The 103616-nt window shown below is 56.5% G+C and overlaps 1 protein-coding gene and 1 long non-coding RNA gene across 3 annotated transcripts; one reads left to right on the top strand and one right to left on the bottom strand.

Annotated features, from left to right (window-relative positions):
• LOC102160181 lies at nt 5805-15284 on the bottom strand. Its single transcript, XR_303325.3, has 4 exons — nt 14722-15284; nt 12701-12797; nt 6694-6761; nt 5805-6005 (listed from the first exon to the last, which is right to left on the bottom strand). It is a non-coding gene; the product is annotated as an uncharacterized LOC102160181 (long non-coding RNA).
• On the top strand, nt 15370-103050 carry FBLN1 (fibulin 1). 2 transcript variants are annotated; one of them, XM_003125955.6, is made up of 17 exons: nt 15370-15569; nt 31257-31362; nt 39347-39482; nt 41931-42102; nt 45326-45385; nt 46593-46694; nt 47366-47503; nt 48806-48943; nt 53910-54053; nt 54802-54930; nt 55661-55786; nt 58171-58290; nt 59594-59725; nt 61362-61485; nt 76895-77037; nt 78910-79041; nt 102257-103050. In XM_003125955.6, exons 1-17 carry the CDS (start codon nt 15491-15493, stop codon nt 102394-102396), a joined length of 2121 nt encoding a protein of 706 aa, XP_003126003.3. In that variant the 5' UTR covers nt 15370-15490; the 3' UTR covers nt 102397-103050. The 2 variants fall into 2 exon arrangements, with proteins under 2 accessions (XP_003126003.3, XP_005663793.1); XM_005663736.2 differs by lacking the exons at nt 76895-77037; nt 78910-79041; nt 102257-103050 and adding an exon at nt 67656-68125 and having other exon boundaries at nt 15378-15569.

Raw genomic sequence — 103616 nt, 5'->3', positions numbered from 1 at the left:
AAAATATTCTGTAGGCGTTAAAGGAAACCAAGGCAGTATCAGATAAAAGAAAACTAAGAGAAAATTTTCTCATAGACCTATCCTAAAAGAATTGCTACAGAGATTTTTGTCAGCAGGAAGGAATAAATGAGTTCTTGGAACGTTAGGAAAGGAAGGAAAATACAGGGAAGTGTGACAGAGTTGTGTTCTCTTGAGTTTTCCAAATTATGTTTGGCATTGACGCAAAAATCCTAACACTGTCTGATGTGGTTCTAAATTTATGTAGAGGAACCATTTAAAACAACCGTAAGAGGCAAGAGTAAAGGGACCTACAGGGAGATGAGCGGTCCATACTTACTCTTACCGGTGAGATTGATAATCTGTGTGTATAATGTAATACCTAGAAGGCCTGCCAAAATAGTTACATAAAGCAATGTATGAAAAACCACTATAAATAATAAAAATGGACCCCTAAGGACTGTTCAATTAACTCACAAAATGACAGGAAAAAGAAAACAGAAAAACAAAGAAAAAATAGAATAAATAGGAGTTTCCTGGTGGCTTCGTGGGTTAGGGAACTGGTAGTGTCGCTGCTGTGGCTCAGGTTGCTGTTATGGTGCAGGGTCCCTCCCTGGCCCAGGAACTTGGGCATGCTGTGGGAATGGCCAAAAAAAAAAAAGAAAAAAAAAAACCCAAAAAAGTAGAACAAATATAAAACAAAAAACAAATTGGCCGACTTAAGCCCTAACCATCAATCCTGATATTAACTGTAAATGATCATTGACCATTTAAGGCCAATTAAATGACAGAAATTGGCCATTAAAAAAAAGGAAATAGGGAGAGGGAATTCTAAAAATGACCCAACTATGTGCCGTCTATAAGAAACCTGCTGACAATAACAGAGTCAACATTAAAAGCAAAAGGGTAGAAAGAGAGGTACCATGTAAATATTAAGTTAAAAAGCACATGGTTAGGAGTTCCCATTGTGGCTCAGCAGTAAAGGACCCACTAGTAACCAGGAGGATGTGGGTTCGATCCCTGCCTCTACTATATTGACATAAGCCATATATGATTTTATGGCTTATGTGGATATAGTAAATTATGTTGATTAATTTTAAATGTTAAACATACCTTGTATTTCTGTGATAATTCCAACTGGTCATGATGCATTATACTGTGTGTGTGTGTGTATACATATATATATGTAGTACTGGATTTGATTTGATCGTATCTTCTTAAGGATTTTTGTGTCTATATTCCTAAGGGATATTGAGCCACAATTTCCTTTTCTTGTAGTGCCCTTGCCTAGTTTGGTAAGAGCGTAGTGCTGGCCTTATAATATGGGTTGAGAAGTAGCCCCTCCTTTTCTATGTTCTGAAGAGTTTGTGTAAAATCGACCTTATTTTTTCCTTAACTGTCTTATAGAATTCATCTGTTAGTCTCTGGATCTTCCCCCAACCTCTGCCAATATGGTAGGGACTTAATACCTGTAGGGTGAATACATTTGTGCTTCAAGACCAAGGGTTTCAAGTTCAGATGGCTTTAAGACCGGACCGGTGATATAAATAGGTGAAAGAGCTGAGGGCAATAGGGAGGGGTGGGGTCTGTGGCTGAAAAGCAAAGCATTCAGCTTCGCACTTTAAACAAACTTGTCTGCAGTGACCCTTGCAGACAACCCCTATAGACAATTCTCATTCCATATTTTTCAGGACATGGAGAAGAGAAGAGGGTGGAGGGTATGTCATGAGCCCTGTCAGACTGAGAAATTACTGTATATACGTGGCTCTGTTTGCTCTCCTAGCATCAATTCACTCTCTCTCCCTGCCTCGTTTCTCTTCGATTTGCTCCTACTATCCTGAGGTTTTTGCAAGCTTCTCATGAAGCATCAGCATGTTTAGAAAGCAAGGGGGGGGAGGGGAGAGTTATGCTGTCACGTGGCCATTGCCCAGCAAAGTGGTCGGTCCTTATCAAAAGGGACGGACAGAATAGAAACGCCTGGTGATATTCTTATCGGTCCAGGCCCAGTTAGCATTCCTGCTGGCCGTGCACAGTCTTGGGGCAGCATTTCCTGGCGAGCGGGCCAAAGCATGCATGAGCTGGGATTCCTTCTCGGGGCTCTCTCACCACCGCCCCTACCCCGACCCTCCTCCGTTTGGGGAGCAGATGCATTGAGAAGAGGTCATAGTACCCATAGCCGTTCATCCCAAGCCGCTTGGAACCACACTTCCCTCTCTTTTCATCTTCTGAATGCCACTTACGGAAAAGCTCAAGCCCCAAACCTTGACGGCGTGTCTGTCCTGGGTGGGACCGGGGGCCCGGTGCCCAGAGCTGAGCCAGACGCAGTCCTGCCCGTCGTCATCATGGCTAGAAACCTTCAGAGAAAAACATCCTGAAAGAAACTCAGGCTCTGTTTCTCCAGGCAAAAGGAAATGTGTCCTGCATTTTGGAAATCTTTCCATTCACATCTTTCCATGTCAAACTAAAGAAGCAAAGGCTTGTTGCTCAAAGGCCTGAGCATCAACACTGGGCAAAAGCGGCTCCCATGGAATACGGGATCTTTTCCAGCACACTCGATCAGCGAGTGGATACGGTGCGGGGTTTTGAAAGGGGAGGTGTGATCCTGTTGTGTTAGAGCCCAGAGGGTCCTCAGGCACCAGAGCCCCTCGTGTTAAGTCTTGGTGATGACTTCACTTTTTTTTTTTTTTTTTTTTTTTGTCTTTTTGCTGTTTCTTTGGGCCACTCCCGTGGCATATGGAGATTCCTAGGCTAGGGGTCCAATCGGAGCTGTAGCTGCCAGCCTACGCCAGAGCCACAGCAATGTGGGATCCGAGCCGCGTCTGCAACCTACACCACAGCTCATGGCAACGCCGGATCGTTAACCCACTGAGCAAGGGCAGGGACCGAACCCACAACCTCATGGTTCCTAGTCGGATTCGTTAACCACTGCGCCATGACGGGAACTCCTGACTTCACTTTTTAAAACAAAAACGGTTTTGGATCAGTTCTGAAGTCTCATGAATTCTGCATAACTCAGAACAAATTCTTGCTGGTCCCTCTAAAGGAGATCTCCTATCTTCATGGGCTGTTTCATTTCTCCATCGAAGTTCAAAAACGATACTTTGAATTTTCCCCTGGCTTCAGAATGAAGTCATAAGACCTCAGAATTGCCAACAGATGCTCTCTTGTCTAGAACGTGAGTGTGTGGGGACGTTTTATTCAAATGATTTTTGTGTGCAGAAAAAGATTAGGTCTGTATAAAACCTGCCATAAAAAATAGCCACATTCTCCAGGGAACGGCTCAGATGTGATTTCAGGGTTCACGCTTGCATAGATAATGATAGTTTTGAATATACACACTTTTTTTTTTTTTTTTTTTTTTTTTTTGGTTTGGGCTTGCTTTTGCGTGTTTGGCCCACGTCCCTCCTGTGATTCTAAATTGCCAAGACTTACACCTGGAAAACTGGTATTTAAGACCAGGCGTAGAATTATGAGATCATACACTTCCCAAGACTTTCCTGCCTTTTGGACAGCCTTGCTTCCAATGTTCTTTCAGACCGATAACCAATACTGGCTGGGAGCAGGGCAGGTTGTTAAAAGTACTGGCCAAACATACTTCTAAAGCTTAACCCCATGTGGAGGGAGAAAAAAAGAGAAAGAAATAAAATTACAGCACATTGGCTTGAAAGCAGTCTGCCCAATGGCTGGCCCCCAAATGTTTCTCATCAGCCTCTTCCCCAAGGGCAGGACTGGGACTCAATGATTTCTTCATTTTCAATCCCTCGCTCCAGGTCAGACAGCGTCAGGCGCTTAGTGATACCAGTTGAATGGATTATTTAAAACATTTGACATTAAGACGCGTGTTAGGGGTTCCCTGGTGGTGCAGGGGCTTAAGGATCCAGCGTGGTCACTGCTGTGGCTCGGGTTCGATCCCTGGCCCCGGAACTTCTGAAGGCCGTGGGTATGGCCAAAATACAAAAAAAAAAAAACAAAAAAACAAAAAAACAAAAAAACAGCAAAAAAAACCACTAACCGACCAACCAAAAAAAAAAAAAAAAAAAAAAAAAAAACCAAATAAAACAAACAAAAAAGGAGATGTGTTAAAACAGATGGGTGTGCAGGAGTGTGATCCACGCCTCAGGGCAAAGGCTACGGTGCTGCCTTCGTTTCAGGATGGACTTTTGGAACTCAGGGCAGAGGTGGTGCCTTGAAAGCCAAGAGCTGCTTGAGAAACTGGTGCTGCTGAGTCCTGGTGGGCCACGTGCCTGGCAGCCCCTTCCTCCCTCCCAACCTGCTGGGGGCCATGGACCCCCCAGAGAAGTGCGGGGGTGGATCCTGAACCCCAGGGCTGTTGGGGCAGAGGTCGCCCCCTAGAGGTCGGTGCAGAGAGCACGTGCTGGTGGCTTCCATCCGGAACATCCTCCTCTTCCCCAGGTGGTTCTCACCTGTTCGTCGGGACTCCAGTGGGATGATCCCTCTCTGGGGAGACCACTCTGCCCCTCGTCTGGGTTACCTGTCCCCTCTCCTCTGGATGTCCTTGTCCCCGTGTGTCCGTCTGTCATAGATGAAGCACATGGAATTGCCCTTCCCTTGTTTGGTTCACACCTGTGACCTCCTTTGGGCGGGACCATGTCTCCAGGCATCGCTGTGTCTCTGTGATCAGAACAGGATGTTCCCTGCCCCCCAGATTCAGGAAGCTCAATGTACCCCAAACAGGATAAATACAAAGAAAAGCACATTCTAAGCAGAACAAGCAGTTGAAAAACAAAGCACAGTATTTAAAGCCACTGGGAGTGGGAGTAAGGATGGAGAAATAACATTATCTTCAAGAGAATACCTGTTGAGTGAATGGATGAGTGAGCCATTTGCTGGGTGTGCAGAAAGAAGAGGCTGAAGATGTAACTGAGGGATGCAGGGCAGAGTGTTCCAGGCCCCGTGCAGCAGTCTGAGGTCCTGGACCGGGTCCTGCAGACAGCGAGGAGCCAGCAGAGACACGGCAAGATCCCCTTGCTGTGGCCCAACTGTCCCGGGCACTGCAGGAGGGAGCAGTGGGCGTGGGGCTGGCTGGGCTCTGGGCAGTGCCATGGCCACAGCCACAAATATCTTGGCCCTCCAGGACAGCCGGGGTGCTTGGCCCGGGATCTTGCTGTAAAGCTGGCAGTGCATGCAAGGCTTCTCCTGGCCACACCCAATGCATGGCCACAAGAGGAAGCGGGAAGCAGCCCTGAGCAAAACCTAGTGGCCCAAAGGAAGGTGAGGGCCTTCCAGCTAAGCAGAAGAAGCCAGGGCCATCGGCCACAGGCAAGGCATTGGAAAAGGCCACCTTGTGCCCTGAGCAGAGGGCACACCTGGATCCAGGGTTCTTCCAGCTCCCCACCCCCGCCCCATGCCCCAGTGACTCTGTCTGTGCAATGGCAGTTCTCCCAAGGTTTCTAGGAGGATCTGAGCTGATGATGTGCCAACAGGTGGCGCGGTGCCGGGCCCTCAGTCAGGGCTCCACAGAGACATCCCAGGAGAGAGCTGCAAACAACACAGGAACGCCAGGCCCATCTGGAGAAGCCAGGGCCTCTCTCCAAACCTTGGCTGTTCTCTCTGCTTTGGGCACCTCTCTGCCCACGGGACTCTGCCCACGGGACCCTGCATCCCCTTCCCGGCTCCCGTCTCAGGGTCTCCATGAAGCCTTCCAAGATCAGCGGCCCCTACATCCTCCTCTTCCCGCTCCCCCACTTCTCCGTCACAGCTAACACTCAGCAGAACGGTTCCACGTGCTAAGCACAGGTCTAGACGCTTTATATACGGTATCCGAGTTAATCCTCCCAACACCCGTATGAAGGTGATATCAATAACCTTTTTTTATCAAGAAAGGTTACCCGCTGCGGCTCAGAGCAGGTGACCTGCCCAAGGTCATCCAGCCAGCGCGGGGTGGAGGTAGGGCTTCAGCAGAGGTCTGTGCGGTCAAGGCTTGCTCTTAGCGGTCAGAAGACACTGCCATGCGTGAGTCCGGGTCTCCAACCTGGTCCCCTGGCACTCTGTGTGTACAGGGAATCCGGATCAGCTTCCTTTAGGGTTTGCCTCACAGGCTGTCTCCATGGGGAGATGGGGAGCTGAGCTTCCTGAGAGCCAGGCCCAGGCCCCAGCGGGTCAAATGCACCAGCCCTTCCTCCTCTGTTTCCCTCTCACCTTCGCCTGCCTGGCCGACTTCTGCTGGGCACCCCTGAGAGTGCCTGTCCCCTGCAGCCTGCTTCTACCAAGGGCACCTGTGGTCTCCCCCAGACCACGAGCCTCCAGGGAGCCAGGCCTGACCCCTCTGGCTCTCAAAGGGCCTGACACAGATCTGTGCTCAGTGTCTGCGGATCAACAAATCCCATCCAACACGGATGGATTCTGAAATGGCCCTGGAGCTGGAGGGACCGGATCCAGCACTGGCTTTGCTACTTAACTACTGTGTGGTCACACACTTTCACCCATTCGAGCCTCAGTTTTCCTCATCTGTAGAATGGGGACAGTTTGCAGCAAAGACGGACGAAAGGCTTTCATAAACCCTGAGTGGCAGGGAGGGACAACGGTAAGGCGGTCTGGTGGGCCTGCTCCTTGCTAAGCAAAGCAGACACTTGGGAAGGCTCGTGGCTAAACAGATTTTCTGAAAATATGAATGCACACAATCAGAAGCTTGCTGCGTTCTTTGGAACACGACGTACAGAGACTCCCGGCACCCACCTTTTAGCTGAACGAGCTTGCTCTGGTTGCGGAGACCCCAGCGGCTCCCCCATGCACGCAGCTGGAACCTATGAGCAAAGTTCAGGCCTCTAATTAGAACCATGTGTCCTTCCAGCGAACGGCAGGTGGCTGGGGCCAACGGAGAAAGAGACGCATGCTCGTTCAGTTCAGTGTGGCCTTTGACCCACTCGTCTGACGTCTGGGAATCTGTCCTAAAGAAATAATCCCACCATGGAAAGGCTCACGAACAAATAAACGGTCTGTGCAGTATTTCTTCGACCAGCAAAGAAACTGGAATCCGCCCGAATATGCAATAGAGGAATGAGCTGAGGCCATTTCCGCGACTGGATGGGGTTTTATTGGCCAGCGGGCGGGACGGCTGTGGAGGCTTTGCAGCCACGCCGAGCTTGGTTAGGAGAGAATGTTAATTAAGGAAATCGGGTTACCAACTCTGTACCCCGAGACGAGCTATGTAAACGATGCATATAAAATACTGGAAATAAAGACACCACAATTCCACTTGTGTCAAGAGGATGGGATCCGGGGTAATTCTTTTTCCCCGTCTTCCCCACTGTTTGCAACGTGGTCAGGGTTAAAGTATATTATAAACCTAAAAGAAGTCAAAACAAAGAAACAATGGCTGGTTTTCCTAGGAGACAGACAGAACTGGGGACTTGGTAAAGACAAGTTCTGCAGGAGTTCCTGTCGTGGGGCAGCGGAAACGAATTCGACGAGGAACCACGAGGATGCGGGTTCGATCCCTGGCCTCGCTCCGTGGGTTAAGGATCCGGCGTTGCCGTGAGCTGTGGTGTAGGTTGTAGACGTGGCTTGGATCCCTCGTTGCTGTGACCGTGGTGTAGGTCGGCAGCAACAGCTCTGATTCGACCCCTAGGCTGGGAACCTCCATATGCTGCGGGTGGGGCCTTAAAAGGACAAAAAGACAGGAAAAAAAAAAAAAAAAAAACAACAGAGACAAGTTCTGCAGAATGGAACAGGGCCTGTTTTAGATGTTTTTTTCAGTGTAAAAGTAACACACGTACAGAGTAACATGTTTAGTGTTGAAAGACCTACAAAACGCCACTACCCTAATGATGCTGCCTTTTTCTTCCGATATTTCCCCATATTTATATGTATTTTACCAAAGCCTAACGTATATGAAACTTTAAGTTCTGCTTTCATTTTTATTTTATTAAAAAACAAATACCTCTGTGGCAACAGTCTACATAGTTTAAATTTAAAGAGTTACGTGATATTCCATAGTGGGAATCTGTCATGTATTCACTTAACCATTCCTCTTTTTGTTTTTTTGTTTGTTTGGTTGGTTTTTTTTGCTTTTTAGGGCTGAACCCAGGGCATATGCAAGTTCCCAGGAATCAAATCGGAGCTAAAGCTGCCAGTCTACACCATAGCCACAGCAAAGCAGGATCCGAGCCACATCTGCGACCTACACCACAGCTCACAGCAACATTGGACACTTAACCTACTGAGCGAGGCCAGGGATTGAACCCACCTCTTCATGGATACTAACCAGGTTCATGACCACTGAGCCACAATGGGAACTCCTTAACTATTACTCCATATTACACCCTAGTTGTTGTGTTTCCATTTAAGTTGATATTTCTATTAAAAATCTCATGGCAATAAATATGATTGTAAATAATAAATATGTGAAATTTTATTTGCTTTCCTTTACATCAGCAATGACAAATTATAAAGCATGATGGAAAAACTATTCTATTCAGAATGACAATGAAACACATAAAGTGCTCGGAATTAAAGTAGTAAGACGTAAGTAAAATCTGCGCTTAAAAAAAAAAACTGCCAGGAGTTCCCACTGTGGTGCAGTGGGTTAAGAAACCAACTACAGCAGTTTGGGTCACCGCAGAGGCTCGGGTTCGATCCCCGGCCCTGGGCAGTGGGTTAAAGGATCTGGCATTGCTGCAGCTGTGGCTCAGATTCGGTCCTTGGCCTGGGAACTTCCATATGCTGAGTGTGTGGCCCTTAAAAAAAAAAAAAGAAAGAAAGAAACCTGCAAAATGTTCATAAAAGTTGGAGATCTCAAAGAAGAGGGGGCTGGGCTTCATTTGGTAAAGGTACCTACCACGCCCCCCCAACCCCGAGCTGCTCAAAACACCCAGATCCTCTTGTTTCTTACATACAAACTTGTTTTTCTTAATTCAACTCAACTCTCTCCCATACAACTGCAAGTTATTAACTTTCCCCTGACCAGAGGCAACTCAAGTCATGCTCAGATATTACATCCAGATGGGATCAAATTAAGCCCCCGGTTCAGTGTCCACCATCTCCAGGGGACCGCCCACCCCTCCACCAATTCTGTGACATCCCAGTATCAGTCAGGACTCTTAGTTGCGGAACCTGCTCTGGCCGATGGAAACAGAAAGAAATTTCTTGAAATGGTATTGGGCAGCTCGTAGAATTATTAGGACTAGCCTGCAGACCAAACCTAAAAGCTGAGTTAGACCAGGCTCATTTGGTGTAAAGCCGGGGCTACAGCCAGATTCAGGCCACAAAACCCGACAGGTGAAGTCACTGCCCCCTGGCACCAGGCCACGCGACACCGGACACCACCGCCCGCTCTGCTTCCAATGTCGACTCCAGAAATTCCACATTTGTGCGGCGGCTGCTGCTGCTGCTTCTAGCTGCTCACAAAATGGATTCGCCTCCAACTCTGATGCTTTCCATCCCCAGCTGCCTCTACAAAATCTGGGGCAGTTACGTGAGGCGGCCTCGCCTTGGTCAGAGGCCCGCAGCGCAGCTTTGGGGGAGGCTGGCAGGGAGACGTGAGAGTTTAGCTTCTGGAGAGGGAAGAAAGCAGGGCCTCCCCACCAGGCTTTGAAGTGAGGAATGTCTCCGGCAAAGGTGGGGAGAGCGTGCAGATCGGTTACAGTCGCCTTCATTCTGCGGGACGGGCAGCGGATGCAAAGGTTACCCCCCTTCAGTGCATGGCCAGCGACAGGAGGAAAGCCCATCTCCCGGACACCAGCACATCCCCAAATCCAGGGCCGTCTCAGGCGCCACAGCTGCCCCCAGGGGGTCTGGGGACAATTTTTCCAGAACCTCAGCAGTTAGAGTTTCATTTTGCCAAAACAAAATTACAGGCGATTCACGGTCCTGTGGTGGCTTCTCCTCCTCCTCCTCCTCGTCTTTTTTGACCGCAGGAGTTCTGATGCGTTTAATCTTTTTAACAATCGCGTTTCCCCTTCCCCTTATCTTTGGCTCTTGGGACAGCCAAGCATCATGCACGCCCCCTGCCCAACCTCCGGTCCTCATGGGCTTTTCTGTTTTCTGGGCTTTTGTCTGTGTGGGGCAGGAGCTTTCGTCTTCAAAGCAGAGTACAGCTGCTCAAGAACTATGTTTTCATATGAACGTAAAGGATGGTGGGAGTTCCCACTGTGGCAAAGTGGGTTAAGGAGCCCGTGGTGGCTGCAGCGGGAGGGTAGGTGGCAGCTGTGGCTTGGATTCAATCCATTCCTGGCCCAGGACCTTCCATGTGCCATGGGTGGGGCCACAAAACAAACACACAAAATGACGGTGCTTTTTTTCCTTTTCTTTCTTTTTCAGGGCTGCACTCACAGCATATGAACGTTCCTAGGCTAGGGACCGAATTGGAGCTGCAGCTGCTGGCTTACGCTGCAGCCACAGCAACGCCAGATCCAAGCCACATCGGGGACCTATACAACAGGTCACGGCATCCTTAACCCACTGAGCGAGGCCAAGGATGGAACTTATATCCTCATGGATACTAGTTGGGCTCATAACCTGCTGAGCCACAACTGGAGCACTGATGGTGGTTTTATTTGAATTTGCCCTGATAATCCTTCTTCTGGTCCCTGGAGAGTCCCGGCAAAGCTGAGGTTCTCCAGCTCCCTGGGCCGTCGTGGCTCCTCACCCGCTTCCTTCCCTGCCACACACAGAAGACCTCTCTCCCACCCTCTCTAACTCTATTAGTCAGCTAGAGCTGCGTAACAAAGAACCACAGCCTGGGGACTTAGAAACTTGTCTCCTCTGTTCTAGAAGCCAGAAGTTGGAGATGCAGGTGTCTGTCCCTTCTGACGTTGCTCTCTTTGGCTTGTAGATGGTCCTTCTCACCCTGTGTCCTCACAGAGTCTTTCCTCTGTGTGTGTCTGTGTCCTTGTCCCTTCTTCTAAGGACCCCAGCCACCCTGGATTGGGGACCCCTCTAATGACCTGCTCTAACTGAATCACCTCTTCAGAGGCCCCGACTCCAAAGAGTCACATTCAGAAGCACTAGGGGTTAGGGTTTCAGCTTGTGGCTTTTGGTGGGGCAGGCGGGGGGTGGGGGGGGAATGACTCAGTTTCGCCCGTAACACTAACCAAGCACCTGCCACTGTGCTGGGTGGGCGCTGGGGGGTGGTGATGAACGTGTGGACTCAGGACCCAGGCATGCCGGGGGTGTTTCCTGGCCTAGCAGCTGGTCCACGTGAGGCCGGCAGGTTCCACTCTGGTTCTGCTTTCCCTGCCGTGAAACAGGGTTCACGCAGAGGGGAGGGCACACCTTCCTCACGCTGGCTGTGCGTGTGAAGTGGGATTAAAGCTGGAGATGTGCAAAGGTGGGGGGCAGCTGGGAGCTGCATCCTGAAGCATCACAGGGGTCATGGGACCAGTCAGGGACTTCCGGTCACTCCCTGGTCACCACCTGACCTAAGATAGGAACGTGGAGGAGCCAAGCTTTGGGGGGGGGGCACAGGTTCAAGGGTGTGGGAGTCAGGAGAGGGATGTCCACTGAGGGCGGGGAGAACCCAGGGGCCCTCCAGTTTGTGTACGTGGCATCATTTGGAAGCTCTCGTTCTGGGGAGCACACTGGAAGGGATGGAATTTTTTTGTCAGCGAGGAGAGACACCAGCGTAGCAGAGAAGGGACTGGGTGAGTGGGTCTGGGAATGGAGACGGCAGCTTTTGGCCACCTCCTAGGATGGCAGAGGGCAGTGCCCGGGGCCATACAGGGTACCAGCTCTGCCGTCTCCTTGAGAGGCGGTCTCCAGCCAGGCATCATGTCGGGGGTGGTGGGGTGGGAATGCCCATCTCAGTAGAGGCCCTGATGCTGGGCATGGCTCTGCCTCAAAGCTGAGCTCTTCTCACATGCTGCACGGCCAGGTGCCAAAGACACGGCTTTCACCCTTCATACACTCAACAGGATTTAATGAGCACCAAAGGTATGCAGACACAGCCCCTGCCCTCAGGGAGCGTATGGGCTAGCGGGTGGAGAGAAAACCGCCCTTTAACAGAGAAAGACAGGAGCATGAAGCAGGATAAGTGTCATAAAGGGGGTGGCATCTCAGCTGAGACCCGAAGGACAGGAGAGGGAGGCAAAGCTGAGAGGAGGGAGGGGGAGGTGCTTAGTTGGGTTCTAGGAGCCGTGCAAAGGCCCGGGGGCCGCCACCTCCAGGTGAGGGCTGCAGGGCCAGGATGCGCCTGGAGGGGTGGGCAGAAGCCAGGGCAGCTGCTGCCCTCAGGAAACCACCCAGGTGCAAGAACCACAGCAGCCCTGTCCTGCAGAGGCTGGGCAGTGTCAAAGCCATTTGCTTTCTGACTTGGGGAGAGAAACAGTTCACGTGTGCCAAGAGTCATCTTTCAAACAAACAGCGAATGATTCGTTACGGGGGCAGGGTGACCATTTGTTCTGCTCCTCTGAGAGGAGAGAAAGCTGGGCTGTCACAACAGGACACAATGAATGGCCTCCTGCTTGGAGCAGAACCCTAGGGGTGGATCATGGAGCCCTGGACCGGGGACCAGATGGGGGGGGGCCTCCCCGTCCCCAGTCCCTCAAATGGAACCTCCTTAGGACCATCCCATCTTCCGCAAAATAGAAGCAAATGCATTGCTCGTCATGTTTCCCGTCCCTTTACTTAAAGACCCAGAAGGAAAAGGATTCGAATTTAGGGCCAAAAAGAACCTTGTCTTTGCCACACTTCCTCTGATGAGGAAACAAACAGGGGCTGCGTAAGCGCTCATGAGATGGCTTTTTACCTTGGTTGCCAAGAAACCCAGAGTCCAGGGCAGGTGTAGGAATTATATGTGGCTCCAGATTTCCAGGACAATGAGTCCTCTCCCTCTCAAGTGTTTCCTAAAAATTAAAAATTAAGAATAACCTTTTCACTAGTCAAACACAACATCCACTTTCATCGAGTTCTCTTTTGATGTGTAGCTACATAAACATAGCTTTTATGTAGCCTTTTTTTTTTTTTTTTTTTTGTCTTTCTAGGGCCATACCTGTGGCACGTGGAGGTTCCCAGGCTAGGGCCCCGTCCGAGCTGCAGCTGGCCGGCCTACACCACAGCCACAGCAACACAGGATCTGAGTTAAGCCTGTAACCGAGACCATAGCCCAGGCAACGCTGGATCTTTAACCCACTGAGGGAAGCCAAGGATCAAACCTGCATCCTCATGGATGCTAGTCTGGTTCGTAACCCGTCGTGCCATAACCGGAACTCCCTCTGTTTCTGATTTTTAAATGCAGCATTCAGGAGCTCTCTCGTGGTGCAGTGGGTTAAGGATCCAACGTCGTCTCTGCAGAGGCTAGGGTCTCTGCTGTGGTGTGCGTTCACTCCCTGGTGAGAGAGCTTCCACATGCAGTGGGTGCACAAAAAAAAAATAGGGAGTTCCTGTGTGGCACAAAAGAAATGAATCCCAGTACTATCTATGAGAATGTAGGTTTGATCCCTGGCCTCGATCAGTGGGTTGGGGATCTGGCCTTGCTGTGAGCTGTGGTGTAGGTAGCAGATGTCGCTTGAATCCTAAGTTGCTGTGGCTGGGGTATAAGCCAGCAGCTGTACCTCTGATCGGATCCCTAGCCTGGGAACTTCCATATCCCATGGGTGTGGCCCTAAAAAGCAAAAAGCAAAAAAAAAAAAAAAAAAAAAAAGGAGTATTCATTCAGAAAAGGGCACATATCATAAGTAAATAGCTTGATCAATTTGCACAAACTGAACCCAACCTTGAAACCAAGAGACAGATTTTAAAAACATCCTAACCAGTCCCCTGCCCCCCACCTCTTGAAAGCCTCCTCATGTCCCCTGCAATTCCTAACTCATCCCCAGAGCCGTCACTCTCCTAACTCCTAACTTGCTCCTGTTTTTTTTTTTTTTTTCATTTATTAAAAAAACTGTTTTTACTATAGTTGATTTACAATCTTCTGTCAATTTCTGCTCTACAGGAAGGGGACCCGGTTATACATGTATATACATTCTTTTTCTCACATGATCCTCCACCACGTTCCATCACAAGTGATTAGATACAGTTCCCTGTGCTGCACAGCAGGGCCCCACTGGTCAACCCCTCCGAATGCAACAGTTAAAACACGGAACACTTCAGGACTTTGCATGTCATCCTTGCTCCGGGGCCACACTGATCTTCTTTATATCATTCCAATTTGAGTATATGTGCTCTGGAAGCGAGCACCGTTCCTGTTCTTTATAACAAGAGAATCTGGCCATTAGAGCTCTTTGGCGTCCAGCTCCATGGGGGCTGAGAACCATCTGAGAACCATGGTTTCCGAGAACCGTCCCTGTTTCTGCCCTGGTTGTAGGGCTCTCACTTTTCAGGGCTGTGTCCTGCTCCACGCTGACTGGCCAGTGTTCTCACCCTGCTGCTGGTGAGGCTGGGCCCTTCCCAGTTGGAAGCTCTTATGAACTGTGCTGCAGTGAACCCTCTGCTGCATGCCCTTCTGTCTCTGGAGCACAGACACGTGTATGCCTTTCTGCTGGGTGTAAACTGGGGTAAGACTGCTGGGTCAGGCGACATCTACACTTGGCTAATGTCATGTGGGTCTCATTCCATGGCTCCTCATCTTCCCCTGCCCACATTTTGTTTTTGTTATTCTTTTAAACAGTCTACAGACTAAATCGTCCTCAGTAACCATTGACTGGTGGCAGTCATGAATCGCTACACAAAGAGGTGGCTCTTGCAGGTCCAGCTCCAAGGCTGTTTCCTCGTCAGCCAAAGGAATCGCTTTTCCCTCGAGCTTGGGAGTTGGGGGTTCATCACACTCACCGGTGTTGGGATGTTGGTTGATGGCGTCTGTCTGCGGCAGGACTAACTGGGGGTCCCCTGAGGGCAGGGCCGGTACGCAGCCCAGGACACACCGGGGGCAGCCACCGACTCGCAGAACCCTGGGAGCCGGCGCGCAGGGAGATCGAGAGCGGGAAACGAGCAGGCAGTGCGTTCGGGGTGGGGGTGGGGGTTCTTTGGGGACCGGAGCCTCCCCTTACTCCCCCCCCCAAAAAACGCTCTTCCTACCCACGGGCCCCCCGCCGCCCCGGGCCCCCTCCCCCGCCCTGCCCGCAGAGTTGGGCGGAGCTAACCTTTGCTACCCAGCCCGCCCACGGGGGGGGGGAGGGGATCGAGTTTCACCCGAGCCCTGGGCGGGGGATGAGGGGGGTTGAGGGGGGATGAGGGGGGATGAGGGGGGATGAGGGGGGTGGGGGTGCTACGCTCCGAAAGCGCCCCCCTTCGCCACTCCCCACAGGGAGCAGTTCGAGGGTCCCTGCTCTCTCCCCGGCCCTGGGCCCGCGCGCTGCTGGGGCGGGGCGGGGGGACGCCAGGAGGGAGGGGGCCCCGAGGTCCCGGGCGGGGAGCGGTCGAGGGGGAGGGGGAGCGGGCGCCCCCTGGCCCCGCCTCCGCCGCGCCCTCCTCCGGGGCGGGATAATTGAACCGCGCGGCCGGGGCCCTGCGTTGGCTGCGGAGGCTCGGCCGGAGCTCGGAGCCCGCGCTGCCCGCCCGCCGCCCCCGCGCCTTTGTCCGCTCCGCCGCCCGCCGCCCCATGGAGCGCGCCGCCCCGTCGCGCCGGGTCCCGCTGCCGCTGCTGCTGCTTGGCGGCCTCTCGCTGCTGGCGGCCCCAGGTAGGGGCGCTGGGGGAGGGGGGCGTCGGGAGGGAAGCGGGGGGAGGCGCCCCGAGTCGACGGCTGCGGCTCGAGGGTCTCTCCCACCCCCGGACCGCCCGGCCCCGCGTCCCGTGGGAGTTTTGGAGCTGCGGGCGCCCCCTCGGCGGCCCGGGGGCGGGGGGATGTTGGAGTTGCGCCTCGCCGGGCCCAGGCGACGTTCCCCCCTCGACGCGTCTCCTGGCTTCCATCCTGATCGCCTCACTGACTTGGGGACGTGTTTTAAAGACGGAGCCCTCCAAACACATCCTTCTGCCCACCCGCCCACTGGGGCCAAGGCGGGCGGGGGGCGAGGAAGCGCTGCCTGGTGGCTGCCAAGCACCCTGGTGCCCCGTTCCTTGCACCTGGAGTGCCCTGGCACACACTTGTTCCCCACCCTGCTGGGGGCTCCATACCCAGCTTGCTAATGAGAAAACCGGGGCGGCGGCGGGGGGCGGGGGACGGGGAACAAGAGACAAAACCAGTCATGGACGGAGTAGGGGCTGGACGTGAACTCAGAAAGGAGGGGAGGAGCCTGGAAGTGTTCAGGGTGATGATGGCTGCCAGGGGGGAGACCCCCGCCTACCCTTTTGGGGCACAGGGGGCCCCAAAACAGAGGTTCTGCCAGGATCCATGCTCAGCTGTGGCTGGGAACAGGCCACTTCCAAACCCACCCACCTGGTGACAGTGGGTTGCCAGGGCATCTCCACTAGCGGACCCAGGCCCAGAGCCCCCAGCCTGGAGACCGACGGCGCTGGGCTCACAAGCACCCGCCCATCCTTCTTTCTTCCTTAATCCTCCAGGCCGAGCTCCTGGAGCTCCTGGACCGCAAGGCCCTGCAGATCACAGCCATGACCTCTGACTTTTCTGCGACCCTTGGCTCAACAGTCGTTAGCCAGGCCAGCCTTTCTGGGGCCAGGCCCAGATAAGAGCCCCGAACATCACCCTCGGAATTCCAGATTCTTTATCTCTGGCTTAGTTGAGTTTCTTTTCAACTCTCAGGTGACCTCCCTCCTCCTCTGTCAAAGGTCACTTGTCCCAGGTAATGCTCGCCAGGGATTCAGGGTTCCCCGCCAGGGATTCAGGTTCCCTGAGAGCCAGGGATTCAGGGCTCCCTGAGAGGCAGGCGGGGGCAGGGAGAGCTCTGCAGAGGTTTCTTGGCTCCCCTGCTCCCTGCAGCCAACCCTCACTGAGCTCTGGCTGTTCTAGGCATCGATGCCATCCTGGGCAGGTCCTAGGGGACATCTCGTGGGGGCTGGGGAGGGGGGGGTCGGGCAGGCTGCTCTTCTTGGCCGCAAGAACCATCCCTGGCCCTGGGGCTTATAGGAGGTTTCTTGGAGAAAGTGGTGTTTGAGCAGGAGCTGGTCAGGCAGGCGGGGAAGGAAGCAAATTCAGGTGACCGCCGGCTGCAGTGAAAGTCTAGAGGGGCTTCAGACTGGGGGTCACGCAAACCCCTATTGGAAACGGGAGGGCCCCCAAACTCCCTGTAATTTACACACAAGGGAACCGCGGCCCAGAGAGAAGACATAGTGGAACTTTCCCGAGCCCAGGTCCCCAGATCCTCCATGGCTGTTCTTTTCTGCCCACTGTGGGATAAGAGTGGCCTGCAGCCTGGCCGTGTGCAGCTTCGAAGGAGACTCGCTTGGCTGGAGTGGCTCCCCGGCCTGCCTGATGGTTTTGCAACCAGCTTCTTCAAAGGGAAGGGCCTAACCTGAAGTGTGTGAAAGAAACTTCTTAATTGCACACCGATGAGACCCCATGTGGCCCTTTGGGGGCTGGGGGAGGTCCCTCTTCTGAATTTCAATAAGTTTAGTGTGGTTTGGGGTGAGGGAGTCAGAAGTCTGCCTGCTTCCGTCCTGTGCCTGCGAGCTCAGAGCTGCAAGGTGCCCTGAAGCCTGCTAAGGTCCAGGGTGACACTGTCCCCACCCTCTGTCCCAGAGCCCTGGGGTCCGAGAGGAAACATGCAGTTTAAAAGTGATCTTGGAAAAGGCCTTGACGGCGAGCCTGTGAGCTGATCTGCTCAACTCGTTTGGTGACCCGGCCACAGACACAGAAGGGCCCTGGACTTTGGTGCCGAGGGACAGAGGTGGAACCACGGGTCTGTCTGTCCTGCCTCCGTCCGTCCATCCTGCTGGGCTTTCCTGAGCGCCGGGCTGGGAGGGGGAAAGACGGGTTGTGTTTTTCCTCCAAGACTTTCTTGGCCTGTGGCTCCAGCCGGGCAGCCTTTCCGACTGATTACAGAGAGGAGAACAAAGGGGCGAGGACTTGGCTTGAAACACGCGGCTGCGCCCCTGCGGCTCCTGGAAGTTTCCCAGTCGGGGGGCGACGGGGCGGATGGGCTGAGGTGGGGGTAGGGGGTGGCTGGAGCGCCCTGGCCTCTCCTGTGGGGCCACCACTCCTGGTCACACACCCCCTCCTGGCACTGCCTGAGGCCACCCCAACTCAGGCCACATTTGCTGCCCTGATGATGTGTGTGTTTTGGGGGGGAGCGTGGTTCCCTCACCTTGGGGACCCAGCAGGCTGCCAGGGCCGTTGGTGGGATGGCTAAGAACCTTGTCATCCCAGGGGTGGTCTGGCGGGTTTCTCATCTGTAAAGTGGAGGTCACAGGGGACCCTGGGGACTGAGGGAGGGACCATAGGGCAGTGCCTTTCGTGGTGGCTGAATTTATTACTCTCTGTGATTTGTGTTGTCCCCCTCCTGGACCAGGCTAGTGTCCTTTTTCCCAAGATTGCTCTATTAAGGGTGCATTTCCCCAGCCAGTTGCGGGGAAGGAGGCCCCACAGGGCCAGAGAACTGGCAACTGTTGAGCCCCAAAGCTGTGTTGGCCCAGTCGTGCAGGGTGGCCTCGGCTGGCCTCCTCAGGCATCCGGTCATCTGTATGCTAAATACCTGCTGAAGGCAGCTCAGTGCCAGAGAATGTTCTAGGTCTTGGGGTTTCGGCAGGGAGGAAGAGAGACCCCACCCTGCTGCCCATGGGTCGCATCCCCGGAAGGTCTAGAAGAGCGAACAGTTACAAACCAGCTTCAGCTGGGAAAGTCAGGGAAGACTTCCTGGAGCAGGCGCCATGCAAATTGCCATGTGAAGGAGCAGAAGGAGGGCCTGCCTGGTGCTTGGGGAAGACGGCAGTGCCTGGGGACTTCTCCAGCAGCTCCCCCAACACCCCCCTCACCCCCCATTCCTCTGAAGGTGGAGCAGCTTTGCAGGAAAACATTTCTAATAGGGTGCATATTTTGCCGGTACATTTTATACAATAAAAGTTTTTTGTCTTCTTTTTTCAAAACAAATTGTAACAGTTTTGTTAACACAGGCCTTTGCAGGCTTCATAGGGTTCCAGTTTCCTTGTAATGATCTCAAATGTGGCCAGATAACGGAGGAGGGGGGGCACGCAAGTTGTCAACTTGCCTGGGATCAGAGACCCTCCAGCATGGAGGGGAGCGCAGAGCTGGGAGGGTGTGGCGCCGAGGCTAAGTCATCTGTCACATCGTCCAGCAGACTCCGCAGGACTGGAGGCTGTGCCCTGCCCTGCGGCCGGCACTTTCCTCTGGCTGCCTCCTTTAACCCCCAGGCCGGTCCGACCTAGAGGCGGGGGCAGGAGGGAGCCAGCTGCCTGCAGGTTTTCAGGAGGGTCCTGCACTGACCCGCCTAGTGGTGGGGGCCACCAGGGTTAGCCGACTGGTCCCAGCTCTGGAAGGGACTCCAGAGAGCCTGGCCAACCCCCGCCCCCTCTCTGTTCTCTGGTTCCTTAAATACTGCTTGAGGAGCTTCTTATAATTGACGTCTTTTACATTTAGTCACTAATTTACTTCTCTCAGTGACTCTGTGAAGTAGGTCCTATGGCTGTTTCCATTTTATAGGCGTGTAAGCCAAGGTCTAGAGCGTTTACTCCAGCAGGAGACACGCTCTCAAAGGAAGAGCAGGTTCAAGAAAAATACTGGCTCAGCTCATGAACCTACAAACACTGATAACTGGCGTTGGAAAACCAGTCCTCGCTCAGGACGAGGTACCAAGTAGAGAAGCTGGGACCCTGTGCGTTTAACCCCTTGGCTGGAGGGCACTTTGGTCGGTAAACGAGTAAGAGGCCCCTTTGAAGGAATAGGCGTTTTTCATGGGGGTGTTGGGGGGTGGGGGGAGACCATAGAGGCGGGAGCCACAGCCTGGGCCCTTGAGGGGCTCTCAGCTGGCTTGGCAGGAGGTGGCCCCTCAGGTGGTGGCACCTGTCTTGGTTCAGATCTGTGGTTCAGCCTGCCCTGGACCCTCCAGCCCAGGGTCTGGCTTGGCCCCGCCTCCACAGTGGGTGTGGCCTGAGTTAGGCCCTCCTCCCTGCCCTCTGGGATGGGGCTCAGGAGGCCCCCAAGGAGCCAGAGCCCCTTATGCTCCTCACACTGCAGGGCTCAGCTGGCTCTGGCCGCAGGATGCTGGGAGCGGTCTGGAACCGTCTTCAGGGTAGAGAGAGTGGCCCCTTCTTGGCATCTTTATAAAAGAAAATAGTCTTGGCTGGTCCTGTGTGCTGGACACGGCGGGGCAGGCCCAGCCTCTGAAAAGACCAGCCCTGGACCTTGTGTAAATCATATCCCTGCTTAATCTGTTGGGACACTGCCCCAGCCTTGCCAAGTAAGCTTGCCAGAGGGTTGAGCCTGCATGGCCAGGGCCGGCAGTCCGGAAACTGGATTCCCACCCAGCCCCGTCTCCTGCTTCCTAGGGGATCTGATTCGCAAGGGCCCCTGGTCACTCATTCCAGAGCCTTCTTTTGGCCAAGTGAAGGGTTTGTGATGTGTGCTATTACCTGCGCGGCCAGCTTCAGGTCACTCAGAGGGGACACCACATAGAGGAGCACCCTCTTTGTGGCTTGTAGCAAAGATGCAAGAACTAAAGAACCAGCCTTGGGGACTGATGGGGCCCAGGAGGGTTCTGGTAATGAGCAGAATTGGTGAAGGAATGGTTTCCTTTTTTTTTTGGTCTTCAGGGCTGCACCCATGGCATATGGAGGTTCCCAGGCAAGGGATCCAATTGGAGCTGCAGCTGCCAGCCACAGCCACAGCCGCAGCAGTGCCAGATCCGAGCCTCGTCTGGGGCCTAGACCGCAGCTCATGGCAACACCGGATTCTTAACCCACTGAGCAAGGCCAGGGATCAAATGGGCAACCTCATGGTTCCTGGTCAGATTTATTTCCGAGGTGCCACAACGGGAACTCCGGTGAAGGAATGGTTTGTTTATGGGAACCTGCAGATCAGCCGATCCACTCCCGTTATGTAGATGGGAAAACAGGCCCAGAAAGAGGAGGTGGCTTGTCTGGGGTCACTCAGCTGCCAAGTGGTGTCATTTGTAGGCTGTTTTTCAGATTTGTTCTGCAGACATTTCCCAAGCATCTCCTGTGAGCTGGGCCTGGCCCTTGAGGAGCTGTTTGTCACACAGGCATCTTTTGTCACCTTGTTGCATTCATTTATTCAACAAGTGCTCCTGGAGGAGTCAGGTGAGGGGCTAGGCCCCAGGGACGGGGGGAGATAAGATTCTTGCCCCATGGAGCTTGTGTGCTGGATGGGTTTCCGGGGGCTGTGGACCCAGTGACAGTGACTGCCACCAAGTGCCTTAAAGCAACAGAAATTTATCCTCACTGCCCTGGAGGCCGGAAGTCGGGTGTCAGGCTGTCTGCAGGGCTCTGCTTCCTCCGGAGGCTCTGGCAGAGCAGCCTTCTCTGCCCCTCGCCACTCCTGGGGCCTCCGGCAGCTCCTCGGCTTTGCGGCCGCTTCACTCCAGCCTCTCCCTCCACCTTCTCGAGGCCGCCTCCTCTGTCTCCTCTCTGTGCGACTCTGAGTTTAGGCCTCGCTTGGATAGTCCAGGATACGCTTTCGTCTTGAGGTCGTTCATTCCATCTGCAAACACCCTTATTCCAAATAAGGTCACGTCCATGGGTCGCGGGGGTCAGGACGTGGGCATATCTGTCTGGGGCACATTCAACCCGCTGCACGTTCTAAGAGCAGGCACTGACCAGAGTGTCCTGGGGACCTGTGCTGCAGTGACGGGGACACACCGTGACAAGGGTGGCTCCCAAGTGGGAGGAAGGGGAGTGATGCTTGAGCTCAGATGGGTGCGGCGAGGAGCGGTCTCCTGAGTGGACAGACCCGGGGAAGAGCACTGGGGCAGGGGGAGCAGTGGGCACGGAGGCCCCCGGTGGGACCAGGAGTGAAGGGAGGGGAGAGGGAGGAGCCTGAGAGGGTGGCCGAGGTGGGGGAGGCCTTAAACATTCCATCGGGAGGAGCTCCCACTGTGGTGCAAAGCTCTGCAGCCTCTCTGCATCGGTGTGTGCAGGTTCGGCCTCGGCCAGGCACTCTGGGTTAAAGGATCTGGTGTTCCCGCAGCTACGGCGAAGGTGGCAACTGCAGCCCAGATCTGATCCTGGCCCGGGGCAGCCAAAACAGAAAAAAACAATGACAGTGCCGCCTGTGGATTTTATCCTAGATGCGCGGGGCAACCCTGGAGCAGAAGCAGGGGTCTGACATTCCCGGAATTAACTTTTCTAGAAGTCCCTGTGTGTGCTGCGTGGTGATTGGATCACAGGGGGACCAGAGTGCAGGCAGAACATGCTGGGGGGGGGGAGCCTCCCGCAGGGTCCAGGGCCAGAAACTCCCTGGAGGGGGTGGCTGTGGGGGGCTGGGGAGAACCGGGCAGATTCAGGGCGTTGGGAGGCAGAGTGGGGAGGACTCACAAAGGCTTGGATGTGGAGGGTGAGAAAGATGGAATCACTCGGGGTGACCCAGTAATTTTGGCCGCAGCCTCTGGATGCCTGAAGACGGCTAATTACTGAGGCTGAGAAGCAGGACGGGGGAGGGCATCAGAGTTCCATGGGGACACCTTAAGTTTCCCATTAGATGTCCAGGCTCGGGGGCCAGACCAGGCTGCAGACAGAAATGGGAGTCTTGGCCCCTAAGTGAGGCTGGATGAGACCACCCAGGGAGGGGGCGGGGTGGGGGGCTGGGGGCTGGGGGTGGCCTCGGCTCTGAGCCCTCCCAGGCTGCTGTGGGGGAGCAGAAGGCGGCTCAGCTCCTCAGGGGCGTCCCCCGAGCCTGGGCTGGTAGCTGGGATGTCGCCAAGACTGGTGTTTAGATACCAGGCATGAGTGTGTTTTAGGCTAGTGGGCCGAGCCAGTCCTTTTTTCTTCCTCTCTTTCTTCCTTTTTTCCGTCTTTTCTTCTTTCTCTCTCCTTCCTCCCTTCCTTTCCTTCTTCCTTCCTTTTTTTGCCAGTATTTCTCTTGAACTTAGTTCTTTTGGATGCTGCTGCCTGCCGGAATGGGAGGTACTCGAAGTTTTGGTACCTACCTGTGCTTCCCGCTGTGACCTAAGGATTCTCTCACAAGCCCACTGTCCCATCCCGTCACTCCATCCTCTGTCGTTGGTGGGAGAGCCCCAAAGCACAGAGGCCAGGGCTGGGGACACACGGCTAAGAGGCAGCACCAGGATTCCCACATGGGCAGCCAGGCCCTGGCATTGTATTCTTTTTTTTATTGTTATTGGCCTCCCCCGAGGCGTGTGGAAGTTCAGGCCCAGGGATCGGAACCAGCGGGGACTCAATCCCCAGCAGCGGCAATGCCAGATCCTTAACCTTGAGGCCGCCAGGGAGCTGATAGTCCTGACGTTGTGCTGGCAAGCAGGACACTGAACGGCCTCACTCATCTTTCCAACTGCAAAGTCTGCATTTTTCTAAGTCCTGCTTCGGGGGTGGGGTGGGGGGAACTGTTGTCTCCTTCAGCCTTTTATGGTGTGGGCGTGTGGCTTTAGAGTCACAGCCAGATTCCAGGGCGGCCTCTGTGCGTGTCCCGTGGCCGCGGGCCACTTGCTTCCTCTCTTCCTGTCCCGTTTCTTAGACTTGCTAGGATCCCACGAGGTCCTTTGGCCTTCATTCCTTCACAGACATTTCCTGCGTGCTTGCTCTGGGGCCGGCTCGGGGGCAGGGTGCCGAACGGGACGCCTGTCTGGCCCGCGTGGCTCCGAGGTCACACACGGTTCATTATTTGTGCTCAGTCACAGCCACCCGGGATCTGAGCTGCATCTGTGACCTTCACCACAGCTGATGGCAATGCCGGATCCTTAACCCACTGAGCGAGGCCAGGGATCGAACCTGCATCCTCAGGGATGCTAGTTGGGTTCATTACCGCTGAGCCACAAAGGGAGCTCCCGAGGAAAGGCCCTTTGACCTGGTGTTGGCGTGAACGAGCTCGCCCGAGGGGACCCAGGCAGGACCCCCAGCCTGGCAGAGCTTCGGTTTCCAAGAGCCGGGTGCGGGGAGGATACCTGACTGGTGTGCACACGTGGTCTGAGAGGTGAGAGGAGAATCAGGGGAGTTGGGTCCTGTTGGGAGGATGCCTAGAGATGGGGGCATGTCCCCTGGGCGTGGACCAGGAGGTCCCCATGAGCCGCCTGGAGGAACAACGTGGAAGCCGCGTTTCCTCGCCTCCCAGGCATCTGCCTACTGCTCCTTCCCTCTGGCTGCCTCCTTTAGCTGGTTTCTCTCCCAGACCCCGTCTCTCTGTAGAGGGGGCTGGCGTGGCACCAGCCGTCTGGTGCTGGGATGCTGAGGACGGGGCCAGAGCCGGGAGAGCAGACTCTGCATGTCCTGCCTTCTCCTGGGGAGACCAGGGGGCCTTGAAGAGGGAGCCGGGTCTGTCCTCATCCTTGTCCTGCAGAGAGAGGCACAGACACTGGGGCACAACCGGGTGACAATTGCCTGGCATCTCCTTGGGGTGTTGCTCCTTGAGGACAGACTCCTGACTGGATCCCTCACCCCCGGCCCAGAGCCTGGTACATGAAAGGATCCCAGGAGGGGCCCCTGCTGGCTCCCCAGGCTCAGGAGGTGAAGGGGGCTGTCTGGTGGGGATGGGCTGAGGTGTGTGGTTCGGTTTGGTTGGAATTTCCTGCTGGCATCTCACTGCATGTCAGGCTTCCCAGTTATGAGGGTCCTGACCCCTCGAGGACCCCTCTAACTCCTTGCTGCAGCTTTAGACAGTGCTGTGCAACAGATAGGCGTGAGGGTATTAAAATAAAACCAAATATGGGAGTTCCCGTTGTGGCTCAGCCGTAACGAGCCCAACTAGTATCCATGAGGATGCAGGTTCGATCCCTGGCCTTGCTCAGTGCATTAAGGATCCAGCGTTGCCGTGAGCTGTGGTGTAGGTCGCAGACGTGGCTCAGATCTGGTGTGGCTGTGGCTGTGGTGTAGGCTGACAGCTACAGCTCTGATTCGACCCTTAGCCTGGGAACCTGCGCGTGCCACAAGTGCTGCCCTAAAAAAAAACTTAAATAGGGAGTTCCCGTCGTGGCTCAGTGGTTAACGAAACCGACTAGGAACCATGAGGTTGTGGATTCGATCCCTGGCCTTGCTCAGTGGGTTAAGGACCCGGCATTGCCGTGAGCTGTGGTGTAGGTCACCGATGTGCCTTGGATCTGGCGTTGCTGTGGCTCTGGCATAGGCCAGTGGCTATAGCTCCGATTAGATCCCTAGCCTGGGAACCTCCATATGCCACAGGAGCGGCCCTAGAAAAGGCAAAAAGATCAAAAAAAAAAAAAAAAAAAAAAAAAGCTTAAATAAAACAAAGCCAAATAGAGAGCTAACCAGCCACCGTCTCGGAGTTCAGCATGTCGTGTACAGAAAGGCAATTTTAATGCCCCAGACGTTGGCAGGATGAGGTCTGGGAACTTTATCTTGGTGGGTCTCATCCACACGTCCAGATCACAGGGACCAGAGATTAAAACTGTGCTCTGCTGCAGTTTCCGCTCAGAGGGAGGATCTGAGGGAGAAGATTCCAGACTTGCCTGAAGCCCCACTCCTCTCTCTCCTTTTAAAAAAAATTTTTTTTTTTCTTTTTGGCCGTGCCTGCCGCATGCAGAAATTCCCAGGCCGGGAATGGAACCCACGCCACGACAGAGACAACGCAGGATCCTTAACCCCTGGGATACCAGGGAACTCCCCCACTTCTCTCTTAAGAGCACCTACAGCCAGGACGGGAGATGAGCAGTGAGCACACGGCCGGTGTGGGCGGGTGGCCTCGCTTCCAGCCGCAGAGGTGGAAGCGGTGATGATGGCCAGGCTGCTTCCCTGAGGTGACTTACGAAGGCCACTTAGACATGGCAGGGTCTGCCTTCTGCTTGAGATTTCTTCAGTTTCACGCCCCGTGGGAGGTGCCACCAGGGGTCTGTGACCACCGGTGGACCTGGTTGGTCTGATGCTATTGGCTATGGTGAAACCCTGGGTACCGGTGAGGGGTGGCATCAGGTGGGGGGGGGTGACACCTCAGTTCTCTTCTTGTCTCCTGTCCAACCCAGCCATGTGCCCTGTGTCACAAAGTGGAGTCATAGCCAGGGAGCTGCCCCCCCTTTTCTCCTCCACTGATGTTGCTGAGCCCCTGCTGGGTGTGGTCGGGGGGGGATGCGGGAAGCTGGGGGGGGTGTCTTCCCTCTCATCTCTTCTGGGCTCTGGCAGGGAGCCGCTGCCTCTGCTCTGTGGCCCTTCTGCCAAAGGACTTGTCACGCTGCAAGGTGACGCCCCTCCCCCCAAGTCTGAGCATGTCTGGGTCGCGTCACCCCTGAGAAGGTGCCACACAGGGGTGGGGGGGGATGTGACGGGGTGCACAGGCCGGTAGGGTGGGTGTCGATGGACGTGTCCACAGGTGGAGGCAGAAGGGGGGTGCTTCTCTGGGCCTCACGTCATCCCCAGTTTGGAGATGGGACCCAACTGAGAGGCCACCTGACCCCCCGGGTGCCAAGAGCAAGCCGAGGTGCCCGCGGCGATGCGGGGGTCAGAGCCCGGGCACGTCTGAACTTCAGTCCTTCTCTCTCTCCTCCACCTGTTCCACCCTCTGCCGAGACCTTGGGGAGGGGTGATTCCCTGGGGAGGTTTGGTTCTGTTTGTAACTTTTAAATCATCTTTATTTCGGTTGCAAAGGTGCAATTTACTTTGTTAAAAAACATTTGCACTCTTGCCGTTTGAGGTCTCAGAACGTGCTGTGGAAACCATTGCATTTACCACCAAACTGCTCTGCAAGAAGGCTCAGAAATACAGCTTACCAGGAGTTCCCTGGCGGCTTAGCAGTTAAGGATTCTGCGTTGTCACTGCTGTGGTTCTGGTTTGAGCCCTGACCCAGGAACTTTTCTATGCTACGTGCGCAGCCAAAAAAAACCCCCAACTTGGCACATTAATTCTCTTTACCAGTATTCGGATGAGTGCATAAAACAGCATCGATTGAAAATGACAAGTGGTTTAAACCTCCAGTTCCCTTCCTAACGCAAGATGGTAGAATTTTTTAAATGCATTTTAAAAATACTCATAACTTAAAACTGACCGTGTTAGCTGTCTTTGAGAGCACAGGTCGCTGCATCAAGGAGTCTCCTGTTGTGCAACCTTGACCGCCAGCCACCTCCAGAGCTTTTTTCATTGCCCGCAATGGAAGCTTTGTCCCCATGAAACCCTAAGTGCTTCCCCCCACCCTGCCCCCCCGTCCTCCAGCCCCTGGCGACCTTCATTCTACTTTCTGTCTCTGGTTTTTGACTATTCTTGGAACCTGATATAAGTGTAATCACGTAGTCATTGTCCTTTTGTGGCTGGTTTATTTTACTGAGTAGAATGTTGTCACCAATACAAAATTTAAAGAAGGTTTTAGTTTAATGTTGGGCATGTGCTCAGCTCTCAAAAACAACAATCACGGAAAGTTACTTCCCTAGGTCGTGGCTCAGCAGAAAACAAAATCTGACTAGTATCCACGAGGATGTGGGTTCGATCCCTGGCCTCGCTCAGCAGGTGAGGGATCCGGCGTTGCCGTGAGCTGTGGCATAGGGCGCAGACGTGGCTCGGATCTGACGTGGCTGTGGCTGTGGTGTAGGTTGGCGGCAACAGTTCCGATTCGACCCCTAGCCTGGGAACCTCCATGTGCTGCGGGTGTGGCCCTAAAAACGAACAAACAAAAAGTTGCTTCCCCAAAGTAATTTTGCCCCAAGGATGGCTGTGTAACCACTGTCCTACAGGACGTAGGGGAAGATAAATATTGGCCCGCAAAGCCAGACTGTCCGTCCTCAACACGGTTTTAGTAGAGGAGCCAAGTTGGGATCTTTAGAATCTGAACACAAGGTTGACAGGTGCAGATATTCAGCCCGGGCGGGGGGTCCCCCCGATGCAATATTGGAAGTGATGCTGACGCCAAGAGAGGGATGGGTTGGAGGTGACACTACTGCTCAAAGGCGTGACGCCGTGTGCCTGGCACGGTGGCATAAAGAGGAATTTAAGGGGTTGGGGGCTGAGAGGTGGTGAACGGAAGAGCCGTCTCGGTGGGGTCGTCATGCAGCGGGCTCGTGGTTCCCAGGAGGATGGTGGTGTCTGCCAGCTCTGCCCTGACCTGCCTCATCGCGCTCTTGGGCAGGAACGTCTCCTTAGCTGGTGGGCATCTCCCCAGCTGCCCGGAGGCTCCACTTTGCACAAGAGTTACAGCTTTATGGCTGCTTGGTGCCTTCCAAGGACATTCCAAGTTTCTGGATGGAGCGAATGACTTAACATTTTATTGGAGTTCCTGTTGTGGCTCAGTGGGTTAAGGACCTGACATAGTGTCTGCAAGGAAGTGGGTTCGATCCCTGGCCTCGATCACGGGGTTAAGGATCTGGTGTTGCTGCAAGCCTCAGCGTAGGTTGCAGACGTGGCTTGCATCTGGCGTTGCTGTGGCTGTGGTGCAGGTCGGCAGCTGCAGCTCCGATTCCACCCTTAGCCTGGGAATGTCCATATGCCGTGAGTGCGGCCCTAAAAAGAAAAAAAAAATACAAAAAACAGCGTTTCATCGTCCTGGTGAGAATAAGGTTCAGAGTGGTCTAGGCTCCCCAGCAGGAATCGTTTCCAAGTGTTTGTATGGCTCAGGGCACCGAGCTCTCGCCCCGCTGAGCCGGCTGCAGGAGTCTGAGGTCACCTCTGCGTGTCTTTCTCGGAGTTGAGGGAGGCTTAGGGGCTGCCACTCATCCTGGGGCCCTTCTGCACCCCAAAGTGGGGCTGCAGCACCCCCGTTTCTCACAGGCAACAGCAACCAAATTCTCTTTGTTCCTTTCACATGTCACCCACCTCCCCTGTGCGCTCTATAAGCTTTATCCGTCCCCTCAGCAACTCCGAAGGTATCAGGAGCCCCATTTGGCACCAGAGAGGCTGTGGCTCAGAGAGGTGCAGTCACCCGCCCAGGGTCACAGAGCAAGAAAGCACTGGAGCTGCGATTGGAGCCCGAGGCTGGTGGGCTCCCAAGCTGACTCTTCCTTATCAGTTCTGCAGCTGCTGAGGTTGGAGAGGACGAGAGGCAGGCCCAGCTCCTGCGGGGGAGGGAGGGCGAGGCAGCCAGGCTGGTGGGCCGGCAGGCTCTGGGAGGAGTGAGAGGCCAGATGGGGCTGGGCCAGGGCTGGAGGGGCTGTGAGACCCCCCCCAGGGGTGAGGCCATGGGTGGGAGGGCTCAGTGGGGCTGGCTGGGGCTGGGGTGAAGGGGGAGCAGGGTTGGCCTCACAGGGGACAACAGCCCAGGTGTCAGGCCACGTGGCTGAGTCACGGCCATCCTGGGGGTGAGCCACGGGCTGCGTTTTATCTGTGGCAGGTGGGGTCCTGCGTCTCGTGGACACTTTCTGTGGAATCGACTGGAGCGAGAATGAAGGAAGGGGTGATGAGCGAGGGGGAGCCTTGGAGGGCATCCCCACAGGGCGTCCCCGCAGCCATGAGGCCGTCCCTCGTGATGGACCTTAACCTTTGGTGCTGGGGAGCCGGCGATGCCAGTTTTAGCTGAGCCCCGGCCCTGGGTGACCCCCAGGTTCACCAGGTGGCACTGAGGGGATTGTAGAGAGGGAACAAGGTAGGGACAGGTGGGCTGGCCGTGGACTGGCAGACCTTGCTCTGGGATAGTCCGTCCCCCTTAACCAAACCACCTCGGGGTCCCTCTGCCGGCCTGGGGAGCCCGAGCCAGTGAGGAGCTCCCCTAGGACAGGGGGCCCGTCGTTGTCCAGGGGCTTGTGTGGCCTTTCTTCCTCCTGGCTCAAATGGCCGGCCCAGCCTCGGCTCCTCACCCAGACCCTGACCTTGCCCGTGGGCTCTTTCTACGTGAGCACCTGCTGCCGCAGGGGGTTCAAGGGCCCTGTGTTCCAGGCGCAGTTTGTCTGCAGAGATGCTGGAGGTGGCTGCCGGCTCGTGGTCGCTGCTGGAGCTTTAGGACACAGCAGCCTCGTACTGGGCCACCTCCAGGGCTGAGCCTGGAAGAATAATGAGCTTCAACAGGGCCCCAAGGCCACTGGTGCCAGGAAACGCCACCAAGCCTGGCGGGATTTACGCTGTGGGGCACGGGAGAGCCAGCAGTGAGAAAACCTGGTGTTTCTTTAAAGACCTTTTTTTTTTTTTTTTGCTTTTTAGGGCCGCACCTGTGGCATATGGACGTTCCCAGGCTAGGGGTTGAATCGAGCTACAGCTGCTGGCCTACACCACAGCCACAGCAACACCAGATCTGAGCTGCATCTGCGTCCTACACCGCAGCTCACAGCAACGCCAGATCCCTGACCCACTGAGCAAGGTCAGGGATCGAACCTGCATCCTCATGGATGCTAGTCGGGTTCGTTTCCACTGAGCCACAATGGGAACTCCTTTAAAGCCCAATTTTGACATGTTCTGCCAAGAGGTGACCTTCTGCTGGTGACTCCACTCATGCTTCCTCCCAGCTGTGGTGGGGACTGATGCTGAGGGGGCCTGGTACCCGGCTGGTCCTCCTTTGGGGATGGGGTCGCAGTGTGGCCGGGAGGGGTGCCACCTGCTGGACCCACCTGAGCCTTTCACCTTTTTGTACCTGAACTTGTGGTCTGGGGGCAGATCAAGGGCAGAGACCAGCACCCGCCCGTCTGCTCACCCGCGTGGCGAGACTGATGCTTTCCTAGCAGGTGGCTACAGCAGTTAAGTGAGAGCCCGCGACGCTGGCGCTTTGCTTCTCACCGAGCCAGCCGGGGGCATTTAAGGCCCCACATTTCTGTTCCCCCCTCTGCTTATGCTGTTCCTCCTCCCCGGTGTTCACTTCCCACTTGCCACGCTGGGTCCCCCCTCTGAAGAGAAGCCTTCCTTGGTTGTCCCAGTTTGGGGTGCTCGGCCCCTCCAGGCCTCCCCCATTCTGCACTGTTTGTCTTTAGTGAGACAACCATCGCGGACCCCTAGGAGTCAGGTCCAGGATACCCCGACCGCCGGGCCGGACGAGAGGAACTCGGTCATGCCTTGATCATGGCACCTGTCTTTCTTGCCCTCTGCACTGCGAAGGCAGAAACCCCATCTGGGCAGGTCCCCCTCCGAGTTGCCGGCGTCTGGCTGGAGCAGGGGTTCCCGGCTGCTGAGCTGCAGCCCCGACAGCAGTGGATTCAGCAGGTGGTAGTGGAGGTTTCAGGCCTTAATAAGGGGAGCGGAGGGTGTGCTCAGTTTTCAGTTGTACGTGTTTGTCGAGTGACTAAAGGAACAGATATGCTCCGGCCTCTTCAGATCCGGCCTGATGCTGTAGAGGAGGCCAAAGGAAGCCGCGTCCCGGTGATGCGGCCGGGAGGGGGGTGCCCTTGGCCACTGGAGGGAGGTTGCTCGACCAAGGGGACCTCAGGCCTGGTGCGGGGAGTCGCCTGTCCCCAGTCACCCGGTTCTCTTCTCTGCACAGCTGGCGCGGAGGTCCCCATGGAGGCTTGCTGTACAGATGGACATCAGATGGCCACTCAGCACAAGGACTGCTCCCTGCCCTACACCTCGGAATCCAAGGAATGCAGGTACGTTTGCCCGTGGCCGCCGCTTTTCCTGAAGAGTGTTCGTCGAGGCAAACGCAGAGGATGCAGGGATGGTGGGTGCCAGGCGCCCTTGGGAAGGCTGGGCACCCAGGGCCAGATCCGCCCAGGCTGTGGGAAGTGCGGTGGGCCCTCGACCCCTCCTCTGTGCTCCCACCATCCTCGAAGGGACTCCATGCCCCCTCCCTGTGCCATGGTTGGGGTGGCCTGATGTGTCACTGGGCCACACCAAGAAGCCCTCATGGCCATAGGTGGACACTGTGGCCAAGTCCCCTAGAGAGGGGGTGGTTGTGAGGGCAGGTGACATCATGTGGCTGACCGGAGGTAGCTTTGCAAATCAAGGCCGGGGCGGAGTTCCTGCCGTGACGCAGTGGGTGAAGGGTTCAACTGCAGGGGCTCAGGTCGCTGGCAGGGTGAGGGTTCGATTCCCAGCTTGGCAGGGGAGGTTAAGGGATCCGGTGTTGCCACAGCTGCAGTGTAGGTGGAAGCTGTAGCTAGGATTCAACCCCTGGCCAGAATATTTCCACATGGCCATTAAAAAAGAAAAAAAGCAGGGGCCATCTTCAAACCTTGAAAACACAGATGAGCCAGCCCCAGAGCAAAAGTCCTGCCAGACAGTTGACCACTTTGTGCAGTGGCCAACATCTGGATCCACTATCTATTTTTTGTTGTTGTTGTTGTTTTTTGTGGCCCCTCCCAGGGCCAGGGATGGAACCCAAGCCACAGCAGTGACAACGCCAGATCCTTAACCCACTAGGCCTCCAGGGAACTCCTGGATCCGACAGGTTTATTCCTTTCTCCCTAAATTGACTCAAGCGCCCTCAAAGTTTTGGGAGAATACAAGCTTAGAATAAACAATAGAGGCAGGCAATGTTGGCCATCACGTAAAGATAACAGTAAGAACAAGAGCGAGCCTTTGTGGAGCACCTGCTTGGCACTGGGCCTGGGATGCTCATCCTGTCATCTGTCACTGCTCCTGATCCCATTTTACAGATGAGGAAACTGAGCTGTCCCCAGTACGCACAGCTGGTAGGGGGTGGCGTTAGGACTTGAACCTGGCTCTGCTTGCCCGGGAGCAGAGGTCGGGGAGGCGGGGGTGTGAACACGTCCCAGCACTCGACATCTGTTCATTTTCTCTGCCTTCCATCCGAGTCAAGCTGCTGTGACACCTGGAGCCGGGGGATGCTGGGTGGAGAGCTGCCAGGGAAAGAATGGCATTCGCCTCATTCTGGAGTTTTGCATTTGTGTTGGCATCGAGCAGAGGCTGCTGCCTGCCAGCTGTGATAGCTTGATTTAGGAGATTCTTGCAAAGTCAAGAGCATTAGAGACCAAACAAAGGAATAGACAGCAGGGCTCGGGGACGGTTTGAATCAGCTGGGAGACCAGGCTGTTAGGATTTTTTTTCTTGTCTCCCATACCTTGCACCCTCAGCATATGGAAGTTCCTAGGCTAGGGGTCGAATCAGAGCTACAGCTGCCGGCCTACCTCACAGCCACAGCAACGCCAGATCGGAGCTGGGTCTTTGACCTACACCACAGCTCACGGCAACACCAGATCCTTAACCCATTGAGCCAAGCAGGGGTTGAACCTGAGTCGTCATGGATACTAGTCAGGTTCATTACCGCTGAGATGCAGCGGGAACTCCCAGGCCTTTAGGATTTATGGTGCATCCAGTGAGTGAGGGCTGGGCTTTTGGCTCCCAAGCTGGGCTTTACCCTACAAATGTCAGAGGGCGGCTGGTGGCTCCGGAGCAAAGCTGGGCAGTGAGTGCCCGGCATTCTGTGGACAGACTTTGCCCGGATAGGCGGCTGGGCCGGCCCGGGGCCCTGCCCCTCACCCCACAGCTGGATTTCCAGCTGTGTGACCTGAGCCCGCTTGGAGGCTCAGTTTCCCCAATACTAAAGCGAGGGCAGTGATAGTTTCCTTTTGGGGCCGTGCTGACCTCAGAGGTAAGGCGAGCAGGCATCACGAAGCCAGGCAGTGGGGGCATCTTCATCTGCTCGGCCACCGAAATGCCCCGGGTGGCCTAAGCCACAGACACGTGCTGTCTACAGTCTGGGGGACAGAAGTCTGAGGTCAAGGTGTCGGCAGGCTTGACTCCTCAGGGGCTCGTAGGTGCCACCTTCTCCCCAAGGCCCCACGTGGCGTCCCCGCCCTCATGTCTGTGCCCTCGTCTCTTCTGGGGACACCAGGCAGATTGCAGGAGATCTGCCCGGATCATCATTTAACCTTAATTACCTCCCTAAAGACTCAGTCCCCAAATACGTCGCAGTGGGAGGTCCTGGGCTTGAAACCTCAACAAAGCACAACTAGTCACAGGCCGCACGTTTGTAAATCACAGACTCACACAGCGAGGCGCCAGCCAGCCCGCCCGGCCCTCCGCGCGGGGCTGGAGATCCTGAGCTCCCAGGCGCCGGGCTTCTGGGCCCGACTGTGCATTTGGGGTTTAGCCACAACCGAATTTATTACCAACGTCCAATGCCCTTACTAAGTATGGGGTTATCTTTTTTTTTTTTTTTTTTAGCTTTTTAGGGCCACACCTTCGGCATAGGGAAGTTCCCAGGCTGGGGGTTGAATCAGAGCTACAGCTGCCTGCCTACACCGCAGCCACAGCAACGTGGGATCTGAGCCACATCTGCAACCTACACCGCAGCTCACAGCAAGGCTGGATCCTTAACCCACTGAGGGAGGCCAGGGATGGAACCCACAACCTCATGGTTCCTAGTCGGATTTGTTTCCACTGCGCCACAATGGGGACTCCTTAGGGTTCTCTTTAATCCCTGGTGGGCTCCAGACGATGCAGAAACACCTTCTTGGCTTTGCAGCAGGGCTTTGCGTCCGCATCTCCATTTTGGGGTAAATCAGGGGTAAATTTCTGACATGTGTCAAGCGATTTCCTGAAATGTAAGTCATATCATCTGAACAGCTGAGAGGGGCTGACTTCTCCTTTTTGTGGGAAATGTGGGTGCAAGTCCAGGCCCCCCCCCCCGACCCCTGACTTGTTTCTGGTGGGGCTCACCCACTTCATCGTGGGGGACCTGAGGGAATTCTGGCTGGACAGTGTGAGTTGCTACATCACAGGGTCCTTGAAACACTTGAGAACTCCCGGGACCCGGATTGTCAGCCGTCAGCCTTTTGTTTCCCCAGGGGAGCCAGCTGCCTCGTCCCTCAGCTCACGGGCAGGGGCTGCGTCTGTGTCCCAGGCCTCTTGGTGACTTCGCCGCTGAGCTGATGGGCTGTGACCACATCCCTGCCCTGCCCTGCCTCCAGTCTGCCCTGCACCCTTGCCTCTTGTCACGGAATGCCTGGGTCTGAACCCCATATGTACGGTCTGCAGGGGTTAGAGGCCAAGCCTGGGGTCCTGGCTCAAAGACACAGCTGGGGACACAGCTCAGCTAAGATGACAACCGGGTTTTAACTCCACTGAGTGCCACTGTTGGGGGCACTCAGGAGAACAAGACCCTCCCCCAGCCCTCCGTGCCTTCCCGGCCCATCAGCTGAGGATGGTATGTGGCAGATGACCCTGAGTGCCACGTTGGAGCTGCGGGGCCAGGGTGAGGGGCCGTGGGGCGGGCATGCTGGGAGCACAGCCATGCTGGGAGCGGGGGTCGTTTTCCAGGAAAAGGCAGAGAAGGAAGAGAGCAGCTCAGAAATCCAGTCCTCTTACTAGTAACAGTTAAAAGACGCAGCACAAAAAAAAAAAAAAAAAAAAAAAGGAGTTCCCGTCGTGGCGCAGTGGTTAACGAATCCGACTAGGAACCATGAGGTTGCGGGTTCGGTCCCTGTGCTTGCTCAGTGGGTTAAGGATCCGGCGTTGCCGTGAGCTGTGGTGTAGGTCGCAGACGCGGCTCGGATCCCGTGTTGCTGTGGCTCTGGCGTAGGCCGGTGGCTACAGCTCCGATTGGACCCCTAGCCTGGGAACCTCCATATGCCTCGGGAGCGGCCCAAGAAATAGCAAAAAGACAAAAAAAATAAAAATTAAAAAAAAAAGTAAAAGACGCAGCAAAGGAGAGGTGAGGAACCTGAGTAGTATCCACGAGGACGCAGGTTCGATCCCTGGCCTCACTCAGTGGGTTAAGGATCTGGTGTTGCTGTGGCTGTGGTGTAGGCCGGCAGCTGTAGCTCCAATTAGACCCCTAGTCTGGGAACCTCCATATGCCGCGGGTGCAGCCCTAAAAAGACAAAAAAAAAAAAAAAAAAAAAGCAAGAAACGGACCACCAGCCACTTGGGAACTCAAAGGATCTAGTGTCATTTTTCTCCTTTCCAAGTGGCGTCCTGCCAGGCTCCCTGCTTTTAAGTGTTCATTCGTCCCCCGATCCTTTTTCATCGTTGGCACTGTTCTAAGCCCGGGATGAGGGCAGAGTCCGGGGGGAAAGGCGCCGAGGTGCTGCAGGACCCAGAGAGGCCCTGGGGACAAAGACTGGTGGGGACCTGCACCTCCCTGCACACCCGGGCTCCAGCCCAGCCCTGCCGGCCTCTGCAGAGCCTCTAACGCATGGCACTTTGTGGGGCCATCAGGAAACGGCAGCCAGCGTTCCCCCCAGTTCCCGCATCGCCGTGCCTTCTAGCCTTAACCATGGGCCAGCATTCTTTAGATCCAAGTATAAATTTGCCTAAAACCTCTGGTTGAATCAAGCCCCCGAGTCTCTCAGAGGAACTTGGCTACACATGGAGCCAAAACCTAAAGCAGGAACCAAGCTGATGCTTTTCGGTCCAACAGGCACGCTCTGAACCCCTGCATGGATTTATGTCACAAAGATCACTGAGGGCCTTCGATGAGACAGGGATAAGTCAGAGAACGAGATAGGCAAGGTCCCTTCTCCAGAGGACAGAGACGGTGACGGAGGGAGGGAGTCTGTGGTTTGTACAAAGACACCCGGTGTCATGAGAACGGAGACACCAGGGCTGGGGGTGGGCTCTCCTGATCGGGGCCGGTTTACAATTTTAGGTAGAGCTGTTTGGAGATGCCTCACTGGGAATGAGGGTTTGAGCCAGGACCTGAAGGAGGCTAGCCAGTCACCCAGGTGGCATGCAGGGTCACTGTTCCTAGTCGAAGCGGGGAGCAGACCTGTGGACGCCCAGCGCCAGTCCAGCCCCGCCAGGGCAGAGTTTAGGCACCGCTGCCCCTGGATTCCTCAGGTGTGCGAGACCCTTCTTCCCCCGCCAGGCCATTCCTCTCCCCGTCCCCGAAGCCTCTGCACAGGCCTGGCACACAGTAGGGCCACAGCCAAATTAAAAAAAAAAATTGCAGTGAAACATCCATCTTAACCATTTAAAAAAAATTTTTTTTAATGGAGTCCTCGTTCAGTACCTCTTTAAATTTTCTACTAATTTCTTTTTACGGCTGCACCTGCAGCGTATGGAGGTCCCAGGCTAGGGATTAAATTGGAGCTGCAGCTGCCGGCCTACACCACGGCCACGGCCACGGCCACGGCCCCGGCCACACCAGATCCGAGCCACATCTGCCACCTACACTGCAGCTTGCCGCCATGCTGGATCCTTAACCCACTGAGGGAGGCCAGGGATCGAACCCACATCCTCATGGACGCTATGTCATGCTCTTAACCCACCGGGGCACAGCGGGAACTCCCATCTTAACCATTTTCAGGTGTCCCGTTCAGGGCCTTCGCATCATCGTACAGCCATCACTGCTGTCTGTCCCCAGAATTTCTTCATCTTCCCAAACTGAGAGTCCAGCGCAGGAAACGCAACCTCCTCATTCCCCCCCTCCCTGAGCCCGCCCCTCCTGTTTTCTGTCTCTAGGAATTTGACTCCCCGGGTCCCTCAGAGACGTGGAACCACAGTATTTGTCCTTTTGGGCCTGGCTTATGTCACTGAGCCTTCAGTCCTCTGGCCCAGAATTTACCCGCGTTGTAACATGTATCAGGATTTCGTCCCTGGTCCGTATGGACCACATGTGATGGACGCGTGGGCTGCTTCCATCTTTTGGCGATTCAGAGCCATGCTGCCGCGAACGTGGGTGTGCAGACATCTGTGCGAGTCCCTGCTTTAGAATCGTTGGGGTTTGTACCCAGAAGGGGGATTGCCGAGTCCTGTGGTCATTCTCTTTTATTAAAGAGTTTGGGGAACTGCCTTACTGCAGCGTTTTGCATTCCTACCGACCATGCACGAGCGTTCCAGCTTTTCTACAACCCTGTTTTCTGTTCAGCCAGTAAATATCTTGGAGGGACGGGCTGGATGGATGCACAGCAGCCTGCTCCCCCTGACAGTTTGGTGAAGTGCCTGTTGTTCTCAGATCCACCCAGAGCCTGAGTAGATCTGCAGTAGCAGCGCACAGGCCTATCTCATCTTATGGTGCCTCGAAGGGTGCGTTTTTGACCAGTTGAAGGTTTGGGGCCACTGCGTTTGGCCGAAGATGGTCAGCATTTTTTTAGCCATAAAGATGTTTCATTAAGAAACATACATTGGGAGTTCCCGTCGTGGCGCAGTGGTTAACAAATCCGACTAGGAACCATGAGGTTGCGGGTTCGGTCCCTGCCCTTGCTCAGTGGGCTAAGGATCTGGAGTTGCCATGAGCTGTGGTGTAGGTTGCAGACGCGGCTCGGATCCCGCGTTGCTGTGGCTCTGGCGTAGGCTGGTGGCTACAGCTCCGATTCAACCCCTAGCCTGGGAACCTCCATATGCCGCGGGAGCGGCCCAAGAAATAGCAACAACAACAACAGCAACAACAACAACAACAAAAAAAAAAAAAAAAAAAAAGGAAACATACATTGCACACCTGGTAGACTGCAGGACGGCGTAAACACAACTAAATGAAACATACTGCACGTAAAGTGAGTTCTTTAGATGCACTAAGAAACCAAACAGTTCATGGGGACTCGCTTTATCGTGGCTGCCGGGAACCACACCTGCAGTATCTCTGAGGTCTGCCTGGGTACACGGCTGCATCCTGGAGCCGGAGGGCAGTTCTAGAAGCATGTGGGATGGCAGATGCAGGGCTCCAGCCCCCCAGAATGGAGGCTGTGGGTGGGCCGGCGGGGCTGCAGCCCACAGGCAGAGGCTGCCTGGCTGGTGGTACAGCGGGGCCGGCAGGGCCCGCCTCTCCAGACCAGCCGGGGTTGGGCAGCTTCTCCTGCCCCTTGCTGGCTTTGGCTGAAGCCAATGTATTTGGGGTCTGGTGGGAGCCACACCTGTGACTCACCTCCTGCTCGCTCACCTGCCTGCTTTGAGCTGTATCTGAGGGACCATTTCTGACAGGTGACCGTCCTTCTGTGGACACAAGCCTTGATGCCTCTGGCTTAAGGCAGAAGGCTCTTCCTGGAGTCCCCGACAAGGCCGGGGGGCAAGGATGCCACCATCCCGCACTCTGTGGCCTTGGGCCAAAAGCTACTCCACCCCTCTGGAGCTGTTTCCTCTGATGCTGGAAACTGGGGATGGGTCTTGGGAAGAATTCAGCTTGATGGAGGGTGGCCGGGCCTGTCTCAGGGTCAGCAGTCAGCTATTTGTTTTTTAAAGAAGTGGGAACTTTTTGTGGGTGAGACTTGAGATCAAAGAGGTGAACCGGGGCTCTGGCCACACAGCTGGGTCTCTTTCTCTCTCTCTCTTTTTAAGAGTCGCATGTCTCCCAGCCAGATACCACCCTGCATTCAGTCTGTCTTTTTTTTTTTTTTGGTTGCGCTGGCGGCTTGCAGAATTTCCCATGCCAAGGATTGAATCCAAGCCCCAGCAGTGACCGAGGCTACTGCAGTAACAATGCTGGACCCTTAACCCACAGGGGAACTCCCTTGTTCTTTTTCTTTTCCCAGTCTTTCTAATTAAACACTGTCGAGCGCCTTCTGTGTGCCAGTTGTGTGTGTGTCTGTGGGCGAGTGAGGGGACCGGGAAGGGCAGGGGCACCCAAAGAGGACCGAGCGCCCATCCCCGAGGGGGTCCTGCCCCCAGGCCCTGCGTCCCCGCGGCAGCCCTCACCCGCAGAGCCCTGAGCCCAGCCTGCCCTTCTGCCCGCAGGATGGTCCAGGAGCAGTGCTGCCAGAACCAGCTGGAGGAGCTACACTGTGCTGCGGGCATCAGCCTGGCAGACGAGGGGGACAGCTGCGCCGCCCCGCAGGGCGACAACGCCAGCCTCGAGGCCATGATTGTCAAGGTGAGGACCCGGGCCCCTTCTTCAGCCAGAGGCCTAGGGCGCCCTTGTCCCTGCAGCTTGACCTCAGGACGCCTTGCCTTTTGAGCAGCAGGATGAGCCCAGCAAGGGGAGAAGGGACCACTCAAGTCTCCCCACCTCTTTCAGTTTATTCAGTTAAAACAAACAAACAAACAAACCCCGAAACAAAAAACCAGAAATGTGGAGTTCCCTGGCGGCTCAGTGGGTTAAGAGCCTGGCGTTGTCACTGCTGTGGCTCTGGTTACTGCTGTGGCATGGGTTCCATCCCTGGCTCGGGAACTTCCACGTGCTGTGGCCATGGCCAAACACCCCGGTTCATTCGGTAAACCCTGGACAACCCCCGGGCCCAGTCCGACCCCGGGGAAGCAGGGATGGGGTGGCCCAGTCCTGCCCTGAAGACTCCAGTCCGGGGGCTTCAGATAGGAAGACAGAGGCTGGGATGAGGTCACCTGGGCTTGGAGCCTTCTGGACCCTCGAGTCAAGGTCGGCACCCCCATCCTCCCCAGGAGGCCCTCAAGCTTCTCTGCCCTCCAGCGACTCGGAGCTCAGCATGGCCCCTCACCAACACCTCCGATAACCCATGAGCTCCGTAACTGCCCTAGAAGAGAAAACGGAGGTTCCGAGAGGCCCACACTCCACACTCAGCAAAGGGCCTCTTGAGGACGGGCAGGGGAGGGGTCTGGTGAGGCCGAGCTGGGGTGGGGTCCATCGGGGCCCAGAGGGAGCCCTGCCCTGAAGGTCAGCTATGCGTGAGGGGTCCCAGGACGCCAAGGCCAGGCCGGGTCACTAAGAGCAGGCCTGCGTCTTGGCATGGCTGCCCAGGGGCGCGTTCCCAGGTCTGAAAACTGCAGATAAACTAGCACCCCCCACCACCACCTACTGGGGGAGAAAGACAGAAGGAGTTCACCCTGGGAAGGTGGTTAACCTGGTCTCTGGGTTTCGGGGGGAGGGCCGGGCGATGGGAACGAATTTCCTGGAAGGAAGCTTTCTGGTCCCCAGTTAGGAGGCCCAGAAGGCATCTCAAGGAGCGGAAGGTGGAGTGGAGTCTGGATTCCGGGAGGGGGTGTGGGTGCCTTTTGGGGGAGTCTCTCCTCACCCAGATTGGGACATGGAGGGAGACTCCACGCAGGGGTGGGGGGGTCTGGAGCCCCCACCCGCCCTCGGCCTCTGTGGGCTTCTGGTGAGACAGAGCCGGGTGGGGGCGGATGCGCTTGTCTGAGGGCGGGCCTCAGAGCCAGGACCTTACACAGTCAGTGACTGCCTCCCGGGCAGAGCCGGGCATCTGCAGACGCCATCTGCCTGGCAGGCCCTTCCGCCCGTGGGCCCAGACTCCAGAGAAAAGCCTGGAACATTCTATCGGGCGTGGAGACAGATCACTTTGGCAGATGAGTGAGCTGTGTTTCTGGGCGGGACTACTTGTGCCCTAAAAGGTGGAGGCTGGAGCTGGGCTCCCCATTTCCTGGTGGCGGAGGCCGGGGCATGAGCAGGATGGGAGACCCTCCCGGAGCTCAAGAAAGGCCACCCCTCCCCCGCTCGGCCATGGGCCTATTGGAAAGTTCTGTGCTTTCCTTAGGAGGATAAGGACCGAAATGGGGCTTTTTATGTGCCAGGGACAGGGGGGCGGGGAACGTTGTTGTCCCTGGGATTCGGGTGTGACTTTTGGGAGCACTAGAGCCCAGGTGACAGGCAGCAGCCGTGTCCTTCACAACGGTTCCCTTCCTGCTGTGAACCCCCAGGCTCGGGGAGGGGACGAGACCAGGTGCCTACTCATCCTTCCAAGTTCATCCTTCCAAGTCGGGCAGAGCCATCTCAGACCAGGCAGAAGAAAGAACCCTGCGGGGGGGCGCTTGTGTGCGACCGGTGGGGTCAGCTGTCATGGAGCACGTGCTGGGATGAGCCCTTCTCAGGTTTCAGGGTCCTTTCCAAACAGGACCTTTGAGACTTGTCGCCCGGGGGGCGGGGGGAGGGAGGGACAGAGGAGCGGGAGGTCGGGGTTAGCAGGTGTACACGACTGTAAATAGGACGGATGAACAACTAGGGCCTCCGGTACAGCACACGGAACGGTGCTCAGTATGCTAAACTCTGATAAACCATAATGGAAAAGAATATTTTTTTAAAAGCGAATACATATATGTATAACTGAATCACTTTCCTGTACAGCAGAAATTAATACAACACTGTAAGTCAACCATGCTTCCATGAAAACAAAAAAAACCCCACCCAGGACCTGCACGATGCGGGGGGGGGGGGCGCAACCCTCCGGCTTGGCTTGCTTTCCGTCGTACCACCAGCATTTAGAGGTGGGGGCCGAGTCCGGCACGGGTGGTCACTGTCCAGGGCGAGTTAATACGGGGTGGGGGCAGCGATCTGGGGGGCCCACTCTGTCGTGTGCCTGGCTTCTGCATCAGGAGTCTCCGCCTGTGTTTGCAGAGGTGCTGCCACTGCTGCCTGCTGGGAAGGGCGGCCCAGGCCCAGGGCCAGAGCTGCGAGTACAACCTCATGGTTGGCTACCAGTGTGGACTGGTCTTCCGGGCGTGCTGTGTCAAGGGCCAGGAGAACGCAGACTTTGCTCCGGGAGACATTGGGGACCTTCAGGAAACAGGTAATTCCCATTTTCTTCCCCCCTGGACGGTGCATTAGTCAGAGTTATCCAGGGAAACAGAACCAAAAGAATATGGAGACAGACAGACAGAGAGGGAGAGAGAATTTATTTTGAAGGAATTGGCTCTCGTAACTGTAGGATGGGCAGGTTTGAAATCCTCAGGGTGGGCCCTCCGGCCCGAGGCCCAGCGGAGGGCTGATGTGGCAGCTTGCGTCTGAAAGCCATCCGCTGGCAGAGTTCCTTCTTGCTTGCAGGTCTTTTTCTTAAAGCCTTCCCCTGATTGGATGGGGCCCACCCACCTAGTGGAGGGCTGTCTGCTTTACTCAAAGTCTGCTGCCTTAAATGTTAGTCTCATCTAAAAAAAGACGGCCCCGGGAGTGCCTGTCGTGGCTCAGTGGAAACAAATCCAGCTGGTATCCATGAGGGCGAGGGTTTGATCCCTGGCCTCGCTCAGTGGGTTAAGGATCCGGTGTTGCCATGAGCTGTGGTGTAGGTCACAGACGCAGCTTGGATCCTGTATTCGCTCTGGCTGTGGTGTAGGCCGGCAGCTGTAGCTCTGATTAGAACCCTAGCCTGGGAACTTCCCATATGCCACGGGTGCGGCCCTAAAAAGACAAAAAGGAAAAAAAAAAGACAGTCCCAGCCATATCCAGCCTGGAGTTGGACCGAATACCTGGGTACCATGGCCCTACCAAGCTAACTGTCACGGGCAGTGTGGGCGTGCACGTCTCCCATCACCTGGCTCAGCCCAGGCTGGTTGTCGGTGCGAGAGCAGTTGCACATTCATCCGTCTACCCAAGTGAAACGGGGGCTTGGGCTCTGGGAGCCGGCAAACCTGAGCTCCCGTCCCTGGCCTGACATGTCTTTTGGGCAAACCGATGCATCCAGGCCTCAGCGCCCTCCTGCGTGAAATGGGGGGCATTACACTCCTACGTCTGCAGGCTGCTGGGAGGGTGCAGTGGGAGCATGGGTATGAGGTGTTTGCCATCACAGGGGGTCCCATCCCTCCGACCTGGCACCGGAGGTCACATGGCAGCCGCTCCGAAGAGGGAGAGTGGGCTGGTCTTCCGCTGCCTGCCCAGCGCCCCGTCCTCTCTCCATCCGGAGCTGCTGACGTGTAGCCGAGAGGCCAGGGGCCACCCCTCATTCACGGCAGGCTGTGTGCTTTCAAATCCTGGATATGTATCCCGTCCAGGGGGGAGTGACCCCGGGAGCAGCTTCAAGAGCGTTCCCAGCTGTGCGTCCGCCCGTTCCACCCTCCGCCCCCCGTTTTGTCCATAAATCCTGAGGCTTCGGGGCATGGTTCAGTTACATGGTTCAGGAAACTTCTTGGCTGTCTCATCATCTCCTCCACTTAGGCAATGGTTTCCTGTGCCATGAGAGAAGGAGCCCTGGAAAGTTTCAGGCAGCTGCTCTGCCCCGAGCTTGCTGCGTGACTGGGACGTTTGCCTTCTCCCTCTGCGCCCCGTCTGCCCCCCAGTTAAAGGTGGAGAAGAGGCGGGGAGGGGCGGGGAAGGAGGCGCTCCCAGCCAGGGGGCGGGGGCTCCCTAAGTCAGGCCATCGACTCTGGTGGCTTTGGGGACCTGGGCCACGTGGCTTTGATGTCTGAGTCCAGGGGCCCGTGGATGCCACAGGGCTGATTTCAGATCTCTTAGTCACACAGCGGGCTGGGCACCGCCTTCTGGCCCCCGCCGTGACGTCTGAAATCAGAGATGACATTTTCAGTTTAAACAAGCTCAGATTATCCGCCCTGCTGGAGAATTCCTCCTGCGTCTCCCGGGAGGACTTTTGCCGGTTTGTGTCTTGTTTCGTGCCTGATCCCCGAGCTCTCCGGCTGCTCCAGATGTCTTGCGTCTCCTCTGCTTTTATCTGCGTCCGTTCCTGCCGCAGAACTTCCTCTAGTGTCTCTGTGCGGCCGTCCCTGGGTTTCCTCCCCACCCGGGTGCAGACCTGCCTTCCGCTCGTCCCCCGACATGTGTGGTGGGCCTACGATGGGCTCCCGTGGGGGCCGCACAGGGGGCGCACAGACCGGGGCTGGCCTGCCCCGACATAAGTACAGAAATCGAGAGTGAGCTTTCAGAAACGCCTCTGAGCATTTGATGGAGTAGCTTATGTCTGTTTAATCTAAATGTAAAATCGGAGCGTGTATATCTGTTTTCTTAACTTGGTTTTCCTAATAATCTGCATTATAAGTTATCCAAGAATTGGCTCCAGATGGGGAAGGAACCCCTCTCCTTTGGGAAGGTTCCTTTGGTTGCGCCCATTCTACAGATCGGAAGACTGGGGCCCTGTCACTGTGACTCCTTGGGAGGCGGGGTCTGGGCACCCTGGCCTGTGTCTGGCACGTGCCAGGGCCTGGGGCTTTGCTGGGAGGGAACGCCCCGAGTGAATGGAGAGTCCCCAGGTGAAATCTGAGCGAGGGGCTCCAGCCTCCCAGCCCGAGAAGATTCAAACCCTCAAGACCGTGTCTTGGTTCCACCTCCGCCAAAGGCGTCTTTTTTTTTAAATAAAAATTTTTTTCGAAGAGGTCTTTGAATGATTTTCAAAGCCCTGAGAAACAACGCTTTATGCATAGTTAGCATATGTAATGTTAGACTGACTGTTTTTTTGGAATACTATACATAATCTGATTATCTAAAGAAGCAATGTTATACTGAAATTCGCAGCAGAATTACTAATATATTTATTTTTTTGCTTTTTAGGATCGTACCTGCGGCATATGGAGGTTCCCAGGCTAGGGGTCGAATCGGAGCCACAGTGGCCGGCCTACACCACAGCCACAGCAACGTGGGATCCGAGCTGCGTCTGCGACCTACACCATAGCTCACGGCAATGTTGGATCCTTAACCCACTGAGTGAGGCCAGGGATCGAACCTGTATCCTCACGGATACTAGTCAGGCTTGTTACTGGCTGTACCACAGTGGGAACTCGCTGGGGATATGCTTTTTTTTTTTTTTTTTTTTTTGTCTTTTTAGAGATTGAACCCCTATCCTCCCCTGGTCGGGTCTTTCACCCACTGAGCCACCCTCCTTTTTTTAGTGATTCAGCTGTCTTTGTGAGGGTAACTCTGTTTTTAAAAAGGATAAAATGAACACTGAGCCGTTCATCAGATGGACGTGCAGGCGCTGCCTGACATGTACGAGAAGAGAAGGCGTTGGGAGTTTCCTCTGCAGCAATCAGGCACTGTGTGTGGACGGCGTGTCTTTGCCTCTTTCCCTTTAGCTAAGGTTTCTGAGATCGAGGAGGAGCAAGAGGACCCCTACCTGAATGACCGCTGCCGAGGTGAGACGGGACCTGCCAGCTCGTGGTTAGGGACGCTTGTGGGGGGGGGGGTCCATGCTTGCTCACTGGGGGCGTGACATTGGGCTTGCGATGTGCCCTTTGGCTGGGAGTCAGCTGTAAATCCCTGTCGTCCCCCCTTCTGCGTCCTTTCCTCCCTGTCCCCCCAGCTGGGGCCCGGTAGGTGAGCCAGGGAGAGGGGGCCTTGTAGAGAAGGGGCCGTGCGAAGCCCCAGGCTGCCCCTTGGGGCAGGGGGGTGAGTGTGACTTCATTTTGTGTCCCGGAGCTCCAGCCGTGCCAGCTGTAATATCGTTTATGGAACATTCCCGCATGTCTGGGCTGGCAGGTCTGCTCCACAAACTCATTTGGTGGCTTGCCTGGGGGCTGGGCGTTCACTGAATCACAGGATGGAGTGGTTGGTGTACAGTGACAGTTGGCACAGAGGCCTGGGGATGGGGGGCAGGGAGCCCCAGAAAGACCCGTCATCCGCTCTGGGGGATGTAGAGAGGTCTTCCTGGGGGAGGGGTGGCAGGTTCACCGTGGGCGAGGATGGGTTTGCCCGGGAAGGGACATCGACAGAGGGGCAGGGGGAGAGGAGACCCGCAGGCCCGCGGAAGCTGGGCACTGGCTGCGTGGGCTGGGGGTGGGTGGGGAGGGCGGGGTGCAGGGAGCGACAGGAGGCTGGAGGAGTGGGCCACTTTGTTTCGTGGCCTCTTGACCTGGTGGAGGGTTGTTCCCATGAGACTCGCTCTCGGAGCATCACGCTGGCTGCCCTGCAGGAAGCGTGGTTGGAGGGGTGGTACCAGGTGAGCGGGTGGAGCTGAGCCTGCGGCAATGGACTTGGGGTACTGGGGCCGGGGCCCGCTCTCTCCGGGTCCGTGCTGGGCGGTGGCATCACCCTCTTATCTGTCTTGCCCCTGAGGCTCCACCTCAGCCTCCAGAGCCCTCCTGCTCGCCACCCCCCACCCCCCAGTTGCCAGGCCAGGACTGGGACCTGAAGCAGCAGCCCCGGAGGTGCCAGAGCCAGACCCTGGAGGTCCCCCTGGGGGAGGAGGGGTGCCGTGAAGGCTGCAGGGGGCTCCAGCCTGGGGACCCTGCCTTGCTGTGTCAGTCCACCCTGGGGGCCCTTGCTCTGGCCTCGTCCAAGCCACCGTAAGACCAAGAGGTCTCTGGGGTGCTCTGCCTCGGCTCACGTCTGCTCTGCCTCCAGGTGGTGGGCCCTGCAAGCAGCAGTGCCGAGACACGGGCCAGGAGGTCGTCTGCTCCTGCTTTGTGGGCTACCAGCTGCTCCCCGACGGCGTCTCCTGCGAAGGTAAGTGCCACCGCTCTCCGGGTGGCAGCGGGACGGCAGGTCGCAGCCCTCGGGAGCCTCTGCCTCTGCCTGACCCCCACTTGCGGGACGACCCAGGGCTGGCTCCCCAGCGTTCCCTGGGGTTTGCCGCGCCTGCTTCCAGCCCCGGCTCTCATCCAGGGGAATATAAACACTGCGCGGGGGAGCGGGTTGGGGTTGGGGTTGGGGGCTGACCAGGCTCTGAATCCGGGATCTGCTGAATGGCCCCGGGGACGCCCCCAGGCTCTCTTTGCTCCTCATCTGTGAGATGGGGAGGAGGCGACGGGGTTCTGGGCGATCCCATGGCTGCAGTTCAGTTTCTGGGCGATCCCATGACTGAGGTTCCGGTTCTGGGTGAGCCCACGACTGCGGTTCAAGTTCTGGACAAGTGCAGTACAAGGCCTGGCACTTGCTTAGCAGGTGCTCAGAAAGAGCAATAGATCTGAAACTCAGCAGGGGAGAGAACCCACTGCTCTTGCTTTCGCGGTGATGGTGAGCGCGCAGGACGCCACTCGGCGCCCGGCCTGAGCTCCCACGTGCGTGGGGGACTTGGCGGATGCAGTGAGCCGATCCCACTGTGTCTTCTGGAATGTTCCTTCTGATCAAGCCCGAGGATCCGTAGTTCTTGCTGGTTACCGCTGTGTCTCTCCTAGATATCAATGAATGCATCAAGGGCAGCCAAAACTGCCGGCTGGGAGAAACGTGCATCAATACAGTGGGCTCTTTCCGCTGCCAGCGCGACAGCAGCTGTGGGACTGGCTATGAGCTCACGGAGGACAATGACTGCAAAGGTATAACAGGCTCCGAGTCTGGAGACCGCATCCCCCCCCCCCAGGAGTAGAGATGACGTGATGGGAAGGTGGCAGTGGGCTCCCCGGGTCTGGGCTCCTTGGGGCTGTGCCCCCGTGGCTGCCTTGGGCACCAGCCAGCCTCGTTACTGGGGAAGGTTCACCGTCTTTTCCATAAAGCTGACTTAATGTCAGAGTGTGGATTTCTGAAAAGGCTCAGAACAGTCATTTAAAAACAAGACCAAAAAGACTTCACTGGTGGCTCAGTGGGTTAAGGATCAGGCATTGTCACTGCTGTGGCATGGGTTTGATTGTCCCCGGCCGGGGAACTTCTGTGGGCTTCGGGTGCATGCAGCCAAAAAGAACAAAAAAACAAAAAAAAAAAACCAGATCAGAGATGAATTTCAGGTGCTCACATGTGCTTTCTATCAAAAAAAATGTATTTTTTTTTGCACAACAGCTGCCTCCCATCTGATTCCAGGCTTCCTTGAAGTTCAAAGCCTATCCCTTCCGCTGCCTAAAAACATGACATTTCTGGCTGCTGGCTTTTCCCCGCCAAACCATAGATGTTATTTGGCAGATAAGCCTTTGATGAGGATCTGTTAGAACATAGTTTTCTGTGGAGGGTTTCCAGCCCTTCAGAACGACAAAACCACTTGTGTGAAAAATGCCGGCTGAGTTACGAGGGCAGCTCCAAAGCAGGTCACACCCTCGTGACGTCCGAGGGCCGCCTCGGTCCCCGCCACCCCTGCAGATGCCTTGGGCGGTTTGGACCCGGAGCACCCAGGGGCCCAGCCAGCTGAGTACACACTTTTGAACATTTGACAGCCGTGAACTTCAAGGGAAGGGCAGCCAACATGTGGAATCACGACAGTCCCGGTTGTTAATATTTGGAAGATTGCGCGGACTTCAGAATGAACCCGTTTATGGGGACGGTGTTTATTGCCGCTAAGATCCTCATTGCTTTATAATCTAAACGAAACATGCACTTAGCCCGAAGTGAAAACAAAACAAAATCAAACCACATGTTGCCAGGAAAATGCCTGGCTTATTTATTGTAGAACAGAAAATTTGCATCCTAAGAGCCTCGGGGAAAAAAGTCAAGCGTTTGAAGTCTGTAGCAACATGAGCCCTGTTTGGCTAAGGAAGGTCCTTTCTGTATGCGACCTCGCTCTTGGAATGCTTTGGGGTTGTAGTCTGGGTAAATGAGCATGAAAAGAAGAACTTTCTTGTGATGTTAGCATGTTGTTACGATGCTTCTGGCAGGACTCTTGCTAACCATTTCCTTTTTTTATGATGTACCAGATATTGACGAGTGTGAGAGTGGTATTCATAACTGCCTCCCCGATTTTATCTGTCAGAATACTCTGGGATCATTCCGCTGCAGACCCAAGCTACAGTGCAAGAGTGGCTTTATACAAGATGCTCTAGGCAACTGTATTGGTAAGACACTGCCTCCGGGGCTCATGGGGTCCAGTGATGCTGCGCAGTGTCTCTAGACTCGGGCACCGCATGAGGCAAAGGAGGGTCGGCCGGCTTTTCCTGTGAAGGGCTGGATAGCAGAATAAGTCAGAGCCCGTGGGCCGCGTGGTCTCTGTTGCGACTGCTCAGCTCTGCCGTGGCAGCTGGAAAGCAGCCACGGATGTGTCAACAAGTGGGCGGGGCTGTGTCCCAGTAAAACTTTATTGACCAAAAAACAGGTGGCAGGCTAGATTTGGCCCCCCGGGGCTATCGTTTAGCAACCCCTGGTTTGGACGAAAGAGCTTGAGGTTTCTTTATGTTTGTTTTTTCATTTTTATTGAAATATGGTTGGCCGACAATGTTGTGTTCGTTTCAGGCATACAGCAAAGTGGTTCAGTTAGATATATGATATACATATACTCTCTTTTAGATTCTTTTCTATTATAGGTTATTACCAAGATGTTGAAGCTAGTTCCCTGTGCTCTATTGTTAAGTCCTTGGTGGTTATAAGATCTTGAGTTTAGGAGCTCCCTGGTGGCCTGGTGGGTTAAGGATCACTGCCGTAGCTCGGGTTTGATCCCTGGCCTGGGAACGTTCACATGCTGAGGGTGCGGCCAAAACGTAGAAAGAAAAGAGCTTGAGTTTTGAAGTCAGAGACACCTGGGGTTGAACCGAGTGACTTGGGGTCATTTACGTACCTCCTCTGAGCCTCAGCTTCCTCCTCTGTAGAAAGGGACCAGTCACCATAGCGCGAGACAAGGATTTAAGCAAGGTGGTTGTGAAGTGCCCTGTGTATTGGAAAAAATTGTTTTGAAAGGTGCTCTGTGTTAGTCGTCAGATTTGCAGAGACAGAGAGTAGAACGGTGGTTGCGGGGGACCCGGGGGCCCGGGGGATCGATGGCGATCCAGGTGGAGCTCTGCTTGGGATGCCGCGAGCGTTCTGTCGGGGGAGGCGCTGAGAGAGGGCTGGATGCCACTCATTTGTACACTTAAACGGGGCAAACTGGCAAAATACGGCGTTGCTGTCAGAGGAGGGTCCTTGTGAAATGAAGGAAAACCCCACGGAATTGAGTAAAAGGGGAAGGTCTGGCTGAGACCGGCCAAGTTGCCGAGGCCGCGTGTGGCAGGGCGGGGGCTGCGGTGGCCAGAGTGGCCTGTTCTGAAAACAGGAGGTGGCCCCTGCTTTCTCCTGCAGGTGTCCCCGCCAGCCACCTGGCTGGGTCACTGCATGCTGCGGGGAGGTGAGTCCTGGTCTGTGGGGCTGCCCTCTGCCCTCTGCTCAGCAGAAGCTTCTGGGTCCTCCTTTTGAGGTCAGAAAGACGTCTCCCCTGATCTGAGCCGCAGGGGCCACTAGTCAGGAACCAGCCTCCCTGGGGCTGCCCCTCACCCGCCTTGAAAGGCAGGCACCGCTGGGAGCAAAGGATGGAGAATTTGTCTTCTTTCTCTCTCACCCTCTTGCCGATGAGTCTGTAGATCTTTGACTTGAGATGGTGCTTTAGACCCAAAGCCCTTCCCCCTTTCCTTTCCCTCCCAGGACATTTAAAGACAAACGGAACTTCTGTCTTCAGCTGGTCTGAACCCGGCCCCAGTCTTTGTCCCTAAAACTCTCCTTTCAGTGGGAGGCGTCTGAGCTGTGGGGGCCTCAGCTTGGCTGCGGCTGGCCCCTCGCCAGCCTTCTGCCTGCGAGGCTGTCGTCACTGCAAGGAGGGGGCCGGTGAGTGGGAGGCTGACAGCTCTCCCCGGGCCAGGACGCAGGGGATCCCGCCCAGACCTGCAGCTCGCAGGGGCTCCAGGGACGATGGAAACCCCGACTCATGGCAGAATCAGTCTGGTTTCCACCAAGACGGAGCATTTTTGCAAGTCTCCACCCGGCCCCTTTTCCCCCTGCCCCCACCCACTATGGGGTGCAGCTCTGTGCAGGGGGAGGGGAAAAAGCAGGAGCCCGGGACCCAGGACTGGCGGCAGCCCAGCCTCTTGAACTTGGGTCTCCAGGGGCTTCGGAGACCACAGCGTGGCTCCTGGAGGTGCCCTCATCTCAACACTCGGGGCACGGGGGCGGGGCGCTTTTCATGTGCCCACAGTCCTTGCCACCAAGTTCGGGATTCTTTCTTCATAGAAATTACCTTTTTTTATTTCAAAAATTATATTCATCTTTATTTGCAAAAAAAAAAAGCAAGCAAAACCCCAGTGCAGAAAGGGAAAGCTTCTCCCCTGCTCGGCAATGTCTGTGTATCCTAGATTTTTTCTTTTCTATTACAAATGGGACCAGATAGGTTTTCCTGCTGTGGCGCAACGGGGTCAGTGTCGTCCTGGGAGCGCTGGGACACAGGTTCGATCCCTGGCCCCACCCAGTGTGTTAAGGATCCGGCATTGCCGCAACTGTGGCTTGGGTCACAACTGCAGCTCAGATCTGACCCCTGGCCCAGGAACTGCATGTGTGGTGAGGCAGCCGAAAAGGAGGTGGGGGGGCAGACGTTTCAGCCACTCTTTTTTTAAACCTACTTCATGTATTTTGACAGCATTTCATGCCATTACCTCTCTGTCATTTTTTTAAAAAAAATGACTGCCTGGTCCAAAGTAAACCTTTCCAGGGAGAAAGTGTATCAAGAGAAGAGTGTCAGGATGGGTGTCGGGGGGAGGGCGGTCCCCCCCCCGCCCCGTGTCCTGGGTCTTTGGTGTGCACGTCTCCGTGGGCGGCAGCGTGACCCGTGGTGGGAAGCTGGGACCTCGTGTGTAGCCGGAACCATCTTCCTAGAGTTCTTGGACCCATCCCTTGGGTCCCGAGAGCCTGTCTGAATGTCCCGGGGCCTTGAGGTTTGGTCACCGAGAGCCTTGCGACTCTCACGTCTTGTCTTCTCCAGATGTTCCTTCTTCTTTGTCTTCTAATCCCCCTTCCCCACCTCCCGACCTACCTCCCTTTCCGATTTAGTGGGGATGAGAGAAGAGGCCAGCCCCAGGCTTCCCACCATGGACCCACCCTGGTCTCCAGATGTTTGAGGGTCCTGGGTTCGGGATCACTGGGTGAAACAAAGAGAGCGCCACCCCCATGCCACCCCACCCCCGGCCGCTGGCATCACCCGGGCTTGCCCCACGTGATCCCCTGAGAGGAGAGATTGCACGATCTGGGTCCCCGGCTCCCCGCATCGGTTCTGTCTGCCCGTCCCGTTTGCTCACTCTCCTACCCCTTCTTTCCGTCCTTCATTCCTGCCTTCTTCACCTGGTCCTTATCTGGTGGAGCACAGCGCCTGGGGGCTCCCCTCTCCGTGGAGCCTGTGATATCTCCAGGGACCCCAGGGTTCCACGGCCCGGAGTTTGGGAACCATAGGTCTGATTGGCGTGCTCGTGGCCCTGGGGAAGGTAGCAGGAGTGTGTCTACATGCTGCCTTTATTCTTGATACAGGGTGGGGGCCGCCAAGCTCTTCCTCTGTGGGGCTAGAGAGCAAACATCAACTTCGCCCACTGTCGGGTCTCTGTTGCAGCCACATGAGAGAAGGGACCTGGCTGTGCGCTAGTAGAATTGCGTTGAAAAACACAGGCTGCAGGCTGCACTGGCCGCGGGCTGTGCTTTGCCCACCCCAGATTTCAGGGTCCTCGTCCTGGCTGGAGGGCAGGAGACCTTGGTTTTAGATCTGAGTGAACCCCAACTCCAGCCTTGAGTTCAGGGAGTTTCCTGGTTCTCAAATGCAGATAATAGGAGTTCCCTGGTGGTGCAGCGGGTTAAGGATCTGGCGTGATCACTGCAGTGACTCAGGTCGCTGCTGTGGCCCGGGTTCGTTCCCCGGCCCAGGCACTTCCGCGTGCTTCGGATGTGGCCAAAAAAGATGCAGATGACAATCCCGGGCCTGCCTATCTTGCGGGCTAGTGGTGGTGGTCGAGGGCTGTAATGGGGTCAACACTTTTGTAAACTGTAAAGTGCTGCCCCCGTGAGACCATCAGTATAAAGGACAAGGAGGAAGGCAGGCTGACCCCTTTGTCTGCGGAGGGTGGAGCTTGGTGGCCAGAGGAGAAGCACAGCTGACCTTCTGCCATCACCCCCTTCCCTCGCCACCCCCACCCCCCAGGTGTTTCTAAGTGTCAAACCAGTGATTCTTAAAACCTGAGGTCCTTCTGGAAGACCACCCCTGGTGGGAAGTTCCATCGCTGTGGCTTTGCATCCAGTCTGAGCGTGAGGCGCGAACCGATGTGGAACCCCCTTCTTGTTGCTTTGTTGATCCGTACTTGCTGGGCGTGTGTTCGTCAAAGGGGAGTGAACACCCCGTGGTCCCCATCGGAGGCTGGTCCAGTCAGGGAGGGAGCCCGCGGGTCAGTGGGCGACCTCAGAGCAGCCCTTGCCCTGCCCCGGTCCGTGCAGGTCCGAAGGGGCCTGGAATGGGGGCAGGGATGTGGGAGGAAGCCGGGCCCAGGGGGCCCCGCTGTAGCTTAAGAGAGGTGTGTTTGCCAGGGGCAGTGGCTTCCCGGGCAGGGACCGTGTGAGCGAAGGCACAGAGGTGGCATCGGAGTATTATTAGGGCTGGAGCCTGAGCGGCTGGAGAGACCGGCCGGAGTGAGGCTGGGAGGCGGAGGAGCCCAGGACACAGGGCTGGCCCCTAGGGGCGGCCACCGCGTCCCCCTGAGCCCCTGCCCAGCTCAGGGAAGACCCTCGTCGCGGTGAGGCGTCTGTGAACACAGGAGAGCGCCTGGAGTGCCAGGCTGGGGATGCGGTGCTGTGAACCGTGGAGGGGTTGGGGGCTTAGGGGCAGGAGGATGGACAGGGAGGTGGGAGTTAGGTGTGGTGTGCTGGTGAAATCGGGAGCCAGTGAGGAGGCTGCTGAGGGGTCTAGGATGCGGCGTCATGGTCACTCCGTCTGTGGTTTTATAAAGAGGGGGTTGGGATTTCTTTGGCCGTCTAGGCACTGGCTTTGGGAAAGCCCTCCGGGTCTGACCACTCTCTCTCTCTTCCCCCCTGTAGATATCAATGAGTGTCTAAGTATCAGTGCCCCATGCCCTGTTGGGCAGACTTGCATCAACACAGAAGGCTCCTACACATGCCAGAAGAACGTGCCCAACTGTGGCCGTGGCTACCATCTCAACGAGGAGGGAACCCGCTGTGTTGGTTGGTATTAAAAAAGAAAACCGTGTTTGAAGTGGGCGTTCCCATCTGCTCCCAGCACAGCCCCTCCTTCTCTGGAAGGAGAGGGCAGTTCCCCAAAGGGAGCTGTTGACCCCTGTCCATCCCTCCCGTCGTGGCTGGTCCTTCCTGGCTAGTGCCTGGACTGGTGCAGTAGAATGCCAGCCCAGCCCCGGCCAGCGGCTTTGCCCCTTCGTTCTGTCCAGTGGATCCTGAGCTACAGGCTCTCTTGCCCTCCCTGCTCACAGCCCTGGTGATGGCTCCCCAGGGGTGACAGGCAGAGGGCAGGTGGCCCTGCTTACAAGTCAGTCTTCGCCCAGCCCTGCCCTTCTCTCTCCGTGTGGTTTTTGCTCTCACGTGCGGCCTTCTCCTCAGCTGCTGTGCATTCCTGTGCACCCAGCCTGCCCAGATCCTGGCTGGACGGTCCCCTCCCTATAGCCCCCTGAGCACTTTCATAGCCTCCACCAGGGTCCCTGCCTGCCCCCCAGGGCAGGGGCCCCCCAAAGTAGAGGCAGCTGTCTCTCTGGCCTGGGGCTGGCACGTTGCAGGTGTTCTGTGACGTTGTGTTGAAGAATCAACGGGTGCTGCTTTGTGGGCTCCTTCCGTGCCCCTCTTTCTGATCATCTCAGGGCAGGCCCTCCCCCCATAGCCCCCCCCAGCACACACGCACACACACACGCACACACACGCACACGCACACGAGGTTTTTCACTGGCTCTTTCTCTTTTGCAAGATGTGGACGAGTGCTCACCTCCCGCTGAGCCCTGTGGGCCGGGGCACATGTGTGTGAACTCTCTTGGAAGTTTCCGCTGTGAGTGCAAGGCCGGCTACTACTTCGACGGCATCAGCAGGACGTGTGTGGGTACGTGGCCATCTGCTCAGGGGGCCGGCCGGGTGATGCCCCGGAGAGACCTGCCTGGGGTCCTTTGCAGTGACCGAGGCCTGCTCCTCACCTCTGCAAATGCCAAGGGCAGACAGTCCCAGAGAAAAGACCCCAGTCGGGAGACTCCCCCTTATTCTAGCTGGCCAGTCCTGAGGCTCTTCGGGAGCCCCCACCCCCACCCCCACCCCCGGGCGTGAACCAGGTTCCCCATCTAGAGAACAGGTGCTCTGCTTGGCCCAGGACCTCCTGGGTTTTATGCGACTACAGTCCACTCTATAAAAGCTCCAGAGGCTTGATGATTCCCCAGAGATCCACTGCTGACCTGCACGGCCCGGAGCTCACCCAGGGCAGAGAGAACCCAGGATGGCACAGTGGCCAGAACAAATCCTATCCCCAAACCGGGGTGCTCAGGGGAGGCTGGCACTTGCCCCGCCCACCCCCATGGCACCTTTGTCAGATTCCTCCTTTGGGCTCTGGGGTGAAGGACTGGCAGGTGGGCATGTGCCCAGACATGCCATCGTGGAGGGGGCACGAGGCTTGCCCAGTGGGCAAACAGGCCGGGTGTGGTCCCGGCTCCCCTGCCGACTCGTCCTGTGTTTGGGACAAGTCACAGTGCCTTTCTCTGGGAGGAGACCGGGGGAAGTGGGGGACAAGGGTTGAGGGCTGCCCAGGGAGGACGCTGCCCAAGCCGCCTGCCTGCTCTTTTCAGACATCAACGAGTGCCGGCGCTACCCGGGGCGCCTGTGTGGCCACAAGTGCGAGAACACACCGGGCTCTTACTACTGCAGCTGCACCATAGGCTTCCGGCTCTCCTCTGACGGCCGCTCCTGTGAAGGTGGGGGACAGGGGGTGCCCCGAGACCTCATCCTTCCCCAAGCTGCAGCCTCCTGGGGAAACTCACCACTCTGCCCGTCTGCAGACCCGTTTGGGACTGCGTCACACCTGTGCCCCAGCACATATGAAAGGACGTGTTAGCAGAGAAAATGCCTCTAAAAATGTACCTGTCAGAGACGACAGCTCACCTCGATTTTCCCTGGGCCTTGGCCCAGCTGATAACATCTGCTGCACACATGGGGGTGGGCGACTTGGCTGCAGAAGCTGCGTGGATGTGGCGGGGAGGCTGGGGCTTGGGGGCATCCAACCCGCCACCGACATGCCCTTGGGGCCTGGCTGCCCTCACCTGCCTCAGCATCCTCACAGGGCACATGGGTGGTTGTGACAAAGAGAAACAAAAGCGGTACACTTGTTTAAAGTGGTAAGACGGATTGGCTTTAGACTACTACAGCAGAGGAGAAAGACCTCAGCTCCACCGAAACAAAAAGCGCAGGCTTGTCACCTGCCCGAGTGCGTTAAGGATCAGTGCTGAAGGCTGTTAGGGGAGTGTTTGGTGCAGTCAGGCCAGCCGTCTGCTCACTGGCTCCGACCCTCCTGCCGCGTCTGGGGGTGGGGCCTCCCCTTCTTGATGATCGCATTTCAAAGGCTGGGTTCCCAGGTCCTTAGAAAGATGCTCCGGGGTTGCTAACGATACACCTCGAAGGGACAGAGAAAGGATATGTACTCGCAGGTTTGCTAAAGTACATGCTTCTGAGAAAAAAGGGAGTCAGGGCCTGTAGTCTGATGCGGGCCGGAACCCTCAGTAACTTCTCTGGCAGCGTTGAGCTTCCCCAGGCAGGGTCATGGTCTTGGGTGATGCTGAAGTTTGGTTGGGTCTCTGTGTTGGGGGGTGGGTTGGACCGAATTATTGGTGCCGAGAGTCTTGGGGTTCTCAGATAACACTGCCCCCTGTGGTGATGGACTGAGATAGGTGAACCGCGCAGGGCCTGGCACATGGTGGGTGCTCAGCAGACGTCACATCTTCTGCGGGCAGTAGGTGATGAGGTCAGTAGAAACGGAGCGCTTTGGACCACCCTTGGCAACTCCTCACGTGGCCCATCAAGCCCCCTTCTTGGCAGTGCAGTGCCCCGGGGGTGACCTGTGAGCCAGACTCAAGACACAGCAGCTCTTAAAATCCTGCATTAAGAGGGATGAGCACAAAAATCGGATGTGCCCGGATGCCCCCCAGACTGTAGCTCTCGGCCTGGAGGATGGACAGTGCGAGGGACTCCTGGGCGCTAGGCTTCCCCAGAGATGCTGGGATTTGTCCCCAGGAACCAGACCCAACATGCGTGGAAGGGCAGGAAACAAGATTCAGGCCTGGGGGTCCCTTGGGCCTGGCTTCAAATCCCACCTCTGTCATTCTTAGGGCCTTGAAGAAGTAGCTTAGTGTCTCTGGGCCTCAGTGTCCTCATCTGTGAAATGGGGATCGTAGGGCCCACCCCGTGGGGGTCGTGAGTATGAACCCAGGGGACGCCTGTGACGTATTGTCTGTCACAGTGCCCAGGACGAGTCAGAGTGCTCCCGTACGGAGGCTGCTGGCATTATTGTTATTATATTGGTGACCTGTGCTGTCCCTGGTTGCCCCTAAACCACTGATTAACACAGATATTGTCTAGTTCATACTGTGGACATAAAACCAGGGCCTGGCCAGCCTTGCCAGATTATTCCACTGCCTCCTGCCCAGGTTCCTGCCTTCAGGGAGTGTCTCTGGGATGTGAGAAGCCACATGGGGCGGAGGTGAGCATGTGAATAGGGGATCAGGTGGCAGCCAAGTGTGTGGGGGGACTCAGGGCTGAGACAGGGGGTGCGAGGCTAGTGGAGAGTCTTGGCTGCTCAGAATTAGGAGAAAACAGATGTGAGAAGACACTCCTGGGCCAGAGATGGACAGGCTTTTTTCCTGAAAGCCACACAGGACATCTTTCAGGCTTTGCTGGCCACCTCTGGGTTGCGACAGCTCCACCGTGCTGTTGTGAGGCCCAAGCCACCACAGACCCTGGTGAACGAATGGCCGTGGCCGGGTGCCAATAAAACTTTATTTGCAAACTCAAGTGGGGGGCCGGAAGTTGGCCAATCCCTGCTGAGTGAGCAGAGGAGCCAGATCCCAGAGGAGCCAGAGCCCAGAGACCGTGTGGCTTGAAGCAGGTGGGGGTGGGGAGATGCCCAATCCCCCAGCCGTGAGGTCTCTCTCCCTTGGGGTCTGTCTCTCTTGCGGTGACCCTGGGCAGATGTCTGATCCCTGAACTTGGAAGGCTTTGCCTCTGCCTATGTGTTAACGCGAGGGAGGTCACAGGCCGGCCAGGGATGGGTGACGCAGCTCCGAGCGGGGAACCTTCTCTCTTTCAGACGTGAATGAGTGTCACAGCAGCCCCTGCAGCCAGGAGTGCGCCAATGTCTACGGCTCCTACCAGTGTTACTGCCGGCGAGGCTACCAGCTCAGCGACGTGGACGGGACCACGTGCGAAGGTGAGGGCTTCCGGCTGGGCGGAGGCCGGAGCACCTCCGCCTCTGTCCCTGTCCCCGCCCCCCCCTTCTGCCTGGCGGGTGGTTTGGTTTTACTCCCCCGAGATTTCGTAGGATGCCCTCTACCCATCATGGAGTAAGGCTTGCAAAGGAGCAAACCCTCTCCTTGGATTTTTCTGTAGTGAAATAAAACGTCCCGGCGGTGTTTGCCGTGTGTGGGGAGACCTTGAGTGGGGCTTGGCGCGGGCAGGTGATGCCGGAGTGAGGAGGGGCCTCAGGGCCCACCCACGTTGCTGATTCCCAGCTCTGCCTTGGGCCCGTTTTCCTTTTTTGGGCCGCACCTGCAGCATATGGAAGTTCCCAGGCTAGAGGTTGAATCGGAGCTGCAGCCTGCTGGTCTACACCACAGCCACAGCCACACCAGATCCAAGCTGCATGGGCCACCTACACCGAAGCTTGCAGCAGTGCTGGATCCTTAACTACTGAACGAGGCCAGGGATTGAACCTGCATCCTCATGGATACTAGTCAGGTTCTTAACTCACTGAGCTGCAGCTGGAACTCCTTGCCTTGGGCCTTTTAAAAGCCCCTCTCTGGGCCTGGGCCGTCTCTGCTATGACATGCGGGTTAAGCCCACAGTTGCAGCTTCTTGGAGGAGGAAACCAAATCATGGCTTAAGAGCGCTTCCTAGGGTGCCTGAAGGGGAACTTTTTTTTTGTTTTTTATTTTTTTTTTGTCTTTTTAGGGCTGCACCTGTGGCATATGGAGGTTTCCAGGCTAGGGATCGAATTGGAGCTACAGCTCCCAGCCTACACCACAGCTCACGGCAACACGGGAGTCTTAACCTACTGAGCGAGGCCAGGGATTGAACCCGCATCCTCATGGTTCCTAGTCCGATCTATTAACCACTGAGCCACTACGGGAACTCCTAGGCAACTGTTGTTAAGATGATTCCTACGTCTGCATAAGGTGCGTGTGTTAATGACACATTTAACAAGTGGCACTAGGGCTTGGCTGGCAAAACATTTCCCCATGTAGTCACCCTGAAGCCTTGGCTCCTCCCCCACAAACACGCTTCACGCCATGAACTTGCTGTGTGGCTCCAGGCTAGGTGCATCCCCTCTCTGGGTCTCAGTTTTCCCTTCTCACGTGATGGCCTCTGAGGCCGCCCCAGCCCCAGCGCTTCAAGGCCCCCTGGGTCCAGCTTGGCCTGGGCAGCTGCCCCCCAGGCCGCAGCTCAGTCAGCCCACGGGGGTGGAGCCCGGCCAGGGTCCACACGGACACTAAGGGTGGGCTTTGCTGTCACAGACATCGACGAGTGCGCCCTGCCCACCGGGGGCCACATCTGCTCCTACCGCTGCATCAACATCCCGGGAAGCTTCCAGTGCAGCTGCCCCTCGACCGGGTACAGGCTGGCCCCCAACGGCCGCAACTGCCAAGGTGAGCACGTGGAGCCCCTGGTCTCTCTCAGGCCGTCCTGGGGCTCTGCATTCGGGTAGGGAGCCTGGCTGTGTCCTGATCTCCTGCCCCCGGGCACACTTGTCCTCCGGGAGGGCTGAGCCCTCCTGCCCCAACCTGGGAAGCCCCAGGGGGGCCCAAAGGGGGGCTGGCAGCCTTTTGGAAGATGCCACTGTGAAGGAAACGGGCCGTCAATGCCAGGAAGACCCACAGCCTAGCACTGCCCTTTAGGCTCTCCTTCAGTCATTCAACAAACCCTTGCTTTGGGCCAGGTATTAAGGGCAAAGCAGTGAGCAGATGGTACGGGCCTCTGTCTCAAGGTCTTGGTCCGCACTTGGCAAGGGGATGGGCCAGTCAGGATGTGTGACAAGCCTGAGGTCTCTGTATTTAGGGACCTAATGGCTGTAGGGTCTGGCTGGGGCTTGAGAGTCGCCTCCAGCATTGCCAAAAGCGGGCAAGTGGCATCCGGCTGGTACTCGGCTCCCGTTTCTGAGGACACCCCGCACCTGAGGTGGTCCACTTGGTTCCGGAGGGGCTGCTGAGTACATGTTTGTGAATGAGCAGCCCTGGCATGGACACGCGGGCCTCCCTGCCGGGAGCGGCCACAGAGGCTGAATCAGAGGTCAGGTCTGTCCAGCCGCTTCCTGATGACCCCCTCTGCGGCTGGGGGCCCCGGGCTCTGCAGGTGTCATTCCTGGTCAGAAGGTTTGAGGACTTCGATCAAAGGCGGGGAGGGAGCTGCGGGCCTTCCTGGGAGGGACCTGCTCAGCCCGTCCAGGACTCTGGGTGGAAGTTGCTTTGTTTTCGCGTTTCTGAAAGAGCAGCTGACTTCCTGATCCTGGCCAGGCGCCCTCACCGCAGCCTGGGGTCCTGCCAGACGCGGCAAAAACACATTCCTGAGCCTCAGCCTTTGAGGTTGGGCAGGGCTGTTTTTGCCACCGACAATCAGGATTTGGCATCTCTTAACAGATGCCTCTGGCGCGGTGACATCCCCTGAACCCACCCTTTGGCTGCTCTGGACAGTTGTGGGAAGGGGGACGGCTCCCCATGGCCAAGGTCACCTTGTGACAGTCCCCCAGGCCCAGATAGTGACCAGCCCTGGACACTGGGTGTGACATAGGACCCGTTAAATCTCAGTCTCTTCGTCTGTAAAGCGGGGCTGGTAGCTTCTGCTCGTTCCTCCCGGGACGTTACAAGGGCACCTCTGAGCCTCAGAGAGGCGCTGGCTGCCTGGGTTCCGAGTTCACCTCTGCCACTTACAAAATATGTGACCTTGGGCCAGTCGCTTAACCTCTGTGTGCTCGTCCCTAAAACGAGGATAAGCACAGCCCTTGCCTCATCGACTTGTTGTGAGAATCAAGTGCGTTATTCCTGCAAAACCAGGGCCATCAGAGAGCGTTTGATGTCACCGTCATCACGCTCGCCCCGGGAACTGTGACTAACAGCCATTTAGATTTAAATCTAAGTCACTTATAAATGAAAGAGCAGCCAGCAGACGGCAAGGATGGGCTGACCTCCCCCGACCCTGGTTGGCGGGAGGTCCGGGCACCCCCAGCCGTGGACAGGGGTGGCCGGGGGGGCCTTGGCCTTCACGGTGCTGCTTCGGGGTCTCCCGCAGACATCGACGAGTGTGTGACCGGCATCCACAACTGCTCCATCAACGAGACCTGCTTCAACATCCAGGGCAGCTTCCGCTGCCTGGCCTTCGAGTGTCCTGAGAACTACCGCCGCTCCGCAGACACGTAAGTCCCTGGGCCCCGCGATCGTCTGTCTGGGTCGGCCTTGCCGGGGCCCGGCTCCCCGCCCGGGCCAGGAGTTAATGAGCTGTGCCCTCCCACGTGGCTCCTGGGAAACTCCAGGAGCCCTGGTTCTCAGGCCCCCACCTGCCAGTGAGACGGGTCCCAGGAAGCCAAGGTCGTGACCTCTCGCTCTGCCGGGGGAAACCTCGGGCCAGGGTCTGGGCCTCAGTTTCCGCATCTGTGAGCCGCAGGTGTCAGCGCGTGCTCTGGGTCGGGTGAAGGTGGCCATGACTGTGGGCGAGCTGCTGTGACTTGCTGGGGTGCCGTTGTAGATGAAACGGGGGGGGGGAAGCCAGATTCCATTCAGCCCAGTGACTGCGCGGACAGCTCGGGAGGTGCTGTGTCCTCAGCTTGTCACTGTGCGTCCACATGTCATTGTGAGCCTGCCCCTCTCAGGCCCCCGGGGTGTCTGCTGGGGTGTCCAGGAACCCCGTTCCTCAAGTGAGGACCCTCTGTCTTGCCACACACGACCCCACCTCTTATCGTATTAGTGCCCCTGGCAGGTGTTTCAGGAAAAGCCCTGCGGTGGGAGCCAATGTCAGGAGCACAGACATGTGTCCCAGGAAGTGCTCAAAGCCACCGCCAGGCTGCCTGGGTGACTCGCCTCCTGAGCCTGCTCCTGCTCCTCCCACCAGAGGGTCAGTGCCAGGCCCCGGCGTCCACTTGCTCACGTCCACAGTTCTGGCTGTCCTGGTGGATTGCCAGAGCGGGAGCCGCTCAGGGGCTTGCTGTCCTTCCCGACATTGGGGTGCTCATCTGCCCCCCCCCCGGTCCCCTCTGGTTCCCCAGCTGCCTTCTAGCTGGTTAGGGGAAGCTGCCCCAGAACTGGGCGTGCAAGGGCACAGCATTCCCAGGAGCCCGTGGGCCCAGCAGCAGCTTGGTGGGCAGGGCTGGTGCCCCCAGAGCCGTGAAGAGAGATCTGTGTCCTCCGTTTGAGGCTGTGTGGCTGTCTGTCCAGATTCCCACACTCCCAGGCCCTTGCCTGTGTCTGGGCTTGAGGTTTCCTGAAGATGGGCTGTTTGCTCTTGGCCTCTAACTCACACACAGCCACGAAAGCCACAGGGGAGGGGGTCCTCCCTCCTCCTAAGCCGGGGTGGGGGCTGGCAGGCTGGCGCTGAGGTTGAAGCCGAAATCGGCCGGATGCAAGTTGTGGAATCCTTGGCTGCACCCGCCCCACCTCGCCAGCCCCCGCTGGTGCCAGGGAAAGTCCTTTACTCATCTGGGGAGATGGTTCATCTCGAGCCCACTACGTGCGGGCATCCGGACAGACAGTGGGCCCGCAAAGACCCCCAACTCCTGCTCTGCACCCAGGAGGAGCGTAGGCAGGAACCACAGTGGCTGCAGAGTGCAGGGACGCTGAGAGGAGGGCCCTGCCCGGCTGGAGGCACAAGGCAGGGATGCCCGGAGGTGGTGATGCTTGAATGAGGAGGGAAGAGGAGTCAGACAGAGAGGGAGGCAGCGGAGGTGGGCTTGGAGTGGGGTGTGGACATGCGTTAAGGGGGAACAGGAGGGTTCCCAGCAAGGAAGCAGAACCGCGTTCTGCTGACAGAGCGGGTGATGCCCCAGGGCCTGGTCTGTCCCATCCCGGGGATGTGTCAGCCTGTCCTCTGGGGGCGGATAAAGTGGGGGCTCCAGCAGTCTCTGTATTAAGGGCAGGAAGCGGGCCCCCACCCACAGTGAAGAGGAGCGGGGAGGAGGAGGCTCCAGGCAGCCCCCCAGGGAAGACCGTTGCCCCGGTGACACACATTCTGCTCGCCAGCACCACCTGGCACCGGAGCAGAGGCCGGGAAGCAAGTGGAGCTGGGGAGGGTGTGAGGGTCCCCTGTGGCTATTCCCAAGCCTAGTGGAGATGCTGTTTCCTTCTGGAACGATCTGGCTTGGGTGTCGGGCTCACTTAGGTTTGCTTCCCAGCCTAGTCCATTCCAGGCCCCTTGACCTTGACTGGGAATAGATCCTGTGAACTTCTTGCTGTAAAGGGGGTGCTGGTATTGCCCCCCTGGGTTCCTGTGGGACGACCTGTGATTGTGGCAGAGCCAACTGCCACACCGCTTGCTGGGTTCAGCCCTGGGAGTGTGGGGAGGCGCCCCAAGGTGTATTGACTGCCAGTTGTTATGGACGGCGGGAAGGTGGGCGGTGGCCCCCGTGTCAGGACCTGACAGTCCTGCTCCTCGGTGCCGTGACCTTGGGTCTTGGCCACCCAGGGCCCCTTCTGTCTCGGTAACACGGCTCTGGCAGCCCCCGCTGGTCACTGCCTTGGGGATTAACAAGGATTAGCGGTAACGAGCTCCAGGTGCCCAGCCCCGAGCCGGCATCCGTGCTTAGGGAACAGTGGTGGCGAGGAGGCTGAGAATTGGCCGCCTCGTTCTCAGAATACAGAGCTTCCTCAGAGCAGCTCCGCAGCTCCGGCTCTGCTGCTGACTATGTGCCCTGTGGGCTGACTGGGACCGGCCAAGGCTAGGGCTGCTCAGCCTTCCCAAGGGAAGACAAGACACGGGCTCCCCAGGGGCTGTGTGGTCCAGGGCCCATTCCTGTTGCGCACAGTGCAGGGCTTGGTTACAATTTCTCCTTTGCTGACACTGCTGAGGAATCAGAGCAGCCAGGAGCCCAGCGTCCGGCACAGGAAGTGGGGGCAGGGCCTGGACTCCCAGGCTGAGGGGCCTCAGGGGGTCTTGTCCTGGCTGCCCCATTTCCATTCAGGAGAGTTACTCTGGGACCACAGGAGCACCCCTAGCCTAGTGTGACATGGGGACAAGGCACTGATGTGGGCAGGACGCAGGCCAAGCTCCAGGTGAGCAGAGGCCAACCTTCCCTCAGCGCTGCGGACAACTCAGCCTGGAGTTTTCTCTTTTATGGGCCTTTTCCTTCTCGGCAAACATCCTTATAAGGAATCTATTACCTGACCTTTAGAAAACAATTTGCAAAATTTAAAAGAGCTGTATTAGAGGAGTTCCCCTTGTGGCTCAGCTCTAATGAACTTGATCTGTATCCATGAGGATGCAAGTTCGATCCCTGGCCTCGCTCCGTGGGTTAAGGATCCGGCGTTGCCGTGAGCTGTGGGGTAGGTCATTGACATGCCTTGGATCAGGCATTGCTGTGGCTGTGGTGTAGACCAGCAGCTGTAGCTAGATTCGACTCCCAGCCTGGGAACCTCCATATGCCGCGGGTGCGGCCCTGAAAAGAGAAAAAGAAAAAAACAGAGCTGTTTGAGAAAGAAACGAGCGGCCAGCCCTTCAGTGGTTAACACGCAGGAAGCCTTGACAGGCAGGATTTGAGGGTCTCTGTCTCTGTCCCTGTCCCTGTCCCTCTCCGGCCAGTCCTCTCTCTCTGCTCGCAGCCGCTTTCTGGCCAGTCTCCCAGGTGGCCGAGGGTGGTAACTGGAGCATGACCCAGCAGGCTGGGCCGCAAACCACAGGCCTGGGCCTCACGGACCGGCCGGGCTGTTAAGATGCTGACCACACAATTCCCTCCGACCCACCGGAGGAATGTGCCGGGTCCTGGAGCGGAGACGGGGCCAAAAACATCCTCCTCACCCCACCAGTGGTCTGGGAAGGCAGAGCCGGGCTGAGCGGCCTTGCTTGGCGCGGCTCCCGGCCCCAGGGTGTGATGCTGGTGGACAGAGCGGGTGGAGCCCTGCCCTGGCCGGTTCCTGGGGCTTGTGTCCAGAAGAGCGGCCAGGATGACGGGAGCACGAAAGTCGGGGAACTGCCAGCAGACGGCCTGGGGGCGGCCGGAACGCTGTGCCTCCCAGGAGAAGGGACCCCGCCGGAGGACCCTGTTTGCCTCTGGTGTGGGGCGCCTTGCAGCAGATGCGTTTTCATGGAACTTGGGGTGTCCTGATCAAATTTGTTGAACTGAAACATTGGGGCGTGTTGTTGTGTCACGTGAGTTGAGATGGAAACCGAGGTGTCGGGTCCCAGGGGCCCAGGGCTCCCCTGCTCTGGAGGAAATGCAGCCGCGGCAGCCCCTCCCCGGCCCAGACCCCCGGGCACCGAGACTTCCGTGCCATCCCCAGCCGGACAGCCAGCCTCCCGGCTGCGGTTGGTTTGCTCTCTGGGCTGTTTCAGCAAGTAGGGGTGGAGCAGGATAGGCCGGTCGGAGCCGGGACGGGGCCATGCTGGTTTGTGCACATGAAGAAAGCACATGGTAGGCGTCCAGCTGGTGCTGCTGCTGGGAGAAAAAGCCAAAGAGCCACGCTCCTGCCCTGGGGACGTGAGTGTCCCGAAGGAGCCAGGCCCAGAAATGCCCAGAGTGAGGAAAGGCTTTGGGGGGCTCCAGTTAACGACTCTGTGGGTTTGGGGGCAGGGAGCTCATCGAAGAGGAAGACGTGGCCCGCTCTCGGGTGTGCGATGGCCGCGGGGGCTGTACCAGAACCTCGCACACCGCTCACGCCCCCTGCCTTCCACGCATGCGCACGCGGGGTTCGTCCCCTGGCAATAGCCAACCCCTGGCCTTGCACGTGGGAGATGGGGGAAAACCGAAGGCACATGAAGGGGACTCTAGCGCCACCTGCTGGCCAGACCCCCAGGCCCTTCCTGAAGCAGCTGGAGCGGGGTGTGTGTGGGGGGTGCGTGCGTGTGTGGGTGTGCGCGTGTGTGGGTGTGTGTGTGTGTGTACAGTCTTTGGAGTGAGACAAGCTGACCTTGCCTCTGCCAGTTAGCACAGACTGTGAGGTCCTGGGGAAGTCCCGTGTCCTCACCGAGCTTCGGTCTTCCGGTCAGTAGAATAAGGACGGTGAGGGCAGCTTGGCAGAGGAGAAGCCCCGATGTACCCAGCACGAGGCCAGGCACCGTCCCGCGGTCTCTCCCCAGTCGCCGGGCACACTCTTATTTGGCCTGGACCTGGGTGTCTCTGGGGGTGGGCGCCCCTCAGCAGCCCCGATGCCTGCCTTCTTTCCTATCACTGCCTCTGCCTCTGGGCCCTGCTCTTCTCATGCAGGAGCCTCCTCCTCGGGGTTCCTGCCCCTCGCGTGCCTTTACTAGTGTGGAGCTCATTCCGAGGGCTGTCCTTTCTAAGAGCTCCGAGTGGCCCATGGCCAAGTAGCTGAAAGGATTCCTGTGAGTCCTGATAGAGAGCCTGGGCCCAGGACGTAAAGAGACGGCGCTCACAATAAGTGCCAAGTGTCAAATACGTCCTCCTCACCCAACGTGAGGCATGCAAACGTAGAAAGTGGAAGGGGAGATTGGACAGGAGGCCGGGACAGTTGATGCTCCGGACTGGAGAATCCAGCTCAGTCCAGACGGCGGGACGTCCCGGGGTGAGCGCGCTCAGGTCCTGTGGGTCTCTGCGCCTTGACTCCTCCGCTTCTCAGGCGCCGCCTTCAGAGGGTGATGGGCCCTATTCTTATCACCTCGTGGCAAGTGAGACCCTGTCCCCATCCTGTCCCAGGAAGTGAGACCCCTTCACAGGACGTGAGAAGCTGTCCCATCCCGGCTGCCAGCCCTGGCTGGCCCTGCGGTCACAGACAGGACGGGCCTAGAGCACAGGGCTTAGAGAGGGAGGGGAACAGACCTCGCCGCCTGCGCGCAGGTCTGGCTTCCTCGGGCGCTCTCTCGGTGGCCCCGGGAAGGCCGCTGACTTGCCCTCAGCCCACCCTCCCAGCGCCGGCGCGGTCACACCAGCACATGCGTCGGGACGGCCAGCCAAGCGCTCGGGGACGGCCGCAGCCCTGCTGGCTGGTGCGGAGGCGATCACGTCGGGGGGGGGTCGCCCCCGAGAGCCACCGCAAGCCCTGTGCAGCCCAGACCACTGTCTGGGCGAGGAGCCAGGAGCCTGGACGCCACTCAGGGGCCAGGGTGTGCCCGGTGAGGACAGCCCGGGGTGGGGCTCTGCCCGCGAGGAGGGGACACACCTCACTCCAGGCACGACCCTTGACCCCAGCCACCCAGCGCCCCCCCGAGGGTGTTGGAAGAGGCTGGTGCCTGAGTCCGCGGCCCGGAGGTCCCCGGCCCCTCCCACAGGTGAGTGAGGGGTGCGCTTCCCGTTGGCTGATTGGCCAGAGGGCGGCGGGAGGCCCCGCCCAGCGAGCCCCCGCTCCCCTGCCCTGCTCTGTTATTTCTCCGCTTGCTGAACCGGCCCTAACCCTCGTCTTGTCTCTCTGTCCACTTTTCTTGCAGCCGCTGCGAGCGCTTGCCTTGCCATGAGAATCAGGAGTGCCCCAAGCTGCCTCTGCGAATAACCTACTACCACCTCTCTTTCCCCACCAACATCCAAGTGCCCGCCGTGGTTTTCCGCATGGGCCCCTCCAGTGCGGTCCCCGGGGACAGCATGCAGCTGGCCATCACCGGCGGCAATGAGGAGGGCTTTTTCACCACCCAGAAGGTGAACCACCACAGCGGGGTGGTGGCCCTCACCAAGCCCGTCCCCGAGCCCAGGGACTTGCTGCTCACCGTCAGAATGGACCTCTATCGCCACGGCACCGTCAGCTCCTTTGTGGCCAAGCTTTACATCTTTGTGTCCGCAGAGCTCTGAGCACTCGCTTTGGGCCGTGGCGGGGCCGGGGTGGGGGGGGCTCCCTCTTGTTGCTTTCCTCGCCCTCCCCTCCGGGATTTGAATAAAGTTTTAGCGGGAGATCGCACCCAGCATGGCTGGCGGGCGTGCCTTGGTTTTATTTGGCGCGGTCAGGAGTCTCTGCCGCTGTGACCCCCTCGGCCTGGAGCCCCCAGGGTGACCCAGGAGTGTTTTCGGTGAGGGGTGTGCGCCTGGGAGCCCCGTTGATGGGAGTCGCCAGGGGGCCCCAGTGAGGGAGAACGAGCTGGCTCCGGGGTTTATCTTGAGCTGATTCTCTCTCCTCCACTTGGGTTGAGCCCAGAGGACGAGGTGACGGTAACAAGTGGAGTTCCATCCCCCCCTCACTCCACGGATGTGGAATTCGAGGCCCAGAGAAGGGGGCTCGGGCTCGGTCAAGCGTCCGTGGCCTGTCTGTGGTCCAGCCGAGCCTCCTGGCACCAGCTTGGTTTTCGTGTTGTATCACCAGGACCTGAGGCTTTAAACGAGACCAAAAAGCTGTCTCTTGAGACTCAAGCCTCTGGTTCTGTTTGTCTGGATGGGAAGCCCGAACCTGTGGTGGGAAACCCTGAGCACAGTTGCAGCATCCAAAGTTGCAGCATCTTGTGAGCAGCCCTGACCTGAGTGAGGTCTGTCCCCTGCACTGGTACCAGGAGGAGGCAGAGGAGGGCATCGTGAGTGTGTCCGTCCTGCCATGCGTTACTGCCCATCCTGTGAGGCAGGCGTGCCGGCCCCAGAGAGGCTCAGTGCGGGTGAGTGATTCTCAAGATCACACAGTGTGTATTTGAACCTCGGGTTGCTGACTCTACAGCTTGGACTCTTCCCTTCTGTCACAATACCGCCCACGAGGGCCTCGATCCGTCTGCCTCTCCTCATCTCTCCCACCGTGATCCCAGCCAAGCCTCCAGCGTGCTTTTCGAGGCCCCGCTTGCTTTAGTCCATGTGTCCATCTTCAGCCCGACCTCGGGTGCTTTACCCCTTGCTGGTTTGCCCTGAGCCACACCGCTGAGCTCTTGGCTGCCTCAGGCCCTTTGCACGTGCTTTTGCGCCCTTGGCCTGAATGTTGGCTAAACCTCAGCCTGTGGGCCCCTATCTCCGAGGGGCCTTCCTTGACAACCTTGTGTTTCCTCTGTCAGCCTTCCGCACACAGCCCTGCCTTTGTGATGCGCGTCGCAGTCTGCGGGGCCCGCTGATCTGTGTTCACCTTCGTCTCCCCACATCCGAAGTCTCTGTGCAGGCCCGGGCCAATTCTGTCCCACTCAGTGCTGTGTCCCTAGCTCCTGGCAGTGCCTAGCACACAGTAGGTGCCCTTCCCATGTCTGTCGAGGGACTGGACGACTTCCTGCCAACATTGCTTTATGTGCCTGTCATTTCTGTGGCTTCTGATGCTGTTTTCCAGCAGAAACATGAGGGCAAGGCAGAAAGTCGGAGGACTCAAGTAAAAGATACTGGAGAATCCTAAGGTCCTGCCTGCAAGGACATGGAAGGAAGGTGGGGAAGGGCTGTCCAGTAGAGACGGTGGATTTCCAGTTAACTCTATGGCTTGTGCCCTGTGACAGAGGCAGCAGGTACTTGCCATGGCAGCATACACGTGCTTCCAGCCACTCATCTGCAAGCTCCTCGTTGTCTCCCAGACTCCCCTCTGAGCTCTCTGGTCTGGACCAGCTTCCAGAATCCCATTATCCGAGGGCCTTTCAGAAGGATGAGTCTGATTATGTCTATACCTTCTTTAGAACCTTCTGTGGTTCTTGTACTAGAAGTTGAAGCCCAACTCCCTGGGATGGCATTCGAGGCCCTGCCAGCTCCAGCCTCTGTGCATCTTTGCAGCTGTGTCTCCCTCCTGCTCCCTGTTCTGGCTCACCCCTTCGCTCATGTCTGGTCACACAGGGCTCTTGCTTTTCTCTGAATGTGCTTTCTCCTGGCTTTAGCACGTGCCATGCCACCCTCCTGCAAACTGCCACTCTCCCTGGAGACGTAGCGTAAAAGTCACCTCCTCAGTGAAGCCCTTCCTGAATCTGAGCTTTTCTAGTGCTGGGCGTACTCCATCAGAGCAGTTACCCTGGCATTTGCTGTTGTTGCTTTGTATCATTCCCACTGCTCTGGGGCCTTTTTGACGGCAGGGGTTGGATCTGTATATTCTCTGCGTTGCTTTCAGAATGTTCAGCCTGTCAAAGGAACGCAGTAAACATCTGAATAAACGTATGGATGGAGGGGGATGGATGGATGGATAGATGGATGGATGCGGGATGGATAAATGAGGGATGGATGGTTGGATGGAGAGGTAATGGATGAATGGATGAAGAATGGATAAATGATGGATGGATGGATGAAGGATGGATGATGGATGGATGGATGAAGGATGGATGAGTGGATAATGGATACAGGATGGATGGATGAAGGATGGATGGTTGGATAGGAAATAGTTGGATGAATGGATGAAGAATGGATGGATGGATGGATGGTGGATGGATGGGTAGATGATGGATGGATGATGGATGCAGGATGGATGGTTGGATGGATGAATGAATGGAGGTTGGAAGACTGAAGGGTGGGTGGATGGATGGATGGTATTTTCAAGGCTTAGTTCATATACCACCTATTCTGTGAAATCAGCAGGGCACTGCAAGGACTCACGACTGTATTCAGTTGTTCTTTCAGCATGGTCCAGATTACTAGGCTAGAGGAGCACTTTTTTCCAAAGGGGTGTTAAGATGGGAGAAAAATTCCCAGGGGCTTTATAAGCCATTCACGAACCATATATGGCTGGCCAGAATCTCTCTACAGCATTACCACCAACTGCCTATCCAGTTTGGCTTGTACAATCCCTTGCTTGTGGAGCACCCTACCTCGTAAAGTGTCCTGCTCCATTTTAGGGCACCTCTGGTGTTTCTGTGTGTACCTGAGTGCACACGTGGGGGGTGATAGCTGAATTACCTGAATGCTCGCCTCCCGCAGTCCCTTGAGGCTCCATCGTGGTATCCAGTATCAGTCTGCTGAGGTCACGCGGTGCAGAAAAACCAAACCAGGCCAACCAACCAAACAGACAAAAACAAGAGTTTGAATGTCCACCTTGCTGTTTGCTAGTTCTGTGACCTTGAATGTGTCATTGCCTTTCCGAGCTTCAAGGCCCATGTTGTGGATTATTTTGAAAATAACGTGAAGTTACTTAGGCGCAAGGCAGCGTGTGGCGTCTGGCAGGCAGCCAGGAAGTGTTGGCTTCTCCATTTATTGGAAGGTACTTGAATGTTCATTTGGATCTCGATTTAAATGAGGAATGGGAGTTCCTGCTGCGGCACAGTGGGTTAAGAATGTGCAACAACTTGGGTCACTGCAGAGGTGCGGGTTCAATCCCCCGCCCTGCGCAGCAGCTTAAAGGATCCCGCATTGCCGCAGCTGCGGCTTGGATTCTCTTCCTGGCCAGGGAACCTGCATATGCTGGGGGTGCAACCATAAAATAAATTAATTCATTAATGGGGAATAAAAGTTCAGAGAATTTGTAGAGCTGCCATCACTTCCAACTCCTGGACCTGGGCGTGCGCTTCTGACTGTCACTGTGCTAAACCAAGCTCCCCGGGTGAGGGATAGTTAGGGTCATTGTTATTATAACAATAAAAATAATGACAGTGATGACACTGCTTTCAATGGACCAGGCACTGTTCTAAGCACTTAAATAACCTTCGCAAAGCCTTGTGAGCAAAGTACTGTTGTGACCCCATTTCACGGTGAAGACACGGAGATAGCGTGACTACCTGACCCAGAGCCCCACCCCTGGTGTAAGGTGGGGCCACGCTCTAAATCCAGGCAGCCTGGCTCCAGGGTTGGTTCTCAGAAGCCCTGCCCCATGCTGCGAAGAGGGCAGGATTCCTGGGATTAGTCTCTGCTTGTCAGATATTCAGAAAGCCCCTCAGACCAGCGCCGTTCTAAAATTCCCAAATGAAAAACAAGGCAGTTTATTAGCTAAGGAAGGAGGCAGTGCGGTGTAGCGGAAAAAGCCGGGACGCTTACATGAGATGACGTGTGCCAGCTGTCGGGCACCGTGGTCAGGGAAGATGCTGCCATGTGGTTTTTGAAGTTCTCTGGATCCCAAGCAAGAAGCACCCGGAATGAGATAAGACTTTTTTTTACTCCACGGAAAACATCTTCAGCTAAACAAGGTGACACAGTGTCCCCACGAACCCCCAAATATTGTTCATGCCACCTGCGTCGTGTTGGCATCCGTGCAAGAGAGAGCTGTGGGAAAACCCCAGAGCAGTCAGCACGTAGCCCCTAGAAAGCACGGCAGACCAGCCCGAGAACAGACCCGGAGGCATCTTGCTCATTCCAGTGGCCAGTAGTAGAGGGAGCTCAGGGCAGGATGGAAGGGATGGAGTGCCTAGCCTGGAAGACCTTTTTATTATTTTTATTACTATTGTTATTATTATTTTGGCCATTCCCACAGCATGCAAAAGTTCCCGGGACAGAGATCAAACTTCTACCCCAGCAGTGACCCCCAAGCCACAGCAGTGACAATGCTGGATCCTTAACCCTCTGAGCCACACGGGAACACCAAGGACCTTTGAAAACTGAGCCATCAGGCCTTCTCTGAAGGTCAGGATCTCACACTAAGGAGAAACTGCTAGAAATGAAGTAGAGAATTGAGTGGGAAAGAGAGAGTAGAGACTCTGGAAAAGGAAGGTCCTGAGAGCAGGCTGCCAAAAACAAAGACGAGGGAGCTCCGAGAAACCACTGGAAACCGCACCTCTTCCTCAAATTCCAGGAAAGCTAATTTTACATAAAAATGATCAAGCAGGAGTTCCCGCTGTGGTGCAATGGGATCAGCGCCATCTCTGGAGCCCTGGGATGCAGGTTTAAAGGACCCGGTGTTGCCGCAGCTTTGGCGTAGGTTGAAAGTGAGGCTAAGATCTGATCTCTGGCCTGGGAACTCCATGTGCCACAGGGAGGCCAAAAAAGAAGAAAAGAAAAGAAAAGAAAAAAAAAAAAAAAAGATCAACCAAAATGTATCAAGGTGAAATCTCATATGAAGTTATTGTAGGAAAAAATGGAATAAAGAACAGAAGGATTAGCCAAAAAAGGAGGGGGAAAAAAAAAAAAAAAAAAAAAAAAGAACAGCGTGACATCCACTAGAAAGTACACCAGAAAGACTAGATCAAAACTGTGACCTGTGGGAGTTCCTGTTGGGGCTCAGCAGGTTAAGAACCCGACTGGTATCCAAGAGGATGGGGGTTCAGTCCCTGGCCTTGCTTAGTGGGTTAAGCATCCAGCATTGCTGAGAGCTGTGGTGTAGGTCGCAGGCGCGGCTCAGATCTGGTGTTACTGTGGCTGTGTGTCACTAGGGCGGCAGCTGCAGCTCTCATTCGACCTCTAGGCTGGGAACTTCCATATGCCCTAAAAAGACCTAAATAAATAAATAAATACATTTTTAAAAATAAAAATTGTAGATAGAATAGGGGGAACAGATCCAAAAAATTATTAAGTGTCAGTGATGGTAATTTTAGCATTGTTATTCTGAGACTGCTGGGTCAATATAGAGAATAAATTAGATAAATAATTACGGGATAGCCTGTCTTCTCCTGTGAACCAGGATTTTGATATGGAAAAAAAGGAGATTTAGAGAGTTCCCTGGTGGCCTAGTGGTTACGGATTTGCTGTTGTCATTGCTGTGGTGTGGGTCTGATCCTTGGCCTGGGAACTTCCACATGCCATGGGAGCAGCCAAAAAAAAAAAAAAAGAGAGAGAGAGACATTTCTTTTGTATGTAGGGGAGATTAATTTTTTTTAAATGTATAGTTCTTGTTTTGAATTGTAGCTATCAGTATGAACTCATGATGTATTTTATTTTTGAACATGCCCACAGAAGAGGCCTGGAAGCAAGGACCAGCTCAGGAGCACTGAGCAGTCCTGGTATCCAGATTGTGGTTGAAATACCCTTTTGCACTAAAACACAAAACCAAACCGAAACACAAACCCAGGACTTGTTGGAGAAATAGCTGGGGCATAAAGTATAAGACGAGACTGGACCACCTTGTCAGACCAGAGAGCAGGAAGCTATCAGAGGTTCCTAGGGCCCCAGCACGAGCATTCAGCGGCCAATCTGGTTTTTTCTGTGGCCAAAGATGGGAAAACTTGAGCTCCAACAAGGGATAATAAGTGCAATGGATTGAAATTCATCAAATAGTTTAAAGCTATGAGTTCATACTGATACTTTTATTTATGTATTTATTTTGGCTGTGCCCATGGCACGCAGAAGTTCCCAGCCCAGGGATCAAACTTGTGCCACAGCAGCAGCCTGAGCCACAGCAGTAACAATGCCAGATCCTTTAACTGCTGGGCCAAAAGGGAACTCCTATGATGATTTTTTAAAACATCAACTGGGAGTTCCCATTGTGCCTCAGTGGGTTAAGAACCTGGCATGGTGTCCGTGAGGATATGGGTTCGATTTCTGGCCTTCTTCAGTGTGCTAAGGATCCAGTGTTTCCATGGCTATGGCGTAGGCCTGCAGCTGCAGCTCCATTTCAACCCCTAGCCCGGAAACTTCCATATGCTGCAGGTGCGGCCGAAAAAAAAAAAATAAATAAAGGGAAAAAATTTTAAAAGTCAACTAATAACCTCTGAATGCTGATAGCAACCTTCGGGTCAATGCAGATAAACAATCAAGCAGTGATCTTGCTTTTCCTCTATGAACTATGCCCCCTGGTAGCCAGAGAGTATGAGGGGAAGCATCTCTTTACAGAAGTAGTCAAACTACTAAGTGAAAAAGAAATTATAGAGTCAAACTCCAGCATGGCTCGATCCATGATAAACCAGCAGATCTGGGCCCTGAGAATTAGCAGCTGATGACATCACAGAAAGGAGACGCAGACACCACGTGCATCCCCTCCCCATGGAAGACTCACCATCGACTATCATTTTTCCGAAGGCCCTGGGTCTGCATCTGATCAGGTGTCTGGATCCAGCTCCCAACGTGCCAGGAATGCTGAGGACAGAGGCTCGGGCGAGGCTGCACCAGGAGGACGCGGTCAGCACGCCCAGGTCTAGGAAGCGCTATGGCTCACCTGTTTGCTTCCTTAACAGATAAACTGTGTGGACGATGAAGGGGTGGGGAGGACACCTGTGGGTTAGAAAGGACTTTCAAAAGGTATAACAGATGACAGACTTTTTAGTGGAAACGTTTAACATGCCTGTGTCTGGCAAGGCACACCTGTGTGATGCCACACAAAGGAACCCAGGTAGGCGATTTCTAGGAGAGTGGGGACAGGGGTTACTTTGGGGACGCCCAAGGGGGTTGAGACGGGTCCAGGACACATGCAGGGACCTCAGGTGGCAGGGGAAGATCTTTTTTTCTTTAGAAAAAAATTTTTTTTGTCCTTTTTTTTCCATAGGGCCACACCCACAGATATGGAAGTTCCCAGGCTAGGGATCCAATCGGAGCTGCAGCCACCTGCCTACGCCACAGCCACAGCCACGCCAGATCCAAGCCACGTCTGTGACCTTTACCACAGCTCACGGCAACGCCAGATCCTTAACCCACTGAGCGAGGCCAGGGATCGAACCTGTGTCCTCATGGATGCTAGTTGGGTTCGTCAACCGCTGAGCCACAGTGGGAGCTCCTTGTATTTTTTTTTTCTTTAATAAATTTTATTGGAGCAGCGTTGACTTACAAAGTTGTGTTAGTTTTAGGTGTACAGCAAGGTAAATCAGTTATATGTATACACATGTATCCGTTCCTTTTCAGTTCTTTTCCCATGTAGGTTATGTGAGTAGATTACCCTGTGCTATACATCAGGTCCTAGTCACCCACCTATTCTCTAGACAGGAGTGTGGACGTGTCAGTCTCAACCCCCAACTGATCCCTCCCCCACCACGTCTCCCCTTTGGTAACCAGAAACTTGGTTTCAAAAATCTCTGAAGTTCCTGTCATGGTGCAGTGGAAACGAATCTGATTGGGAACTATGAGGTTGCGGGTTCGACCCCTGGCCTCGCTCAGTGGGTTAAGGATCCAGCATTGTCGCGAGCTGTGGTGTAGGTCACAGACGTGGCTCGGATTCTGCGTTGCTGTGGCTGTGGTGGCGGCCGGTGGCTACAGCTCCGATTGGACCCCTAGCCTGGGAACCTCCATATGCCGCAGGTGCAGCCCTGAAAAAAAAAAAAATCTTTATGAGTTGGAGATCTCTTTCTTGCCCTGAGTGCTGATTATAAAGTGCTTGGCCTTAAAATACTCATTCATCTGTCCCTTTGTCTTGTGTAGCTCTTGCATTTATGTTGTATTTTATGCCGAAGAGGTTTATAAAATACACCCAGACCTGTAACAAACGTATGTCCCTTCTTCCTCCCCATCTGTCCCGTGACGGGCTTTGACTGCTTCGTGCTGGGCACTGAGCTGGGGGCTTTATAACCACACCCTCAGTTATTAGCCCTGCCACCCACCTGACCCGGGGCCCCAAGGAAGGCGGGACCCTGTCTCCCGCGTTTGCTTTGGTGTCCCTGGCTCCTGGCACCCAGCAGATACTCAAGACACCCTGGTTGAGCAAGCGAATGAACGAATTTGATTGCCGTTGGAGAACCTGAAGCTCAGTTTATGTCGTTGGCCAAGAGCAAAGTTCTGCTCATCCTGGCCAGGGCAGACGGAACCTGGGGCACGTGGTGGGTGTTTGTTTGGTCCAGTTTGCAGGAAGGGCCAGGAGGCTGCCCCACGGAGCAGCTGGGCTCTGGAGGCCAGGCGGGTCTCCGACGGAGCCGTCTCGGGGAGCGGTGCTCCTGCCCCGCCACCTGCACCTCCTGCCTGGACGCCAGTCTCTGGGGGGCGTGGTGGCCCCAGCTTTGCTCCCCCCCTTATGCTGTGGTCCCCTCAGGCTCCGCCAGGAGAAGACGGACACCATCCGGTGCATCAAGTCCTGCCGCCCCAACGACGTCACCTGCGTGCTGGCCCCGGTGCACACCATCTCCCACACCGTCGTCTCGCTGCCCACCTTCCGCGAGTTCACCCGCCCTGAAGGTGAGTGGCCGCTCCCACGGCCTGGGACGGGCCGTCGCCTGGGTAAGCTTCCCGGCCAGGCAACCCCCTTGCCAGAGCTGAGAGCTTGGCCTGAAGGAGCCCCTCCTTGGTGAGATGTGGCTTTGGGGTTTGGAAGGTACAGCCCTCCCTGCCTCTGCATCTCCTCCGTGTCCCCAGACCACCCAGCAGCGTGCCAGCCCGTCCCTGGGTCTCTCAGTTCAGGGCAGGTGTGGGGGCAGGGGGGTCTCTTAGGGATAACAGTCGTTCAGCAACTAGCTACCAAGTGTCGATTCTGTGCCGAGCACGGGGGCATCAGGGAGGGCCTCCAGGAGGCAGTGACTCCCCTCTGGGAGCTCATCTAGGGCAATTGGGGAGCCAGGAGGCAGGAGGGTGCCAGGCAGAGCAGATCACCTCCCGAAAGGCCTGCTGGTACGTGAGGAGTGTGGACCTTTGAGGAAGGAAGCGAGTTTTTCTGGCTGGAGTGGTAGAGGCTTGGCAAGAGGTGAGCCAAGGGTAGGTGGGGGCCTGCACTTGGAACTGAGGCTTCAAGTCCAAGGCTTTGGGAGCCAGTAGTGGGTTGCAGCTGATGCTCTTTGCAGCATCACCCTGGAGATGGGGACAGATGGGCTGGCGCGGCTAGACTGGCTCCAAGAGCCCAGCAGTCAAGCAGTCAGTGTGCCCGCCTCGCCCCTACCCCCACAGGCAGCTCCCAGCCTGCAGTGTAGACCTGCCATCACAGCCCTCTTTTCACACCAGTGGGGCCCGGGCAGGCAGCGATGAAATGGGGTGCTGCTCTGTACGCCTCGCCTTGGGGTGTGCAGCCTGCAGGCCAGGGCTGGTGTGGGGCACAGCGCTAACAGGGAGCCCCTGGCCTTCTCAGGGAAGACAGACCGTTTGCCCTTTGCCTACACGCCGAGTGCAACAGGGTCCTCAGGTGATGCGGGAGCCCGTGCCAAGACACAGCACCTGGCCGCTGGGGTGGGAGGGCAGGAGAGGTGCCCCAGGGATGTGGTTGCCTGCAGGAGCCGGTGGCCCTGGCCCCTAGCTGCCAGTTTGTTCCTCTAGAAAAGGCGAGGCACAGAATCTTTGCAGCATGGCCCAGACTTGGGTCCGAGAAAATCCCTGAGTGCGATTTGCCTTGTGCAGGATGGCGGTTCCACTGAACCACACACGAATCCCTCCCAAATCCCTAACCCGGTTTTGTGTCTCCACCGTGTGTCCCCCCCACCCCGCCCCCCACCCATGCGGGCCTATAATTGGTTGTGTCGGGAGTGGGCGTGGTTAGGGACACCTGTCAGCCTCTTGGGCCCAGGAAATCCAGACCTTGACCTTTGGTGATGGGCGGACCCTTGCTGGGCACTTCCTTCACGTCTCAGGTGAGGAAGCTGAGGCCCAGAGAAAGGACGCCCCCGAGATCGCACAGAGAGGGGGTGCTCCTGGCCGAGGGCAGCCAGCCGACCTGGTGTCGGGTGGTCCGGGAGAGGGACCCAGCCACCAGACTGCCCGGCCCGGCCTGGGCAGTGGCTTGTCTGACCCTCGTCGCTGCGGGCAGGAGCCCAGCCAGCTCCCTTGCGCTTTCCGGCCTCTCTCTCCTTGTCCCCTCACCCTCCTCCCTTCCGGAGGCCAGGCTTCCGGAGGACTCACGACTAATTCCAGTTCCTTCCATCGCCGCCCCTGCCCCTCCTCAGCCCCATGACTTCAGGGAAGACCCAGATCTCGCCAGGCCTCGGCTTCCCGGTTGGCAAAAGGGGGATGGGCTGTGATCCAGGGCCCCTGGGGGCCCCTCGTGCTGGGTCCTCACTGCCCGAGGGGCTGTTTCAGGGCCGCGGGGCCCAGCGCTGTGCCCTCTCATGCCACCCTTCTCCCTGGCAGAGATCATCTTCCTCCGGGCCGTCACGCCAGCGCATCCCGCCAACCACGCTGACATCATCTTCGACATCACGGACGGGAACCTGCGGGACTCCTTCGACATCATCAAGCGCTACATGGACGGCATGACCGTGGGTGAGTGGCCGGAGACGTCAGGGCCGTCCGGACGTGCCCCCCCGCCCGCCCAGCCAGTTGGCCTGTAGGGGACCAACTCAGTTCCCTCCTGCGTCCCATCCTTCAGGGCCCGGCTGGAACCCCCTCGTCGCCCAGGGTGGTGGAGCCACCAGTTCTCGGGGACACCCCTGTGGGCCTCAGTCTCCCCACCTACCAGGGGTGGATTAACTGGGGACGGACGAGGTCTCTGCGTCTCCCCACTGTGAATTTCAGACAAGATCCCGCAGGCCAAGCGCTGGTCCCAGGACTCGGCACCGTCCCCCAGGTGTAGGAGCAGATAGGATTTTTATTCTTGTGGTGCAGCTGGAGACTAGCTAATGGGCATCAGGACCTGCTCACCTGCCTCCGGTCCATAGTGGCCACTCCCGCGTGTCGGTGGGTAGATGTCCCAGGCCTCTGAACATGCCTTGGGTGTACAAAGAGGGCTGGAGTTGGGGGGGGGGAAACACAGGTGTTGGTGAGCCTGGAAGCCCTCGGCAATGCCTCTCCTGAAGGGTCACGTTGGAAAGGATCCAAACTCGTGGGTTGAAAACGACCGCATCTGCCACGTGGCATCTACAGTTAGACTCTGTGAACATTTTCCAGGCAGCTGAGCCGCTGAGGGCCCGGCGCTGTCCTTTGCCTTTGCTCAGTTTCCCTGCTGTGAGTCGGGCCGGGAGCAGTGGGCTACGGGCGTCTCTGGGGCCCTGGATTTTGTGAGGTCTTCAGCACCCCTGCTGTTGGTCCCCAGCAGAGCGTTTTGGGGATGCGGTCTCTAGGTGGCGCTGTTGGACCTCAGAACCCTGGTCCGCCAGGCCCCGGAGCCGACCGTTGTTAAGCTGCAGCTGGAGACAGGGGATGGTTTTTCCCCTGTTGCCAAAGAGCCATTTATAGTGACTTTACAAGCTGTTAAATGGGTTTGCATGTTGTAAACATGACTGAGTCATCTGGGGGGGCCTCCCACCCCCGGCCTCCTCCGCTAGTTGGCAGCAGGAATAATTAGTTAATTACAATGAATGGCACATTAGCCATGGCTGGGGTGCCAAGGGGAGGGCCGGCCGTTTGGGTGTCAGCAGCCATAAAACCTGCCGCTTGCCCTTGAGTCACTGCCCACTCGGGGCCTCAGTTTCCCCCGTCGTTAGGTGGAGAGATGCTTAAGGGGCCTTCCCGGGCCTGGATGGGGAGGTGGGAACAGACAATAGGAGGTAGGGTCGAGGGTTTGTCCCCCCGTGTGGGGGCTGCTGAGCAGCCTGCTGGCACCCACGCAGAAGCGCACCTTGGGCCAGCCTCGTGCTTGACGCCGAGCCTGTAGGCGTGGCTGCAACACGGCTGGCTCTGGGGCGATTCGCAGCTCTTGGAACCACAGTTGGAACCAGAACCTTCCCAGGTGGTTGTTCATTCTTTGCATTTCTTTTCCATCTTCTTGCAGAGCCTCCCCCCCCCGCCCCCCGCCCCATACCAGGCCCTGGGCCAGCATTGTGGGTACAGAGATGAGTCAACACCACGCAGCTCCTGCCCCTAAAGGCTTTGCCTTCTGCCGGGTTGAGAAAGGGGGACAGAAACAGGTTATCAAAGCGCAGCAACCGAGAGGCAGGGACAAGCCTCCAACGCTTCGAGGCCTCCCTGGGGGGCAGGCTCCTTAGAATGTGTGCGCCTTCCCTTCCAGCTAAAGCCTTCCTGGGATGACCCGGGCCGGGGGCTGGGAAGCGGCCGGGCCTGGAGCCAGTGCTCACCAGCACATTTTTCTAGCTGCATCTATAGTCCAAACAGAACCAACCTGGGAGTCTCTGTTTCTTGGCTTCCCATCCACTGGGGCAGAAAATCCTGGCATCTCAAAGCCCGGAGGCTCTCTGAGGCCATCTTTTCCAGTTCCTTCTTTTGTAGAGGGGACCCCGAGGCCCAGAGCAGCAAGGGGGCTGGCTGGTCTTCTCAGGGGAGAGACAGGACAGAGCCCCTGGTGTGAGAGGCCACCGCAGGTGCCATCCTCCCCGGGCCTCAGAGACAAAGAAGCCTCTGCTCACTGCTGTGCTGAGCTCTGGCTCTCTGTGCCTGCCAGGTGCTGCCTTATTTCTCTGCTTCAGGGTGTGTGTGGGGGTGTCTCTCCCCTGGGCTTCCCCCATCCCACCCCCTTCCCTCTCCTCTTCTGCCCCTAGTAACTTCTGTGCATCCTGGAATATTCTGAGCTCTGGGGGGTAGTAGCTGCCCTGGCGCATCCCAGCCCTGGACACGGGTCTGGCCCTACGGCTCTGGGTCCATCCACCTGCAATGGCTGGTCTTGCCCTGGCCTCGAGTAGCCTGGGAACCGCCCCGAGCCCGCTCACCCGCCACATCCCCGGTCGGTCCCCGGAAGGCCTCTGGGGATGTGATTGTCTCTCTTGGCAAAGACGGAGCCAAGGAAATGACTGTCTGAGACTAAGCAACTGAAAAACCGCAGGGCCCAGGATGTTTGCAGACTCATTTTCAGCCGTGCATTCTCGTTTCAAGCAGGGTCTTAGGCAGAAACCCTTTATGTCCAAGGAAAGTGTTTTCCTGGCCACTCAAGCCTCCCATTTGCTGTACCCCCTACCCCCAGTGGGGCTCCCAGGCCCGTTGAGCTTGCAGCACCTAGAGGGGACACCTGCCTACTCACAGGCGATGCCTGAACCCCTGCCTAGAGAGCTCTAGGCCACGCCCTGTGCAGACACTGGCCACCGGGCCCGGAGGGCTTCCTGGAAGAGGTGAGGTCTGAGCTGGGCCATAAGGCACGTGAAGGAGCAGCTCACACTTAGTACCAGGAGCAGGTGCCTTGTCACTGCCACAACCTGTGACCTGGTGAGAGTCTCCCCACTCACCAGTGAAGGAGCAAGGGCCAATGAGGACAGGAGGCTTGGCCTAGGCCGCTCGGTGCTGGGGGCAGAGCAGGCTTCGAGCCCAGCCTTCCCCAAACACGGAGAACTGGAGCCCGCCAGCTGCTGGTGTTGGCTTGGATGCGGTTACTAAGAGTTTGCATCCCCGAAAAATAACCAGGGTCAAGCCGCCAAGACCCCCAGGCCATGGAGCTCAATCCTCCCCAGATAACAGAAGAAAAAAGTACCCCAGAGTCAGAGTCGATTAAGAACCTAAAAGGGCCAGGCCTGCCCCTAATGCATCCTTTAAAAACCAGTTCTTGGCAGGGATAAAGGCGGCTGAGAAGCAGGGCCGAGCTGCCGTCGTGTAAAGCCGCGCGGCCGCCCGCTGCATTCCTCTTTCACCAGCTGTCAATGAAAAATGAAGGATGTGTATTCTCCAGCTGCACAAAAATGCTCTATTGATGCCTGAGGTATTCTCGGGCCACTACAAAGCCTTCCTTACCCAGCCCCCGGATTCATTCCTTGCTCAGCCGAGTGCTGGCTGTAGGCAGGGGCTGCTCCATAAGGGGTCTTTCAGGTAATAGCTCCGAGAGATGACTAATGGGCGCCCTCGCGAGCTGGGCATGGGCCGCCTATCATCAGCCACCAGCAAGTGCGGCCGCCCCTGGACAGCCAGCCACTGGGTAGAGGCTGGTATCTGAGCCTCAGCCTTCCCCGAACCCCCCGCGGCGCCGCCACCACTGCTTTGTAACTGTTTTTCTAAGGAGGGGAAAAAAAAAAATCTCTATACTGAGGATCAGCTTTGCCAAAATTGCTGTTAAAACCTCCCCAAGTGGTTCCCGTTGTGGCTCAGCGGTAACGACCCTGACTAGTATCCATGAGGATGTGGGTTCGATCCCTGGCCTCGCTCAGCGGGTTAAGGGTCCGGTGTTGCCGTGATCTGCGGTGTAGGGCGCAGATGCGGCTCAGATCTGGCATGGCTGTGGCTGTGGTGTAGGCCGATGACCGTAGCTCCGATTCGACCCCTAGCCTGGGAAGTTCCAGATGCCATGGGTGCAGCCCTAAAAAAAAAAACAAACCTTGCCCGAAGCCAATAGGTACTAGACAGCCCTCAGTTAGCTTGCTTTTTAGACCCTCTGGTCGATTCTGTGAGCCTGATCCTTGGCCAGTGTGGTACGTGGCAGTAGGGTAGCAGTTATTTGCAAGTCAGCTCTTCCTGTCACACGACATGTTTCGTGAGATTGTGGACATGCTGGGAGTGTTGTCGCATTAGCCCCATGGAGCGTGAGGTCTGGGCAGCGAGGACTTTGAGCTGCCGCCAGGGGTTGACATCCGGTACACGCGCCATCAAGTCCGTACTGAAGGCCTAGCGGAAAAGACGCCAGCGCCCCAGCTCGTGGAAGCTCAATGGGAAAACAGCCCTCCGAAGCCTGGACACTCCCTGGCAGGACAGGACCCCCCACAGGTGATGGAATGGCCATTCCGCCCTGGCCTCTCCTGGCTCCGCATCCCGGCTCTCTGGTTTCCGAGAGGAATCAGCCACGCCAGGCCCCTGGCATGTGAGTTGAGATTCGTAGAATTCAACTGTATCAATGGATGTCCCCTCTTAATAACAGTAATAGTTAGGAGTTCCCACTGTGGCACAGTGAGTTAAGAGCACAACTGCAGCAGCTGAGGTTGCTGCAAAGGAGCAGGATGGATCCCTGGCCTGGCGCAGTGGGTTAAAGGATTTGTTGCTACAGCTGCTGAGGCTCAGATCCAGTCCCTGGCCTGCGGAATGTCCACATACAGCAGGTGTGGCTGTTAAAAGTGACAGCAATACTGCTAATAAAAATAAGAACAGCTCTAAAACTGTGAGCTCCCCAGCCCAAAAGGAGATTGAAAGAAAGTGCGGGCTTTCCTCATTTTTCCTCCCCTACCAGTTTTGTTTTTCAGTCTTTGCGTAATTAACAGGAAGCCTCTATTTTATGAAAACCAGTAGGAGCATCGAAACAGAAATAAATCCCTGTTAAGGGACCCCCGGTATGAGCTTTGGGCCTCGGGAGTTTCCGCCAGTCCCTTCGCTTAAACTGTGACGCGAGTCCCTGTGTTGCGGCCTCAGCTCCTGGAAGGAAGTACATCCATCTGTGTTTCACGTGGGTTTCACTCAGACATGAGTGATCATTTCAGAAACAGAGAGTTTCCCTGAGCTGCCCCCAGGTCCCGAAACGCACTGTCCCTCCCCGCTTCTGTTCCATTTAGCGGAGAAGGTCCTTAAGGAATAATAAGAAGGCTCCCTCCGTTGTGACCAAGCTCTGTGACCAGGCTCAGGGCTGCCCGAGGGCTGCTCGGAGGTCAAGGGGCCAGCAGGCCTGGAGGGCACTTGGACAAACCGGGTCACTGGCTCCACCACCGTGCTTATGGACCACCTACTATGTGCTGAGTGAAGAGGAGGCCCCTCTGCCTCTAGGGAGGCTGGCAGTCACCAGAGAGTGACAAGACAGCACCATGAGAGGTACTGTGGGTGCACAGCCCGGGTTGCCTGTACCTGGGCAAATCGAGGCAGGCTGCATGGAGGAGGCGGCCAGGATAAGAATCTCCGAGACGGATATGCCAGGGCCCTGTTCCTTTCCTTGGCGTGGTGGCATTTTGAACCTCTCCTCTTGACCACAGAGACCTGAAGGGGCGTCCTTCCTCCTAAAAGGGTGGCTTTGAAGCTTCGAGACCGCTGCTCCTATTCGAATCACGGAGCTCGGCTCAAGTCTTGCTCGTTCTTCACCTTCAATGCCGGCGCAGGTCGACAAATCTCAACTGTGACCTCCCAGAGTCCTGGGGTTTGGCATCTTGTCACAGTCCTCACTGACCCGCCCCAGGGACCAAATGCAGGTTAGTTTTCATCTCCAGTGACCACACACACACACACACACACACCCCCAGCATTCCCTGGCTCTTGCTGCACTCCCCACCGCTCTCTGCTGGTTCCCACCAGTCTCGTGCACCTGGAGGCCTTGCCAAGACTGTCATCCTGTCACCTAACTGTCCCTTCAATCCAAGACACACCCTGAGGCCCCCTGCGGCCAGGCCGTGGGTTGGCTCTGGAGAGGCTGTCAGTGGGGGGTACACAGTTCACACGCTCGGGGACCTCCCAGCCCAGAGGGGGAGAAGGATGCCCGACCAGACCGTTCTGATACCACATGGGAGGTGCTGGACGTGCAGAGCAGAGGCAGCCTGGCGGGACACATGGAGCAGTCTGGGGAGACCCATTTATGTTGGGTCTTGATGGCCAAAGGGGAGCGACCGCGCAAAACGGCATTCCTGGCCCAGGGGCTGTGTGATGAGAGGCGGGAGGGGGCGGGCACCCAGTTTAGTGCCTCCAGAACATCCAGAATGCACCAGGGAGGGAGAGAGCAGGGGATGGGGGTGTCTGTACCCCCGGGACTCCATGGACATTCTCCTGTGGCCCCCCAGATGCTCCTGGGGGGCTGGCAGTGCCCATGGTGGTGTTTCAAGGTCCCTCTGGCACCATGAGGTGGTGGTTGTCCCCACTTAGTAGATGACAAGACTGAGGCCAGAGGTACTTAGTTGCTGCCCAGGTTCTCCCAGCCCGGGAGGGTTTGAGGATGGGAGTTAGACCCAGGCCATCTGTCTCCATTTTTCTCTGGTCTACACCAGCTGGCGTCTACACCAGCAGCCATTGGGTCCATGTCTTAGTCTGAGAGGATACATAATGAAGCATCTCCTTTTAAGCCCTTGCAGTGTTCCTGGCCATGGGGGCTTGGGCTTGGGCCACCTCTTTGGGACTCAGAACCCCCTCAAGTCTGTAGTTAAGAGGTGGGGTTCACAGAGTTTCTGTTGTGGCTCAGCGGGTTAAGAACCCAACATAGTCTCCATGAAGATGCGGGTTTGATGCTGGCCTCGCTCGGTGGTTTAAGGTTCCGGCGTTGCCACAGGCTGCGGTGTAGGTTGCAGATGCGTCTTGGATCCTGTGCTGCTGTGACAGTGGTGTAGGCCGGCAGCTATAGCTCTGATTCTACCCGTAGCCTGGGAACTTCCCTATGCTGCAGGTGCACCCCGCCCCCCCAAAAAAAGAAAAAAGATGTGAGGTTCACACCACCACCCTGCTAGAGAGGGGACAGGGTCCTGGAGGCTCCCCGATGGCCCTTCCCCTGCAGAACTGCCGACTAGCTCCTGCCCAGGGGCTTCTGCCCGGTCCCTCTTCTGCAGACAGGAACTGGTGGGGCGCCTGGGGCCTCGGGGGAGGGCTGTGCAACCAAAGCCGGGCCACGCTGCCTTCAGGCAGACACTGGGATTGCCTGTGATTTAGGCAGGTTGTTGTAGGCTGGGCAGTACCCTCTCTGGCTGGAAATGTGCTTTAAGTATAACCTGCACATTTGAAAAGAGATTCCGACCCCACTCCCCTTCACAGCTTGTTTCTGGTCGGGTCTGACTTGGTGCGCATGCGGGTCTGGGGGGCCGGGGGCTGAGTGCAGGTGTGTGTGTGTGAGTTTAGGTGGGAGTGAACGTATAAGCAGGGTGTTGCAGGCTGTGTGGGTGTGAGGGGGGTAGGGACCAGTGTGTACACACACAGGGTTTGACTTCTGAGATGTTTCTGCCTCGCTGGCTGGGAGAAAGGGACAACCCTGTGGCATCAAGACCTGGCTTCGTGTTCCCAGGCTGGGGCCACCCTGGACCCGTGGACAAGGTCTAGAGATTTTGCTCAGTTTTGCTCGGGAGTGGACGAGCCACCCAGCATCCCCGTGTTGTCCACTCACCCTTCACAGTGTCACACAGGCTCTCACGCAGCCTCGCAGGGTGGCCCCCCCTGGACTGGCATCAGTTTCCATAAGAAAAACCTCAAGGGCTGGCCCCGGGGCCCTTAGGCAGGGAGTCAGCGCCGCAGTTTGCAAGCAGGTGTGCAGGATGTCATGCCCGCCGTGGGTTGTCCCCTGCGCTCCTCGTCCTCCGCTAGGTCCCCTGAGAAGCGCAGGGGCTCCTGCCCTCAGCCCCGGGCCAGGCACCCCGGCCGCCAGCCCTGCTCCCAGTGAATCTGAATGAATGACATGGTCCGGCTGACCGTCGAGGTGGCCACCTGTGGTAGGTTGAGGAGGGACAGGCCCTCATTACAGACGCCACTCTTGTCATTAGATGAAGCGACTACGTGCAAGCGCCTAGCGGTGCCCGGCACATAGTAGGTGTGCAGGAAGTCAGTATTAATGGGACCCAGTCCCTTCCCCAGTGTGACGTGTCTGTGCTGAAGACACACAGGGGCTCTACGTGTAACCACCCTCCTAACAAGGCCTCACAGCCCCTCCGAAAGGGAAGCCCAAACATTGACCTCTTGAAGTCGCGCTCTATTTCTCGTCAAGGTCGGAAAATACCGACGGCCGGCGTGACCCTTGTAGGGCCAACCCCGTAGGGTCTGTTGCCACAGATGGAGCCCTGAACTCGGGGTCCTGCATTCTGGGCTTGATTCTTGCTTCTCTGATTCTAGCTGTGTGACCTCAGGCAGGTCCCATGACCTCTCTGGGCCTTGGTTTTCTTCTCAGCAAAATGGTTCTAATAATATTTGCCTTGTGGGAGTATGAGCAGCGGGAGAAGTCGCAGGCGTTTTGATGTGACTGGGTAGGTTGTTCGGGGGATAAAGGTGCCAGTGAGAGGAAGCTGTTTGGAGCTGGACGGCTGGCGAGAGCTCAGAGCCCCCCTAGAGGACAGGGCAGCGGGCCAGAGGGAGGCACATGGGACGATGCCAGGACAGTTTTCCCTAGAGTGGTTCCAGCTACCTGGGAGCTCAGGGCTTGGGTTGACGGGTCAGGCCCACCCTGAAGCAGAATAGTGGAGGCCACGCCTCCCATGTTCTGTCATCCTTGAGTTATCCTGAATATGACGAATATTCAACAAGAATGTCCTGGGTTCCTACCCCAAGCCAAGCCCTGTGCTGGGTGCCGGGGAACAAATTTACACCCAAGCCACAGACGCTGCCTCCAAGAAGCTGCCTCCTAGCTTCCCTGGCCTCCTGCTGAGTTCCTGCAGTGGAAAGTGCTTGTTTGTCAGTGGTCGGCTCTGTCCCTGTTAATGTCTCAGCAGGAGAGAGAGAAGGGCTGCCGTGTACAGTTGAAAGTGTTGTGCACTGCACCACCCCATGGGCATGCACACAGCCTTTTCTGTGTACAGTGCACAACCTACTCCACTGGACATGGCAGCCCAGATGCAAGAGCTTGCTAGTGAAGATACCAACCTAGCTGTACCTCTGCCCTGGTCAGGCGAGGCCTCAGACAAAGTGGAGAGTTTGCTTGCCCAGCCATATGGCTTCAAGTCACCATCAATTGTTCCAGGTAGCAGGGCCCAGATCACTTCTTTGAAATCGTTACTGCTGAAGGGGTTAAACACGCGCTGCTGACCCCATCCGGCAGCCTGATTCGGAAAGCTTGGCCCGGGATCAGTACACATTACGAATGAGATTCAGAAATTCCACCTAAAAACAACAGCGAGGCCGTCCCTGCCAGTGGTGAGTGATGGGTCCTGTCCTGGCTTCCACGGCAAATCCCGGGGATTAGGCGCTTTCTCTTCTCTGGGAGGCACAGCCCTGTCACCCGGGGCCACACCCTGGCCAGCAGCCAAGTCGTTTCCCAGGTGACAACGCAGGACAGCCTCAGCCGACTTCACCTGGAGGCTGGCCGTGCATCAGAGGGAGGCTGAGGGCAGGTGGGGTTCCCTCTGAGAGCGGAGACGGGGACAAGAGGGGGACAAACACTGGCACTTTTCGTGCTCCCTGCTGGGACCCCAGGAGCAGACATGGGGTCTGGTTAGGCCCAGCGCCGTCCTGACTCACAGCTATGCCCCCTCCGAGACTCAGTAAGGAGGGGTTTCGTTGCCCAGTTTCCCGGACGCGGAAACTCTCAGAGGTCGCCCCCAGGCAGCCCCCTGGCTTGGGCAGGACCCTGTGGGCTCAGAGGGGTCCACTGCTTGTGAGTCCCCCACTCAGGGACCACAGGAAGCCGCGCCGGACACCTCCCAGCTCCTGACCCCAGACCCCTGTGTGACGTGGGATGCTTCCTACACCTGCGGGCCCCGCCTCCTGAGGTCTTCGCTCAGCCGTGTGGTCCTATGAGCACCCCTGAGCCTGGCAGAGCACCCCCTCTTTAGCAGTGTGCCCCGATCATGTGAAAGATGCCCTAGCCACTTGGTTCCTGAAGCCAGAAGCCAGGGACCCTCTGCTCCCCACCTCCCACCCCCAGAGCGGTTGCTGCTGGCTTTGCCAGGTTTTGAACCCCACCTTTCCTGTCCAGACCTGCTGCCCGTGGGCTGGAGAGACGTCCTCAGCCTGCTTAGCTCTTTCCCAGCGTCCAGCACCCTTAGCCCTTCCTGTCCCCTCCACTGACTCCAGCCACACCAGCCCACGTCCCAGACCCCAGCCCTGTCATGGCCCCTCTCTCCTCCCAGACTTTAGCTATGGTACTCACCTGCTTCTCCTCTTGGTAAGCTCCTATGCATCCCTCAAAGCCCAAGTCAGCCATCACCTCCTTTCCCTTGCCCTCCAGGCCCCCTACGGGCAGCATGTGGAGCGCCTTCCTTTGCGCCCCCAGGGATGTTCCATCTGTGTCTGCGGCTGGGAAGCCCAGGTATCGGTCCCCGTTGTCACAGCCATCTTGACAGCAAACCTTCCTGGGCCCTTGCTGCGCGCCAGGCACCCTCCCCGCACGAACCTTTCAGGCCTGTATGGGGGCAGGCCCAGCTCTAGGGGATGACAGTGACCGAGAGTGACAGACATGAATCCACACCTCAGATGTGTTTTATTTCAGAAGATAGGAGCAGACAAGAAACAAGCATCTCTACACCATGAGTGCCAGGCAGAGGGCAGAGTGGGTGGCAGGGTCTGGGGAGGAGCAGTTTGTTTAAGACCCGAGGAGCTGAGGAAACGAACCATGCGGAGATTGGCACCCAGAGCTTCAGGCAGAGGAAACAGCACGTGCAAAGGCCCCGAGGCAGAGGCAAGTCTGGTGTATTTGAAATTGCAGCCAGGAGGCCACTGGGCTGGAGCAGAGGTGTGAGGCAGTGGCTGACGAGGCAGGGTCTGGAGGCCGCCGAAATGGCTCTGGCTTTTCTGCCGAGTGAGATGGGATCCGCATGAGGGTCTGGAGACAAGGCGCGAGACGACCCTTCTTGAAAACGCGCCCTCTGTGCGCTGGGGTGTGGCTGGGCGCAGGGAGGCGCTGCAGGCTAGCCCAGGGATGCAGGCGGGATCCTGCCGATGGTGGCTTTGACGACGTGACCCCAGCTGGTGGGGTGAGCCGCAGACAGATTCCAACACCATTGGGCGCTGGTACCAGGTTAGGCACAGAGGCAAGGGTAACCCCATGGGTTTTGACCTGAAGATCAAAGAAACTGGGGTTGTCTTCAGGTGAGACAGGGAAGCTGTGACGTGGCAGCTTTGAGGAGGTCAGAAGATGACAGTAAGATTGAGGGGCTTGGTGGAGCCCTGTGGCCACGTGGGGTAGACTAATGAGTCTGGGAGGCATTCGTGTGTGGATGGTGGTTGGAACCCCGAGACCAGACAAGCTCACCAAGGAACTGTGTGTGGACAGAGGAGAGAGGAGACCAGCCCGGAGAAGGCGGCTTTCCAGGGGGCGGGGCGGTGGGCCGTGTCAGCAATGGTGAGAGTCCTGTCAGAGGAGCACCCAGGATTCAGATCTGTGTCGCCCTGGCTGATGGTGACCTTGACAAGGCCGTCTCAGTGGGGTGGGGTCAAAGAGAGACACACCTGAGCGGGAACTCTGGAGGCAGTGCTGGGGAACCCCTTCCAGAGACCTGCCCTGGGTGGGAGCAGAGAGGGGCTCGGGCCAGTGGGAAGGTTGTGGTGGTCACGGCTTTGTGAGTTTCTGCCGGACTTTTCTTCTATGGATTGTGAATTCCCAGAGTCAAGAACCTACAAGGGGGCAGTTCCCATCATGGCTCAGTGGGTCACAAACCCAATTAGTATCCACGAGGACACAGGTCGATCCCTGGCCTTGCTCGGTGGGATAAGGATCTGGCATTGCCGTGAGCTGTGGTGTATGTCGCAGATGCAGCTCAGATCTGATGTTGCTGTGGCTGTGGTGTAGCCCAGCAGCTGTAGCTCCAATTCAACCCCTAGCCTGGGAACCTCCATATGCAGTGGGTTTGGCCCTGAAAAGACAAAAAAAAAAAAAAAAGTATCGAAAGAGCCTACAAGGGGTTCACTTGTGCCACGCCCCAGGCCGTCAGCATGTTCGTCTTTCTTTCTTGCACACACACTTATGCGCACATACCACCCACCAGGAGGTGGCCCAGGCCCAGCGCCCAGCAGGCTGCAGGATCATGCTCTCCTGCTCCTTCCAGAGTCACCAAGGGGTTAAAGTGAGCCCAGAGCAGCCTCTCAGCATCTCCCAAGGTTCTCCTGGGGATCGTCTGTGTCCAGAATGATTTGTGACTCTTACCGCTGCTCTTAGGCACCTTTTGAAAAGCCTTTGGTATCACCGGCACGTTCATAAATTATTTTTTTTTTTTTAAGAAAATGAAGTGTGTTAGCCAAACAGCAGTAGAGGCATGTCGTGCAAAATTAGAAAAAAACAGGCTGACGATGATGCAAATCTTCTGACGGCCTCACCTGACGACCGTCAAGTCACAGAGGACCCAGGCACCCCCCATCAGCCATCGTCACGAAGGGCACGTCCTTTGGCCTTGGTGGCCGTGTTTCTGATAGACTCAGCCAGGGATGTTCCATCTGTGTCTGCGGCTGGGAAGCCCAGGTATCGGTCCCTGTTGTCACAGCCATCTTGACAGCAAACCTTCCTGGGCCCTTGCTGCGCGCCAGGCACCCTCCCCGCACGCTGTCAAAATGTGCCGTGTCGCTTGTTCCTCGGAGAGGTGGTGGTGGTCCCATTTTCAGGTGAGGAGACGGAGGCCCCGAGGGGGAACCAGGCTCACGGGACATGGCGGAGGCGTGCGCGCGCTGTGGGGTTTCTGCCACCGTGACCTTCCTGTGTGACCTTGGGTAGACCGAGTCCTCCTCCTCAGGTCTTCCCAGGCCTGGCATTTCTCTGCAGCCCTGGCAGTGAACCCGTCCATAGAGTCGGTGCATAATGAATGTTCAGTCGCAGGCTGGTTGGTGCTTCTGGCTCTGAGGATCCCGTGCTGGAAGAACCTCTGTGGGGCCCTGGCTGGGGGCCAAGGGAATTGAAGCTTGGGGGTTTCATGCTGTGGCCCCACCAGCAGGAAGCCCCCTCTGTCCTGAATTGGCTCATTCGTAGCATCTCCTAGGGAGGAAGGGAGAAAAAGTGACAGTTCTCACCACACCTCAGCGTGTCCCCTCCGTCTGAGATCCCACAGTGACCCCTTCGCTCCTGGAAGGGGTCTCAGTGCCTCGGGCCATCTGGCCGCTGGCCCCCCCGCCCCCCTGAATTCTCGCCCACCTGGGAAACAGCAGAAACCCTCCACGTGAGCCCCTCCCCGCTGTCTGTTCCCGGCCACCTCGTCCTTCAAAGTCCAGCGCCAGGAGTTCCTGCTGTGGCTCGGTGGGTTAAGAACCCAACTAGTATCCATGAGGACATGTGTTCCATCCCCGGCCTCTCTCAGTGGGTTAAGGACCCGGTGTTGTAGTGAGCCGTGGTGTAGGCTGCAGACGCAGCTCAGATCCTGCATTGCCATGTCAGCAGTGTAGGCCGGCAGCTGCAGCTCCAGTTCAACCCCTAGCCTGGGAACCTCTATATGCTGTGGGCGCTGCCCTAAAAACCAAGAAACAAACAAACAAAACACCCCAAACCAAGCAAACAAGGAAAACCCCAAACAGTCCAAAGTCAGCTCCAGGTCAAGTCCTTGGTGAAGCATCCCCAGGCCCTGCGCCAGGTCTGGGGGCGACGGGGGGGCGCTTCCCTTGGCCGTACCAAAGCACCTCTGCTGTCGTCTGTGTCTGTCTGCCTTCCCTGGGGGCCAGGGCCTCGGGAGGACCCAGCGCCGCTCACTGTCTGTAACCCCAGCGCGCACGCAGCTCCGCGGAGGGCTCGGGGCGCCCAGGCTGCCCTGCGGAGATCAGCCGCGATCCAGCCTCTTAATCCCTCAGCCCCATGGCCTCTGGGGGGTGGGGAGCGCGGCTCGGAGCCTGGAGAGCCGTTTCGGGTCTTCCGTCCTCAATCAGGCCAGGCTGCCCACACCCGTGCCCATCCTGCCCTCCCGTGGTCTCGGCTCATCTTGGGGGGCCTTCGAGGGGTTCGGCGGGGCTGGAGCAGGGGCAGTGCTGAGAAATCAGCCTGGACGGGGGGCAGGGCCTCATCAAGGTGTGCCTCACCTCCTGGGCGAGAAAAGTTCCAGGCGGCACCACTAGGTGACCCCCAGGGGACTTGCTTCTAGGGGGCTGGCTCCGGCCAGGGTGGGAGGGGGGCCTGGGGTGAGGACGAAGGTGTTGGGAGCGTTCAGGTGGAAAGACAGGCCGGAACTGAGGCAGGTGGGGTTGCGGGTGGAGCAGTGGAGTGAGTCAGCCTTGGCAGGGGTGGAGCAGGAGGCTGGTTGCCCGTGGCCTTGGACTCCAAGCACCGGACTGGGGGCCTGGGAGAAGGGCAGTAGGTTTGGGGGACGAGGATGGGGGGTCCAGTTGCCCATCTGGGGGCATCTGGAGAGATGTGAGTGGCTAGGGAGGTGGGGGCAGGGGGTGGGACCCCAGCAGGTGGGTGAGTGCGCCCGTCGGGGCAGGAGGACACACAGGAAGAGGAAAGGATTTCTCACCCTTCCTGTCACATTGTCAGCCACCTTGGCAAAAGCAGGTGCATCAGAGGGCAGCCCCCTCCCAGACAACCGCCCAGGCCTCTCTTCCCCTGGCCAGCCTGGCGGAAGGGGCAGTGGCCAGAATCTGGGTCAGGGAGATGCTGTGCTGCTTGCTGGTCCCTGACCTGGAGAACTCAGCTCCCCGCCACAGCCTCCTTTGCCCCTCCAGGGACCTGGGGGACGAGGCCCCGTGGCGGGGGGCTGAGACGAGGGGGAAGGAGACAGCAGTGGGCCTGGGACTGACGAGGCGCTGTGGGCATGTCATTATCGCGTGAGGGAGGCGTGGGAAAGGCCTGTGCAGAGCTGACGTTTCTTTCCACGTTCCTCCCCAAGGGAGAGGTGGCACCGGGGTGATGCTTAGGTACCGGCAGCTGTCCCGTTCACACTGTCTGGTGTGGCTCAGGGGGCACCCGCGGGGGAGCGCATGTGTCGTAATGAAGAAATCAGGCTGCGTTCTGCCGGGTTCTGCACTTGGTATTTGAAGTAGTCCAGACACCTGCCCCCTTTCCCTCGAGCTCCTGCCTGGTGTTTTTTCAGGGCAAGAGGAGAAGAAGGGCTTTCAGAAATCCCTTTCCTTCACCGCCAGTTACTGAGGTGATGAGCCTGCGCTTCCCTTCTGCTGTTGTGGTCCCCTCGATGACTCAGCCACGGGCAGTACGTTCTGGGAGTTTCCCCAGACACGTCACACTGGGATGGAGAGGGCTGGGCTCAGGGTCAGTCCCCTCCGGGTGGAAGCCACGCCCAGCCCAGGAGCTGCAGGGACTGGGACATGCTGCCTCCGGAGCCTCGTTCTGCTCCACAGTGAAAGGCAGGCACTCACCTTCCCTCCAGAGGAGGCCGGGCAGACGGAGGGCGCAGTGGGCACATGGGGCCCATTAAGTTCCATGCTCTACCCAGCTGTGGACTCTTCCCAGCCCATCAGTAACACCAGGACTTTGCTTGAGAAGCACGGGCAGCCTTTCTCTGTATTCTTGGTGGTTCCTCTTTGCCTTTGGTCTATGCCAATTTTTTTTTTTTTTTTGGCCACACCCACGGCATATGGAAGTTCCTGGCCCAGAGATTGAATCTGAGCCACAGCTGCAGCAAAGCTGGATTCTCTAACCCACTGCGCCAGGCCAGGGATCCTACTGGGGTCTCCACAGCGACCTGAGCCACCGCAGTCAGATTCTTAACCCACTGCGCCTCGGCGGTAACTCCTGGTCTGTGCTTATAATCTAGCCTGCAGAGCTCACTACTCTAGCAAGGAAAATTGAGTGGGATCCGGGTGATGCTTTGCTGCTTTCCACCACATTAGTGTCTGGCGAGACCTCGTGGGCCTCCTCTGAGCTCCCAGGTTCTCTGTTCCAGCACCTTATCCCCACAGGCCCACACGTGACCCCGCCTCTCGCGCCTGGCTCTGTGTGGGGGCCGCCAGGGCCAGACAGTGCGGCCTGGCTCTCATGGGTCCCCCTTCTCCTCCCACGTGGTCAGCACCTGGACGCCCCATGACCTTTGGCTGTTGTCCATCCCTTCCCAGCGCCTGCATTTCTGGGTGATAATTTTCAGCTTTATACCTTGCGCTTCATGCTTTGAGCTTTAGTTCATTCGTTCACTCAGCAACTGTTGCTTGAGCGCCTTCTGTGTGTCAGGTACACAGTAGGACCGAGGACCTGCTATGGCCCAAGAACCAGAGACACAAGAGGGACCAGGAAAGACAGTGCCGTTGGCCTCTGGCCGCACATGGCCGTGGGAAGACTGCGATGACCAGGAAGACAAATGACCTGTAGCTTTCTCACCCACCCCTGGCTTTTCTAACTCGCTTAATCTCTGCCTTTGGAAGAGCACGGTTAATTTCCCCGGGCATGAGGCGGTGTGCCGTCTCTGGATCATCTTTTTGTTACGCTGCTCCTTGACAACGCTGCTCACGCCATGACACCTGGTCATTTAGAATCACGGGATCGCGACGTCCGTCGGAGGCTGAACGTCAGAAGGACGGTGATGTGCACAAGGTCGCACGGCTGGTCGGTGAGGAGCCAGCAGAGGAGCCCACGCCGTGACTCCAGGTCTCTTTAACAGCAGGGTCGCACGGCAGACATAGACGACGCATGCGCTCACACCCACAGCTGATCTTCCTCCTCCAACATCAAAAGCTGGGGACTGGCGTCAGGGGCCCAGAATCCAAGCCCCAGACCCCCACGAGGGGACGGAGGGCTCTCGCGGGGCCTCCCGTGCTCTGTGTTCAGGCCCCTGCCTCCCCGGCACATGGGCTGCAATTTACAAAGCAGAGTCAAGACATGAAGGTGAAGTGCCCGAGGGGACCTACATTTTTCAAAGGAAAAAAAAAGGCTTAATTATATCTTTAAGAGGCACAGACACGCCGCGGAATACCAGCAGTGTCTGAGACCCGGAGCAGAAATGCCAGGATGAGGGCTTGGAAGATTAACACAGCTGAATTCAGCATCATGGCCCTTTTTTTTTTTTTCCCCTCCTGGGGCTCTTGAAAGCTGGGGAGGTAAACTAGGCGGGCGCAAGGGAAACGCCCCTCTCCCTTTGTGCTGCGTTTTGCTGCAGGACGTCCTTCTGCATAAAGCTGCTCCCGCCAGGGACCTTCAAGGGGCCCCTTCCCTTTAGGACAAAGCCTTGTCTTCCTTCCTAGATTGTGGGCTTCTGAGGACGTATGTCCCTTCCTGCCTCTCTCCCTCTTCTCTCTCTCTCCTTTCTTCCTCTGCCTGCATCGCACTCAATAATTGTCATGGTGCTGCTGAGGTGTCTTGCCCTCGGCTCGCTGCTGGGAACAGTGGGACAGAGGTGAACACAATGCAGATTCTGCCCCTGAAGGGGGAGCCGGCCTAAGGTTCCCTGCCGTAGGGAGATGCAGTGGTACAACCAAGGGTACCACGTACCAAGTGACACAGAGTAGGGCCGCAGAGGCTTCATGAAAGAGGCAGTCTGGGGAGTTCCCTGGTGGCCTAGGGGTTAAGGACCCAGCATTGTTACTGCTGTGGCACGGGTTTGGTCCCTCGCCTGGGAACTTCTGCATGCAGCAGGCATAGCTTTAAAAAGGAGAAAGAGGCGGTCTAGCTGGTCCCCAGTGCCTGGCACATAGCAGATGCCAAGTCCACATCTGTAGAATCAAGGGATGATGGAACTGGGCCCCTGGAGGAGGTCCAGTTTCTAGTATTTGTGGTGCCACATATGGACAGCGAGGGTTTCTCTTCTCCCTCTCATGTTTGCCTGCACGGAAGCTTGCTGGTGGTTCTGAAAGAACACTGGTCTAGAATCGGTGGTGGGGAGGAAGCCAGGAGGCTGCGGACTGGGATCCCCAATTCTGGGAGCCTGACAAGGTGTGGGGTCCCTGGAGAAGTCCTTTCCCACCTCCTCGGCCTCATCGGCCTGCCTTTCCCCAAGATTTACACTGTTTCCAGAACTGGCCTGAATCTTGGCACTTTGCACGTGTCCTAGCTGCCTCCTTAGGTCCTACTTAGTTTTTGAAATATAAAGTCAGCTTCTCTGTGGAATCCCCCTTAAACCTCCTCCATGCAGAATGGTCTCCTTAGGATGGATGGATGGATGGATGGTAGATGGTTGGGTGGAAGGATGGATGATGGATGGATGATGGATGGATGATGGGTGATGGATGGATGGGTGGATGGATGATGGGTGGATGATGGGTGGATGGAAGGATGGATGGATGATGGGTGGATGGGTGTGTGGTTGGGTGGGTCGTTGGATGGATAGGCAGGAAATTTGTGAAGAAAGAAGTCAGCTCAGGAGAAAGTCTAGGTTCAGTGAAGGTGAGGACTCAAGCCTGAACTAACCGGGGAAGAAGAGAGCAGGTTCACCCAAATCAGAGCTCCCAGCGAGGATGGAGGAGTTGTGGTCAAGGCACTGAATGGATGTGGCCTGGAAGGGAGCCCTGGGCTGACGAGGGGTGTGGGTGGAGTTGGAGATGCAGTGTGGACCTCAGGTCAGAGGAGAGGGACGGGGCGCTGATTCTGGGGGGCCGGGAAGGGAGGCACATTCCCTGAGCACCTGCTGGGCACACACCTGGGATGTCTTGGTTAACCCTGGCCACACGCCTGTTGCTTCCACCTTAGTCATTTTTCTTGTTAGATGCAAAGGTCCTGAGAAAATCCAGGCCCAGAGGGGGACCTGCCCGCCTCTGAAATTCAGCCTCCCGCCTCCCCTGCCCCTTCTCAACGCCCTTTTTCCCTAAAGCAGCCCTTCCCACCTTCAGCGTTTTCTTTGTCTGCGAGCTGTGTGCAATCGGAAGAGCCGGCCGACTGCTTGGAGTTCTGGGTTTTAGCCATCTTAAAAACCAGACTCTGGAGTTCTCGTCGTGGCGCAGTGGTTAACGAATCTGACTAGGAACCATGAGGTTGCAGGTTCAATCCCTGCCCTTGCTCAGTGGGTTAAGGATCCGGCGTTGCCGTGAGCTGGGGTGTAGGTCGCAGATGCGGCTCAGATCCCCCATTGCTGTGGCTCTGGCGTAGGTGGCAGCTACAGCTCCGATTGGACCCCTAACCTGGGAACCTCCATATGCCGCAGGAGCGGCCCAAGAAATGGCAAAAAGACAAAAAAAAAAAAAAAAAAAAAAAAAACAGGCCCTGGGGAGGGCCCCCAACACGGCATATTTAAGGACGTTTTCTACACATTCCGAGCTTTCCTGTCTCATAAGATTTTAAGTCAGTCCAGTAAAAATACTCAACCCTTGCTCCGTTTTCAGTCACGCACGGCGTCAGCCACACTTTCACTGAAAGTCAGATCTCACTGGAACGCGGGAAGGTTATCCATCTCCAGCGGTCGTTTCTGCTGGAGGAGAAGCAGGATGGCCTTGGGCTGGTTTTGTTTCTGATTCTGAAGGCTGACATGTTTGTTTCTGACCCTGCCCGCAGCATGTGGAAGTTTCCGGGCCAGGGATCAAACCCCAGCCACAGCCATGGTCATGCTGAGTCCTTCCCCGCCAGGCCACCAGGGACCTCCTGGAGGTTGTTATTTTGAATCCTTGTTTCACAGACGAGGGGTGGAGACTTGGAAAGGTTAAGTAGCTCCCTGGGGGGCACATGACTGACTCCGGTCAGGTGGACTCAGACCGGGTGTCCTGCAGAGCTTCGAGCGCCAGCGTCCAGCTAGAATGTGGCCCCGTCCTGGAGCCCAGTTCACTGCATCAGCACGCTTCCTTGCCATCCTCAGGCTGAGCCCCCCGAGCATAACTCATCATTTTCTCTATGTTATTTCCTTAGCCCAGTGCCTGGCACACAGAGGTGGGCCCAGAAACTTCTGTGGGGCTGAATTGTTGATGGTATCAAGCTTCCCACATGCAGCCAGGCATCTATATTTAAATGTGCCTGTGCGTGATATAATTATTTTATAATATTTTGTAAATTTACACTTTATAAATGGGTAATACACACCTGTACATGTTAATATAACTTACAGACATATTCACATGTGTAATACTTACATATATAAGCATTTAAATGCTACTATGTAAACCTATATTTACACATATCAGCATTACATATTTACATATATAATACATATGTATGCATACATCTATAACATTTGCATATTCTACAAACCGCTCTATAAAATATATACATATATGCAAAAGTGTATACAAATATAGAAGAAATAACCGGTTTGATTTATGATCATATTTATACATAACTTAGATTTTTATCTATTTTAAATGTCTGTTTACATGTTTATATCACATGGCTATGATGTATATTTTGTATTTATAGTAATACTGTATAGTCAGATATCATTAATTATATGATATTTGACGTAATAATAATATATAGAAATATATAATCTGATCGTAGCTTGCAGAAATGTCCCCCCCCCCCCCGCTGCTCCTCTGTCCTAAAATAGATCGTGGGCTCCCCCAGCCTCTCACCTCTTTTCTTCAGGTCCCCTGAGCCCCTCGGAGCACTGCCCCTGGGATGTGACCCAGGCCACTGAGGCCGGTGGGCTCCAGTGTTGGCCTCAGGCCTGGGGACAGGAGGGGGTGACTCTGGTGGGAGCCCTGCCCCTTGGATGGTGCTCCCATGGGGGCCACGCCAACCCCGGCCCAGCCTGCCCCTGGGGAGGAGCAAGCAGGAGCGGCCGGTCACCAGGGGCCGCGGACAAACCGAGGGAGGTGACAACTGCAGGAGCTGAAGATGTTTGTGGGCGTTCCGGCAGGACAAAGCTGCCATGTCATTGCCCGGCGGGGGCAGAGAAAGGGTGCTGACAGCCCACAGAAGCCTGTGCTTATCTCCCCATCACAGCTAAAGCCCTTGTTTGCTTAGAATAGCCTGGAATTCCACCCGGGGCTGGGCACTTTGGTTTTGAAACAGAAGCCCAGGAAGTGAGAGAGGGGTGGCGCACCCAAGTTCCCCCTCTGAGCGTGAACTTGGTGGCCCTGACCAGGGACCTGCCACTGGTGCAAGGGGCCTTCAGGACCCTTCAGTCTCCCCTGGCACTGCACGTGGATCGGGCACCAAAGGCCTGACCCTGCTGCCTGGTGCACGTCCTTGGGTCTGCGGCGGGGCTGCTGAGAAAGCCGCCTGCAGTCGGCAACTGGACGCAGCAAACCGTCAGTGGTGCTTTCTCAGCACGTGGTTGAGGAGCAGCAGGCTCCAGGGCATTCTTTGCAGGAATCCTGGCAGTGGCATGTGGGGACCAGGCACTGCCCAACCCCGCCTTCCGGGACATCATGTTGGTGTCTTAAAATCGGCCAAGGACATTGACGTACTGGACGAGCAGAGAGCTGACCGTCCCAGCACGCCTGTGCCCCCTGACTTGGGGGAAGTCCTAATATCACAGTGGGTGCGATGGAGGTGGGACCTTTCCTAACTGTCAACAGCTGCGGGTGGCATCTGCTCTGTGCCAGGCGCCGGGGATTTGCGGGATAGGGTACCTCCTCCAGGAAGCCTTCCTGACTCCCTCAGCCTTCCTCACCTTCATCCTCGCCCCTGCTGGACAACATGCCAACTTCTGTCAGAGGACATGCCCACCTAGACCGGCCACCAGCTTTGAAAGCAGGATCCTGTGCGTCTTCTCTGTATCACGGGAACAGCGCCTGGGGCCCGGGGAGGAGTGCGAATGCCCCGGGGGTGGAGAGCTGAGCCCGCTATCTGGTGGGGGGGTCACCCGCACATCTGGAGCTCTCACCTGGGCAGACGCTGTGCTGGGGTCTCTGGACGGAGCAGAGCGAAAAAGCACAGGCTCACGTGGCATCAGCGGCTCGCTGAGGAACCCAAGGCCCAGGAAGGGCGGCGTCTGTTCAAGTCCAGGACAGTAGCACTCGCCCTGGCCTCCTCTATCTTGTCTCCGAGCGCAGAAGCGTTCTCTCTGTGAGCCTCTGAGTGGCCTGCATAGGCAGGAGGTGCCACCAGGGTCCGGCCTGGAGACATGGAGCTACCAGGCCCAGGTTTGGGGAGAGTCACGGAATCCCCTCTTAGCACTCAACCCTCTCCCCTGCTCCTCGGCAGAACGCCTGGGGCTGCTCCTCTTCCACCCTGACCAAGCCGAGCTCGTCTGCCCTGTGCTCTCTGAGTCGGCAGGGGAGGCCACGGATCATGTCCTTTGCCTGTCCCTACCCTGCACCAGGCAGAACTCCCCCAGCAGCTTCACACAGTGGGTTCCTGCTTCCCCAGAATGGACACCTGTCTCCCCTCTGCAACCTGCCCTCCTTCTGATTGTCCTGACCCATCTCTGCTGCTCTGGCTGGACCCAAGCCCCTCTGGCTTACCTGTTACCATGAACACGGAACAGGGAGCTTGCTATCAGCCTTCAGTGGAAAAAGGTGTGGTGAGCGAGAGATCCAGGAGCGTGTCCCACAGGGAATGGGGACATTTCTATTCCGATAAAAGGTCTCCAGGACCCCAGTGCCCACCCTCACTATGAGACACTGAGGGAGGGGGCTCACACCTGCTTCTGTTCTTCCCGAGGGCAGGACTGGGCACAGTGGATAGGAGGGAGGGACAGGGGTCCACTGAGCACCTGCTCCGTGCCAGGCCCTTTATTGAGACTCTTAAATCCTTGGTCAGGGAGTTCCTATTACGGCTCAGCAGGTTAAGAACCTGGCACAGTATCTGTGAGGATGTGGGCTGGTCCCTGACCTCGCTCAGTGGGGTGAGGATCCAGCATTGCCCCAAACTGTGGTGTATGTTGCAGATGAGGCTTGGATCCAGTGTTGCTGTGATCGTGGCTCCCATTCGACCCCTAGCCTGGGAACTTCCATATGCCGCAGGTGCGGCCTTAAAAAAAAAAAAAAAGAATTCAAATCCTTGGTCAAGTAGATGATGGCAGAAGAGGAAACCTGGGCTCCGAGAGAACGGGAGCTGGCACTGACCCTAAGCCACCCGACGCCAAAGCCCACCCCATGCAGATTCCTTCACAGTCCGAGTGGCACACGGTGGGAATGTCATAGGGAGCCAACTGTCCCTCGTCCCTGGAGGTGGTAGCAGAGCCCAGGGGTGACCATGGATGGAGACGCTACGTAGGAGACCCCAGCTTCTGGCTCGGGTGGGACTTGATGAGGTCTGAGGCCTCCTCTAGCTCTGAAATCCCTGGAGCAGACGTCACTAGCCTCTCCCCATTGCCGGGGTCCCTGCTAACTTCCAGAACACCTTCTGCTCTCTCCCCAGGTGTCGTGCGCCAGGTGCGGCCCATCGTGGGCCCATTTCATGCGGTCCTGAAGCTGGAGATGAACTACGTGGTCGGGGGTGTGGTGTCCCATCGGAATGTTGTCAACGTCCACATCTTCGTCTCTGAGTACTGGTTCTGAGGGCCAGTCCACGGAGCAGCCACGTCGGTGCCTCCAGGCCAAGTCATTGCTAAAACGACAACACCCTATCCCTGTTTGTACCAACCACCCAGACATATCTTGATTGTATGTACTTGTTTGTAGCATTAGGCTGACATGTATTAAGCTGGGCCAGATGAATACGTCCATCTGATGTATTTTGATGTTTCAAAAATGAGTCCAGTTACTTCACTGTTCAGTTGAAAATCTTGCTTATTTTTTTTTAAGGCAGAGGTTAAATTTTGCTCCCTTTTTTTCCTGCCTGTGAGCTTGGCATTATTGCTAAAGATCAAGGGGGGAAAAAAAGGCATTTTTTTTTCAGGGGGCAGGTAATCCAAATGCCAAGAGGAGACCAGTTCTTGCCTTGATGGTATGAAATTTGACATTTGGCACTTTTTTTTTTTTTGCCAATCAGATTTTTTTATGTCCAGTTCTAAGGACACGGCTGCCAAAGGTATGATCCACTCTGCCCAGAAGCAGCATGTCGCGGTGCCTTGGGGAATGCTTTAAAGGTCGGTCACAGTTCTGTGGAAACAGAGACCCCCTCGGTAAAGCAGAAGCTGTTAGGTCAAGGCACCTTGCATCCGTCTTTTATCATAAGTGGGAAAATAAACAGCTTTGTGATCCTCCTGATAACCCGTGCACAGCAGTCTCTCGGAGGGGGCTCCCTGCTCGCAAAGGGCCCTCAAATATTCCCCAAGGGCTTCTCCTAGACCCTCCTGACCCCCAAGGTTCTGGGGTGGCGCCAAGGGTATGCATTAGAAAATCTTCTAGGGAGTTCCTGTGGTGGCTCAGGGAGTTAAGAACCCGACTAGCATCCATGAGGATGCAGGTTCGATCCCTGGCCGCACTCAGTGGGTTAAGGAGCTGGTGTTGCCATGGCTGTGGTGTAGACCTCAGCCGAAGCTCCCATTCAAGCTCTAGCCCATAGGAACTTCCCTTTGCGAAAATGCGGCTCTAAAAAGAAAAAAAAAAAAACAAGGAAAATCTTTCAGCCCACGTCACTTCTGACATCATACCTCCCCCCCAGAAAATCGTGGCTCGAGCACCCTCCCTGCGCCACGTGGAGGGAAATGATTCCCTTCAGCGGGAACAGAGACGTCAGAGGCGGAGTCCCCACCCACTCCGCAGGTGATGCTTCACTCATTCCTTCAGGCAACACAGCCAGGTGGGGGTGATCCGGCCGCATTGAGAGAGGAGCA

The sequence above is a fragment of the Sus scrofa genome, chromosome 5 (assembly GCF_000003025.6).
Source record: "Sus scrofa isolate TJ Tabasco breed Duroc chromosome 5, Sscrofa11.1, whole genome shotgun sequence".
NCBI lineage: Eukaryota > Metazoa > Chordata > Mammalia > Artiodactyla > Suidae > Sus > Sus scrofa.
The sequence above is the reverse complement of the archived record's forward strand: the minus strand, read 5'-3'. Positions and strand labels throughout refer to the sequence as shown.

What these genes read in the sequence shown, in the direction of transcription:
- FBLN1 (XM_003125955.6), top strand. Translation starts at nt 15,491, where the DNA reads ATGGAGCGCGCCGCCCCGTCGCGCCGGGTCCCGCTGCCGCTGCTGCTG. An exon ending in TGCTCTAGGCAACTGTATTG is followed by an intron (nt 48,944 to 53,909) that starts GTAAGACACTGC and finishes TCCCCCCTGTAG; the next exon opens with ATATCAATGAGTGTCTAAGT. An exon ending in TACCGCCGCTCCGCAGACAC is followed by an intron (nt 61,486 to 76,894) that starts GTAAGTCCCTGG and finishes TGGTCCCCTCAG; the next exon opens with GCTCCGCCAGGAGAAGACGG.